Here is a 142,283-nt window from a genome sequence, read left to right as displayed (position 1 = left end):
TGGATTCCCACCAGGCATCTTTAACTAGGAATCTGGAGGTTCCCTCAAATTCAGACACTCCCCAGGCACCATGTCTCAGAAAACGGCACCACCATGCACCCAGTTGCTCAAGCCACACGCCTGCGAGCCATCCTTGATTTAGCCTTTTCCTCCCCACCCATAACCAATTGTAAAGGAAAAACTCCTTTCCTGTACACATAGAATACTTTTGACACCAGGTGTGTGGGTTTTTCCACCACAAGCAATTCTCTGTGGACACCAACTGTGTGTCCTACGATTTAACTCAATTCTGACACTAACTGGAGTTTGTACAGACGCCACAGGTTAAAGCCTCAGTCCCATAAGACTCCCCCCATCTCAGATGCCAATCACAAGTGGTGGGTCCTCAGGTCACCTGCACTTGTCTGACGTGGCTACATATCTGGAGTTCCCAGGAACCCCCTCCTCAGGTTTGATAATTTACTATAACGACTCAACAGAACTCGGGGAAACACTTATTTACATTTACCAGTTTATTATACAATAAAGGACACAGATGGACAGCCAGGTGAAGAGGAGCATGGGGCAAAGTCCGGAAGGATCCCGACTGCAGGAGCTTCTGTCCCCATGGATCTGGAGTGTGTCACCTGCCTTGCATGTGGATGTGTTCCCCAACCTGGATGCCTTCCAAACCCTGTACTTTAGGGATTTTTATGGAGGCTCATCACGTGGGCACAATCCATTACTAACTCAATCTCCAGCCCCTCCCCACTCCCCAGAAGATGGGAGATGGGGTTTAAGGTTTCAAGCTTCTAATCATGGCTTGGTCTTTCTGGTGACCAGTCCCCATCCAGGAACCAAAGAGGCTACCAAGAATTATCTCATTAGAACAAAAGATGCTCCAATCACCCAGGAATTCCAAGGGCTTCAGGAACGGGGGTGAGGGGGGCAGAGACCAATATATATATATATTTGCAGTGTAAGTGTCTGACATTAAGCTTTTGGTTGCTGGGGCAACCATTTCAAGACATCCATCTTGAATGAACACATCGCCAGCTGTGCAACACAGCTACTAGCTGACAACCAGATAAGGAGCCAGGCGGCCCCGCACATGAAGGATTAGAAAGGTTTAGAAAGCCCTGAGTGACCTAGATAACTGACCACTGGAGTGACCCCACTTTTCCCTTCCTAAACCCAAATTCCCACTCTTAGGTTTTATTTATTTATTTATTGGCCTTGCCGAGAGGCTTGCGGGATCTCAGTTTCCTGACCAGGGATTGAACCTGGGCCACGGTAGTGAAAGTGCTGAATCCTAACCACCAGACCACCAGGAACTCCCCCAACTCTCAGCTTTTAAATTCGGCCATGAATTAGAATTTAAATTCGACAAAGAGTGAAGCCGGGAAACCCCAGCCTCCTCACTCTTGGACCCTAATAAAGGCAGAGCCCCCTGTCCGTGTCCCCCATCCCCCCAACCCTCGACCTCGCTGTGTGGCCCTAGGGTGTACGGTGTGCCCCCCCAGGACCTGTGAGTAATAAATCTGGTTTCTTTCCAAAGTTTCCTGAGGGTTGTTGCTAAGGTGTGTCTTGCAATCATAATAAGAACCACAAGGGCCAGCCCAGCCACAACACGTCTTGTGAAGGCCTTGCCGTGTTGTAGGGCTGGGAGAAGGGCTCAGGCACCCCTCGCCACCAGCGTTACTACTGATAGGCTGAGCCCAACACAGCAATACTTCTTACTTCCCACCAATCCATCGGCACGTCCTGGTGTCTCCAGCCCAGAACAAGCGAGTGGGAGAGCCCAGGCCTTCTCCCCCACCCCACAACCCCGGCACAGGCCCACCAGCCCCCCTCCTGGTGGGTCCTGGGTCCCCTCCAGGCTCTTCTCCCGCAGCAACCAGAGATGTTTAACAAAACACCAACTAGGTCACGGCATCTCCCCATTAAAAACCCTAGCGGTGCTCACTGCACTTAGGAGATCTCAAATCCTCGCGTCTCCTCCCTGCAGGTGCTTCAGCGTCCACCCGTGCTGACCTCTTCCCCTTCCTGTCCTCACTCCTGGCTCAAGCCCAGCCCCATTGGGCCTCTATTTCTTCTTGGCCCTTTGCACGTGCTGCTCCATCTAACCGGAAGGTCTTGACCGCACCTTCAGAGCAGGCACCTTCTCTTTGGCCTTAGTTTAAGTGACACCCTGTTATTCTTTTTTTAAAAAATTAACTAATTAATAAACTTGGCTGCGCCGGGTCTTAGTTGTGGCACGCAAGATCTTCGTTGCCACGTGCGGGACCTTTAGTTGTGGCATGGGAACTCTTAGTTGTGGCGTGTGGGATCTAGTTCCCAGACCAGGGATAGAACCCAGGCCCCCTGCATTGGGAGCACGTAGTCTTAGCCACTGGACCACCAGGGAAGTCCCTCTGTTATTCTTTTACACAGCCCTGTTGGGAAAAGTATGGAAGACTTGAAATGGGCAAATGAGATGCCTGGATAGCCTTCCAAGGCAAGCTGGAGCCTCCAGGGATCATCCGATCCCATAGGGGAGTGCACCTTTGTTTGTCTCTGATGAGGAGGCTATTTGACAGCTCTGTGGAGACAGAAGTTAATTGGCAGAAAACTGATAGTAATGCCAATAATTCCTGCTCCTAGAAAGCAAGTCATATCCCACCAATGCTACTGATTACCCTGTGAGGATGGACAGCATTGCTGGTTGGCATTCTCGTCATCCTGTGGAAGAGATGATTCCAAACGTTACATTCCTTGCTTTAGGCTACTGAGCAGTCTTCCATCCATTATTAGTAAATTGATTTCAGCATTCCTGATTTCCCATGTATATGTCTCTTCTTCAGATTCTCTTTTAAACCAGTTTTAACATCTTGATGGTTTCCTCCTTCATTAATGAGTTAAAGTCTTTGACACATGCCACTCATATTTATTTGAAAGTCATGCTTTTACCTTTTTTGAAAATTACACTTTTAACAGCTCACTGTTATACCCACAGTGCTTGGCACGTAGCAGCTCCCACCTTTGCTGAGTCAATTGATTACTTAATTAAATGAAACAGTACGCAACTTTTTTCCTAACTGATAAAACAGGCTATGGATTCTATTTTTACCCTTTTATATTATTGGAATCATGCTACTACATTATTTTAATCTGTTTTCTAAATGTAATATATTTTGGTATCTTCCCATGCCAGTAAACTATTTTCATAACATGAAAATTAACACTGGACATTCATTCTTTTTACTACTGTACAGAATGCTTCATTAAACAATCTTATTCAGAAATCTTTGAAAAACATCTCTGATTATTTCCACAAGTTATATTCCTAATAGAGATATTGCTAGGTCAAAGGTTATAAACTTATATACAGCTTTTAGCATGTATTATCAAACTACTCTCTGTTCTAAAATTGTATAGTGATTTATTTTCTTTCCTTTCTTTACCATAGAAAGATGAAATGCAAATATTTTTCCCTCATATCCTGGCAGAGTTTCAAGATCCCGTCTTTCTTGCCCTCGAGGAAAAGGGAACTAGTTTTCCAGGTGTAAATGACTTGGTCACAAGACTTACCTTGCCCTCAGGTCTGCTGGGAAAGACAAGAGGAGACAGGAAATGCTTCACTGAGGAACAGAAAAGGGGAAGGAATTCCCCCAGTCTAAATGAAGGAAAGACCAGCAAAGTTCCGTGTGAGGGCGCAGCTCAAAGGCTCAGGAGCCCCAAGGAGCCCAGGCTTCACCGGGAGACCCCAGCCATCAGGTGCCAGGGCCTGGGAGTGCCCAGAGAGGACCCACCTGATCAGAATTTACTCCTCACCCATGCCTGCCCTGAACTGGGCTGCGCTGCCAACCTCCACTTGTGCCACACCTGCCACCTCCACGCTTCCCTAGCAAAGCAGATATCCAGCCAGGACGCTCTGAGGGGGCCCAAATGAATGTCACCTACAGGCTGTAAATAGTTGCTTCCTCAAGCCCCCGACTGCCCCTTAATGCCGCTGCTCCAGCCCTCCTCTAGACCCCCAAAGGGAGTAATTAAAGGGTTAATGCTGGGGACTTCCCTGGCGGTCCAGTGGTTAAGACTGTGCTTCCAATGCAGGGGGTATGGGTTTGATCCCTGGTTGGGGAACTAAGACCCCACATGCCACTCAGCATGGCCAAAAAATGAAAAAAAAAAGGGGGGTGTTAATGCCTGTTGAGACAGGGGACCTCCAAGAGTCTCCAGCCAGCCTTTTCTGATTGTTTCCTGCCTGTAAAGAACTGGTTGTTCAATATTTTTTATGTTGCCCCTGCACTTGTCCTGGGGATGGGGAGGGGGTCAGTGGGAGCAGTGCAGGAACTGACCTGAACAAGCCCCAGACTCCCTGAGCTGGGATAGTGGTTACTGTCATCTTCATTTCTCCTGCTTTCTTTCCCAACCTGATTAATCCTCTGAGTCCTTCCCAACTTTGCTTCCCATGGGACCAGTCTCTCTCTCACAGCTGTCCTAGGCCCACAGTTCACAGGGCAGCCCACACTGCTAAGGGCTGACGCTGCTCCAGAATCATCTGCACCTCAGTTGCAACTTCTGGCACTCAACACGTGAACTCACTTCAGCCTCCTTACCCTGCTCAAAGCACCGTCTTCCCCACCATACCTAGGAGGAAATGAGCTCAGAGAGGGGAGGAGCTCACCCCAATTCACATGACTGGGAAGTAGGAAGTCCAGGAGTCAAACACCCCAGGGCCATTTTAAGACCTTGATAAGCCTGGAACATTTGTAACCTTGAAGCCTCCACCACATGGCATCAAACATGTGAATGTGCACCTCCCTTTACCAAGTAAATGCAATGACCCTGTTACTATATGCGTTCAGTCGCAGTTGGCAAGTGAACACAGTGATATGTTGGAGACATTTAATAAACATCTATTCGTTTCGATTTGGCAGCTCCCTTTTCGGATTTGAGAGTAAGAATTATTTTTCAAGACGCAGACAGTTTTGTAAGCCCCACCGTGCTGTAATACTGAAAGGCTCCAACAGGCTGCAACCTTGGTCTTCTCACGCATGTCCAGCTCCCCCGGCGCCCCCCGCGCCCCTGACGCCCCCCACGCCCCCCGCGCCCCCCGCAGCATAATCCCCATTTAACGCACAAGAAAACCACATACAGGATTCCTCTGGGTGCAAATAGCAGAGGACTGTGACTCACACTGGCTGAGGCAAAATAACGACTATTACTGTGAGTCTACTATTCCCGGAAACACCTGCCCGGGAGGACAAAAGGTGCAAATAACTTTACACCTTGACTTCAGAAAAATCCATCAAAAATGGCACCACTTTTTAACAGGTAACATCAAACAACTGTTGAAGCTCCAAGACTCTGAAACCCTCACCTCGCTGAGACGACAAATCCTAAACTACTGTGACCAACAACCTTAAACTGTATAACATGATTCTTACCCAATCCTCATTAAGGTCCACCTTAAACCAGACCTCCAAACCTCACTATCTCAACTTTGCCCTTCCCACCTCCTCTCCACTAAGGACTCTTTCAAGATGCTGCTCTTCCTGAACAAGGGAAGCAACAAACTCAGTTCTGTCTTTGCAACAGGCTGCTTGGATAGTACTTTCAAGGAGCCAGCATTTGACGAGGGAAACAGGACCAACACGGTGGGCCGAGCCCAACTGGGCCAGACGCAGCACTGGAGTAAATCTCCCTGGAGGGGTGGGCACTACCTGCCAAAGAGAAAGAAAGGGAACAGATGTCTGGGAGCCAAACAACAGTGTCTACTGCAGTAACCCATGCCCAGCTGGGTTAAATGCCTTGCTCAAGGCCACGCAGACTGTTGGCATAAGAGCTGGGAGGAGAACGCAGGCCTTCTGGCCAGCAGGCCATTGACCTCGTCCGCACCCACACTGGAAGCCTGGGAAGCCTCCTTCCCTGATCTCCCGGGTGCTGCTGCCTCAGGGTGACCCAGGAGGAAGCTCCTGTTCCTCGTCCCTCCGCACGAATCTGCACTAGTCCAGGTAAATGTAAGCTAATTGCCCACTGATTAATTAATGACCTAGAACCGCTCTGGAACCTCAGCAGGCGGAACCATGATCACCGCGAGGGGGATGCCGGGAAGGCGGCGGCTGGGCCGATTTCCGGCCTCAGAGGCTGCCGGCTGTGGGCTTTGGAACGAGGGCGGCCGCGTTGGGGGCGGCCCTTCCGCGCCCCAAGACCCCTGCCAGCGTCCCCCCGGGCCTGGACGCGCCCGAAATAGAAGGAAAAGCGTCTTCATGGTCCAGGAGCCTAGCAGGTGCCGCGGACCGCAGCGGTCTTCGACTCCGACCCCGGCTGCCTATCAGACTGTGTCTGTCGCCCCCAAGTGGCTGTGTGGGGGACTCGAGCCGGAGTTTGCTGCTCCCCACCTGAGCCCCATTCCTCCTCCTGCCTTTGTTTCCCAGAGCCTTGGAAGAAGTAAAATACGAACCATCAAAAATGAGAGGAGACGGCTTCCCTCGTGGCTCAGTGGTTAAGAATCCGCCTCATTGTAGGGGAGACGGGTTCAAGCCCTGGTCTGGGAAGAACCCACATTCTGCGGAGCAACTAAGCCAGTGCGCCACAACTACTGAGCCTGCGCTCTAGTGCCCGCAAGTCACAACTACTGAAGCCTGCGAGCCACAAGCCAGTGCAATGAGAAGCCCGCGCACCGCAACGAAGAGTAGCCCCCGCTTGCCACAACTGGAGAAAGCCCACACGCAGCAGTGAAGACCCAATGCAGCCAAAAATAATAAATAAATAAAATAATTTTTTTTTTTAAATGAGGAGACTGTGTTCAGGAGTTTTGCAAGCTGGATGTTCAATACATTATCTTTTAAAAGTCATTGTTGGGGACTTCCCTGGTGGTCAAGACCCCACGCTCCCAATGCAGGGGGCCAGGGTTCGATCCCTGGTCAGGGAACTAGATCCTGCATGCCGCAACTAAAGATCCCACATGCTGCAACTAAGACCCAGTGCAGCCAAATAAATATATATTTTTTAAAAAGTCATCGTTAGAAGTTGTATTATATAAACCTACAATTAAATTATATTCAAAAATGTAGCAAATAATCAAAATTCATTGCTTTCTATTTATTTTACGATTATCTATGTTCTTGAGGTTTTTGTGTCTATTATATCCGTATGGTGGAAATACCATACAATGATGTGCTACTGTACATTTATTTCTGACTCCACATTCAGTGACCCTGTTGGTAACTTGACATCATCCATAATGGGAGTATTTACACCACAGAAATTGGCAAACTCTAGAAATCAGTCCCCACCCCCACAACCCCCAACTCCCACCAGGGTCAAACATTCACCAGCACACCACTTGAGTCAGACAATGGTGGGGTGCACAGAGAACAAGGCCCATGTCTTTTGGGGGGCCAGCACAGGAACATAATCAGTTTTATCAAGGCCCAGCACAGGTCCTGACCATGGTGCTCAATGAATGAGGAAGGGAGGGAGGGAGAAAATTATGTGCTAAACTGGGCTCTCTGTAAATTTTCTTAAGATCAGCTTACCTAACCTTGATTGTGCGTCTTACCTGACCTTTCCCCGGTTGACCTAACAGTCCTCACTGCACGGTGTGCAAGGCCTTGAATGCCAACAATTGAAATAGTTTCCCTGGTGAAGGTCAGCCAAGGAAGGATTTTGAGTTGGGGATGATATAATTCAAATTTTGCTTTAGGATGAGAATCAGGCCTGTGTGCAGGACAGGTTGAAGAGAGGAAGGAACAGAAACCAGGAGACCAGACTGTTTATTCAAGACTTGGCTCAGCACTCAGGACCTGTGTAGGGGCAAGGCTGTGGAGAGGAATGTAAATCACAATCCATGGCCCCAGGGAGTTCAACCTTATGGTGCAAGAGATAGTAAACTGACGATTACTATGAGTGTGATAAGTGCGTTGAAAAAGGCAGTTCAAAGTGCCAAAGAGTGACATTCTTTCTGGAGGAGGCAAAGAAGCTGTGACCCAGCCCTGACAAGTAGGGCTTGTAGGCAGAGGGAAGTTATCAAAAGAAGGAAGAGGGGTGGGTCCCAGGCTGAGAGAACTGCCCAGGCAAAGGCCTGGGTTTGTAGAGGGCCTTGGAGATTTGGCTGGAACAGGAGGGCTAAGAGGAGGGTGATAGGAGATGGATCTGGAAAAGCACTGGTGTTCTCACTGCTGAGGCTGAGCAGGAATGGTTAGTGTGGGGGCAAAGAGCAAGTCCTGACAGAATGGGATGGGGGATGCTCTGTGTATTCTCCTGTTGTGAGCTCCATGTCTGCAGCAACATGACGTTTCAGCCACATCTCCTATCTTCCTTCTGTGATCCAGCCAGGAAGGAATACTGATTCCCAGTATGGCTGAAGGCTCCTGACTCCATACCTGGCCCACGCTTCTCTTATGACCAAAGTTCTGTTCAAACACACATATTCTCTCCATCTATCTATCTCTCTGTCTCTCACTCACACACACACACTCCATTTTGGAAATTTTATACAACTTTTATCATCTAGCTGGATGGCTAGATTCAAAGTCAGTCTCCTGAGATTCTTTTTTTAAAAAAATTTTTGGACAAACTCAAAAAATAAAACTGCCTTTGAACAGCTTTATGTTTGATACATTAAAATTTTCAATTTTTTTGATGTTTGCATTTTGCTTTTGTATTCTGGGGCTATAAATATATTCTATATTTTCTTCCAATATGTTTCTATAAACATATCATCACATTTTTATGAATGATATGAAGTACAGATATACTATTTTCCAAATATATTAGCTAATTTTTTTCAAGGATGCTGACTGAATAACCTTTTCATTCCCCACTGATTTGAAGTGACATTGACATAAGATACATTTATGTATATGTGTTAGGGTAAAATTCATTCACATATCTGTTAAGTTTTAACCAGGGAAGCAGAACCTCCATGAGCAATATAAAATAAGGAATTAATTGTAGAGATCACGTTTTACATGATTGTGGGAGTAAGGGGGAAAGCCTATGGAAGGCTGGCTGCCTCTTCATCTACAACTGCTAAAGTCAGAGAAATCAGAAAATCAGAAAAAGAGTTAAGGAGGAAGCAAGGGACAGCGAGGACAAACTGGAACCACATCTGTCTCTCTCTGCCTCTACCCTTGATAACATAATGACTTGCAGAAGGAGCTGGTGCCCTTCACCTTGAATCTGCAAATGTGCCTGGCTCAGGACACTGAGAAGCTAGTGGAAGAGACTTGGTGAGAGCTGCAGGAGCCATGGACCTGCTGCTGACCAAAGGGGCTCAGCAGATTAGTGACCATGTGCATGAGCTAGTGAGGACTCATCCCTGCACTGACCTCAGAGCTTCATTGCTGCTGCTTCATTTAAACCTTCCCGATCACACACGGATTTCTTTTCAAGCCATACCAACATGGAAGGGAATTCTGGGGAACATAGTTCCCAATATATATATATATATATATATATCAAGAAGATATAACAATTATAAATATATATGCACCCAATATTGGAGCACTTATATATATAAAATAAATATTAGCAGAACTAAAAGGAGAAATAGACAGTGATACAGTTACAGTAGAGGACTTCAATATCCTACTTTCAACAACTGATAGATCATTCAGACAGAAAAACTGGACTTGAATAACACTATAGACCAATGGACCTAGCAGACATATACAGAACATTCCATCCAAAACCAGAAGAAGACACATTCTTTACAAGGCACATGGAACATTCTTCAGGAGAGATTATACATTAGGTCACAAAGCAAGTCTTAACAATTTTAATAAGATTGAAGTCATATCAAGTATCTTACCTAACCACAATGGTATGAAACTAGAAATCAAAAATAGGAGAGGGCTTCCCTGGTGGCGCAGCGGTTGAGAATCTGCCTGCTAATGCAGAGGGCTCGAGCCCTGGTCTGGGAAGGTCCCACATGCCGCGGAGCAACTAGGCCCGTGAGCCACAACTACTGAGCCTGCGCGCGTCTGGAGCTTGTGCTCCGCAACAAGAGAGGCCGCGACAGTGAGAGGCCCACACACCGCAATGAAGAGTGGCCCCCGCTCGCTGCAGCTAGAGAAAGCCCTCACACAGAAACGAAGACCCAACACAGCCAAAAATAAATAAATAAAATTAAAAGTCCAGTTCCTTCCTAACTCTACTAAAAAAAAAAAATAGGAAAAAAATTTATAAATATGTGGAAATTAAATGATATACACCTGTACAACCAACCAATGGGTCAAAGAAGAAATCAAGAGGGAAATAAAAAACTATCTTGAGACAAATACAACATACCAAAACTTATGGGATTCATCAAAAACAATCCTGAGGTAAGTTAAGAGTGATAAACACCTACATTAAGAAAAAAGAAAGATCTCAAACAATCTAACTTTACACCTCAGGGAATTAGAAAAAAGAAGGAAAAATAAGTCCAAAGTTAGCAGATGTAAGGAAATAAAGATTAGAGATAAATTTCAAAGACACTAGAAAGACAATTAAAAAGATCAACAAAACTAATAGTTGGGGTTTTTTAAAAAGATAAAACTGACAAACCTTTAGCTAGACTAACAAAGAAAAAAAGGGAGGAGACATTACAACTGATACTACAGAAATATAAAGCATCATAAGAGACTGCTATGAACAACTATACGCCAACAAATTGTATATAACCTATAAGAAGTGGATAAAATCCTAGAAACATGCAACCTATCAAGACTGAATCATAAAGAAATAGAAAATCTGAATGGACCAATTGCAAGTAAGGTAATTGATGCAGTAACCAAAGACCTACCAACAAAGAAAAGCCCAAGACCAGAAGCCTTCATGGGTGAATTCTACCAAACATTTAAAGAAGAACTAGCTACTACTCCTTCTGTCATGGAAGGATGGTGTTTGAAAAATGTAAAAAGAAACTTGGTACTGTTATCACTCTAGATACATGGAAAGATGGTGCAAGGAATATCACAGGAAGTGGTGGAAGAGAGCTGGACAAAAATAAAGCTTTGACCTAAAAAAAAAAGCAAGACTTGATCCACATGGAAAGAATACGTCCTCCACTTGCAGAATTTGTAAAAGTTCTGTGCACCAACTGGGTTCTCATTATTGCCAGTGCTGTGCCTACAAAAAGGGCGTCTGCACTGTGTGGGGAAAAAAATTTGGATACCAAAAACTACAAGCAAACGTCTGTCTAGATGTATTGAAGTTTCTGGCTTTCATATGATTTACTTTTTGCTTTGAATTTTCAAGGCATAACATAGATGTTCAGGTTACAAAATATGTCTTAAAACAATTAAGTTTAAATCAGGGAAGTTGATTGGTATTCATTCTTCTGTTTTCAAGCAGTTCTGAACTGCAACAGTGTAACTAGTTTTCTGTCTTAAGTTGCTTTTTTTCCTTACAAACATCTTATTGAACTGGAATACGTGGCAAATGTAATGAAAAATGATTTTCCCAGTTCTATATGTACTTTTTATTTATCATTATTTATATATTATTTTTATCCTTTCTCTCTACTTTATTTGTAGATATTGCAAAAGTGTGAAGGAGATTATTGATATTTGGCTCTGAACTTGGCATCCAGACATGTAATTCTTCCCTCATTCCCTGTTGGTTGCATAGTTCTCAGAATCAGCAGCCCCTTAATTAATTGCAGCTTCATAGGGAATTTAAATGTCTGAGACCTTTATTACTAAATTTTTCCTTAAGTAATTAGCCCAGACCCAAATCAAACACAAGCTGTAGTTATGATATTTTTTATTTGTTCTTGAAGCCAAAGTAACATTATCTTTCATATGAGAATGAGAACACAAGGGATACCCTGTATATGTCCACATGAATACATTGGATTTCAGAAAAATACATATTCCATACATTACCTTGAATTCAAACTGTCATGAAAGCCAGGATAACTATGTGCACCCATGATGATATGCAATGAATGAATCACCACTCTTAGGGAAAGTGCTTTGATGCAGAAACCAAACGTATTTTTTACCTCCTCTACTTCCCCCCTCCCCTGCTAAAAATAAATAGAATTTAATTAATTAATTAAAGAAGAATTAATGCCAATATTTCTCAACTTTCCAAACAATTGAAGAGGAGGGAACACTTCCAAACTCATTTTATAAGGTCAGCATTACCCTCATACCAAAGCCAGATAAAGACAGTATAAAAAAAGAAAATTATAGGCCAATATCTCTGATGAACATAAATGCAAAAACCCTCAACAAAATGAGAGAAAACTGAATTAAACAGCACATTAAAAGGATCATGCGGGCTACCCTGGTGGTGCAGTGGTTAAGAATCTGCCTGCCAATGCAGGCGACACAGGTTCAAGCCCTGGTCCAGGAAGATCCCACATGCCGCACAGCAACTAAGCCTGTGCTCTACAACTACTGAGCCTGCGCTCTAGAGCCTGTGAGCCACAACTGCTGAGCCCACGTGCCACAACTACTGAAGCCCGTGCACCCTAGAGCTCATGCTCTGCAACAAGAGAAGCCACCGCAATGAGAAGTACTGCAATGAAGAGTAGCCCCTGCTCTCCGCAACTAGAGAAAGCCCACGTACAGCAATGAAGACCCAACACAGCCATAAATAAATAAATAAATAAGTTCACTATTGAAAAAAAAAAAGGATCATGCACCACAACCAAGTGAAATTTATCCATGGGATGAAAGGAAAATTAAACATATGCAAATCAATAAATGTGATATACTACACTAACAGATTGAAGAATAAGAATTATATGATCATCTCAGTAAATTCCAAAAAAGCATTGACAAAATCCAACATCCTTTTTATGATAAAAACTCTCAACAAATGAGGTATAGAAGGAATGTACCCCAACATAATAAAGGCCATATATGACAAGCCCACAGCTAACATATTCAACAGTGAAAAGCTGAAAACTGTTCCTCTAGATCAGCAACAAGACAAGGATGCCTACCTTCACCACTTTTTTTTTTTTTTTGGAGTAAAATTGCTTTACAATATTGTGTTAGTTTCTGCTGTACAATGAAGTGAATCAGCTATATGTATACCTATATTCCCTCCCTCTTGGACCTCCCTCCCACCTCCCCCATCCCACCCATCTAGGTCGTCACAGAGCACTGAGCTGAGCTCCCTGGGCTATACAGCATGTTCCCTCTAGCTATCTATTTTACACATGGTAGTGTATTTATGTCAAACCTAATCTCCCAATTCATCCCACCCTCCCCTTACCCCGCTGTGTTCACATATCTATTCTCTATGTCTATGTCTCTATTCCTGCCCTACAAATAGGTTCATTTGTACCATTTTTCTAGATTCCACACATATGTGTTAATATATGATATTTGTTTTTCTCTTTCTAGGTTACTTCACTCTGTATGACACCACTTCTATTCAATATAGTGCTGGAAATCCTAGCCAGATCAATTAGACAAGAAAAAGAAATAAAAGGCATACAAATCAGAAAAGAAGTTAAATTCTCCCTGTTTGTAAATGACATAGTCTTACATATAGAAAACTCTAAAGAGTTTGCCAAAAATATGTTAGAATAAATGAATTCAGTAAAGTTGCAGGATACAAAATCAACATGCAAAATTCATTTGCATTTCTATACACTGACAATGAGCTATCTGAAAAAAGAAATCAAGAAACCATCCCATTTATAATAGCATCAAAAAGAATAAAGTTCTAAGGAATATATTTAACCAAGAACATGAAAGGTCTGTACATTGAAAACTATAAGACAGTGATGAAGGAAATTGAAAAAGGACATAAGTAAATGGAAAGATATGTCTTTATGGATTGGAAGACAATATTTTAAAAATATCCACACTACACAAAGGGATCTACACATTCAATTCAATCTCTATCATAATTCTAATGGCATTTTTCACAGAAATAGAAAAGGTAATTCTAAAATTCATATGAAATCACAAAAGACCTTGAATATCCAAAGGATTCTTGAGAAAGAAGAACAAAGCTTAAGGTATCACACTCCTTGATTTCAAACTATACTACAAAGTTATTAGTAATCAAAACAGTATGGTACTGGCATAAAAACAGACACATAGACCAATGGAACAGAACAGAGAACCCAAAAATAAACTCACACACATACAGTCAATTAATCTTTGACAAGGGTGCCAAGAATACACAATGGGAAAAAGATAGTTTCTTCAATAAATGATGTTGGGAAAATCAGACCCTTACACCATACACAAAAATTAACTCAAAATGGATTAAAGACTTAAACGTAAAACCTGAAACCATAAAACTCCTAGAAGAAAACATAGGAGAAAACCTCCCTGATATTGGTTTTGGCAATGATTTTTTGGATTTGACACCAAAAGCACAGACCACAAAAGGAAAAATAAACAACTGGGACTATGCAAACTGAAAAGCTTCTGCACAGCAAAGGAAACAATCAACAAAACGAAAAGGCCACCTACTGAAAAGGAGAAAATATTTGCAAAGCATATATATACTGAGGATAATATCCAAAGTGTGTAAGGAACTCACACAACTCAATAGCAAAAAAATAAATAAATAACCCCATTTAAAAATGGGCAAAGGACCCGAGTTGATATTTTTCCAAAGAAGACATATGATATCCAACAGGTATGTAAAAAGATGCTTGACATCATTAATCATTAGGAAAATGCAAATCAAAACCACAATGAAAAGAAAAAAAAAACCACAATGAGATATCACCTCACACCTGTTAGGATGGCCAACAGGTCATCCTTTTTTTTTTTGGCCTTGCTGCACTGCTTATATGATCTTAGTTCCTTGACCAGGGATCGAACCCGGGTCCACGGCAGTGAAAGCACTGAGTCCCCGAGGATGGCTAATATTAAAAAGACAAGAGCTAACAGGTGTTGGGGAGGATATGGAGAAAAGTGAACCCTCGTACATTGTTGGTGGGATGTAAATTGATACAGACATTATGGAAAACAGTATGGAGGTTTTTCAGAAAATTAAAAATAGTACTACCATATGATCCAGGAATTCCACTTCTGGGTAGATATCCAAAGGAAATAAAATCAGTATTTCAAAGATATATGCACTTCCGTGTTAATTGCAGCATTATTCACAATAGTCAAGATATGGAAACAACTCAAGTGTCCATCAATGGATGAATGGATAAAGAAAATGTGGTATAAAAAAAAAAAAGAAAATGTGGTATAAATATACAATGGAATACAAATATACAATGGAATATTATTAAAAAGAAGGAAATCCTGCTTTGGGACAACATGGATGAACCTGGAGGACATTATGCTAAGTGAAATAAGCCAGACACACTATGAACACAAATACTGTATAATCTCACTTACATGTGGAATATAAAAAAGTCAAACTCAGGGGCTTCCCTGGTGGCGCAGCGGTTGAGAGTCCGCCTGCCGATGCAGGGGACGCGGGTTTATGCCCCGGTCCGGAAAGACCCCACATGCCGCAGAGCGGCTGGGCCCGTGAGCCATGGCCGCTGAGCCTGCGCGTCCGGAGCCTGTGCTCCGCAGCGGGAGAGGCCACAGCAGTGAGAAGCTCGCATACTGCAAAAAAGAAAAAAGTCAAACTCAGAGAAGCATAGAGTATGGTGGTGGTTGCCAGGGGCTGGGAGGTGGGGGAAATGAGATGTTGGCCAAAGGGTACAAATTTCTGGTTATAAGATGAATAAGCTCTAGGGATCAAATGTACAGCATGGTAACTATAGCTAATAATATTGTATACTTGAAATTTGCTAAAAGATTAGATATTAAGTGTTCTCAACACACACACGCACAAAATGGTAACTACAGGAGGTGATGGATATGTTAATTAGCTTGATTGTGGTAACCATTTCACAACGTTTGCATATATCAAATCATCACATTGTATATGTTAAATATATAGAAATTTTATTTGTTAATTATACTTCCATAAAACTGGATGAGTCAATAAATAAATATTGTCAGGGAGAAACAAACCAGATGGTCTGACAAAGATGAATCTGTTTTGCACATTTTGAGAGGTAAATTAATTAGCAGAGCAGTAAGTCTATTCATTCTGTCCCTGAGTAGGTCTACTTGAGGTATCAGAGAAAACAATTCCAGTTGTTTCTGGATTCTGAGAAAACCTGAGAGTCGTGAGCTAGAGCATAGGTGATGGGACACACCTGTGTGACGTCTGTTGTCCTTCCATCAGCATCTGCTTGGTTCATCCAGGTGTGCACCATTTCCCTCATCAGAATTTCTCCACAACCCCCTCAAAACAAGCTCGAACAGCACCACTTTTGACCATGAGGCTTTTTTTTGCCTGGTGTGATTAGCTGGATCCCAGTTCAGAATAACGGTTTTGCGCCAATATTTAAGACTCTGACTCAAACAGTGGAGAGGGCAGAATGATCTGAAAACAATCACAAGTATTGTGAGAACATACCTTGCATTCAGTTTTTTAGTCAACTGAGGCCTAATTAGGAGAATAAGTGTCAAGGATCAGACTGGTCAACTCTCATTTATCAAGTGGCATTTAAAAATTGATGGACTGTTTTATCTCTTATCTGGGTCAGAGTCAGAGGTAAGTTACAAGTACCCCATTTAAAAATATTTTTTAGCCAGGGTGGGAATTCTTGTACAAACCAGTGAAACCCAGAGTGTTAGGTATCTTCTGAGAAGTCAACACATCATACTCCTAATAAGATATCAGTTACTGGGAGTTTGGTTTGATCACATGGGATGTCCCAATAACAAATGTAAAAAGTGGAAATTATTAACTTTTCACAGTCTACTTAAAGCTAATATTATACCAACCCATATAAAATGTAGGAAACTTGCAATTATATAGGCCATTTACCTCATCCTGTACTTTATACTATAGTTGTCATATGTATTATATCTACATATATTACAGACCCCACAATATACTTTTTGCTTTAAACGTTCATGTGTTTTAAAGAAATTGAGAAGAAAAAGAGTATTTTATATTTATATACATATTTTCAGTGCTCCTAGTCCTTTCTGAAGATCTTTAATTTCACCTGGGATCATTTACCTCTAGCCTGAAAACTCCCTTTAGCTTCTCTTATAGTACAGACCTACTGGCAATAAATTCTCTTAGTTTTCATTTATCTGAAATTGTCTATTTCCCCTCCATTCTTGAAGAATATTTTCATTGGATGTAGAATTATGGGTTGACAGATGGGTTGATAGTAATGTCATCGCCATTATTCCAGCACTTTAAAGTTGTTCCATTGTCTTCTGACCTACATTATTTATGATAAGTCAGCAAATTGTACAAGCTTGAACTGAAAGGGACAGTTCTTTAAATCCCCAACTTTCTACAGACAAGAAGCAGGTTGGCAGAGAAAGCTATTCAGTTACAGAAATGAACCATGTTTTATGGGAAAGCATGGATGATTCAGAAGCCAAAGCCAAAAGCCCAAGGGCAGAGCTAAGAGTCATGAAGAACTACTCCCAGGGCCTCTAGACAACACACACTCCCTGCTCCTGGAGCAGAAGGGAGTAGCACGTGTTCTTAGTGAGATTTCAGAAATGCTATAGACCAGTGCTTGCTGTGTGGGGTTATCTATTGTGTTTACCCCGTCCCTTCCTCACCCTTGCATGTTGGGGGAGCAGGGTGAACTCCTTAGTTCACAGTTCTTCAGATCATGAGGAACTATGCCCAAGAAGCCTCGTCTGCACCTAAATCTGATTTAGTTGACCAGATCCTGGACCTCAAGTCTGGCTGATACCATAAGAGGATGAGACTTTGGGTGGGGGGTACTACGTTTGTTCCCTTTCTTAATTTTTTCCCCTGAAGTTAATAATTGCCTTTGTACCTACCCAAACTTTCCAAATCTCCACCAGGTCAATCCCATTAGGGAACATATCAGGTCCTTTTTTTTTTCTCTTTTTCATCCCTCCTTGATATACCCATTTTCCTTTCTCTGGGATAGTTGCTCTCTAAGCACCACTGTCATCCTGGGATGTCCCTTTAACTGTCATCCTTGGAATTCCATTTGCCTCTCTCCTGGTTTGGATTCCCTGTCCTGGGTCTCACATCTTCCTCTTTCTTGATTTACATCTTGTTTTGGTGTAGCAAATCCTCCAGTTGTTTCATCTGATTGAAAAGACAGCTCAGTGGCACAGTGTATCATGATGACAGTGTGACATTGTCAGCATTCCTGTCTCTTTTGTCACAGTGTTCCAGTGAAGGCTGCTCTCTTTGTTTGGGGCACAGCTGCCATTCTGGAATCTCCCTTCACCAGCATACTGCAGATTCCCTTCTCTCTTCTGAGTTTCATCTCTGTTTTCCACAGCCCATATTTCCTACTTTCTTGGTTTATTCCTTCTTTAGTCAGAGAACATCTTCCCCCCAGTGGCTTCCCAAAAATCATGCCTTGGGGGTAAATTTTCTGAGAAATTCCATGTTTGAAAATGTCTTTATTTCACTCTCACGCTGGAGTCAGTGTCATAGCTATTGCTTCTTGATGACGTTTCCTTCCCTCCTCCTTTCTGCTAACAACCTCTGTCCTGTGGTCACATAGTGGCCATGCGACCAGCCTGGGCTACTTGTGGGACAATTAATGTCCTTCCGTAGGATTGCTCACACTGAGTGGGGCAGAGGAGGAGCTGTAGCCCACTTAGCTGGCATTCCTTGAGGAAGAGACTCCAGTGTGCCTGGCTCCAGGAGTCACCTTGGAGACTGGAGAATGCATCACCACCAGAGAGTGGCAGCACATCCTGGGGCTAAGATGGAAAGCCATCTGCACCACCCTGGGTCCTGAAGCTCTTCCTTCAACTGGAGCATCACAGGAAGGTCCCATGAACTGGGTCCCATGAACCAGGACCAAAGGTCCCATGAATACCTGTTGTGTTCCATGAGTCTCAGTTGGAGATTAATCCTTTGTCAGTTGCTTCATTTTCAAAAATTTTCTCCCATTCTGAGGGTTGTCTTTTCGTCTTGTTTATGGTTTCCTCTGCTGTGCAAAAGCTTTTAAGTTTCATTAGGTCCCATTTGTTTATTTTTGTTTTTATTTCCATTTCTCTAGGAGGTGGGTCAAAAAGGATCTTTCTGTGATTTATGTCATAGAGTGTTCTGCCTATGTTTTCCTCTAAGAGTTTGATAGTGTCTGGCCTTACATTTAGGTCTTTAATCCATTTTGAGTTTATTTTTGTGTATTGTGTTAGGGAGTGTTCTAATTTCATTCTTTTACATGTAGCTGTCCAGTTTTCCCAGCACCACTTATTGAAGAGGCTGTCTTTTCTCTGTTGTATATTCTTGCCTCCTTTATCAAAGATAAGGTGACCATATGTGCATAGGTTTATCTCTGGGCTTTCTATCCTGTTCCACTGATCTATATTTCTGTTTTTTGTGACAGTACCATACTGTTTTGATTACTGTAGCTTTGTAGTATAGTCTGAAGTCAGGGAGCCTGATTTCCCCAGCTCCATTTCTTCTTTCTCAAGATTGCTTTGGCTATTCGAGGTCTTTTGTGTTTCCATAAAAACTGTAAAATTTTTTGTTCTAGTTTTGCTGTCACCTACTTTTGAGAGAAATCCACATGACTGCAGAAGCCCTCCTAGATGGTCACTCCTGAACATTCTGCAAGTTTTCCTTTTTAAATTTCAAAACAACAGCTTTTCTGCTGTTGTTTTGAAATTTAACTTCTTTCAGTCATTATATTTTCTAAAAATCTTTATACACATTCTTTTAAAATTTCCCCTTATATTATGAGCATTTTCCACATTTACCCACTCTCCATGGAAATGTCATTTTTTATTAATTATATTCAAAGGAAGTTTTATTTACCATCATCCAACAAATTTTTGTTTTTGTTTTGTTTCTGCAATTATAAATGACCTGGCCACTGACATCTTCATGCTTTTTCTGTATTTAGGATTTTCCTCTTAGAATAGATTTCCAATGATGAATTCACTGAGTCAAAGGAAATAACTATTTTTAAAAGACTGACACACCAATTTATGGAAGGGTTGTGCCAGTTACATGCCCACCAGCTGGGGCATTTCCGCACGTCCTTGACTAACAGCATTCCAAGGTCAAGCTAACTCCACACAGGAGAACAGTATCTCCTTGCTGTGGCTTTGATTTGCATTTCTTTAATCACTGATGCTGAACATTTCTCAAAAAGTCTATAAGCCAAATTGCTTTCCTCTTCCGAGACTAGTCTGCGTCCTTTGTTCTTTTCATCTTTAGGGGCTCAGGGTTTTTCTGATCAATTTCTTAAGCACTCTGGACAATAATGTTGTCATCATTTGGCCACATTTCCTGCAAATATTTTTCCTATTGTTTGCTATTTTATTTTGAAGCCAACTTTGCTTGTATTTTTTTAGTTTATGGGCCACATCTCTTTTCTTTTGTGTTGTGTACTGTGACTTCTAACATTAGAAAACATGCCCCCTTCCAGAGTTGATAGATACCCACTTTTTTTTTTTTTTTAAGGAGAAACTGATAAAACATATTTATGTCTCTGAATCCCTCTGGATTCCAATCCTCCTCACCTATTTGGTGGCAGGAGTGAGGAAGGGACCTAGCTTCCTGCTCACCCTGCACCCCTACCCCCAGCTCCCTGCTCAGTTGGGGGTCCACAGGCTCCGGGCCAACGGGTGTCCAGGGTACACGGGTGCTCTTTCTCTAGTCACTGGAGTCATCAGGAGCCCAACCTTCCCCGGTGTCCCCACTTTCTGATCACCTCTCGACTTTTGTTGCTTGCTTGATTTCAAGGCACAGCCTTCTTAGAATTGGCTTTTAAAAGCAAAGGCAGAGAAAACCGAGAAGGACCTGAGAGTAAGTGGTCGGCCCAAAAGAATCTGAAAGGCCTCTGAGATCCTGGGAATTAATCATCAGGTGCCTGGAGAAATGTGGTTACCCTGACGTTCTGAAACACTTTCCAAAGTTTATGATTAGACATTTTTGATTTAATTCTGTCTTGCCATCTCCTCCACACCGTTCACCTTGATGTTCCCCATAACTGGACAGTGCTGGGCACCCAACGTGCTAAAAAACACTTGCGGACTGAATGACCGAATGATTCTAGAATCCCTCTTCCCATACTCTGTTCCTCCCTCCCCGAGGGACCCCACTCGCCCAGACACCCCACCGGGAACTCCGGGACACAGGACACAGGGGTCGCAGAGAAGGGACAGGGGAGGCAGGGGGGCGAGAAAAGGCGGGTCAGCGCCTGGGTGGCAGTCACGAATTCAGGGTGACGCCTCCTCCCCCTCACAGGGCTGATGGAGAAGCAAAGTGAGAATTGGGGTGAGGGGGTCAGGAAAGGAGGACAACGGACGGTGGGAGTGCTCGCGGTGTGTGTGTGGGGGAGGTGGGAGGAATGGGAAGAAGAGGGACAGTGAGGAGGTGAGAGACCCCCCCCCGCACCCCCCCTCAGCATCCTGCCCGGCCCGCCCGGCGCTGCTGCAGGCGGCCACTAGAGGGCAGAACTGCGCTGACCAGGAGCTCCCGCGAAGGCCAAGGCAAGAGGGCGGGGGTTGCCTGACACCCAACCCAGCCCCGGAGACCGCGACCCCGGCTCCGACTACCCCCCGGGGCGTACCGTAGCACACCCAGGCCACGCTCGCACCCACTGCGCAGGCGGGGAGGCTGAGGCAGGGCTCTGCCTCTTATCCTGCGCTCCCCATCCCAGTTCTGGAGGGGATCTGCCGGTCCTGGTCCCTTCCTCCGGCCAAAATCCGAACCGCCGCCTGGGCGGGCAGTGGCCGCCGAGACCCGACTCCGCCTCTGACGTCAGCCCCATACCCCAAATAACTTCCTCCCGGAGTCGCTTCCGTGGCGGCCGCAAGTCCCGGACACGGCCAGCCGCGCCCAGGGCAGGGTTACCCGGGGACGGTCATCCCGACCCGGCCTTCCCAGAACCAGCTTCCGCCCCGCCCACCCCGGCCCTCGGGTTCCGGGAAGCCCACCCCCCCGGCCCCGGCCCAGGGGAGGAGGGTGCCGCCCCGGGGACGGGAGGGAGGCAGGGGAAGGGAGGTCATGGCCACCTTGGGGCCGGTTCTGGGACTGCTGGGACCCACTTCCTGGAGGGAGGGCCGGTGAGAGCGCTGGGGTCGACTGGGGACCCCGCTCCGGACTCCTTCCCTGCTCTCCTTTGTTCCATAAGCACAGGTGACCTGGAATTTTCCGTGCCCATCCCCCCTCCCCCCAAAAGTGTAAGCCCCAGTCCTGGACTCTGTTTCTTTCACTGATGTCCAGTACATAGTAGATGCTCAATAAATATGAATGAACAAATGAATGAATGAAACAGGAAGGGTCTCATGGGCAGACTGTAGTCAGCTTATGTGGGGCCTGTGGTCAGTTGGCGGATGCGGTCAGCCATGGTGGGGGTTGGAACCCCATGCCACAAGCACCTAAATGGGGCAGATGCACCTTGGCCCCCAAACCCCAAGGTGTCTTAGGGTGAGGGGTCTGGCCCCTTGGGGTTCAGGGTCAGGTCATGGAGGAGTCGGGGTTCTGGGGTGCCTCCTTCCTGCTGAGAGGAACTGGGCGGGCCAGGCTGACAGGTCCAGTGGCATAGCCAAGCTGACACTCATCTCCAGCATATAACCCCACTTCATGGAGCCCCGAATGTTGTGCTAGTGTTCACGGAGCTCCTGCCACTGCTGTCCCCTGCCCGTCGGGCACTCCAGCCAGGCCAAGACCATGAGGCAGGTGCCGGCTGTGGCCCTGCTCCTGCTCCTGCTGCTGCTGCGGTTTGGTGAGTCCTAGAGGCTGCAGGGCCCCTCTCTCCTACCTGGAGCTGTAGCTAAGCCCCCCACTCCCTGGCCAGGCCTGGGGCTGCAGCACGGGCCTCTCCTCCCTGCCCCAGGGGGAAGGTTCCAGACATCCCACCTGGGGGAGTGAAGTGGGGAAGTTGGATTGGGGTGTGGATGCAGGCCCGGGAGGAGCCCAGAGGCAGTAACCATAACCCTGCTTCCCTTGCCTTGGGCAAGCACGGCCAAGCTCTGGGCTTGGCGCTTCTGCTTCCTCTCATCTGGGCCTCTCTCCCTTCTCCAAGGGCTGCATGGGTGCAGGATCTGAACTCAAAACCCCTGCCCTCCAATCCCTGGGCCACTGTTCGCTGGGCCCGGGAGAGGTAGCTGAGCTGCTGCCTGAGCCTGGGATCCTTGGGAGGCTGGTGAGGGCTTAGCAGGGAGCAGGGGGACAGGGGTGCAGGCTCCAGCTCCCACCAGAGAGGGAGGGTATGGGAGGAGCAGGCCCTGAACCCCTGTCCCCTCTCCCAATCATGGGTCAGGGTTAGCAGGTGCCAGCCAGGGGACCCACCTGCAGGCCCCTCCCAGTGGGCGGGCTGCTCTCTGCCAGGGAAACTCTCCCGCATTCCTGGGCCACCTCACTTCCCTGTCCTTAAGTCACCTCCCAGGGCCAGGCCGGGTCACCCCAGGCTGCAACTCAGCCAGGGCTCCAGTCTTTCCACCAGGGGAGGAGGGCACCAGGGCGGCACCTTGGTGGGGAGGCCCCAGCCTCCCTGGGCTCCACAGGGCCTCTCCAGGTCTCGCTGCCCCGCCTACCTCCCCTGGCCTCCTGGTTCAAGAACCACAGCGTTCTTTGAGGGAGCCCATCTCCGCCAGGGTGTGTAACACTGTGATTGCTCCTGGTGGGTTGAGAAACCAAGGTCATTGCCAAAATGGAAACAGCGGCCTGCACTTGGCTCTCAAACAGCTGTGACCAGAGGCCTGAACTCCTTCAACACTGTCCTTGCCCCTCATCCCTGGCTGTTCCCTCCTAGAGCCTTGGGTCTCTCCTATCCCCACTAGCAACTAGCTACAGGAGCATGAGGGCCCTGGGCCCAGAGGAGGGGCCTGACACCCCCACCAGCTCACCCAGCCCCTATAGGACACCCACCCTGCAGAGTTCAGGTCTCCACATCACCCCTTCCCGGTCAGCCGTGCTCCCACAGCTGCTCCCATTCTCTCCCTCTTATACATTCCCCGGGCTCAGGCCCCCTGGATGTGGGCTCTGCCTTCACAGAGCTCCTGAGCCCATAGGTGAGATGAGACAACAATTCTACCCCCAGGGCAAGGTAAGCAGAGCTCTGTGAGGCCAGGCAGGAGGACAGAAAGCTCAGAAGAGGGAGCCAGGCTTCCCAGACAGTGCAAGCGAGGAGGGCTGCCTGGAGGAGGAGGCATTTCAGTTAGGCCTGATCTGGATTAGGACCATATAGAATCTGGATTTGTAGACACCAGGAGGAAAGGGGTGCTGTGGGCAAACATTCAGCGGCCAGAAGGCTCAATCCGAATGAGAAGCAGAGTTGCATTAGGCTGGGGTGAGGAAGACTGCAGAGCTCTAACGGGGTAGGGGGTGGGTGTGCTGCCAGGCAGGGTGGGAGTGCCCTTGATCCTGGGAGCAGGCAGTGGAGGATCCATCTGCATGTATGGGAGGGGGGATGGCTGTGGGGAGAATCTGGACAAGGCTCTGGAAAAGTCCCACAGGGAGGGAACAAGCCTGAAAGCATGTTAATGCCGGCGAGGACAAGGTGAATGGGAGCATCTTGCCAGCAGAAGCATCAGCCTTAAAAAGAGCATGGGGTCTGGTGTTATCAATCTAATTAAATCATATTATACTAAGATAAGGGGCTGGAGGGAACTGCCCTCCTGGGGGTATTTGCATTTTAAAAAGGCACCTCATTAACACAAATCAATGTCCAGGCAGAATTCCTGCTCCCCCCCACCCCCCGCTGGCCTGGGCTGACTACTTCCACCCTCACATTTCTGCTTGGCACCTCTACTTTGAAGAGTGGCCAGTCCTGCCTGTGCCTCCTCAGGCCCCTCCTCCTCCTCTTGCTCCAAGCACAGCTCCCCCCCACACCGCTTCTTCATCCAGCACCCCCAGCATTGGGGAGTGCACCCCTTAGACTGCAAGAATGGGGGTCCTGTAAAAATCCCCAGGGTCCTTGGGCACCCCATAGAGAGGCGTGGCTCAGCCTGGTCGTTTCCTGCCCCCAGGGCCCCTCAGCTGCCTGGAACTGGTTACCAAGAGGGGCTGGTGTATAGGGGGAATACTGAGGGCTGAGGTGGGGAGAGGCTGTCCTGAGCCCCCCACCCCAGCTCTGATCAGATCTGCCCCCAGTGAACCAGATATGTGAGTGGGGCTCTCTCTACAGGGCGGGTATTTCTGGAGTGTTGCTGGCACTGGGCTGGGGACTGTCGGCCTGGCTGGGGTTTCCGGGCTGGGGGGGGGGGTGGGTCCTGTCAAAGCCAAGTAGCAGGCCCTGTGCCTATGTCCAGAGACATGGGGGCAATGGATCCTGGGGAGATGGAGGCCATTACCGAACGGTTCCACCCTCACACCTCCCCTGTCCCTCCCATGGGCAGGGATGCCATGGCCCAGCAGGGTGCCCTGGGCTCCAACTGCAAGCATGCTGGAATGTCTGAGAGAGGGGTTGGCTCCTGGGAATCTGGAATCTTGGAAGGACTGACCCACAACCACTGGCTGGCCTTTCTCTACTCCCCCGAGACCCAAGTATCTGGGCTGTCGCCCCAGGACTCCAGCCAGACATGGAGCCCCGCTCCCTTTATCTCGTCCTTCATCCCAGCCCCGGGCTGGTGGAGAGGGATGGGGAGGGAGATCCCACAGCACCAGGGCCGAAGGCTGGATGCTCCGCAGAGCTTCTGACCAGGACGAGTGTGGGGTGTGGAGGGAAGGCCCTGTGGGGACAAGAAGGAGTCCTCCTGTCCCAAACAGGAGAGTCAGCCCTGACAGGGTCCCCTCACTGGCATCTCCTGATTGTTTCCCCCTGTGGCAAGGGGCTTGTCTGCCCTTGCAGGTGAGCTCTGGCCCACATGTCTGGCCTGTACACATCTCGGGGGCCAGACCTGTGGGGAACTGAAGGCTGCTGGCCTCTCCTGCCAGGTCCCCCTGTGGGCTGTCCTGCTGAGTCCTCAGGAGGTTGCGTGTGGAGCAGATGAGGGGCTACGCTGACCAGCAGTGGTGGGTGGGGCGGGGAGGAGCAGACCTCAGCTTCAGCTAAGTTGGCTGATCACCCTCTTTTTTCTCATTTCCAGGGACTCAGGAGGCTGAGGCATTAACTGGTAAGCATCCAAGTCCCCTGGGTCGGGGGATAGGAGTGGGCTTGTCTGAGAGCTGCAAGACTAATCAGAAACCCACACCCTCACACACCCCCGGAATGAGACCCAGAATGAATGGGCCGGGCACAGGGAATCCCACAGTGCAGGAAAGTTGTGGAGCCCAGGCAGGAGTGGAGGGGGAAGGTCTGACACACAGTGCAGGTGGCACAAGAGGGCCATCAAGGCAGGAAGCATGGAGAAGGGGGGCAGGGAAAGCAACAGAAAAAAAGGTAAAGACAGAGTTGGAAGACCACTCACCTACCCTACGTGGGACCCTCCCAACACCCACTGACCTTCCAGGAGCCCATTTGTCAGGCTCTGTGATAAGACCTTTACCCGTGTTATCTCACTCCCCGCCCCAGGTAGGTCTGATGTCACCATTTCACAGGTGAAGGGAGTGGGGCCCATGGTGGTGGGGGACTTTCCCAGAGCTGGGAAGGGTCTGCCTGTGTCAGAGGCTGACCTGATGCCCAGGCCTCTGACTTGCCTAAGGTCCCCAAGCAGGTCAGGGGCAGGGAGGCCGGGAAGTGAACAGAATGTGAAAGTGTGGGTTTGGGGGTATGGAATCAGAGCCGATGGAACTGGCCCCCAGTGAGCGCACCCCTGGCTGTGTTCCCCTAGCCTGCGGAAGCCCAAGGATGCTGAACCGGATGGTGGGCGGGCAGGACACCTTGGAGGGCGAGTGGCCGTGGCAGGTCAGCATTCAGCGAAATGGAAGCCACTTCTGCGGGGGCAGCCTCATCACAGAGCGCTGGGTCCTCACTGCAGCGCACTGCTTCTCCAAGTGAGTTGGCTGAGCCCCGACGCTCCCCCTCCCCACCCCCTCGCCAGCACAGCCAGCCTCCCTCCCCACCAGGGGCGCAGACAATGCAGACAGGACAACACCTCCCACACCTCCCCAACCCCGCAAAACGCTTCAGCACCGCGGACAGAGCCGACCCGCTGCAGTGTGGGGCGCTCAGGCTGACCACCTATGGGGGGCGGGTTCGGTCTGCATTATCTGAGCTTTCCCTACCAGAGCTCCCTTTAGGTCCAACCTTGGGGCCAGCTTCCAGCAGCAACCCCTGCTTCCTGGCTCTTGCTCCCCCCAGCCCAGCTGGGAGGGGTACACTCCCCTACTGCTGGTCTCACCAGTGAGGTGTTTTGCCAGACCTGGGGCCTGCCCCTGCCGATGCTGGCAGGCTCCTCCCATGCCCTGGCCCTCTTCCCCGTCCCCCTCCCACACCTCAAATCCAAGACACTCCCTTTCTGGCTGGGACTCTGGGTACAGGTGGACTCGAGCAGAATGGCCTTAAGGTCACCTATGCCGTCCGTAACCAAAGGGCCAAGTCACCCAATCCCTACTACCATACTATGACCCACCTGGTCCTAGACCTTCAGGGTTTCCCAAGCATCTTGGCTCTTGCCTCACCACAGCTCTGCAATTCTTTTAAAACCTCACATTTTAAGTTCAGATATTCGGGCTCAGAGGGAGTAGGCGGCTTGCCTAAGGTTAGGCCCAACCCCCAGATGCACCCTGGTGGGTGATCATCTCCTTCAACCCTCACAGCAAGCCTTTCAGGTGGGGAATGTTAGTGTCCCCATTTTACAGACAAGGAAGCTGAGTCACAGAGAACTTGCTGGGTGACTTGCCCACGGTCGCCAGGCTGGCCGGGGTATAGCTGGGAATTAAAGTCAGGAATTAAAGCTGCTTCAGTTTCTACCCCCTTACCCACCTCATCCTGATGTATGTCCCACTGGAGATTACTTTTTTGAAGACAATGTACAGAGAGATGTTGGCACCATGGGGAGCCCAACTCCTCCCTCTTTCCCATCTCCATTTAACTTCCACCAACTCCACCTGTGAAGCCCTTGTGGGGCTGCCTCACACCAGCTCTCTGCTCTCCCACCAGCACCTCTGAAACATCCCTGTGCCAGGTCCTGCTGGGGGTGCGGCAACTGGTGAAGCCAGGGCCGCATGCCATGTACACCCGGGTGAAGCAGGTCAAGAGTAACCCCCTGTACCAAGGCATGGCCTCTAGTGCCGATGTGGCTCTGGTGGAGCTGGAGGCACCTGTGACCTTCACCAATTACATCCTCCCTGTGTGTGTGCCTGACCCCTCAGTCATCTTTGAGACGGGCATGAACTGCTGGGTCACCGGCTGGGGCAACCCCAGTGAACAAGGTAATGGGGCAGGGCCAGGAGAGAATGCGGGACATGCCTAGAGAAGGCAGCGTGGGGGCCACTCTGAACCAACAATCTTTTTCTGTTGATATTGGTGCACATGATCTCTACTCAAATGGGTGGAGTAGGTATGGGAAAGGGGCAGTAGACTCAGGAAGAGGAGGCATGGGGAAGTGGAGAGTGGGGAATAGAAAGAGCCCAGGCTGGTGGGTAGGAGGAGGGAAGAAGGAATTCTGTCTCACAAAGCCCCCAGCCAGAAGAGAAGGTCTAAACACAAGCAAGAATGGGAAGGGACAGAGTTGTGGTTCTCAAGAACCCAGGGCCCCGGAGTCCTTAGTAAGACTGTCCACTGAGTCGCAGGCTGTGTCTCCCCTCCCTAGACCACCTGCCCAACCCCCGGATCCTGCAGAAACTCGCTGTGCCTATCATTGACACGCCCAAGTGCAACCTGCTCTACAGCAAGGATTCTGAGCCCGGCTTCCAGCCGAAAACCATCAAGGACGACATGCTGTGTGCTGGCTTCGCCGAGGGCAAGAAGGACGCCTGCAAGGTAGGGACCAGGGTGGGCCGTGCCAAGGCTGAGCCCTGCTCCCCAGACCCCAGTCAAGGTGGAAGCCAGCCCACCTGGGACAAGGGATAAGGCCCCAGGAGGCGGGCCCATGGGGTCAGGACAGGGCTGTGCATTTGACCAGCTGGGAAAGCAGATTCCTGGACCCCACCCGGGGGAGTCAGGCAGCAGGTCTGCAGTGGGACCCAGGAAACTGCATTTTCAACACACTCTCCTGAGATGAATCAGGGTGGATAGTCTGGGGATGTTAGAGAAATGGGCACCCCAGGTCAGAGAGGAAGGACTGGGTGGCGGGGTGGGGGTGGGGGGGTGGGTCCTGGGCAGGGAAGAACAGATAAAGGGAGGCAGACAGGCATGTGTGCACCCATGTAGCTGCAAAGCCTGGCTCTTGCGCCTCCGTGGACTCTAACGGTACCTCTTCTTCACCTGCAGGGAGACTCGGGGGGCCCCCTGGTGTGCCTTGTGGGTCAGTCATGGCTGCAGGCTGGGGTGACCAGCTGGGGTGAGGGCTGCGCCCGCCGGAACCGCCCAGGTGTCTATATCCGGGTCACCTCCCACCATAACTGGATCCAACGGATCATCCCAGAACTGCAGTTCCAGCGGCCTAGCTCGGGTGGCCAGAAGCGGGACCCCCGGGGCCAGCAGCCCCTCGGTCGGAACTTTGCACCCTGCCTGGCAGCCCATGCCATCCTCCTGGTCCTCATGGCCCTGCTCACCTTCCTCTGAGCTGCGCTCAGGCCAGTGGGCCAGTGGCTCCCCGGAGCCTATGGTGTACATTTGTAAATAGCTCTCCAATTCTCCCTACTCTCTAACGCCCACTTATTTTTATTTATGTTCACTCTCCAATAAAACCCTAACCTCAGTGCCGGCTGCCTGGGTGTAGACCCTCGGGGAAGGATGGGGCCGGTGCTGGGCAGGGGGTGTGGCGGATGAGGCTCCCCAGTGGAAGGAGCTACAGCAGGCACATTGGAGGCTAGACATCACCGAGTCCTGTGACACCTGTGGCCTGACCCCCTCACAGGGGCTTCCCTGACCCACCCCCCCGCCTCAGCATCCTTGCCAACGTGGTCGTCACCATGAGTGTTGCCAAGGGGTGCCCTGTTCTGGGCACTGGGGGCAGCAACAGACACTGGCAGGGGGCCCGGCAGAGGGTCCTGAAGGAGGGGGGCTCTGCGGGGCGTGGGGGAGCACAGCCCCCACTGCCTATGTCTGAATCACCCTGAACTTCTCTTGGCTGTCACACAGAGGAGGCAAGGCCCAGGCCATTCGGGGCCGTGGAGGTCAGCAGGACAGGCCCCCCACTGAGACAGGCCAAGGCTTCAGCAGCTCCCTGGGCCAGGACCCCCTCCTTCTTCCTTCTGCGAAGTTTGGGGTTCAGGCCATCCTTGCAGCAGTCTTTAATGGTTTCTGCGAGGATCCCTGGGGAATTCAGGAATGAGCTGCAATCCTGCACAGAGAGCCTGGTGCTTGGCCCTGCCTCCAGGGGCCCCACCCCAGCTCTGCTGCCCCCTCTCGTCCCTTGTCCTGTCAGTAGCTCCACGCCATCCCCCTCCCAGTCCTCCCGTGACGGCCTGTGGCCACCAGGAATCCAGCAGAAATAGGTCTCAGAGCCCAGGCCCCAGCTCGTTCTGGCCCTGCCTGTCCTGGCCGCGATGGTGCGGCTGCCCACGGAGGTGGCCCCGGGTTCTCAGCCTGGCCCAGCATGTCCACGGCAGGCCTTCTGCAGTCGGACGGCCAGCTCCCCAGTGTGGGCTGATTCCTGAAAGGCACCCAGCCTCCTGCCGTGCTCAGTGACCATGAACAGACGAAGAGGCCTGAGAGGGCAGGGCCTCGCACACCACACACGCACACCCATGCTCACATGCTAGTACATGCACACACTTGCACACCCACACACAGAGAAACATGCACACGTACGTGAGCACGTGCACAGGCCCAGCTGGCCCGGCAGGTGCTGGGAGAACGCAGGCCTGGCTATTTATGGAACGTATCAATAAGCACTTAGCAGGCACCTGCTGTGGACCAGCTCCGGGAATGGAGTGGGGAACACACACTGAATTCGCCTCTGCTCTGCTTTGCCTGGGCATGTTCCTGCCAGGCAGGGAGCACTGCTTGGTGGCCCTCCAGGGACTGAGCCATCTGAGGGCTTTTTCTCCAGAGCAGAGATGGATTCCGAGTCCCGGCGGGGAAGGTGGGGTTGCGGGGCAGCGGGTGCACTGAGGCCTGATGGGGGGACGACCGGGCTGTGGGTGTCCTGAGAGTGGCCCCAGGGACAAGTTCTGGGTCATCTTGGCTGGGAGCAGGGGCTGGCCTGGGTCCTGCAGCTTGGGAGAGAGGCGACCCTGCTGTGGGGAATAGAAAGAGCTTCAGGCCCTGCAGTGATATGGGGGTCAGAGGAGGTTAGGTGGCCCATCTGCCACGTCTGTGGTGAGAGGCCAGGATGGAGCCCAGGTGAGGGCCAGGCCCCCCTTGGAGGAGGACTTGCCACCCTGCCCCTGCCTCCTCTTCCTGCTGTCTTAGCTTTCTGAGTGCCCTGGGGTCCCCCATCACCCCACCATCCTCCTGCCTCTGCTACAGGGCAGGGGTCTGGTCAGGGTCCTGTGGGCCTAACAGGGAGGAGGGGCGAAGATGTCAGGGCAGGCCAGTGCTCCCTAGTGACGCCCCACCCAGCCGGGCTAGGAGAGTGAGGCTAGGGTCCTGGGTGGGTCCCAGGCGGTGGCCAGTGTGCGACCCTAGGGCACAGATCCCCCACGCCCTGGGCTTCCTAAACCCAGGGTGGACACTCAACGAGACAGCTGCAGGAGGGGAAGGGACACACTCGTGCAGAGACTAAGGGTTTAAAGGGAAGCAGGTTTTATTCACACTGTTCACAGTGCGCTCAGTGCTGTGAAGGGGAAGGAGAGAAGTGCCCCCAGCTGTCACAGGTCCCCTCTCCCACCTGGGTGGGGCGCCACTCAGACACAACTTTTGCTGCCCCCAAGCAGCGCCTCAGGGCCACTGCCTGGTGGGTGGGGGCCCCACCAGGGCCCCGCCGGCTGCAGGGAGAAGGCTTTGGAGTGATAGCCGGCTGGCACAGACCACTAAGCCGTGGCGGGCGGAGGGAGCGGGGCTCAGCCCAGGGCAGGGCCCACCTTGCAGCAACCAGAGCAGCCAGCAGGTGAAGCCACAGGAGGGGGCCACAACTGAGCCTGGAAATCCATGTGCACACACACCATACTGCACGCTTAGGATCAGCCTGTGGGAGCCCCAAGAAGGAAAACCACTGGGCCAGGACTCCAGGACCCCTGACCCCTTCTGGCCTCAAGGATCAGGGGTCAGCCATGGTCCTGATGCCAACACCTGGAGCAGGCAGGGGTGCAAATCAAAGCCCCCCCCCCAAACCAGAGACACCGTCCCGACCCAGGGACTGTACACCAGCGTCCTGATTTGCAGTTTGTCTCAGGGAAGCACAGCTCAGTCCAAAGGCGCCAGAGCGGCACTGCCTCTGCTCACAGACGCCAGCCCTGGAAACACGACAGACACTCCAAGAAGGCTGAGAGTTTGGGTTGCAGGAGACTCCGGCATCTCGGGGTCAAAGACATCCTACCCAACCTCTGGGAGCCAGAGCTCTCCAGGGAACACGTGGAATGGGAATTTCCTCAAAGCCTTGGCGTCCCGGGAGTTTCTGAAGAGCCACCACCAGGGGGAGCCAGAGTGGCTGTGGGGGGTGCGGGCCCAAGGAATTTCAGAGAAATTTCTCTGAAGCTGGTGCTTCTGGCCAGGGAAAGAGACAAGACAGGTGCACACGCTTGATGCAACGAGGCATCTGTACTTTTAAAAAAGTCTCTTGAAGATGATCTCCTTGGCCCAAGGGATGGGGGCACGATACCATCAAGAGATGATGGGTGAGGGCCGGGGGCTGGTCCAGCTGAGGCGGGGAGACAGGCCTGTGCTGCTCTAACCTGCCAGCCCCAGGCTGGACAGTGACACAGGCGGCAGGCCCGGGGCTGTCGCGAGCCCAAGGCGGCGCTTCTGCAGTAGTGGCTCTTCCGTGCATTTTAAGACACTAACAGTTGTTCTGCTCATTCATAAATACACAATTTTATTTGCTATTTTCAGGGGAAACTTAGGCATTAAACTGTAAGCTGATAAAATACGGATACCTAAAAAAGTACAAAAGTATAAATATCCCCTTACAATAAATTTTAGTGAATTAAGTCTTAATATCTTTAAATTAAAAAAAAAACCCACAAGCCTATCTATTACGTCAAGGTCACAAATCAAACAACGCTAAATGGCCAGCAGCGCCCCACTGGTACACCCCGAGGCCAAGGAGGGGCTGCCCAGCCCCCACGCGCTCCACCGGGAGGACAGGTCACCAGGGCCAAGTGTGTCCTACAGAAAGATTGCTATAAACGGATGAAGCCAAACATTTAACAACATACAACAGACCTTACAAAAGGAGGAGGTAAGTCCTAGGTGCTGGAGAACTTGGTTCATCAGGTAATATTGGCAAAGGAGAAGAGGGCACAGGCAAGAAGCCTCTGGAAGCGTCTGGAACCAGCCAGCGGTCGGTAGGCACAGCTCCCCTGGAAGCTGGAGGTCAGGTGGCAGAGCCGCCTGCCCGGCCAGGCCCCCCAGATGGACAGGACCCACGACCAGCTGAGGAAGGTCTGTTCTCAAAGCATGCGGACAGCGGTTTTCAAAGGAATCCCGGTAGCTCCGTCACGTCAGGGGGCAGGGCCCGTGCAGCCTGTGTCCCCACCGCCCCAGAAACGTCAGAGAGAACTGCATAGTTACACGAGAGAGCCGGCGAGAGAGAGAGATGTTTGTGATGTGCTGTAAACATCCAATTTCCAATGTGACCTGGAGTTTCAGCTCCAGAAGCCGGGTGGACAGGCTTCCCGCCCCGACCTCCATCCCAGGCGAGACCAAGGCACTGATGGGCGCCAGCTCCCCCTGAGCCCCAAGGTGGGTCAGACGAGGCAAAATTTGTACCTCCCTTTACATGACTTAACAGATCAGCCCAAAAAGCAGCAGCACTTTTAGGCATTTCTAAGAAGTGAAAGCACTGGGTTGTCTATCCACAATTGGAAAGAAAGGATGCAAAGGTCTCTCGCCTGGAAACTACAAATGGAGAAGCCTTGACTGTGCCAGGCCGGATCAGGCCAGTGGAGCCCAGCTCTGAAGGAGGACCGGAAAGTAGTGAACACGTGGAGGCTGGGAGAAACCACCAACCGGTCATGTCTGGGAGGCACAGCAGACCCCCTGCCCTGAGGAAGAGGGCCTGGTGCATGCCAGGGTGACCAGCAGGCACCCAGAGCCCAGGGCTGTGGTGCTGCGGCCACTTCCTACCAGCAAGGCCCAGGCTCTGTTACAGACTGTTTATGTAGCACCAAGAACGCTGTCCTTTAAATGATCTTCGGTGATTAAAGGGTCAGTCAGGAGCGCCCTGCCTCAGGCCCGAGCGGCACTTGTGAAAACCAAGCGGAGGGCCCTACAGAGACGCCCGCCCAGGCAGCATGCCGCCTCTGAGTGGCGACGCCCGGCCTCGGACAGCTGGTCCTGTCTCTCACCACCCACCTCAGAGGCAAAAAAAGGATTCACACCCAGATCTCTAGAGAAATTGTCAAAAGCAGGTTTCTTCTCACGGCCAAGCTTCCTCGACATGGCAGATCATTGCATCTTGGGAAAAGGTAAAACGTCTCTTCAGTTGTCAACACTGTGTTCCTCACATCCTTGAACCCCGTTCTTGCAAAATCTGAAAATGCCAAATGCAGACAATGAGGACTCGGGCCCTGAATGGAAAGGCAGCCTGCAGCCGGGAGCTTCACGGCCCTGAGGCCAAGTGCCCTGCTTGGGGGCGGAGCCCACCGCAGGCCAGGGTCCGAGAACGGGGACCCCGTTGTGCAGGCCTAGCTTGCCCACCTCCAGGCCGCACACAAGGGGCAGGCCTCCCAGCTCTCCACCTCTCCACCCGAGCCTGACATCACCATGCCTGGGAAGTAGTGAACCTGTGGAGGCTGCGAGAAACCACCGAGCAACCACGCCTGGGAGGCAGCAGCAGACCTGTCCTCAACCCGGCGCCTCCCGGGCCTCCTGAGACATGCGGCAGGGCTCCGGGGGGATGACTCCTCATTGAGGCCCCAAGGACTTCTGGGCAGCATCTCTCTCAATGGCCTCCTGAGGATGGGAGGCTCCCTGCTCCCAAGGGTGCCAAAGCCCACCTGGCGGTTTAACTGCCCACCGACTCCTGATTTTCTCTCCAGCCCAGCTTGATCCCGGGCAGAAGACACATGTGTGCAACCAGGGCCCCTGGGCCGCCAGCCCAACCTGACCCTCTTCTTTCTTCCATGCCCCATCATAAACCACGTCCCTTCCACCCTGCAGCCACACACCCAGAAACCTGGGTCCCTGGGATTGCCGTCACCCCCACATCCATACGTGCCAACTTGCTCCCCACACTGCCTGGCTGGGGTCACATCTTCTGTAAATGGACCACCCTCCTTGAGGGTGCCAGCCGCCTCCTTGCTACAGCCAGACAGGACTCTCTGGGACACACACCTGACCCCACTGGGGGACCCTGCCAGCCCTCGGCCGCCATGCTTGAGCCTCTCCCTCCCACTCCTCCTCAGCACCTCGGAGCCAGAGCAGCGCCCCCACCCGGCCTTCCTCGCCACTGGAACCATCCATGCCTCCCATCTTCCCCCAAATCAAGCTGCGAGCTCCTCAAGGCCACAACCCCATGGGAGCCAGGGGAGACTTTGGAGCTGGCAAAGTGTGCTGGTTCGACACGTCAAGCGTGGCTACTGAGCATCAAGTAACCAGGACAGAAAGGCCACGCGTCCCGGCCAAGCCCAACCATGCCCAGGCCAGCGCTGTAAGATGACCCTCCTTGCGATCCCACTGGCAGCGAGAGTGGCCTCCCGGGGGCATTTTCCACTTGAATTTCAGAGCTAAGAGAGATACGGCCCAGAGGACACTGTGTGTTGCTGAGCCCTGGACCCGGTGCAACGCGGGGACATGCCTGGAAGGGGCCCGTCCTGCTCGTGCCAGGCCCAGCTCACACAGATGACCAGCCAGAGTGAGGCCCTGCGGGCACAGGCAGACTTCTCAGGCTCATGGCCAGTGGCCACCGGCCCTGACTCCTGCTCACTGTCAGGGCGGCTGTCCAGAACCACACGGCCCATCTCTCACGTCCCCCGAGGGCTTGTTCAAATGACTTAAGAGAAGCCCAAGCTCTCCAGGCTGTCCCCTGACGCCCCCCCATCCCTGTGGTTCCCCAGGCCTGTCCCTCTCTCTCTGACAGCTCCGAGGCCGTCCAGGAAGCACACCCTCTTGCCCGCTGCCCATTCCCCAGTAGGTGCACCTTCCACTGTGCTGGGGGAACAGCACCCCAGGCGGAAGGCCCCTCCTCAGGCCAGACAAGGACAAGCACCTAAGCTCAGCAGCACTTGCCCGCTCACTGGGAAAGCCCAGGAGGCCCCTGTCGGAGGGACATGGTCTGAGGACGTGACTTGGGGTGAGGGTGGGTCCCCACTCAGCCCTAGAGGACCCTCTGGCCCCCTTGGTGCTAGTCCCAGCCCCAAGAAGGTCTGCCACCCTATCATCGTGGCTGTTTGCAGGGAAAGCTGGAGTTTGGGGGGCCATGAAGCCGAGAGCTGCTCACTCAGTGGGAGCCCAGCAGAGCAGACGGCGTCCGAGTTCACAGGCCTCAGTGGTGGAAAGGACAAGGCCCACGTAACTACCACGCGGCCTGGGAGCAAGGTGACAGCACAGGAGGGGCTGCCCTGCCAGAGCCAGAGCCCCAGTGACTATCTCCTAACAAGGACAGAAGACCCCTCCTGGGACCTGTGACGGTCACGGCCCGTCTGCCCTGGAAGGAGCTCTCACTTGGGCTGCCGCCCACAAGAAGGCCTGAGCTGGGCCACAGGGACTGAGCAGGCTGTGCATGGCACATGGCACCCCCGCCCCCTACCCCAACCCAGCGGGCCCAGGGGCCAGGGCCACTCCAGGGCTGCCCTGCCATCAGCTCACCTCGCCCCTCCCACAGCCCAGACCCTGGTAGTCAGGGCCACTGAAGCGGCTCCTGCCAGCAGATGTGAAGTCTGTAACTGGGGGTAGGGGGTGGGCAGTGCTGCTGAAAGAAGCCCCTCCTCCTGGAGGTTGGCTCCTCTGTCCCTGCCCCCCCACCCCACCCCGTGTCCCTGGCTCCTACCACAGTTGACCATCAGGCCATGCCAAAGTCAAGCTGAGCCCCTAAGGTGCAGTCACTCCAAACCGAGACGGGCCACAAATGCAAACTACCGCCTGATTTCAAAGACTTAGAGAAGAGCGAAGTAAAATATGTCAGTGATTTTTTAGGTTGAAATGACAATATTATGCATGTAATGGGCTAACAGTATCAGCATCAATTTCACGCATCTTTTTACTTTCTTAACGTGGCTGCTAGAAAGTTTAAAACAACAGATGGGGCTCGTGTTGCACATGCCCTGGACGGCAGTGGTCCAGACCAGGGCCCAGCAAACCTTTCCTTAAAGGGCTAGGTAGTAAATACTTCAGGATTTCCAAGTCAAGAGGTAAAGCTGAGGATATTATGCACTCATATAATCACCAGAAAAATAACCACTAAAAATGCAAAAGCCATTCTTGGTCTGCGTTCCCAGACCAGACTCATAGTCAGATGTTGGCCTCTCAGCACGTGGCCGGCCACAGGCTCTTCCCAAGCTCCTCACCTGCAGGGCTTGGTGGGGAACCCCTGCATGACACCTGTGCCCTGCCCTCTCTGGGCCTCAATCTCCCCTGTGCAACGCAAGGGAGCAGACGAGGCGCTCCCTGCTGATGGGATCCTGGCTGAGCCACAAGTTTTCGACAACAAGAAGGGCCGGGAGGCAGCAGGGACTTGAGGAGCAGCGAGGGGCTGAGGGGGCGTCCATGGAGCCTCCCATGACAGGGCAAACAGAAGGAGGGTCCCCACAGACTCCTCTCCACCAGCACCCCTAGTCTGAGGCATGAGGGAGTAGGGCTGCCACAGGCTTTGGTGTCGGGATCAGGGCCCACTCTCTGTGGCACAAGCTCCGACTCCTTGGCCGTGAGCCTGTGGGTAGACTGGTGACGGTGGGGAGACTGGCAGGCTGGGGGCTGCGTGTCCCTAGGGGGCGCAGGCCCACGTCCCTGCTGCTGGCACCCATGGCAAGGAGGCCCTTCCCAAGCCTGACACACACAGCGCGGAGGTGCCTCAGCCAGGGTCCCAACCCCACCCACACGGGCATCCTCAAGGGGACAGACAGCCCCGCCCCGAGACAGACTGGCTCCAGTGCAGATCTATGCGCTGGCATCTATCATGGAAGGTTCTCTGTCAACTACAGGCATGAGACAGACGCAGCGGAGGAGGGGCTGGGATCAAGGAGACTAAGGTAGGTGGTCAGTTTCAAGGGCGCAGGCTCACCATGACATTTACACTTAATCTGAGTCATTCCCTTCGTGACCCGTGTCCTCGTCGTCACTCTGGCTCGGCACCGGCAGGCGGCAGGGAGGAGAAGAAGAGAGGGACCGTCAGTGTAGGGCGAGGTGGGAGGCAGCAGAGGGAAGCCCACCCAGACAGGCCAGGTCTCCACGGGACAGCAGAGAGCACGGCGCTCAGGGATGGACCTAAAGTTGTGCTGTGCGGCGAACTACAGGCCAGCCTCGTCCAGATCACACTGTGGGGGGAAGCACGACGTCCCTGGGCCCCAGCACTCCCGAAGTTCCAGAGTTTTCCTTCCCTCTGTGTTGTGAAAAACTGAACCTTGCCCAAACAGAGGTCTGGCCTTTGCCCTCAGCTCCTGGGAGGTCACGACCTCCAGGACACACCAGTCTGACCATGTGATGGGGGGGGTCAGTTGGCTGGGGGACTGGAGACTGCAATCAGGCACATGGGTGATCAACTGTTGATCAATGGATCAATCATGCCTACGTGACTGAGCCAGTAATATCTCTGCACACGGAGGCTGGCGGGGCACCCCTGGTGGGCGGTGCTCTGTGCACGGTGCCACGCATCCTGACTGCACGAGGAGCACCTCTGCGACATGAGCTCCACGTCTGGCATACTTCCTGGCCTCTGCCCCACACACCCTCCCCTGGCAAGTTTGAAATCCCCCCTCTTTGTACTTCCTGTAATAAACTGTAACTTTGAGCAGAACAGCCAGCAGTGAGTTCTGAGTCCTCCCAGCAGATCACGGAGTAGGAGAGTGGTTTGGGAAGCCCCTGAAGCTGGGGCTGCTGGTGGCCGCTCTCAGTGGACTGGTCCCCTCGCTGAGTTGCCCAACCCCCACCCGCTCTCTCCTGCCACCCACTCTCTCCTGCCACTTCCACCTCAAGACGTGTGTGTGTGTGTGTGTGTGTGTGTGTGTGTGTGTGTGTGTGTGTGTGTGTGTGTGTGTGTGTGTGTGTGTGTGTGTGTGTGTGTGTGTGTGTGTGTGTGTGTGTGTGTGTGTGTGTGTGTGTGTGTGTCTGGCCCGTGCTGTGGGCACCCAATGAGCAGGTCCACAGTAGTGGACCCAGTGTCCTCAGAACATGAAGTACTGCTCCAACCAGGCTGTGCACAGTTGTCCCCAGATCGTGACCCCCAATCCGGCCTCAACACTTTTCCATGGCTTACAGAGGCCCTGGCTGTGCTCCACCTCCTGGGGAGCTCCTGCCACGGCCCCAGTTTAGAAGCCGCTGTTGCTGCCACACTCCAGAGCCAGGTATTTCTGGAGAGAGAAATAGGGCCGCACTTTCAATGGCAAAGGGATTTGGGGTCATGAGTGGAGTTCTGTCAGCACAAACGCATCCCTTCTGCAGCTGAAAAGCCACCCGAGGGACATCAGCTCAGGCAGTTGCCCTGGAGAACTTGGCTATGAGAATTTTTCAAGTTCAGAAATAAAAGTTTCTAAAAATAAGACAACTTGCAAAAGAGCCCTGCAAATGCTCAGAGGTATGGCTCCTCGTGAGGCTGGGGGCTCCGGGAAGTGGGGTTGCCTCCTACCCTGACTCAACAGGAAGCACGTCCCCAGGCATGGCACCAGAACCCCTTTGCTCCCGGCCCATTGCGGGGAACTGCACCAACCCCCACGACAGCCTGTCCTGGGCAGCGGCGGAACAGCCCGGACCCTGCACTTGCAGCTGCAGGCACCCTTGCAGGCCAGGGGTTGGGGGTGGGGTGGGGGGGCAGGATGTGAGGACTCTGGAGGCCCCAGGGCCTGGACAACTGCCCAGTCGTGCTGGGGTGAAAGAGCTGCCTCGAGCACCAGTGGAGGATGGCCACCGCAGGAGGACCAGCGGGCGAGGTGAATCTGCCATCCATTTCCAAGCCCATGCCTCCAAGGAAGACCCTGAAAGGCTCACAGGGGCAGTTCTAGGCAGGTAGCAGCCAGGGTGGCACCAGCCAAGAGTGTGAGGAAGGCCTGGAGCTCCCAGTTTAATGTCATCAGTTAAAACCTCGCTGGCCTTGTCCACACTCACTCAAAACACCCTCTGACAGCATGCCAGAGCCTTCCCCCAGGGCCGCCTGTGGGCCCAGGACACACAGGCTGGCTGCCACAGAGCCCCTGGATCCCCTCAGAGCCGGCTATGGGGCTGTCCAGGCACCACCTGGCTTGAAGGTCCAGAAGTCCTGCCCAGGCTGATGCTGGACTCTGCAAGGACAGACACATCTGGAGTCACCAACCTCAAGAACAAGCCCAGAGGAGATGCCACTAGAACCTGTCACCTGCAGGCAAGGGTAGCAGCTGCTCCCTGCCACGAGGCTGCCCTTGCGCTCCTTGGGAGACAGAAGGGCCAGACGTCCAGCAGGGAGCCGGTACAGTTCAACAGGAACTGGCCTGTGCCAGGCCAAGGCAACACTCCGTGGAGTCTCAAAATCACACAACCTGCCGGATCTGCTCTGTTTACAAACCAGCACGACTCCCAAGCCTGGGATGGGTGTATCCGAGGCAGGTGCCACCAGGAGGCTCTGCCCTCCAGCCTCGACGTCCCCAGTACCCAGGAAAACAGCCCACAGTGGCATCACTCAGAAGCATAGCCCCCACCGGCAGAACTGGAAGACAGCAACACTTCCAGGAGCAGGCTAGCAGGTTAGAAGAGGTGAGGGCGGAAGGCCTGGGCTGTGGGAGCCGCAGCATGTTCAACAACCCTGCGCTCCACCACTCGCGTCCCGTGGACGTCCGTGTCCTCTCTTCCAGGACTCTGCTTCTGATATGCCAGGCGAGAATTATGTGATGATGGACAAGCAGCATGAGGCGAGCAGGCCGCCAGGAAGCCTGCATGGCCAGGAGCGCCGCGACGACAGTAAGAAACAACACAGCAAAGGAGAGAAACCCAGCCCTGCAGAGGGCACTCGGGCCGCAGCCTCACCCACCTTGGCCTTCTCACTGGGCTCACTGGTTGTGCCATACGGGGAGTTGTGCAGCTCCTTGGAGACCACGCAGAGGAACTCGGCCTGGTCTTCACTCCCGTAGTTGTAGGAAGAGCCAATGCTGACCAGCTGGGAGGAGAGAAGGCCAGTGGGATGTGGGCAGAGAGCCTCACACACCTGGCTCAAGACCAGCCCCCCACCAGGAGGGAAACAGCCTGCAAAGACCCCCGGCAAAGACGGCCGATGCTCAGGGAAGCTAAGGGACAGGATTCAACCAAGAGACTTTTAACGAACTTACTGAAAATAAAGTCCCTGAACACCAACACTCAAGCTCAGATGCACCCGTACACACACACCACGTGCAGGACAGGGCTCCTGTGCCAGCACGTCCAAGCTCCTCTCAGGTTCCTGGCTGGGTCCAGGGGACGCTGAGTGACCCGGGGAGGGGAATGCAACGCTGGAGTGGGCATCAAGCGGGCCGGGCCCGAGAGCAGGCAGCAGGGCGGTGGCACTCTGCTCTGCCCATAAGTTGTGCCCTCCGCACGAGCTCTGAACACACGAGTGTGAGCACACGCCCACACACATGTGAGGGCGAGTCCCTCCCCAGGGAAGCCAGGACCAAGCCTTCCTCTCACTGGGGCTACTGACTGCGAAGGGGCATAGGAGGGACGCAGCAGCTCCGACAGGCTCAGGGAGAAATGCCGGGGCTGTGGCTTCCCACGCCTCAGCCGCAATCTCAGTCTGGGTGTGTCCACGCCCATGGCCCTGCATCCCTGGGCCTCCAGGTCACCACACAGGAGCTGAGGTCCGACCTGCCTGCTCCAGCTTAGCCCAGAGCCACCAGGGACTCTGTGTTTAATCAAAAGAAACGCACTAAAATTGTAGTGAGCTATCAGTGGCACAATTATCGAGGCAGTGCCTGGAAGGCCCTCCATCTTTGCCTTCTCTACTGATGGAACTGCCCACGGAGGAGAGGCCAGGGGCAGGAGCACCACGTGCAGTGACAAGGACACGGTGAGCACCGCCGAGTGAGGGAAGTGTGCAGAGCGGTGCGGGCCGCTCTGGGAAAGGAGAGGAAAGCCCCAGGGCCAGCATGCCCAACCTGTCTCTCTGGTGGAGAGAAGTGGATGGTTTTTAGAGGTTATGGAGGGAACTGATCAGATCCCCTGAGAAACTCATCCCTCCCACCCTTCCCCCAAGGCTAGGTAGGGTGCCCACCTGACAGTCTCTGCCAGAGATAACACTCTGGATGCTGGGGAATGGGGTCCAGGGAGTTTGTGTTTTGTGTACACATACAGGTATTTGTTTTCCCAAACATGGGACTGATTTTGCAGCAATGCTGTTTTGTAATTTCTTTGTAAACCTTAGGCTTTTCAGTGGGGGTTAGATGGCTAACAAAGCGAGAGTGAAATAAAGAGTTGAGGACGGGGAGGAAAAAATAAATAAAAAGGTCTGTTCTAGGAACAGACTGGAAGGCTGTTCTAGGTTCATAAATGCCTCTCAGAGACAGACCCGCCACCTGCGGACCTCAGGGGTGCCCGGCCCTGGGTGCAGATGGAGCAGCGCATATGCAGCCATTCATAATCAGGTCTGCCCAGGGACCACATCCTCACGAGGCGTGCAAGCCTCTCAGAACCTGGCTCTGGCCTTGTCACTGACCACTGGCCAACTCTGGGTTAAGCCCCACCACCTCGTGGGGTCCCAGGCTCCGGCCCCTCTTCCCCTGCAGTCTGGCTCCTGTTTCTAGGAAGCAGACAAGTGAACAAACATGACCCTGGTTCTGGGGTTTCTCTGGCATGAACGGGGGGAGCACGTTCCCAAGGGAGGAACTGGGCAAAGCGGGTGAGACTTGGGGAGAGAGGAGCTACTCTTTGCTGGGGGTTTGGGATCCGCCCAGAGGAGCTCAGGACAAAGCCCCTGAGCTGGTCTCAGGGAGGATATGCCCATGCAGGAGGCACGGGAACCCCTCTCCCTTCCGCAGGAGCCACAGCGAGGGTGACCTAGCTCACGGATCCTGAACCAGTGACCGCAGCTCCTGTCTCCCCAGCCCTTTTCCAGGCTGCACACCAAGGGACAAAACGAGGGGTGGTGGGAGACTTCCTTTTCTTTGTGAGCCTGGTGTGACTGTGCTGGGGTCAGGGAGTGAGGAATGCAAATGTAACCACGGGACCCCACCGGGACACCCTCCACACCCCCGCCCCAGGGCAAGGGCAGGGCATCAGAGCAGCCCTGCTGGCTACGTCTCCGGGTGAAGAGTGGGACACAAGTGCCGACTGTGCCTTTCATGACATTTCAAGAGGACGCCAAGCATTCTACAGCCTGATTCATTATTTCAAAAGACCCATAAGAAAGGGTAGCCTTAATTAGGAGGGATGCCAGGGAACCCCATGATTTCCCACCGTGGACAGAAAGCTGGCACCAGAGGAGGCTCTCAGGAGCCAGAGGGGGTGGGCTGGGGTCACAGACCTGGTCTCCGCCCTTCAGGACCAGCGCCCAGGGCTTGGGCCGGGCAGGGTCATGAGCCCAAACCTCAGAGTCTCTGCCTAAGACACACAAACAGCGACAATGAGCTTGTGGGCAAGGTACCGCCCACTCAAGAGGACATCCTTGCCGTGTTCTCAGGCCCACAGGTAACGGGCTACAGTTCCCCAGGACGAGAGGCAGCATGCCCACAGAAACACCAGAGCGCTGTGAACAGAGGGCGGTGGGTGGGTGGAAGAGACTTGGCTCTCACCCCTTCTCACAGGCATCCTAGCAAAAGCAGAGCTGAGGAAAATGAGGGGCATGGCCGAGCCAGAGTCAGCAGCACTTCCCAATCAAGGGCTGGGGGACTGCAGAGCAGCCCCAAGGGGAAGGGCATCTATGCCAGCAGCAGCACAAAGGAGCCGGAGCCCCATCTGCTCGGCCAGCACAGAAGGGCCAGGAGGGGCCAGGGCGGACAAGGGAGGGGATGGGTGCCGGGGTCATGCCAGGAGGCACTCAGGATACACACACACACACACACACACACACACACGCACACGGAGATGTTAGAAAAAAGCACACAGAACAGTGCTCCCACAAAAGAATGGGCTAGACTAAGAAAAATAACTGCAGAGAGAAGACTTGGGAGGTGGGACCCTAAGAACAACTCTTGCCGCTCCCCCCATCACCCGTGACCAATCTAGTCAGGACTGGTACAGCTGCTGCTTGTGAGAGGTGCTGGAGACATGATGGGGACCCATGCTTCCATGAACTGCAGGCCGCCCAACACCTCATTACTGGTCCCGGGGGGCCAGCTGACCTGAGGACCCGAGCAGGGCCTTTATAATTAAAAGATCCACTGTGCTGCAGGCTCAGGGGGTACTCTACCTGCTCAAACTTCCAGCCGTCGGACATGGTGGAGACCATCTGCGTGAGCTCCTCCTCCTGACACTGGAGCACACGGTACACGTGCTTCACTGGCACCTGTGAGAAGGGCCACAGGTGAGGGCAACGCCCGTGCCCCGCCCCCTCGCAGCCCCGCCCCACGTGCCAATTGGGGATGGCGACGGGGGCCCAGGCGACAGGGGCCCAGGGGAGGCCTACGGTTCCCTTCCACCTCTTGGGCCCAGGTCGTGATGCCTAAAGAAACCCCAAAGGCATCCACTGAAGAAGCAAAACAAACATGCTGGAACAGCTGCCGTCTTCTGCTTTCCCATCCACCTCCAAAAATATTTCCATTTCTGAATTCCAAAATAAAATGAGTCATGTTCCTGAAATCCCAAGAGCACCTGTGGCTAGATGTGAATACACGATGACAGCCATTCCTGTGCCTTGGGGGAACCACACAAACTAAGGGGGTGCCTTGAGAGCTAAGCAGGACCAGCCTCAGCCCTGCTCACAGAAAAAAGCTCTCAGACACGCACAGCAGCTCAGACAGGAGCCCGTGGATCTTCCGATCCACTCACCCACCCGACCTTCGCTGAGCTATGCTCCAAGCTCGGCTTCTGGCAACACCACGGGGAGCACTGGCCAAAGGCCTGTCCTAATACAGCTGCCGCTCCAGCCGATACACAGTGTGTCAGTGATAGGGTCACAGCTCGAAGTACACGGGTCACCACACAGCCCAAGTGCTTTCATTTGTGAAACAGTGGAGGACACTGAGCACTGCTCAGCCTGAGCCTGCTAATCCCCTTGCCAGCCTGTGAGGGGGCCTCTCCCACATCCACCATGCAGGGGGGACACAGGCACAGAGGGCTGGTGCCAGCCCAGGTCACAGGGTTCGTAACCAGAGGGGCTGGGCGGAGGGAAAAGAGGCCTCAAACTGGCCAGAGATGACTGGGGAGCTCGTGGCCACATCTCCTGCCCCCTCCCCAGGCCCCTCCCGCTGTCCCGATGGCCCTGTGGCTCCTGCAACAGGGAGAGGGCGGGAGCTGTGTGGTGGGTGGTCCCAGCCTCCCATGCCGTCACCCCAATGTGCCCTCCCCTGGCCCCTGACCAGCCACTTGGAGCGGCCAGGCTGTCAGCAAGCCTCTTCACAAAGGCCAAGAGCTCCAGCTCTGGGCCTGCCGGGTGCCCAGCGGGAAAGCCTGGGGTGGGTGGGGGGCAGTGAAAGGGTTTTAAGTGGATGGAGACTCTTCATGTAGTCTGGCATGAAGCTCTGAGAGAAAGCACACTTCACAGCAGCCTCCTGGCAGAGGGAACCCGCCAGGCAGGGCCTGGCGCTCTACTAGCAAGTGCAGAGCTGGCACTGCAACAAAGACTAATGCCTAGACCCTCTGGTACCTCCCTTCGTGGGAGGTGCTAGACACAGCCCATCTCAAACAACACTGGCCTAATGGGCAGCAGAGTGGCCGTGCTGGGCCTGGCACTGCTGACCGTGGCCAAGTGCAAATGGGTCCCACATGGGGCTCTGCACCATTGGGGACACAGTCCAGCACAAAGAGTACCTACTGAGCCCTTCCTTCCTGGTAAAAGCCAAACTCTCATCGTGCCTACACACACCTACAGGATCCCCACCTCATCCGTCTGTGCCCAGCTTGCCGCCAACTCCCCTGTGCTGTCCCTCCAGCCACACTGGCCCTCTGAATGGGTTGAGTACTCAGCTACCACAGGCCCTTTGCACTCGCTGTGCCCTGTCTGCAATGCCCTCCCTGAGACGGCCACACACTCAAGCCCCACAGAGGCCTCCTGCTCTCCCTCTGCCCCCTCCTCACCCTCACTGGACCGTCCTCCTCAGCAGCTGCTCATCGTTCCCCACTGGAGTGGGGCCCCCGAAGCATGTGCCCTGTGTGCCGGCCAGGGCGCCAGCTGACAGCACCACGGGAGGTGTCCAGAGGGCGGGCCACAGGCACCAGGACAACTCCAGAGGAAGCCAGTCAGCAAGGAGGGAGGGAAGCGAGCCGCGCCTTTATGCCAGGCCTCGGAAGGTTCCTGCACCTTAGTCACCGGTCTCACCTGTGATGTTCTGCTGTCTCGTTCTCTAATTTTGTCCTTTACAAGTTTTATTAGTGAGGTGATATTGTAAAATTCTGCTTCCTCCAACACCCCTAGAATAAAGAAAAACAACTATAATTCCCACCAGATCAAAGAATAAACGTTGTGCCTCTGCCCCTCAGTGGACCGGTGGCCCGTTCTCAGCCCAGCCCACTGGAAGCCCCCGGCCCCCGTCCTGCCATCCTACAGACTCTGCAGACACCGCTGGCTCTCAGGGCCCCCAGGGTGCACACGGAGAAAGGGCACGTTTGTGGACGCACGTCTGGCCCGCGTCCTTCCAGGTGACCTGCTGGGTGCTGAGTTCACGCCAGGCCCCCGGGACGTTTCTCGGACAGACCCCCTCCAGAGCCTGCGGCCGTCTGTCCTGGGCTAGCGGCCACCTCACATGGGTCCCTGTGTCACTCAGTCAGAAGACTGCTGGTTGAGAGGCTGCTCAGCTGTGGAACTCCTGCCAACTTAGGAACCCTTTCCTGCCGTTTGCAAAGTCCCCAATTTAGGGGCTCTGAACGGCCAGGTAACTCTGAAGAGCGGATCGGAGGGGCCCTGCCTCGGGGGCTCCTCATGGGTATTCCAGAAGGTCAGGTGCATGCCTCCTGCCACCATGCCTGGTCGTCCCAACCAGTCTGCACTCTGCACAGCGGGTCCCGGCGCTAGCGGCACCAGGGGCTCGGAGCCATGGACTCTGTCTAACCCTCAAGCTGCAGCCTAATGAGGTCTCAGGGACTCAGCAGAGCGGGTGGTGGGGCAGCCAACGCCCAGGCAGACGTGTCTCTCTTCAAGGCCCCAAAGGGAGGTGCATCTCAGGATGATGCGGGGCGACGTCCTATCAACCCTTCCCTTTGGATCCAGGGGTGGGGACTGTGGGGCTGTGAATAAGCCCTGGAAGCCTCAGGATAAGCACTTTGGCCTGAAGGGCCAGCCTTCTACCATCCAGACGCTCCAGGCGCCCCTCGTGCTCTGAGGGGAAGATGGGAAACGGCACCCGTGGGGGCCTTTCTCCCGAAAAAAAGCACTGCATCTGAGGCTGACGGAAGACAGGTGAGTGAGGCCAGGCAGCAGGGGCTTGATCTGTGGCAAGTACCACATTTGCTTTCTAAGCAAATCATGCTGGGAACAGTTTGCCTAAAACTGTACAGCTGCACACACAGAACACACGTGTGTGCACGAAAAAGACACTGCAAAAGAAGATGCAGACACGCAGTCGGAGGAGCAAGAGGGCCCGGAGACAAGGAGGGAGCAGGCTCAGCTCAACAAGCAAAGGGGAGAGAGCCCTGGGCTCTCAGCACCGACCAGACCCTGAGCTAGGAGCCATAGCACGGCAGGCATCTGGAAACGCAGGAAGAACTCAGAGGGGGTTCTGCCAGGGCTGCCCCAGAAGGAGAGCAGACCCAGGGTAACCGACACCGGGGACCCTCGGGAGGTGGCGGGCCCCAAGCTGTGTGAATCAAGACAACCAGAGAGCAGCGGGCCCCAGGGAGGAGCCCCACCCTCAGGGCACCACCAACCGGACACCTGAAGGAGGGAGTGGGTTGCAGTCCCAACCAGCCCCCACCCAGCTCTGGATTGTCTCAGCTTCCTGGAGGAAGAAAAGGGGAAGAAGCAGCATCGAGCAGCCCTGTTCCCTCTGAGATAAGCATCTGTGAGGGATGGAGCTGGAGAGCAAGGGAGGGCCCCCCTGATCCCGGTCCTGCCTGCAACTCACCTTCCTCGGCAAGGTCTTTGTTAATGACCAGCTTTCCGTGTCTCAGGTAGTTCAGCACAGGCCCAAAATAGGTGGGGTCTCTGTCGATTAAATAGGCACCTGTTTCATCCTACAAAGAACAACACACCAAGGTGAATCCCAGATAAGAAAGCACAGTTCCCACAGCTGGCCCGCAGCCCAGCCACAGCTAAAGGGGGTTTTGGAGGCTTTTTTTTTTGGGCTGTACGTGTCTAACACACAACTGGAAGGATCAGCATTTATGGCGCTTTAGGGAACCCCTAAGCAGTGTCGCCTGCTTCCAGCCACCTGCAGCCGTTGACCCTGATCTGTCACCACTGCAGGTGAAGCCAAGTTTAAGCTCTGCTGCGTCAAGGTGACCTCCCTATTTACTCTGAGGCAAGGAGATTGTGTACAAGGCCTCTTTCCTCATAGCTCCAATAATTCCTGAGAGCGAGTTCATCCTTTTCTCATTTCAGCAACCGTCTCACAAGAGTAACCTGACACTTTCCCCCATGGGATGCTCTCAAAAGCGGGACTGATGCCAACAGGTCAGCATCTGAAAGACACCGTGACCCAGGCCGCCGATGCTCATTTTGGGGCTCCTCGCTGGGCAGGACTGGGTAGTCAGAGGCTCATGGAACACAGCTTCATTTTCTGTTGCCAAGTGACCCTAGAGCTCCCCTGAGACTGCTGAACACCGAGGAGGCCTCCCCAACAGCAGCGCCCCCCCGGGGTCCATCTACAGAAGGCACTCCCTCCACACCTGGGCAGGCCCTGCTTCGCCCCCAGGGCCAGGGCCTTTCTGAGTGTTAGGGACCCTCACTGCCCACGGCACATGGCATCAGGCATCTTGGCAGGGAGGTGGCGAGGCGGAACCCCCTGAACCTCTTGGACATAGTGAGCCCACGGGCCCCAGAGCTCACTCCCACTGGGAGGAATCTCAACTGTGAAGCGGAGTGCTGTGTTAGGGCCCCCTTCTCACTCATAAGCATCAAATCTGGAATTTTGTGTAATAAACCTGGTGGTTTCAAGGGTTTCCTCCTGAGTCCACAAAGCTGTAAAAACCTGCTCTCCTCAGATCAAATCCGGATGTGGGGCCAGCAGGACCCAGAGCCTCGCTGATGGGTGGGCAGGCCCCGCTCAGCCCAGAGCACCTCTGCCCCTTCCTCTCTCCTACAGGCCCTGGGTGCTCAACCCAACCTCCTGCCTCGATAGGCCACTGCCTGGTCCCCCCATGGGCTTCCTGTTCCCCAGGGCAGCATCCAACCACACACAGACCCCCAACTTCGTCTAAGGAAGCACTGGTCAGATATTGTCCCAAGGGATCCTGCCTCCCGGCCTGGCTCCTCAGCCCTTTCTCCAGACTCCCTAGACCCCTCCTCTTTTCCAAGCAAGGCCAGAAGACCCCTGGGACAGGCTTCAGGAAGAATGATGCTTCAGCAGCCTCCCTACTGGTGAAAAACAGCCGCCATTTCCTACAAAGGGGCCGAGGTCTGGAAAGAAAAGGATGGAGCTGCCACAACATGGAATCCAGGGGCTCTTCCCTGCACCTTGTGGATGAAAAGAGCCCAAGTGTGACAAGTGCAGATTGCCAAGCTCAGGAATTATTCATCGGCTCACTGCTACCTCCACAGACAGCTGGCAGAAGGTCGAGAAGGAAAGATCAGACAAGGACTGGGCTCTTCTCCGCCCTCAGGACACCCCAGGGAGCCTCCCTTGTCACACGGGGCTGAGGCCCCACGACGGGGCTCAAGGCCATGCCACCGACACACTGGGTATCTCGCTCAGCACTGGGAGTGGGCGGGAGAGGAAAAGGAAGTGACCCAGGCCTCCAAAGCCTGGAGGGATGGGGGATGGGACAGAGAAGGAGGGAAAGGAGGTGAGCCCACAAAACTGTGGTGGTGGCACGCCCAGGGCCAGGTGAGAGGGCCACCGCCCAGATGCAAAGGGACCCCAGACCAAGCACTGGAGAGCATTGGAGAGCATTGGAGAGCCAGCGATGGGGCTGGGCCTCCAGACATCAGGCTGACCCGTAGAAGGGCAGGGGTGGGAGGCTGCTGAACAGGGGTGGCTTTTTCACTAAAAGGCCACGTGGCCAATGCTCCGAAGGAACTCCTACCCAGGCCCAGCCCTCAGCTCGGCGCACACCAGGCCAGGCTCGTGGCCCCATCTTAGGGTGCCTGAGGTGAGGCCCTCTAACCCCGGGAGGCTGAGGACTCCCCAGGAGGGACTGGGGATCCAGCACCCAGGCTGGCAAATGCAGAGGTAGCAGCAAGGGGTGGGGGGACAGCACGCCCCCAGCAGCCTCCCCAACATGCTCCCACCCATACCCTGTGCTCAAAGGCAAGTGGCCTCCGTGCTCAACTACCCAGCCATCCAAGGGGAGGGGCAGGCTTGTCGCTGCGTGGGGACCCTTGCCTTCATAAAAGGAGCAGCCTCACGGATACGTCCAGAACAAGGCCAAAGAGTCCAAGGTGTTTGCTGCTAACTGGACTGGAGCCCAGGCCCAAGGGTGGAAGAGCAAAGAGGACCCCACCTGCGTCTCAGGGTCTGGAACCCAGGCTTTGTATCCACCAACAGACGTTCCTGGTGGCCCACCCGGAGAACAAGAGAGGCACTGGTCCCTGGAGGTGCTGGGAGCACAGCTGGGAGAGAGCTGGCACCACGGCGAGTGGGGGCACAGAGCCACAGCTGGAGGGAGCACGGAGGTCAAACCCCTGGGGTCCAGGCTCACGCTCAGCTACTCAAGGCGCATTGCTCCTCTCTCCAGGCCTCAGCTTCCCCATCTGTCAAATGAGATACTCAGCCAAGAGGCCGGGGGCCCTTCTGGCTCTAACGGTCTGTGTCTAGTCCAACGTCTCTTCAAGGTGACAGAGCTGGGCTCGTGACCTGTCCTGGGGGCTGGGACAAATTCCAAGGCAGAGGAAGCCACATGTTCTGGCCACAAAGATGGGGAAGCACTGAGCCAGGAGACTGAAGCACACACCTGGCCGGGCCCTCGGAGGCCTGCGCCTTCCACGCCTCCTCCCCGGCAGTGCCTCCAGTGACACCCTCCCCACCCCCCACCCCCCGCCGCACAGTCCGTGGCTTATCTTAAAAACCCGTGTGAAAACCTAGAGGAGGCCATCCTGGGCACTCAATCCACACATAGGTTTAGAAAGCTGGGGCCGAGCACCCCAGAAAGAGAGGCCTGGGTGCTGGGCATCCAGACCTGCACCAGAGCACTGGCTGCCCACAGCTGGGCACCGCCCCCCCATCTCATGCCAGCTCCCTGGGTGTCCCAGGACCCGCTGCCTGAGCCAGCCTCCAGGGCACTGGGGAAGCTGGAATGGGCTTCAGTTGGGACCCTTGTCACCCCATGCTTCTCCCACGTGGTGTCACCAGCTGAGGGCAGGAAGCTCAGTCCAACAGCTGCCACGCTGGCCCCAGCAGTGTGGCCTTAGCACTCCCTCCCGGGAGGGAAGACCCACCCACCTAGACCTGGAAATGCAGGCCCATGGGGTGACCCTAAGATACTGAAGGTCAAGTGGCCATCCCCTAGCAGTGACAAGCCCACCCCTCCAGCCCTGCCACTGCTAAGCAGACTTCAGGAGGCTTCATGGCAGCTTCCTCCATGAACCCCACAGGGCTCTCTGGCCCAGTTTCTTCCCGTGGATTTGTTTTGCTCTGATGGGCTTCATTACGAAACAAGGACGAGGACTTCCCTGGTGGTCCAGTGGTTAAGAATCCACCTGCCAATGAAGGGGACACAGGTTCAATCCCTGGTCCGGGAAGATCCCACATGCTGCGGGGCAACTAAGCCCGTGCACCACAACTACTGAGCCTGCGTGCTGCAACCACTGAAGCCTGCATGCCTAGAGCCCATGCTCTGCAACAAGAGAAGCCATTGCAATGAGAAGCCCGCACACCACAATGAAGAGTAGCCCCCGCTCGCTGCAACTAGAGAAAGCCCACACACAGTAACGAAGACCCAGCACAGCCAAAATTAAAAAAAAGAAAGAAAGAAAGAAAGAAAAAGAAACAAACAAGGCTGAGACTCTAGGGTTAGGAGAGACTGGGCAGCAGCATGTTGGGGCGGCACTCTCATCCTACAAGGAGTGCCGGGGGCCCCCAAATTCCACTGGGCTTTATCTTGGACAACAGCCCAGAGGACCGCAGACTGACTCTCGTTTAGAGGCACCCAGGCAGGAGCTCTGGAGGAACACCGTCTTCCAGCACCTAAGCCCGAGCAGCACTGGAGAGTGTACACGTGCCGGCAAGGGCTGCCTGCACACTCGACTGTGACCAGGCTGCGACTGACACGGGCACCAGGGCCCTCGGCATCTCATGTTGCTTGTGTTTGTAAGTGGCCCTGGGGCCTCCATCCTAAGGCAGAAATAAAGAAAACTACAGAACACAGAAAAAGAGAAAATACCAAAACATCCCAAATTCAGAAGTCTCAGACTCACTTATGCAAAAGCTAAGAGAGAATGGTCTCTGTGACACCCACACCAGCAGCGGAAGGGGACGCCCGAGGCTCGGCCACTGGCAGCTGTGATAACAGCACCCCATCCATCACCTGCTCACGGGAGAAGAACCTTGTGATGTGCACTTGGCATGGTCACACTTACAAAAGGCAGCAAGACACGAGGATCTCTCTCCCCCCTCCCTCTGTCCTCTCCTCAATTTATATAACAAGCGTGTGCTACATTTATATAGTGGCAAGGCTTGAGGTTTTTGGGTTTTTTTGTAAAAGAGCCAGAATTAAGATTGCTTGCTTGACAAATCATTTTCCTCTATTGACTATCCCCACTTCTCACTGAATCTGCATTTGACCTACTTGTGCTGGTTTTTAAAATATATATCTACCTTAAAGGCATAAAAGAGAGAAATGCTGGACTTAGCTCTTGAATATTTAATGGAGGTCATGCCCGTCAGGTTACACACTGTTTGCTGGGGGCTCACTGACGCCCAAGTTGGCCGAATCCCACTCCAAGGGGGCCCAGCCTCCGAGGCCGAGCTGTTGGGCTCCAGGGAACTGTGAATCCTGCATCCCTGAGCCTGTGCTGCAGAGGGAACGCCCTGGCCACGGCCAGGAGCACCTTGCCCGCAGTCACTTCTCTGAGAGGAGGCAGCAGGCAAGACAGGCCACGTCACACGCTCTCTGAGGAGACCCCTGACCTGCAGTCCCAACATGGACAGAGGCAGAGAAGACGATCCTAATTAGAAACCCACACAGCCCCAACCCGTCCACTCCCTTCCGAGCAGCCCAGCAGCCTCAGCCCTCGGTGCTGGTTAGGAGGCAATGCTCTGACAGGGCCGCTGAGGTTCTCCTGTTCGCCTGTGCCTGGCCCTCACGTTCAAGACAGATTCGAGTGCACTGCGCGGCGAAACATCATAGGTCCAGGGCGGGCCCCCCACCCCCTTGATAGAACCGTGCACATGGCCTTGAAAACGGCCATAAGGAACAAGGGTCGAGGAAGTCAGGCTCTCAGGCAAGGCTGGAGACGGAAATGCATTCTGTGGCCACGTCTCACTCCAGCTCCGTGCATTCTCTGGAGAGGCCTGCACCTGGCTCCTTTCTATCACATTCCCAACTTCCACAAACACACGAGGAAATGGAACACGAGAAACACACGGCCACTGGAGACTAGAAATGCAAAGGGTTGAGTGTCCCAAGCTAAATGCAAGATGTATTCTGTCAAATTTCCCCATTTGAAATCTGAACGCAAAAGCATAAAATTTTCTGTACACAAACATTTGCAATCAACATAATTAGAATTAATTTTCACTCTGAAATTATCCATTTCAGTGATTCTGTTTCACTTTAAAACCTTCACCTCTGCTCTCTTTTCTCTTTTGTTTTCTACAGTTTGTCAAATCCTTGACCTAGAAGAGGCCTTAGACATCACCAATTACAAATGAGGAAACAGAGGCCCAGAGACCTGTCCAAGAAGCGGATGTGCAGAACTGTGCTGACGTGTGTGGGAGTGCTGGCTGCTTCTGACTTAGCTTTCCCCATATAAGACCCTACGACACCCTGTGTACACCTGGAGATCGGAAACCCTCCGGCACACACAGGGAATAAAGGAAAAGCAAGAGCTCTGGGCCATTCCCACCCTCAGATCTCAACCAGCACCCAGCTCTCAGGGTCCTGACCCCCGGGTGCCTCCCAGTCTTAGAATGTGGCTTAGAAACAGAATTTAGGGTGACATAGAGGACTCAAACGAGGCTCACTAAGAAACAAATGCAAGAGGACGTGTGAAAGGACCCCAGCACATGAGGCTCCTGGTTATTCTCGTAGAACAAACGTGCTTCAAATTCACCTAAGGTGGGGTTGGGGGGGGGTCCCACCAAGCTCCACGAACAAGCGGAGATGGCTCACAGGGACCGTTCAGCTCAGCTGGACCAGGGCCCACTTGGAGCAGATGCTACATCAACTGTGCAGGCAGAAACAGGCATCGGGCCACCCCAGGGTGTGGGGCAGTCGTGAGCAGGATGTCATGGGTGGACCTGCCAGTCAGAGAGCCACCCGTCCAGGTCTCAGTGCTACGAACATCTCTGTCACAAGGCAAGGGGGCAGCCATCTGTCCGAACTTCTCAGGTACTTCCCTCCCTACAGACACTCCAGTTACAGAACACCTGCACATAAATCCCCTACAGATGCCACACTACTTAGCTTGGTTGAGAGAGAGAGAGAGAGAGAGAGAGAGAGAGAGAGAGAGAGAGAGAGAGAGAACTAGGAAGTCAACTTGACACGGAAACAGGCGGAAACCATGACCGCCTGGGAGAGAAGCACCAGTAGGAAGAGCCCAGGGTCCCTGGCCGCAAACCTCCCCACAGTGGTTCTGCCAGCCTGGAGGCGAGGCCCCCTCCAGGCCCAGAGTCTCCAGTCCCCTGGACGCCAGTCACTCAGCTCAGGCAGGCAGGACATTCTGCAGCCAGGATGCCCCGCCAGGGGTTCACACCACGCCCGCTGCTCCCAGGGGTGCCCAAGCCCTCACCAGCAGCTGCCCCACAGCCACCGCCCTGCTGGCTCCAAGGCAGCCTCTGTTCTCTTCCTATGCTCGGCCCTGCCGGCAGACCGGTGCAGAGTTCCCCCTTCCTTCTCGCTGGGGCTGAAGAGCAGGCCCACGGCTCCTCTGCACCCTCGCCCACCTCCCCTCCTCACCGAGGAACTGCCTGGCGCCCAGCACTGCCTGCCCCTCCGTTACCTGTTTCGAAAGACCTACCTTGGCCTATGTAGTGGCAGTGATGGGCTGGCCCAGCTCATCACCTCCAGAACCAGCCCCAACAGAGCCTGACTTGTAACACCAGGCCGGGATCCTGGAAGTCCAACTACTGAGGAAACTAAAACCCACAGAACATAATACGGATGATGAGGAAAGATGAACGGTACACACCCCTGCTCAGACGCCTCCCTGATGCCAAGAGCCCATCCCAGACACACATGGAGGATGGTACTGAACTCTGGAGCTGTGTTCTCTAGGCTCGAGGGCATCAGGTTTCTCGTACAATAACTCGATGGCTGCCCAGGAAGCTGTGCCCCTCCCCACTGGCACAGGCTCCAGTGCCCAGAGTTGGGAACCGGCCCTCCAGGGCCTGTCCTAAGAAGTGTCCATCTGGGAAGCAGGGGGCACTGAAGGGCCCAGCTTCCACACCCCACCTTTTGAGGTCGGCCCAGCAACCAGAGCTACCTGCCAGCAGCATGAGGTTTGCCGCAAGTGAGGGAGCGTGTAATAAGTGACAAATAGGAACAAAAACAAATTCTGAGGGGGACAAAAAAGCATTCTTGGTACATTCTTTCTAAAAACAAAGTACAAAAGTAAAATAAAGACTACTAAGAGCCATCTCTAATTCCTGCAACAACCCAGCATGAGGCACTGTGTGGGGGAGGGCTCAGATTCCTCAGCTTCCTTAATTCTCACAACTCCTCCTCTGTGACTCTGCTCAGAGAGGTACATTAACTAACCCCAAATCGCAGGGCAGGTTAAGTTGTGGGTGGAGTCAAAGTCAGGCCTGAGTCCAAAGTCTAACTCGGCCACCATGAAAAATGCCCCGTACCCCCAACACCCACATCCCACCAACTCCAGACCGGAATGTGCTGGGTGCTCGGCAGTCTGGGGAGAGCACCAGTGCTCGAGGTGGCCTGCTGGCACCCTGGCCACACAGACCCCTCCCTGGGTGCCACACAGAGTCAGCTTCTCTAAAGGACTTTAAAGATTCCTGGCCCAATGAAAGCTGTCCTTGAGCACCCCTGGAAAGCAGCCATGTGCACCCACTCCAGGGGAACGCAGCCACAGATAAGCCATAAGGAACTGGCATCTCTGGGTTCCCATAAAACTCTATTTGCAAAACCAGGCAGGTGGACCGCAGCTTTCTGACTGCTGCTCGAAACCAAGACCAGTCACTGTCCTGCTGGCCAAGAGCAAGTGAAGGCTGCCCGTGCGGTCGGGGGAAAGAGGAACTGCTCTTCAGTTGACGACCACTTCCTCCCAGCTACCCTCAGACGGCTGACAGGGGGACAGGTGATGGCTGTGTCCGATGCCCCGAACAGCTCTCCTCACTAAAGGCAAGCCCTTCCTCAGGGCTTCCCTGCTCAGGTCCAAGGGGTCCTGTGGAGAGGTGACCATGGCATCCACGGCAAGTGAACCCCCACTGCACTGGGCCACCACCTGCCCAGGCCCTGAGCCAGGCGTGGGGTCAGGGCTGAGAATATGCTCGGAGCCAATCCTCAAGTAAAGCGTGAGACGAAATGCACAGTGGCTCGGGACCCCCACTCCTGGCCTCAGACTGGAGACCCAGCCCTCTCACTGGAGTTCACGATGCTCTCAGCCTTTTCATCTCTGACTTAGTCACACGGAACATAATCTGCCGTTTCACTCTAAGTAATCCCCACTTCTCCTGCCAAGCGGCTTAAAAGATAGTCCTTCCACCCACATCCCCATCACTTAGCCCTGTCTGTAAAACTCCTTTCACTATCTTTCTAATCCTGAAACTCTAGCCAACACCAAGTACGCTGGGGGTAGGCACAGGCAAAGAACTGCAGAGGACATGGCATGTCATCAGAAACACCTCAACGGCCCCACCCCTCAAAGACCCATCTGATGCCACCACATCTGCAACCCCAAAGCCAGGACAACGGCCCTGTTGAAGGGCAAAAGCTCATGTGAAACACACAGTTTTCTCCAGGCCTGGCTCAGCTGCAGAGACTGAACCCCCACCCCCATCCCAAATCCTACTTAATCTGAGTGGTTTCCAACCACCAAGTAGTATTTCCTGTTTCCCTTTTATTCCTAAAGCATCTCCACACTGAAACAGGGACTGATTCAGCTCTGAACAAACTCTAACCTGTTTTCAACAATGCCACTGGGCCAGGTACCATGGAATACAGAGAGATATAACCCAAATGAATCACATGTCGAGTATTTACAAAGCACTTCTGGGAAGGAGTGTTACACCTGGCCTGCCCCTGATGGAACAGGGGAGAGAAAAATGACCCAGGATAGCAGGTGAACAGATGCCGAAATGAATAACACAGACACAGCCCTACTGGGGAAGCACCAGAAGGAAGTGAGAATTCACACTTGGGCTATCTATAGAGAGAACTTCGTGGCAGCAAGGGCTCCGAGTCAGAACTGGAGACAAGAGGGTAAGGGTTTAGCGGCTTGGGGCACCGTGGGCACTGGGTCCCAGTTACAGCCCAGCTCCCCACCATCCCTAACAACCAGTCTGTTGGCTATTTAACAAAGCACTCCTCCAGAAAAATGTCCTGACACCACCCCTCCCACAGAGCTTCATGACTGAGCCCCCCGCCAGACCTTGTGCGTTTAACAGCAAGCTCCAGGTACTCTCCCAGTGAACTCCAAACCCATCAGGCTCCTGAAAGATTCCAGATCTTCCACTTCTTGGAACTCCTCCCCCTGATCTCCCCACCCAACCCCGACCCAAGCACTACTCTGCAAGCCCAGGTGCTCAATAAAACAGGAGACAAATGCCCAGCAGGAAATCTTCCACCAGGTGCGTCCAGCCCTGTGAATATCTGCAAGGTATCCTTTCATCAATCTCAACTATGAGGTCAGGGCTTGGAGATTTTTACATGTGAATCAACATCCTGTTTCTCTTCCATCACATAATTGCTGGCATCCCACTCTTCCAAACATCCCTTTCCCTCCACCCTCATCCTCAGATTCCTCACTCAAGGTTTAACTACCTAGGAGTGAATCTCTGGGACATTCTTTCACCAGAACCAAAGGGGGAAAAAACTGAGAAGAATGAGTACTTTATACATTTTCTCATTTGAGGTAAAACACTCTACGACCATGACTAACGGGAATTAGCATTACTCTTTCTGGCAAATTCACATCTGTGGCTAAAACTAACCCATATTTACTATCAACTATTTTATGAGACAGAAACTGTATCTGCTGCATTACCTTTATGTTCTAAATTTCAATTTTACAATTGGGAAATCAAATGTGGTTAAGTGGATGATGGTGAAAAAAAGCAACTTCAACATAGACATACTCTGATAAATTACCCTCCCCAAAGGACTACTATACAGTAAAGCATAATTTTTTTAAGTAGTCTTGAAACAGTAAAGACTTAACTGGGCAAACTATAGTTAATCAGCTCTGAATAATTGTCTCAGTGCTGAACAGGCAGCCATTGCTTCAAAATAGCCCAATGGACAAGAGCAATGTAAAATCGTACTCAATATACAAAAGAGAAACCCTCAAGTAGAAATGCAAGTGAATGACCACTAAGGCTCACTGTTTAAACAGAAAAACAAAACAGTAAAACATACACCCACGCTATAAAAGGAAAATCATAGCTAACAAAAGCTTATTTCTATCCTGGAGATGACTGTCATTTTCTGGGAGGTCAACTCTCTAAGAGTGGAGAGCTTGGTCAAATGAGCAATGGAAACAGCTGGGGGGGGGTACCAGAGCACTGGCATCTCAAACCCTGATTTCTACCCATGACTGGTGGTTTTGTGGTAACTCGAGTTCTCGTTTCCCAATCATAAGGTCATGCCACACAGAGGATGGTCTGTGTCAGGCTTCTGGATCTTGAAGAGGGATCTGAATCTTTCGGGAAGTCTATGCCTGGCAAATGCTGGGCTGGCAAGGCACAAAGCCAAGTGCAATTATGTAGGCTCGAGTGAAAGACACAGGAAAGTTAGAATAAGGTTTGTGAATTGCCGAGGATAAATACAGGTAACAACTATTCTTCCAACAGAGGCTTTTCTGAGTTTCAATGCTGTTCAGCTCCAGAGATATTCTTCAGCCACACAAGTCTTGTAAAGGTAACAATCAAAATAGTTTCTAGTACCATCTGCACAACAGTATGAGCATTTACTCTGATGAAAGGCAATCAGCAAACCAAGCTAGAGATTCCTATCCTTTTGAGAGGGCAATAGGAAAACTAGGTTAATTAGAAAGCAGATTGAAAAAGATTTCCTATTTTCCCCTTCCTTAACACCCCTAAGCCACCCCTTAACATGAGCAACATTACGTTTGAAAAATCACTCTATGGACGGCAATTTCTGAGAGTGCTGAGTGGGTGCGTGTTGCGGCTGAAAACGATGGAGCACCAACTCTCTAAATGCAAGTCACTGGGAAAGGCAGGCCACCCGTGTCAACCCCCCACACCAACGTTAAGTCAAACGTCTGGAATGTGAGAAGATGAGAAGAACACCAGGGTTCTCGGATTCCAGAGCCACTAAGTACACTGGGACAGAGAAGAGGTGTTCTCACACCAGGGACAAAACAATCTGGGGAAGAAAAGAAAGTAGATCCACAGCAGAGTCTGGGGTCTGCAAAACCTCCTCCACCGAAGAGCAGAGAGGGCGAGACAGAGACACTCCGAGGTGGACTGGCTGGGGATCTTCGAGGGTGGTGGGCGCCAGGGCGCCATCCTCTCCTTCCCCGGCCCAGGACAGGGAGTCGGGGGGCTCGGGTCGAGCTGGTGACGAGGGGAGCGCGGGGCTCGGAGCCGAGGCGGGTCTCCTCAACGTGGGGCAGGGGGCGTGCGGCGGGCCGCCGACCAGGGCGGCCCGAACCCTCCTGGCTGGCCCGCGCGGCCCTCACCTTGTCCGAGTCCAGGTCGGGGTCGGCCTGGCACAAACGGTACAGGAAGGATTTCGGATCCCGGCACAGCGTCTGCCGAGTGGTGAGGAAGTAGGTGCCGCCGACGTTGAGCCGGACCCACTTGGACACGCTGCCGGGGCGCTGGGCTAAGGCGCCGAGCCCCGCGCTACAGCGGCGGCACAGGCTGGCCCCCAGCCCCGCCCCGAGGCCGCCCGGGGCCGGCGGCAGCAGCTCGCAATGATTCTCCGCCATCATCCCAGCAAGCCCCGCCACAGCTCCTCTCTACCGGAAGCGTCCGGCCTTTAATACAGTCCTCCGAGCTCCGTCCCGCCCACAGGTCCGCCCTCGTAAAGCGCCCACCCCGACGTCACGCGGGAGGCGGAAGTTCAGGTCCGGAAAAGCGGCCGGCCGTGCCACCTTCCGGCTGAAGCCCCGCGCGGAGTGGTCCCATGACGCCGGTGCGAGCGGGCCGCGCGTCGGACTCTAGAGGGGTTCGCTGGCCTCCGCCGGGCACCTGAGTGCCCGGACGCCAGGTTCCCGGCCCCGAATCCAGGTCACCCGACCCGCGCCCCGGCCAAAGGAAGAGCTACGTCAGCGAGCGTCTACACTCTACATGCTTTTTTATTACAAGACTACCGAGCATACGTGGAAAATTCATCATCCGGTAACTACATCTAAAGCACAAATATTTGAAAAAAAGAATAAACAGATTCATTAAATTATGATATGATTAAATCATCGACCAAATAGAAAATTTATATAATAAAGCCAGAAAAAAAAGTTGTAAAATATAGTTTACAATAATTATTCACATTCAAGGCTGTACATCAATACATACAACGTGGCCCCGAACATGAATTCAATCCAAATAATTCATATATTAGATTTTAAATAACACAGACTGAACTAGAGGCCAACAATAGCCAGCAAATAACCTTATATAAGAATAAAAATACAAAAGTGTATATCCTAATATCATTGCATTATTTGTCTTCATAAGTTTTTTTTTTTAATTTTTGCTTTGCCTGTACATCACAGTTACAGCTACAGACCAGGTAGAGAATATTATACATGTTCTAACTGACTGCCACCAACCTGAAAGACAGCTAACATACTACTGATTCATCCTATTTTGTGTTGTTAAAGAACAGCTACAGCAGCTCTAAATATTGCAAAAATTTGATTGCAATGTCCAAACTTATCATGACAGAGGTTTTTCATCAGCAAAACGACGCTTATTCATAGTCACTCAGCCAGATGGGTTAGACTAGGGTGGATTACACAGCTACAAAACATTTTGCCTTTTGTAAAAAGTTCTCTGTACATAAAGTTTGGTATTTCTTCATATTGAAGAAATGAATTCTGGGGGAAATTCAGGTATACATGTAGGCTTGCCCACCACGCTGTCTGAGCTACAGATAAAACTGCCCTTTGCTGGAACAGCTTCCGCCCCAGACCAGTTCTCCACAGGCAGCCTAATTTACAACCCTGCAATCTTGGGCCAGCAGCCTGCACCCCTCAGAGGCTCTGGGAGTGACTCCTGCCCCGATTTAAGGCACTTGCCATGTAGTCTGCCTAAGAGACAAGGGCCACACCCACTTGAGTCACCATCAGTTCATGTTAGGTTTGGATATGAAAAGAAACAATATGGAAAAACGCATATGGCACCATCTCCAAGAGTAGTACCTTCACCATGTTCTCATAGTGGCTGCAGCCTCTGCCTCATTCTGTGGACCAACCTGGGGAGAAGGGGATTTGGGGTGTCAGAGGGAAGGTAGGAAACCTACTTCTGCACAATCTGGCCATAATCTCTGGCATAGCCAAGTGGTACTGAGCATGGCACCTAGAAAAATCTTTCATGCATGTTTCACCTCAGAATTGACAGACCCCAAACTAAAGTGGAGAAATTAAGAATGAAACCAAATTTGGGTGGTCTGTACTTCAAGACAACTAGGCAACCTGCAACACTGTGGGCGAGGGGAGGAGAAATCATTAAATCCTTGTCAGCCAGGACAATCACATTCTACAATGAAAAAGCCTGGCCAGGGTGCTCTACTGAACTGCTAAGACCTTCTGACTAAGTCCCGCAATTTGAAGAACACGGGGGCAAACAAACTTCTGTAAAATCTAGTTGTCTACATGGTTTCTTTTTCAAGTAGAGCCTTTGCTCTTTTACTGATTCCAAATGGCCCAATGTACTTTCTGAGTCTACAAACTTAATTACAACTAATCCACTAAGTATGTGGCAAGGTCAGTTCAACACTTTTTATCTCTGCTGACTGTGCAGATGCAAATTCAGTACCATTGTGGACACAAAGTACAAGACTCTGTAAATATCACCAAGCACTTGAAAGCCATAGCAGCAGGGATGGGAAGGTAACATGCAAGCACAACCAGGTTCTTTCAATAAAATAAGGAAATTGGCTTTTGGAAAAATATGTCACAAATGGCCTGCAGTAATGACAACATTTTAGCATTTAAAAAAAAAAAGAGCAGTCTTATTCAAACATTCTTGGGAACACACAGCTTACCAGAAATTGATTTGTTCAGGATCTGTAGGACACAACTAAGAAAGTTCTGTACTGGAACTCTGAACATCTAAGCATCAGATCAAGACAGAGGAGAAGAGAGACTATACTAGCTTTAAAATGAACAAACTCTTTGACCCCAAAATACCACTTATAGGAATCTGGGCAGGGTGGGGGCAAGGGAGATCAGAGTCAAAAATCAAAGAATTATAAGGATATTAATCACAGCATTATTTAAATAGTGAAAAACCAGAAACCATCTAAATGTTTTATAGCAATGAAATGGTCAGATAAATTATAAAAATTATTAACCATTAAACTCTACAATCATTAAAAACAAGGTTTTTGAACGACATTAAGATAAATACCAAGTGAAAAAAGCGGGGTGCAAAATGGTGCATGTTGCAATGTTCCCACTTCAGTTACAAAAGCAAACACATGTGTGCGGGTGGGGAGTAGGGGGCAGCAGGCTAGGCACCAAGATGCTCACAGTGGTCCTCCCTGGGCGCTGAGCCTCCAGTTGATTTTTTTCAGAAAACAAATGTTTCTTAACAAAGTACAAAATCACCTGGAACCCCATGCTGGCACCCTGTCCTCGGGGGTCTGTGCCACAGACTGTCTCCTACAATTCCTTCAGGTCTGCACCACAAATACCACAGAGTAGCCCCCAAGGGGGCTGGGGTAGGTGCAGCTCCCATCAGCTCTGGCATGACCCCAAGAGCCATCTTTCCCAAAGCAAGTCTGTAACCAGCCTCCCGAGAGTCAAGGTTCAGGATGGCAGGCATGCAGGGTGCCACTCAGGGTGGGGCTTCGTGCTCCACATGGGGCTGCCCATTGCCCACTGGCCTGGTCAGGTTCACAGAGGGAAGGAAACCCCATCCAAACCCAGCTTCCTCACGTTCCCAGAGAGAGGCAAGGCACAGCGGGCTGTCTGGGCCAGCAGAGACTTGGCCCTCCTGGCCGTTCTCCCTCCACTCTGTGCCAAGAGAGGCTGCATGGTGTGAGACCATCGCTGCTTGACAGGTGCTGGCTTTGGTGCTTATCCCTGTCTTGTCCCCTCTCAGTAAGACACTCCTGGATCTATTAAACACCAGGGCATTTTCTTTCTCACCTTGGTTAAGACCACATTTATATATATTTCTAGGTATGTCTGCATGTGTACAAAGACTGACACCCACGTCCACGTCTTAGAACATAAGGCACCTGCATGCCAGAACGATGGCTCAAAGGATGATGTGGATAAAACTAAAGATGACATGAGTAAGCACAGGGTAAGACTGGAATATATAGGGGCCTTAAAAAAACAAAAAGGAAAGAGGACTCTAAGCAGAGAACGGTGACCTACAAAGGGTTCAGCTGTCACTGGCTCAGGTTGGGCAGTCACTTCAGCTCTGCCAGCTTCGAGCTCAACCCTGAACCCCTTATTCTCTGGTTTCGGAGGTTAAGATGGAGCTTGTCGGTTAAGCCCAGGAGGTAGTGGCGCTATCCAGAGGGAAGAATGCAACAGAAGATTTGTCTCTCCCCGAGCAGCCCAGCCGAGTGCTCTTTTAAAAGCCAAATATCAGCTCTGCTTATTTCCCTGCAACCAGACACCCAGGAAAGACGCTGTGCAGAAGCGGGCTCCTCACCCTCCTAACTGCACACACACAGATGAGGACGCTCTGACGAGGGTAAATATAAACACGGGAGTGCGCCTGAAATCAAAGTCCTGAAAGAAAGGGTCAAGAAAGACTCACTTTCTGGAAAGCACGTGAACACAGGCAAGACTTTTCCAAAACGAGGAGGAAAGGGGGCTCAGTCTACGACCACACGCCCAGGGCACCCTCTGATGCCCCCAGGGCAGGCATCCCCTACACCTTGGTATCCTCGACACACACACACACACACCCCAAGCAGAAACCCCTGGCAAACCTGGCTCCCACCTCTGCTCCCATCCAACCCCTCTCCCTGTCCAAGCACCGTGGGATTCTCCACATCCGAACCTTTCTCCTAGTTTAAGAGCCACTACTATTATATCACTAAAAAAACAGTTTAAGACATCTTTCCTCTACATGTGGACCAGTGGTCACACAGGGTGATGGATGGTTCGTTCGAGATAGGAGATGGGGGTAGGGAAGTAGTCAGGGGACCTTTTCTGTGGGAGGTTCTGTTGGTACCTTTGTGAAAGTCTAAAGGAAATGGCAAAGTCATCCCTCCCCTGGGGACAGAGCCATTCATGTCTGTGAGCGGCAGCCTGCGGGCCCCAGTGTCTGCTCCTCTCCCACCTGGGACTGAGGACTGCCCCCCAGGGACACCCTGGGCAGGGAGAGGAATGGCTGAGCCCTGCCTGGCTGACAGGCGTTCTCTGTTCAGGGGGCAGCAGCAAAGACAATCAACGGACCGGTAAGCCCTGGACCATCCTAAGTGCACAGCAGTGCGCAGCCTCTAAAGAGCTAAAGGAAATAAGCCTGAAACTGGAGGAGAGCGGGCTGGGGCTTGGGTTCAAGTGTGGTGTTCCTGCCCCTCATGCAAGGTGAGTGACACTTTTTTCCAGGCAAAGTCCACTTGATGGGGACCAGATGACCGGGCAACATGAGAAGGCTTTTTGATTTTCATTGTGCATATGTAAAAACACTCTGAGTTAGACTATGAGAATGTTCAACTTTAGCAGGAAAAGTGTGCATGTGGCAGCTGGGAGCCTGCCCTCCTCCATGAGGCCTGGGTGTGATGGAGGACCATCCAGTGTGCCAACTCCAAGCACCTCTCAGCCCTGACTTAACCCTCCACCTTTCAAACAAAACTCTCAAGAGGGGCCACCAACTCTCACTCCTCCACAGGGAGGCCTCCAGGCCCATCTGTTGCACTGCCCTGGCCTCACACGGGGAGGGGAGGCCACTGAGCCCCATCTCCTGGTGCACCTGGTGTTCCTCCCGGGCAGGTACTCAGTTCCCCGCCTCAGAGGGCAACGCTGCTCCGAGGGATGACACATCAGAATGCTTGGCTGGCACCTTCTAACACAGCAGCGACTCCATGTTTCACCGGGAAGACCTGTTCTACTTCTCAGTGCCCGAAGCCTGCCCGGCCAACACAACTCACAGACAGCAAGGAACGCAGAAATCTCACAGCCAGGGCTACTTGAGGAGGCAAGCACGGGCCGTGGAGACCAGGCCATACACTAGGGACGCGAAGAAAGGAGCACACAGACAAAAGCCAAGAACCCGCCTGCCCCACAGAGCTCAGGGGCCACCCCAAGAGAGCTATGCCCGGCTCCCTGGTGAAAAGTTAGTTCCATGATGATCCGGGGGCAGAGAGAGCCCAGAGACATGCCTGGGTGGTCCCCTTGGCCACAGCAGGACCGGCAGGTGACAGGGCACATGGTAGAGAGCTGGTGCCGCGAGTCTGTCTACAAGTCCGGGCAGGAACCAGGCGGATGTGCACGATGCTGGTTCCCATGGCGAGCAGAGTGCGAGAAGCTCCACATGGCACAGAGAGCAAGCAAAGCGACCCTGAATTCCTTTTCGTTATTGGTTTTGTTCTTTGTGTGGTTGGGTATTTTTCTTTTCTTTTAAATAAAAAAGCTGCAAGGTTCCGCCGTCTGCGTCCCCCTTGAGATGGCTGGCAGGTGGTCTGGAAGTGTCCAGGTGGTGGTGAGCCGTGCTGGGCACACGTCCTGCAGCGGGTGCAGGGCCGCGGGCGTCACTGCACGGCGGCGTCCGGGTGGCTCTGGTATCTGTGCCTCCACACCTCCTGGATCTTTTTGCACCATTTGTGAGCATTCCCGCTCGGGTCCATCAGGTAATACGTCCTATTCGGCTGCAGAGACAGAAACGTTTAACATTCTCCAGGGAGTCCCACTAAGACCAGCACCTCCACCCATCAGCGAGCAACTGTAAAAAGAAATCGCCGTCCACTGCAGCCACCGCAAGTCCCTTCTGGAAGCACATGAACATGTGAATTTTTTCCTTCCACATATGTGCAGAAATTAAACATACAGGTGATGACCTATAGCTCCCTGAGGTCACCCCCAAACTGAAAACAAGCACAGGTATCTCCCAGCCCAACTGTGAACTGAGCCATGAACACTGGGGTCCCTGGAAGGTGGGAAAGGGGGAGACCACTGCCCCCCCGACTCCAGATGCCTCCTTGGGCCACAGCATTTGGATGCTCTGAATGGAGGCACAAATTCCCAAAGGCCTCTTAAGTGCCCTGCAAGGGAGAACCCGTGGGGACAAACTCACCGTGTGGACAAAGAAGGTTTTAAAATTCTTAGCCTCTGGCCGGAGTTCTTGTGACCATGGAATTTCACCTTTCAAGACTTTGTTGACAGGATCCACATAATATAAGTGTGGCCCTTCTGTGAGCAGTAACTGTCGTCGCCGTGCAAATAAACCCTGATGCAAATTAAGAAGAAAAAGAAAGAAAGAAGACACTGCTAGTTAAGGCTCAGAAGTGGATGCTGACAGCACTTACTGCTGCCTCGGAGGTTGGACTGTCAGAGTAGCTCCAGGCACAGGGACCACTGCCAGCCACCTGCCCACTCGCCTGGGACAGACTGGCGTGCACACCTCCTCCTCACCTGGACCCAGCCCCTCAGGTCAGAGAGAAGCGGGCAGCACTCACTGCCCGGCCTGTCTCCCTCTGTGAGCTGGATCCCGACGGCCCTGTGTCGGGCGTCATGTGGGGGAGCGGTCACACAGGCAGCGCACCCGAGGCCAGCACACCGGCACACGGCCCTGTTGCTGAGTCGGCCAAGAGGGGCCTGCCCTTGGCAGTCAGGACCCTGCCGCTTCTCCTGCCCTCTGCTCCGTGCCGAGGCACAGTGTCCTGTCTGCTGGCGGTCCCACCACAAGCCACCTTCACAGAGGTTCTCATGGCAGAGATGCCCCAGGGTATGGGAGGCTGAGTGCAGCCAGCATTGCAGGCTGGGAGCCCTAACTGAGAAGGGCCCACAGCAGCAGAGAGAGAACATTTGTGGAGTCTGATATTTTGGACATGTTAATCCATTTAATTAATCCATAAGACATAATAAATAAGATTTTCAAAAACAATTCTAATGAAGTAATAAATGACTTGCTGGGATTCAAACAGAACCTCTTCAACCAGACAGAAACCTTGACCTCAGTGAACCCAGCCTCAGGCACAAATCGGAACCCTGGCTCCCCAGTCAGAAACGAGAATCTGCATTTCTGTCTGCCACGGTCTCTGCGTGCTTTCAAGTGCCTCCCCCGAATGGCTGAAATCTTCCTCAGCTATGAAATCTAGAGATGATCTCTTAAAGGGAACCAAGACAAAGGTGCTATGGGCAATGAGTTATACAGGAGCCCGAGGAGCAAGGCCTGATCCTGAGTGAGAACTGGGAGGAAGATACAGACGCACAGCAAGGAGCCATAGTAATCTAACTTACCTTGCGCTTGTCTACTGGACCCATTTTTAGTATTAAATTATTTTCTACAAACTGGTGCCTATAAAAAGAAGAAAACATGAATGAGACACCCATATCAGAGTCAGAGACAGAAATTCTCCAAACTCCTCCCTTCAAAACAAACTCCCCGATGACATTGTGAACTTTGCTTCAGTAACGTGAGAAAACCCAAATGTACCTTAGCATGCAAGCCCTACTGCTTTACAGAATTTGCAATCTGTATGTGGACCAGGGTCCACAGATCCTAGAAATATCACCTACCCTCACCTCTCCTCAGCAGTGTTTGCACAGCAGGGGAAAGGCAGAGGGGAGGTGGTGGGAACACAAGTCTTCATTACTTTAAGCAAGGCTGGGGTGAGACGCAGAACCCCACCAGAGCGGGGAGGCCGCTGCGAGGAAAGCTCAGGATGCAGACTGTTGTTCTCAAGTCACCTCCTCAAGCTGGGACCCCAACTCAGCACTCAGAAACCACTGCACTGTTTAGAATCACAAATCCCTAAAAGAGCCAAGTGGGAAACTTGGTTTAAGAACATCTTATCTGGGGACTTCCCTGGAGGTTCACTGGTTAAGACTTCACCTTCCAATGCAGGGGGTGCGGGTTCGACCCCTGGTGGGGGAGCTAAGATCCCACATACCTCAAGGCCAAAACACCAAAACATAAAACAGAAGCAATACTGTAACAAATTCAATAAAAGACTTTAAAAATGGTCCACATCAAAAATAAAGAGAACATCTTATCTGGTATTTCTACCATAGTAATAAAGCACTTGTATACAAAGACGGCAGGAATTTAGAAGGAAAAGCTTCAAATACAGGTTTTGACTTAATATATGTTGTTACCAAGTATAGTCCACTTTGATTCGTAGGAGTTTAATTTCTGCAGGTTCTCTCTTTTGGTTAAAGCTAACAGTTACTGCTTTACGTTCTGTCTGATTTTACTGAAATTCCTAAGGTTCTACTGTAGAAACAGTAAAAGGCATATGACAATTGTCTCCTCAAACAGTGACAATTTTACCATGTGAGTATCTGAGCACATCCACCTGCTTCCCCTGGCTCCTCTTGGGACGTCCTCCCACCGAGCTTAACTGGCCCCCAGGTCTGCCCAGCCTAACCCACCAGACCAAGGCCCACTCCCCAGAGCCCACTGGGCTTCTCCACCAAGGCCCCATCACGGAGGACCCAGGCCCAGGTAAACTGACACAGCATCATATGGATTTTGAAAACAACTAAGAAAAATGTCAATAACAACAAAAAAAGTGTTATGACCTTTTTGAGGAAAAGTGCGATGCTTCCTCTCAGACGTATTTAAAAACCAAACAAACAAAAACAAGACTTGAAACAAAGAAAAAAATCAAGGAGATTTTATGAGAAGGAGATGTAATGAGGGTCACTGCAGCACAAGAAATACAGGGCCAAAGGGAAAGCCCCTTAACCAGCAGGCCCTACTATGTCAGAATGTTTGCGTAGTAAAGAACCACAAATTGATAATAAGCGGAAGACTTTAATTAAATTATCGGCGGGGAGGGCGGGGCGGGCCAGGCGAATGCCGTCTAATCCCACGCCAGTTAAGGACCACACCACCAAGGCCTCCAGTTAGCTGGGCTGCTGGGGCTGGATCGCCAGGGCAGCCTGACAGGCAAGGACAGAAGAAGCCTCAGGGAGCCTTTGCAGCCTCAGCTGGGTTAACATGAAGGACGGTTTAAAACAGTATATTAAACAAGAGAACAAAAAAGAGAAGGGGCCAGTCATCTACGCTGAAAAAACAAGTCACCAAATACAGAGTAACAGACATGACTACACGGGAACAAACGGAATCTCTAACTACAAAAATAACCAAAATTCACATGAGAAAAGGCTGGAGAAGATTTTCAGCAAATGTTACCTATAAAGAGTAAACATTTGTACTCTAGAGAGCATACATAAAGCAACATAAAAGGCTTAAAACCTTGAAAGAAAACTGAGAAAGGACACAAACTGGAAATTCCCAAAAGGGAATTAAGTGACCACAAATTCTCAATGGCTCTAAACAAAGAAAGGAAATTGAGCCCCACTTTTCAGGCGTTCTACTGGGGTGCACTGGGGTGAGGTGAACGCAGGCGGGGGCTGTGGAGTAGCATTCTCACCAGCACCACCACCACCGGCCCTGAAATGAGGAGGACTCGCTGAATACTGCAGTAATCCGGCTACCAGGAATTTATTCTAAGGAGGAAAAGAAAAACAAAAAGGAGCACAAATGTTCACAGCAGTACTAGTCACATGAGTGAACCTGAAGCCTGGGAAGCAGGCGAGCCCCTTCCCAGCCCTGCAGAGGGAGGGGCCCAGCTATCTCCTGACACAAGGCCGAACCCTGCACCACACTCTCCCAGCTTCTCCCAAGAGACAGGAGAACCACGGGTGGCCCAGAGCGGGAGAGGCCAAAGCAGGGCTCCGACTGCACCCCGTGGCTGTGGTGAAACGAGCCCAGGAAGCAGGACGCAGAGTGGGTAGTCGGAGCAGCCCAAGGCTCCACTGTTAGCGTAAACACCCCGGTCCATTCATTTAGTTAACTAACCAAGCAGCTTACAACAGGCTACCGGTTATTGATCTACTTTGAAAAGCTTAAGGACTTAAAGGAATCATTTTGATCTTTTACTTCAGAAAGTCAATTCCCACCCTCCTGAAGAAAGCTCCCCTAGGCCCCCGCCCCGCACTGGCACCTTCTTCTCTCTGGCAGGTGGTAGATGCCATCTGCAGATTAAGCGCCGAAACCAGACCTAAGTCAGAGACACGCCTGATTCTCAGCATATAGGTAGCATGTAGTTAGCATGTAGTTAGTGTGTAGACAGGGCTTTAACACAGCCTCGCTTTCTCACACAGCCTCTGGCTCCTATCATTCAGGCGACAGTTGTCATTGCCTCTGTACAGATGTCAACGTGGGGGCTGAGAGTCTCACAACTTTCCCACCATCATTTCACAAGGGGTAACAGTGTAAAACCCCCCACTTTTTTTGATTCCAAAGCCAGTTCTCTCCTCCTCACCCTCTCCCATCCCACCCAAACCCTGAGAAGACCAACCTCAAGGATATAAACCTGAGGCCACCAGCAACTTTGGGCCATTTCAGGAGAGCCGAGTGAGTCTGCCAGGGCCCGACGGGCTCTACAACCACCTCGGGCAGGCTATCCACGCTGGGCTTCTAGGCAGGTAAGGGAGGACCACATGAGCACGGCCAGTTTGCTCTAAAATGCCATCTCTCAACCCTTCAGGTCTCAGGACCCCTTTATACTCTAACTTTATGGAAGACCCCAAAGAGCTCTCCTTCATTTGGGTTAGATGCATCGACACTTATGTATAAGAAATTAAAACAGACATGTTCAAATATTTAATTCATTAAAAAGCAAATAAATCCATTCCACATTAACATAAATGATTTTTTAAAAATAATTTCTTTCGAAAATGAAGGTAATTAATGAGAAACATGACACTGCTGTCTTTGCAAATCTCTTTAACATCTGGCTTCACAGAAGAGAGCTGGATTTTCACATCTGCCTCTGCCTTCACTCTACTGTGATATGCTGTCCAGGCTGAAGTACATGAAGAAATCATAAGAGTATTTTAATAGCCTTTTCAGATATTTGTGGGCATTCTTCTTTGATACTACACCAAAACTCCAGAAGTGTAATTTCTTAAACGTTAGCTGCCATGTGGAATCTGAATCCCCAAGAATGAATTTTTCATACTTTTGACATTAGAATCCACCAACCTACCTTGCACTTTGAATAGATCTTCTGCCCTTATATGATTTTACAGCACCAAACATTGGTCATCTGGAAATAGTGGTTCGCTGAGTTATGGAGATCTTCCAAATGTTGACAAATTTCATTCTACGATATCAACAAATCAACTCATAAATATTGCTACCTTTCTCCCCAAAAAAGTCTTTAAATATTGGGAAGATGTTAAGCTCACAGTGATGAATAAAGTTTCGCACAATTCTAATTTTCACTTGAAGGTTTTGATTTTATCATTGGTAACAAACACCAGCAGTTGTTTTCCTTGAAGTGACAGGCTCATTCCAGTCATTTTCCAGAAAAATGCTGGTCAAATAGCCAAGTCTGAACAACCAGTTTGTCAGTCAAACCTTCCAGCGAAAATGGTCTTCCACGAAAAGAGCAGCTCCTTCAGCTCCCAGCACAAACCACCACACAGCGCTTTTCTTGAGGTAGCCGTCACCCTGTAGGTGCAGCAGAAGTGCTTTATGCGTACTTCCCTTTTCGTTCTACAGCACATTAATTAAATCAATCATCTTCAATGACCACTCCTAAGGGAGGCTGGCTTGTTGTCTTTTCCTCTGCCCCTGTGATCGTGTGGCTGTGAAGCGCCGGATCTTTTCGCACCTCCTGGTGCCATGGCCGGGATTCATGACCTGGCACTGACAGTTTTACCCACCGTTGCTCCCGCACCATCACTGTACATGTCAACATGTTTGTTCCAGAACAAATTGTGAGATTCAAAAGAGGTGCTCAACACGGACTGTCTCAGCACAACGTGTGCTTTCTGCCAAGCACTTAGGTAAAAGAACCATCTTTCTTTGATGGTAAGTTGGGGTGAACACCGGACAAATACAAGTAAAGCAGTGAGTCTAGTCCCATGTGTAGATTCATCCACTTGGAAGGCAAAAAAACAATTTGGAGGTAGAGATACCAACTCACTCCCTGTGTCCTCCGCAGCCACATCTTTAATCCAGAGAGTCGCTGTATCGTATCGTGGACCACCGTTGTGGCCAGGATTCCTCTCAGTGGCTCTCATCTGCATCAATAGCATTCACTCAGCAGGGTCAATGGCCCGAGGCTCTTCAGCCTCCCAGCGCTTGTGTGACTCCTCCCGCCGCCCCACTGAACTCCTCGGGTAAGGCGCTGCAGAGGCTTTCTGATGTTTGGCTCTGAAAGAGCTCATCACGGGTACACTTACAATATTCAATTCCTGTATTTTAAAATTCTGAATGACTGGTCTCTAAATGATGCTGCAACTTAACTGGCACCAAAATAATATGCAAAGACATTCTGTTCATAGACACAACACAACAAGGTATTCACATCTATAAAGCCAGGGAAAGACAGCCTTTTGTCCTATTTCTGTTTCATATTTACAGTTTTGCCTAGTTTCTCTGGAGTGGATTCCTTCCTTCCATGAGTCAGAGAACCCAGTGTCTTCTTTTTGCATCTTTAGACTGAGGTGATGCTACTGTGGGTGGGAAAGCAAGTCTTCTCCCTTTTTAAGTCAATGATCTATACTCAAATATGAAAAACATATAAATGTTCTTTTGTTTTAGAGTTTTTGAGAAATTTTAAAATAATATTGCCAAACAACTCAAAGTATACTTACTTCTTCACTGTGTTTCCATGTGGACACAGGAAAAATTTCAGGATTGCAAAGCAGTAAATTACTCGATGATAGGAAGTTACAATAATTATAGGAGGTATAGCTGAAAATAGCTAGTAAGAGCCCAGCAGAAATACTGAGAACTTATTAATGTCTAAAAGTGCACATATTTATACCATAAACCTACTTCTTTAGAAGATTCAAAAGACAGAAAACACAAATTCCATTAGCTGTCAAAGTAATGTCATCCTACAGTGTGTAGCTTCTGAAAAACTCCACTGTACATTTATAGAAAATAAAAGTAGAAAAGCAGACACCATCTTAGTATTATTACAGAATGATTATTATGGTCCATGGGCCAGACATTGAGAATCACCGTTCTAAAGAATGTGCCTGAGGGATCTCCACTGACCAAATGAGAAATGCCTTAAGCTTTCCACAGCCAGCTTCCAAATGGGATTGAATTGGGAGGAAAGGGAAGAGAGCGCAGAAAAAAAAGAAAGAGTGGGTGAGAGGTTGCAGGGCCTGACCGGCCACCAGTTGCTCTGCCCTGCCCGGAACTTAGGCTGAAGGGCCCGGGCTGCCCAGGCCCTCTGAAAACACCCCGGGCGAGGCACATGGGCCTTCTGAGTAGCCACCCCCATGCCGGCAACAGTGCTTCTCGGCCGTGCTCTGCACCCGGCCAAGCCTGTGGGGAGGACACAGCAGGCCCTTCTCAGGGATCACAACCTGGTGCATGGACCTGCTCAGAGCAGGGCGCCCAGAAGGAGCCCTTCCCTCCTGCTCAGTACACATTAGGGCTCCTCGGAACACCACTGCAGGAAACGTAAGCCCCCAAGAACAGGAGATTGTTTCAGCTGGCCAAGAGATACACTCACTTTTCAAGAGATGATCTTTTTTTTTTTTTTTTTGATGTGGACCATTTTTAAAGTCTTTATTGAATGTGTTACAGTATTGCTTCTATTTTATGTTTTCGTTTTTTGGCCACGAGGCATGTGGGATCTTAGCTCCCCGACCAGGGATCGAACCCACACGCCCTGCATTGAAAGGCGAAGTCTTAACCACGGGACCATCAGGTAAGTCCCTAGAGACTATCACTTCTAATTGTACAAAATCCTAGCCCCATCCACCTGCCACTTTTCCTCTGCGTCCCCCACTCCCATTCCTCCACACAACAGCGCCCATGTCCAGGTGGTCTCTCTTCCTCTAAGCCTCCTTCCCCACCCCCACCCAGGCTCCTCTCTGCCTGTGCAAAAGGTGAAACCATAAAAATGCTTGAAGAAAATGTCTAGGTGGAGAAGCTCTTCTCAACAGGACCAAGATGGAAAGCAGAAAATAAACACACAAACAGGTTCAACTTTGTAAGAATCTGCAACTCTCCCCACCAAAAAATGCACACATAGAATGAAGAGATAAACTGAAAAAAAAAAATGTTTGCAAAATAAACGGAGAAATAGTCTTCATATCTATGGCTCTGAAAAGTCAATTCTAGAAAGATGCAAAACATACAAGAAAAAAAGAGTCAAAGGATACAAATGAACCTCAAAAAATAAATACAAATGGCCAATAAACATGGAAGATGTTTGCCTCGATAAGAACACAAACGCCAATCACATGGGTCCATTTCTAGAGCATCTGAACGCTCCAGGGCAGGAAAGGCTGTTGGGCAGCGGTTATTTAAATCATGGTGAATCCAGGTCCCAAAACGGTTGCTGGCATGCCTGGCCCACCAAGTCCCAAAGGCCAGAGCCCGGAGGGTCCCAAACCCACTCACCCCCCAGCCAGCCCTCCAAACACCCACTTCCAGTTGGACACTTTGAGGGTCCTTATCTACAGAAAGGCAGCTGTGTGAGGCGGAAGGGAGCAGAGCCTTTACAGCAGTGGTGACGAAGGCAGGACGCCCAAGCTCTGTCAGTTACCACGGCTGGCGTTCATCCCCGCGCGTTCCACCCTGCGTTTCTAAATGGGGCGCTGCTTACAGCTGTACGTTCTTACCAAGGGTTTCCGCTGGCCTGCTTCTCCAATAACAACCTCTTCTCATCTTCAGAAAACTGTAAGTCCAGTTCAAAAGAATTAGTGTCCAGGTCGTGGATATACTGCTCGATGTTGCTTCCCACCCTCTGGGGCAGCCCCGCGTCCGCGGCGGACAGGGAGTGGGAGGAGGAGGACGACGACACCTGCATGCAGCCGAACTGGCTCAGGAGATTGTCGTACTGCACAGAGAAGAGGGAAAAGTGAGAACAGTGCCTGGACTTCCCTCCAGTCCAAAGATCCAGACACACTCTGACCTATCATACACCCAGCAGGCCTCACCCCAAAGGCCATGGGAGACGAGTCACCGACACGCAGCCCAGCTTTCTCCTCTACTACACAGCTGACCACCAGCCTCAGGCTGGATCCAGCCTGCCCTGCGTCCCCCTTCTGATGGCAATGTCAGAAGCTGTTCGCCCCAGAGAGGAGCTTATCCTCAGTATTAACCTACAGGAAGGGGAGGCCCGGGACCTGTGGCCTGCTGGCCTCTTTGAGCCCCGTGCTGCCCTGGAGGATCAGGATTAAGATGGCGACACTTGAGTACCAAGAAGCCAGAGCTCTCAACATGGCAAACATGATGGAACAGCAGACAGAGGGCCTGCAACAGACACTCAAGAGTACGCACACACCCATGAAGCCAGGCTCCCTGGGCACCGAGACCTGAGACAACCGGGGCCCCAGTGGCTCCCTCAGAGCCTGGCCAGCAGAGCATGCTGCTCCCCTGGCACACCCCTGCCAAAGGCCCTGGGGACCCCGCCTGTGCCTGCCGGCCATGACCCCAGAACAATATCAGGGCCCAAGGGCCTGGTCGGCAACTAGGGCCAAGGGAGGGAGCCCTTTGCAGTCTGCACACGCAGAGGCTGTGGACAGCCGTGACCACTGAGGTAGGGAAGCAAGTCAGTGGGGAGCACAGATGGCACTCCACATCTGGCTCAATTCAAGTCTGGGCATAAAGGATATTTTAGGGCAAAAAAGGGAGGGATGTGTTGCTTAAAACAGTAGGTAGGAGACATAGGGGGCTCTTGATCTCCAAGAGGTGATGCCAGTTGTAATTTTAACTTAGCCTTGGATGACTTTTACGTGAACTCTAGAATTCCTCAGTCAACTGAGGCGGAACTCTATATAAGATAACTGGTTGCAATAAGCCACAATGACAGAAATCAAACCAGAAATATGGACTATGACTGATAAACAAAACACCTGACATTACATGTAAATATGGGGGTCCTGGCGGAGGGTGACCTGAAGGTGGTGACAGACACACTGCAGCTCACCATCCTCCTCAGCCCATTTCTGCATGTTTCACACCGTCCATAAGGAAAGTTTAAAGGACAAAGTATACTGAAGACCCTATGTCTGAGCTTCCCTCGGACCCCAGGGTGCCTCATCCCTCGAGCCTGTGCCACTGTCCCGCTTGTACCAGGCACTAAGAGCCGATAGTGACCAGTGTCCATCCTCAATACTACATCCCCCCAAAGTTCAAAGCAGCAGCAGCACCCTGGGATTCTCTGGGAAATACCAGAGGCATTCCAGAATGTCTTCAGATACAAAATTATAAGGACATCAGCCAAAACCGGAAAACAGAAGCCCACCAGGAGAATCAGCGCCCAGGCTCTGGTTCGACCCCTTTGGGCAAAAATTAACTAGAGGAAATGAGAAAGGGATGCACGCACCTGGTGATCTGCACTCGGGGCAGACGTAAGCCTCTTCGGCCCCAGTCTCAGTGGGACTCAGACTCGGGCCACAGAGTGTTCACTGCCCCTCCCCCTCCACGGATCTACACTGGCTCCCCCTTTAGCCACTCATCCCACCACCTGGGGTCCCTGGCCCCGCCCAGAGGAGCCACTTCCCAGGCGGGGCCGGCAGGACCCATCTCGGCCCTGGCGCACTGGCTTACATTGCCGTAGCAGTCCTCATCATCTTCTGACATGGCCGGTAAGTAAGCTGTGAGCTTCGGAGGCGTCTGGTGATGCAGGTTCTCCCACGTGATGGACTCAAAGAACGGATGAGCTTTCAGAGGGCCGTACCCTTCCATTTCTTCACAGCCTAATCGCTTTGTGGCATCTAAAACCTTAAATAGAAGTCAAGTCAGCATTGGGGTTAAAAAGTAATTCTGACAAAAAAAATTACTTCTGAGTAGTAGTTCTTTTCAATTCTTGGGATCTCCTGGAAATAGGAAGGGCACAGTGTGCTGGGGACAACTGAGTCACCATGGGGGGTAGGGGGGTGGCCACGCGCAGCTTTCACTTCTCTGGAGTCTCTGCTCCTCCCCCCACAAGTGAAAATGAATCACTACATCAAAAGTTAAATGAATAGCAGCAAGTATTCTCTTAAAATCCTAAAACAAGAAAAAGAGGAACTCACTGGCTTTAATAAGAGAATGAAGAGTTTACATGAACAGGAAGCTATCACAGACGGGGAGTAAAGTGCCTTGGGTCCCCCGCCTGCACGTGGTCTCAAAGGGCCCCACAGCCAGCTCCTCCAGAATTCGGCTGCCCCCCCCAGACCCACAGAGGATCCAACGCACTCCCCCACTGAGGGGACAGACACACAAGGGACAGGTGGGAAGAGGCTGACTGACCCTGCTCCCCCAAATCAAGTGAATGGAAGGTCTGGAGCCAAAACACACCAGGGGAAGGGACACTATAGTTTCTAGAACATAAACAGACACTCCCTTCCTGGGTAAATCTGTTTACCTTTGCTATATAGCTTGGGTTGATCTTTAGCACCTTCATGTAGCTGACTCTAAAGTTGATACAGATGTCGCTAAGTAGAATTTACAACCACCTGCCACTGCAGCACACCGAGCTGCTGCAGCGTCTGGTAACTTAAAATGGTGTGTGTGTTGATGAGCAAATGCAAAGTGATACAGTAATTTCCTATCTTATTAAGCTCAAGAATCAGGCACTTGGAAACTGAAAAGGCCTGACAGGATGAGACTGAAGATATGCATCTACCTACAATCACTATCAACCCTAAAATGCCCTTTTATTAAACATAGGTGCCTCCAAGGAAAGGCCCTCTGACCACAAGTTCAGAGGGACTCAGGGTGTGGCTACTGGATCATCCTACCAGAAGAAAATTTGAAATATTTACCAGAAGTTTTTCCACAAGATCTCTTGCCTTAGGAAAGAATTTTTCAGGAAAGTCATATTCCAACTTAATGATCTTCTGAAATATAAGATATTCATTTCTGTAAAATAAGAAAAGCCATCATTCTGGGCAGGGTCACACAAACCTCCCCAGTACAGAGCTGTACTTTCCTGGGACAGCCATCTCCCTCTCTACCCAGAGAGCCACCATGTTCACTAAAGAGCCGTCATAAAACTTCCCCCCACTCTGCCCTAACCCTGGGACTGCCCCCTCCCACTTCTCTGTCAGGCTGCTGAGAAGGGCTAGGAGTGGGGTGTGGGGTGTGGGTCTCTTACCCAGCTCGGAACGGTGGCAGTCCTGCCACAAGCTGGTATATTATGCATCCAAGAGCCCAAAGGTCTGAACTTTAAGGGAGGGGAAAGACAAAGAAGAATGACATTTGTAACATTTCAGTGGCGAGCATGGTTCATTTCCATCCTGTCTGTTCACACCACCCATTTCAGCCTCTAATCTATTTCTCACCTTTAAAACCAGGTCAGTGTGAGGGTGAAAACCTGCTCTGGGATCTCCTTGAGGGGGCCTCTCTGCGGATCCAGGACCAGAGGATCCCCCACACACACAGCAGGCACTACTGGGCCAGGCTGGGCGCCTCGCTTAGGGGCAACCAATGACCTCACAGGCCCGGTCTGGTCCTGGCCAGGGAGCAGCGGTCACTCCTGACTACAGCAAATACTGGCCAAAAAGCCCCTTCTTCCAGTGCCAGGGGCAGGGGCACTGGCAGGTTGGTACAGCTGAGTCTCAGATTCTCTCACAGCTCACTGTTTACCCCCAGGCCACAGACGCGAGCTCATGTATGCCAAGGAGCCAAATCACAGTCCACAGGATGCGCACAAAGCAAGCTTTCTCTTTCCCTTCTTGGACTCACTGTGCAAAGCCCTGCCCCTCCTTTATGAACATTTTAATTATACATTTTTAAAATTTTTATTTTTATTTATTTTTGGCTGCATTGGGTCTTCGTTGCTGTGCATGGGCTTTCTCTAGTTGCGGTGAGTGGGGGCTACTCTTCATTGTGGTGCGTGGGCTTCTCGTTGCAGTGGCTTCTCTTGTTGCGGAGCACAGGCTCTAGGAGCGCGGGCTTCAGTAGTTGTGGCACGTGGGCTCAGTAGTTGTGGCACACGGGTTCAGTAGTTGTGGCTCGCAGCTCTAGAGCACTGGCTCAGTAGTTGTGGCGCGTGGGCTTAGTTGCTCCGCAGCATGAGGGATCTTCCCAGATCAGAGCTCAAACCCGTGTCCCCTGCATTGATTGGCAGGCGGATTCTTAACCACTGCGCCACCAGGGAAGCCCTTAATTTTATACATTTTAAAGGAAACACACTACGGTTCTGAAGTCCCTAAGTCTTTTCCAGAACCAGCTGGCAGGGACCCTGGAGGGGCTGCTCTGCTCACCACCCTCCTTCCCTCCTGCTCCTGTTTTTTCTCTCCCCTCAGTGCATCTCAGAGTTCATGGCTGAGAACTACTTTGCATATTTTATTTCCTCTGTAAATCTTGCATTCTATTCCCAGCTCAGCCCTATGAAAGCATCAAGACACAACTTGCCCTGCATGGCCAACTACCTCCCCACAAGCCCTAAATGTACGGAGGGTTCATGCATTGCTGGATACAGTCAGTTTCTGCAAGAGGCCACAGCTTGGCATTCTGGAAGATGAAATCGTAGGTCGTGGGTGGAGACAACAGGCCAATTACAGTGCTGGGGGCCTTGGGTGAAGGCTCTATCCTCAGACCCATATCACAGCACCGTTGGCCCGGGGTAGATGAAGCACTTGATGTGGGTGAAAAATGCCACAGATCAGAAATCTGAGTCACAACACACAGATGGAGTGAAGGGCATGTTAAAAATGAACGTACATTCTACTCAGTAACTAGTTCTTACACTTGGTTTTCTCTGCTGTTTAGTGTAGTTAAAATGGGGAGCTACAAGAGAAAAACGCCAACGGAAAAGTATCGGCCTTTCCATGTGGCAGTGGCCAGAGAGGAGGGGCAGAGCTGTGGGGTGGGGCTGCCTCTGCTGCTTTCACAGGTCATCTCCAGGGAGTGGGACTGCCAGCAGAACGGCTTCTGGGCTAACTTTCCACAGGTATCTTGCCATTTAAAATGTTTTTTAATACAATGAAAACTAAAGGGGGAAGCCAGTGTAACATTTCTGGAAAGCAGTATGCACCGATGATTTTTTAAATGCTCAGTTAAACCAAGTCACTCTACTTCTTGAAATTCAAAGAGGAACGTGGGGGATCCCTGGGAGACTCTCCAGCTGAACAGGCAGGAGGGCCCTTCTTCCCCAGCGCAGGACATGCCGCACGTAGAGGCACACCACGCTGTGCCCAATATATGAAAACTACTTCAACGTCTTTAACAGTAAAGGAAAAGCTCAGTGAACTACAATGAATTCATATGTTGGAAAATCACACAGCTGTTAAAAGATTTCTGCCAATAATGTTAGTGATATGGGGAAATGTTCACCATATAATCACAGGGAGCAGGATTCAAAACTGGTTATTCAGTATGATTCCAGTTGTATAAAAATTATGTAAACACATTTAAAACACACAGAAAAAAGTAGCTGGAAAGAAAGACATACCAAAACTTATCTGTGACTACAAGTGGGTTGGAGACTATGAGTGTTTTTTTGGCTTTTATTGTTTGTTTGTTTTATTTTGGCTACCCGGACTGTGGGATCTCGGCTCCCCACCAGGAACTGAACCCAGGCCTCAGCAGTGAAAGCGCCGAATCCTAACCGCTAGACCACCAGGAAACTTTTCTTTTTATTCTCCATATTTTCTAAGAATTCTTTATAATGAGTAAGTATCATTTTTAGAATCAGGAAAAGAATTCTTAACTATTTTTTAAATAAGTATCACATGACTTTAAAAATTAAAAGCATAAAAAGGCACCCAGTGAGGTCTCACTCACAGCCCTAACCCTTACCCCCACCACAGATAACCAGTTATCCATGGCTTGTATATCCTTCTTGAGGTTTAAATGCACAGACAAGTGACTCTGGGTGGCCACTCTGTATCTTCCTTCTCTCACTGAGTAGAGCCTGGAGACCTTCCTCCATTAGTACGAAAGGAATTCCTCTTCTTGAAAGTAAACCCCAACTCGAGGGAAAGCTAGTTCTTAGGCAGCAGTGACACACACTTGGAGAATCTGGCCCAGTGCACCCACCACCTGGAGGAGGGTCTCTCAGCCTGGGCCCTGTGGGCATCTGGGACCCGTCATCCTTGCTGGGGGGCCATTTCTACACTGTAGGATGTTGGGCAGCGCCCTTGGCTCCACCCATTCCCTTCCCACCCCCGCCAAGTTGTGACACCAAAACTGTGTCTAGACATGGCCAGATGTCCCCTGGCGGGCAGAACTGTCCCAGCTGGGAAGCCCTGACCTACAACAGCATCTGGCCCACAGTGAGAGCTCAAAGTCTGTTGGTTCAATAAGAGTAGAAAACAAAAAGCAAAACAAAAACAAAAAAAGCCCAAAGAGCCCAGCAACTGCTAAGATGCCCAAGCTTAATTTTTCTGAATATACTTCCAACCATCATGTTTGTGCCCTGTGGCTCCACCCCCTAAAGAGGTTTTAAAAAGCCATCAGGCTCAGAAACACAGAACTGCTGTGCCAAGAACCATCACTCCTCTGCTGCCCTGGCAGTCGCTTGTCACTTTAGGAAGGCGGCCCCTGGCAACCTGCCACTGCACGACACTGACCGTGTGGGCCTCTGTCAGCTCCAGCGATGGTCCCAGTGGGTTGAGTGTCTGGCTCAGGGCAGGAAGAATTCAAAGAAAAGCTTCAACCACAGAACTTGTCATCTCCAAACTCTGAAAGCCTAGGTTCTACTGCTGCCTCTCCATCTTCTACCTGCCTCATGTCCACCCAAGACAGCACCCCAGACTTCTCCCAGCTCCTGGCCATCGTCACCCCCACCTGCTTTACCTCCACTGCCCAACTGCCCTGCCACTGACCCTCTCCACTCTCTGGACCTCCACTCTTGTGAACACAATATCCCACCCCCTGCACTTCTCATTTTCACAACTGAGGACTCCACCAAGGCTCTCAATCCTGTCGCCACCACTGGGCCTCCCCCCTGTAGTGATAGCTGGGCTCCTGCTGGGAAACTGGCCCAGTCCTGTCCCCTCCCACAGACGCTGCCTTCTGGGCCTGTCCTGCACTCTGCAGAGCACGTTACACTGAACAGTTGACCTGCTGCTGCTGCCACAGCCAGGGTGCCTGAGCTGGAGGTGGCACCGTGGCACCAATGGTCCCGGGGCTCTGGGACACAGCAGGAAGCCTCGTGTCACTAATACAGACCTGTCGGCCACAGTACTCCCCACTGAATAGTTAGTTGTTTAGTTGTTCCTGAAGGAACAAGATCAAATCTCGAAGCATAAAAGCAACAACCACCCCAGGAAGTATAAGTAGTAACAAAGTAGCACACAGGTTATCAAAGGAAAGATGCTGGTTAAAAGACAAATGGCTAACTTCTTCCAAAGTAGGCTTGGCTATGTAAAGGCCATGAAAGGCACTCTCTTAACTATTAATTTCACCTGAAAAAAATACCAACTACTTATAGAGAAAAGAGAATTATGGATCAGATGAAAACAGGTTACCTTTTACAGGCCGATTTCTCTGTGAGCAGCTCTGGAGAAACATACTGGGCTGTTCCTACAAACGAGTTGGCCCTGGCTGATGAGAAGAGGGAAAAGGGTAAAGTTCATGCTGAGACACAGAGCATTTTCCACAGTGGACGCTGCACAGTCAGTGTTCATCTCTCGGGAAGCCACCGTCACCTGAGATCAGACTGTACGCTCCCGAGAACGGGACTTGTCAGAGGCCCTCCCATCACACCCCCTTCTTGGACCCGCCCCTTTGAGGGCTGGCTTCAAGGTTGCCTGCTCAGCAACACCAGCCCTGACTGCCAGGGCAGCCCCTCCTGGACCCCTCCCTGCCTTTCGCCAACACACCTGAGTGGCCCTCGCCCAGCGTGCTGTCAGCTGGGAGCATCTTGAGGACAGGGGCCTTGTCTGTTCACTGCTGGACCTGTGGTGCCTAAAACAGCCCCGGACACACGCAGAATGTGGAAAGGACTGGATCTCCCGCAAGCTGCACGCAGGGCAGGGATACCCTCTCCTCATAACAAACAGTTCAGGCAGGTTAGGGACTACGAGAGGAATAAGACTCGGGCATCACGGCCAGAGACCCTCTGCAACAGTCTGCCACCTCTAGTACTGGACTGTGCCAAGTTCAACTGCAGACTTGTGGGGTCTGGCTGCTGGCCCCACCCATCACTGCCACAAGGAGGCATGACACCCACGTCACCCTAGCAGGTCCTCAGGGGCTCATCAGTGGCCAGGCAGCCCTGAAAGAGCAGCACTGTGGGCACAAGCCAGCCTGCCCACACCCCATCCCCCAGCGCCACTCCAGAGGTATCCCCCGCAGGGCATCCTCTGGCATCGGGGACAGAACAGCTGCTTTCAGCCTTGCCCACAACCAGAGGACACAGGATTGGGGATTCCTGTGTGAGAGCCGCCCACCATCTGAGGACAAATCACTTCTCTAAGGAGCACATGAAGTGCTGGGTCACCTCCACTGATTGCTTCACTGGGGACACCCATGGCACTAGCAGCCAACTGCCTCCCACGACCTTCCACGCCTGCGCTGCATAACCAGACTCAGTAACCCGCTTTGAACGGCTGCCAGCGAGGCTCTGGTCCTGCTCAGACTGCCCTTCCCACTACCAGGTCCCTGCACGGCAACCCGGGGCACATGCAGGACACAACACCACAGCTCAACACCATTGTGCTCCAGACAAACAAGACCCTTTCACCTAGCCTGACCTACAGATCAAGCTGTCCCTTTCCTCAACATCTTTAATAATCTGGGCTAGAAATTACTTGTCTCCGTAGACAAATTTTCCTGAACTAACTTAGAAAGTGTACCGGGTAAAACATTACACCAATATACCTATCACTGAGAGGTCTCTGGCCCTTCAGGATCACTTCTGAAATCAGGCAACACTAAAAACTGTAACAGGCCCCCGGTGAAGGGACCTGCCTGTTGGCCCCACTGTCTCAGCTGTGGACAACTGGGCCCCCGGGACATCTGGCAATGCCTGGAGACATCTCTCGCCGCCACAATGGGGGCGGGAAGGGGCTGCTGTCACCTAGTGGGTAGAAGCCAGGGATACAGCTAAGTATCCTGCAGGGCACCAGACAGCCCCACAGCCAAGAATTCTCCAACCCCAAACGCCCCCAGGGGCTTGGCTATGAAGCCCTGGGTGGCCTCCTTGGGACAGCGCTCTGCCCAGACATTAGCACCTGCCCTCCAAAGACCCGGCTCTAAACACAGCAGGAGCAACTCACTCAGTTCTGGGATGTTCTAGAGGAGGAAGAGCTGGGGAAGGGAGGATGGCTGAAATTGCTTCTTTTTAGTCTTTCCTTCTCAAAGTCAGCCACCCTGCTACACAAAGTGCTCCAGTTTGGGGAAAGTACCCTTCTCTTCCTGCACTGACTGAAGGCTCTGTACTGGGCACCTCAACTTAGGCCTGACTCAGAAATAACTTGACAGGGTACAGCCACCTGCAGTAAAACACGACAGACCCATGCTTTGTCTATAGCTGTATTCTTTACAGTGTATGGCTATAAACAACACAACACCAGAATTAAAATGCAAAAGAAACCCAGGGCCCATGGCCACACCAATTCAGCATGCAATGGTCTGCTGTGAGGCAGGCCCACTGGCCATGGTGGCCATTGGCTCCCCATCTGCCATCCCTGGGGTGGGCAGCCAGCAGGGCTCCCCATACAGGAGACTTCCTAACTGCGGGTCCAAGAGCCTCCAAAGGCAGATGCCTAAAAAATACAGACAAGGCCGACATGCTGCACCTTCCCCATGTGTTCCCAGATGCGGTCTCTGTCCTTCTCTGTGCCCTGGAGCCAGCAGGAACCCCCAGTGGGAGACAGGAGAGAGATGGAGATTATTCCTCCTGGCCAACCCCCAGGCCACAGCCCTCTCCCACCACAGAGCCCACCCCCCACCCCCACCCCCACCCCGCCCTCAGGTGCTGGTCCCTCCCACCTGCCCTCCCAGGGCCGAGGGGCTCTCTATCCCGCTGCGGGAGTCCAGCTTCCTTGGGCCCTGCTGTCTGTAACTGGTCCCCTAGGTCAGCTACTCTCCTGTAGAGACTTCTCAGCCACGTTTGCATCCTTCCAGGACCCTGACAGCCGAGAACACTGAAGTGATTCAACAGAGGAAGAAAACAAATCAAGAGCTAAAACCAAGTGAAACCAACCTTACAATGAATCAAAGAAATGTTAATTAATATGGTAGCCTATCAAATCGGCAAAGATAAAAAAGAAGGAAAATGCACAGTATTGGCAAGGATTTGAAGAGGAAAACCTCACAGTGCTACTGGTGGGAATGTGAAATGCTGTGACTTTGGAGGAGCAATTTTCCAAAAAACATCAAAAGCCATACAGGACAGGCTTGCTTTCTGACCCAGCAATTCATTTCTGGCACCTGATCCTCCAGGACGGAGCCAGCACAGATGGCAGGGCCATGACACAATCCTTCGGGGGACAGGCTTCAACTCGATACTTCACCTGTTCAGTGTTTCTGTTCTTCATAATAATTGTGCGTCACTTCCGTGATTTATATTTTTAAATGCTATTATTGAAAAGTTCTAGAAATATATTTTTATATGGAAAGATATGTATTACACATAATTAAATAATTCAGGCTATCACACAGTATGCAGAGGTATTTGTGCTTTTAAATAGCTACATTATGCACAAAACAAAGTGGACAGGAGACACACACACACCACATGGCTGGGCTTTAAAGAGCAAATCGTGACGGCATCAGGACTGTGTGCTGCTGCTGCTGCTTCTGTAAGCTTTCTGGGCCTGCGTCTGCTTGTCCCCCACAACACCTGCTGCTTCCTCTTCCCCAGGAGCCTATGTCCACCTTCTTAAAGGGACTCCCAAGTCCCTGGGGATACAGAGTCACCCCCTTAGAAAGGAGCTCTTTCGCTAGTCTAGAGATGAATGAATCCTCTGGAGTGTGGAAAAGAATAACTGTCCTCAGAATGATGTTCTAAAGACATAAAATAATATCTACAAGACTATACATAATGAAAGTATCAAAATATTAAAGTAATAAATATGCAATATACTAACATGTTTCTTTTTTATTAATGCACCAACAAGATCTGGCAGCAGGTCTATTAATAGAGTAATTCTGAAGTAGCGATGAGCATAAACAATAGATCAAGAATCTGTGACGACTGTGACAGGACATGAAAACATCTGTGATTTCTAATGACACAGATGTTTGTTGCCTACCTTCATAACTGAAGGAGATGCTCGATTTCACTGAAGGGTTAGTGAAAACAAGTAATTTTCTCCTCTCCCACTTCACGAATGGCAGATTTCTATCTGTGACACCAGGGTAAGAGCCCAAGAGAGCATTAGAAAGCCACAGAGATAATCTAGTTACCTACCCCTGTAAGCTCAGAGATAAGCCAGAGGTCAAAATTCTCCAGCTACTGGAAAACCAAGGCCCACAAGCCACTGTTGGCTTATGCTGCCTCCTTTAGGCTACTGACCCACTCAACAGGAGGCCAAAGGGTCAGGGTAAAGAAGGGTTTGGGCTGGGTTGTTACCTCCACCGTCAAAGTGGTTCAAATAAACGGGCCAGCACCCTGGGCTGTGGACCACTCTGGCCACCACAGATCTGCAGGTCAGACTGTGAGGTGCCAGTGGGGACGGAGGGACCTGACATGCTCCTGAGGTCAGAACACTCTCTTCAAAGCCAAAAGTGCAGACCGCTATTGTCTTATCCATGAACCCACATATGAAGCACAACAAACACACTCCATAAAATGTGCTTATTAGCTCTTGGACAGAACACAAGCAAATTGAATCCAACAACACATAAAAAGGAGTGTGCACCATGACCAACTGGGATTTAATCTCAGGAATGCAAGGGTGGTTCAGCACATAAAAACCAATCAATATATTACATCACATCATTAGAATAAAGGACAAAAACCACATGACCATCTTGATCAAGAGATGCAGAAAAACCATCTAACAAAAATTCAACACTCCTTCATGGTAAAGTATAAAACAAACTAGAAACAGAAGGGAACTTCCTCCGGGCTTCCCTGGTGGCGCAGTGGTTAAGAACCCGCCTGCCAATGCAGCAGACACAGGTTCGAGCCCTGGTCCAGGAAGATCCCACATGCCGCGGAGCAACTAAGCCCGTGTGCCACAACTACTGAGCCCACGTGCCACAACTACTGAAGCCCGTGTGCCTAGAGCAACAAGAGAAGCCATCACAATGAGAAGCCCGCGCACCACAACGAAGAGTAGCCCCCGGGGTTTCCCTGGTGGCACAGTGGTTGAGAGTCCGCCTGCCGATTCAGGGGACACGGGTTCATGCCCCAGTCCGGGAAGATCCCACATGCCGCGGAGCAGCTAGGCCCGTGAGCCATGGCCGCTGAGCCTGTGCGTCCGGAGCCTGTGCTCCGCAACGGGAGAGGCCACAACAGTGAGAGGCCCGCGTACCGCAAAAAAAAAAAGAGTAGCCCCTGCTCGCCATAACTAGAGAAAGCCTGCGCGCAGCCACAAAGACCCAACGCAGCCAAAAATAAATAAAATGAATAAATTAAAAAAAAAAAAGAAGGGAACTTCCTCAACCTGATAAAGGCACCTATGAAAAACCCACAACGAACATCATACTCAATGGTGAAAGACAAAGCTTTTCCCCTAAGGTCAGGAACAAGACAAGGATGCCTGCTCTCGCCATTTCTATTCAATGGGGAGGTTCTAGCCAGGGCAATTAGGCAAGAAAATGAAGCAAAACGCATCCAGGCTGGAAAGGAAGAAGTAAACTATCTCTAATCACAGATGACATGATCTGTACGTAAAAAGTCCCAAGGAAGTCACTAAAAAACTATTAAAACTAATAAACAAGTCCATCAGGTTGCAGGACGTAAGATCAGTGTACCAAAAAAAATCAACTATATTTCTATATAATCTCAATGAACAATCTGAAAATTAAGAAAACAATTATATTTACAATAGCCTCAAAAATAAAATGAAATACTTAGGAATAAATTTAACAAAAGAAGTGCAAAGCTGGGACTTCCCTGGTGGCGCAGTGGTTAAGAATCCGCTTGCCAATGCAGGGGACACAGGTTCGATCCGTGGTCCGGGAAGATTCCACATGCCACAGAGCAACTAAGCCTGCGCGCCACAACTACTGAAGCCCACGCACCCTACAGCCCAGGCTCCGCAACAAAAGAAGCCAACCGCAATGAGAAGCCTGCGCACAGCAACGAAGAGTAGCCCCCACTCACTGCAACTAGACAAAGCCTGTGCACAGCAACGAAGACCCACCACAGCCAAAAATAAAATTTAAAAAAAAAAGTGCAAAGCTTATAACACAGAAAACTACAAAAAATTTTTGAAAGAAATTACAGAAGATATAAACAAACAGAAAGACATTCCACGTTGAAGGATCAGAAGACAATATTGTTAAGAGAGCAATACTCCCCAAACTGATCTATACATTCAACAAAATCCCTATCCTAATCCCAGATGGCTTTCACTTAGCACAATGTTTTCAAGGTTCATCAATGCTGGAGCCTATATCAGAACTTCATTCCTTTTAAGGCTGAATAATATTCCACTATACAGATAGACCACACTCTGTTTATCCATTCATCAGTTGATGGATACTTGAGTTGTTTCCACTCCTTGGCTATTACAAATAAAGCTGCTATGAACACTAGCGTACAACTTTTTATGTAAACATTTGTTTTTCAGTTCTCTTGGATATATACCTAGAAGCTGAATGGCTGATTATAAGGTAACTATGCTTAACCTTCTGAGGAATTGCCAGACTTTTCCAAAGCGGCTGCATCATTTGACAATCCCACCTGCAGAGTACAAGGGCTTTGATTTCTCAACAGCCTTGCTAATACTTCTTATCGGATATCTTTTTGATTAGTCATCCTAGTGGGTGTGGAGTGGTGTCTCAGTGTGGTTTTGATTTGCATTTCCCTAATGATATTGAGCATCTTTTCATGTGTTTATTAGCCATTTGCTTATCTTCTTTAGAAAAATGTCTATTCAGACCCTTTGCCCATTAAAAAAAAATTTTTTTGTTATGAGTTCTTTATATATTCTGGATACAAGCCCCTTATCAGATATATGATTTGAAATTTTTTTTCCTATTCAACCCCATAGGTTGTCTTTTTCACTTTCTTAATGGTATCACAGCACCAAAGTTTTAAAACTTGTTCTGCTGCTTGTACTTCTGGTATTGTATCTAAGAAACCAGACCCTAACCCAAGGTCAAGAACGTTTACTCCCATGATTTCTTCCAAGAGTGTAATAGTTTTAGCTCCTACATTCAGATCTCTGATCTGTCCAAGTTAACTTTTGTGTATGTTGTGAGGTGGGATAATAATGTTTTTGATGAACTGGTCATCATTGGAGGATGACAGTGAACCAATTCATGCTTTCCAAAAGCTGCAAATAAAGGGGAATGAAGCAAGCATTTATCCTGTTTTTCCTCCACAATCAATATCACTAAACAAATAGTGGCTAAGGGGAAGTTTCTCTTTAAAGAAGAATTCCAGGGATTTTTCCCTGGTGGCGCAGTGGTTAAGAATCCACCTGCCAATGCAGGGGACACGGGTTCGAGCCCTGGTCCGGAAGATTCCACATGCCGCAGAGCAACTAAGCCCGTGTGCCACAACTGCTGAGCCTGTGCTCTAGAACCCGCGAGCCACAACTACTGCCTGTGCACCTAGAGCCCGTGCTCCGCAACAAGAGAAGCCACCGCAGTGAGAAGCCCAGCACCACAACGAACAGTGGCCCCCACTCACCGCAGCTAGAGAAAGGCCACGCGCAGCAACAAAGACCCAACGCAGCCAAAATAAAATAAATAAATAAATTTATTTAAAAAAAAAAAAAAGAATCCGCCTGCCAAGGCAGGGGACACAGGTTCAATCCCTGATCCGGGAAGATCCCGTCTGCCACAGAGCAACTAAGCCCATGCACTACAACTACTGAGCCTGCGCTCTAGAGCCCGCGAGCCACAACTACTGAGCCTGTGCGCCCTACAGCCTGTACTCCGCAACGAGAAGCCCGCGTACCACAACAGAGTAGCCCTCGCTCGCTGCAACTAGAGAAAGCCCGTGTGCAGTAACGAAGACTGAACACAGCCAATAAATAAATAATTTTTTAAAAAATTTTAATTTAAAAAAAAGAAGAATTCCAACCCAAGAATGAAAGAACTGGGCTATGATCACTCTGCATTCTCTAATGAACTGATGGATCTAGGATATCATGGCTATGGCTGTTGACAGGGAGAGACGAATGGATGCTACATGCTTCCTAATGAAGAACACACCACACACACCAGCCTCTGGTGTGAAAGGACTGAACCTGAATGTGATCAAGCAGCCACATCCAACTCCCAATTTTCAAGACATACAGAGGGGAGAGGAGCATGTTACATGACTCCACAGAGATGCAATCAGCAAACTCTGGGAAACTCTATAAGACAAATGACCTGGTTTCTTCAACAGACTGCAAGGGAAAAAACAGATGGAGAAGAAGCTATAGATAACAGAAATTTAAGAGAAAAATTAGCTAAGCTCAATGTGAGAATTTTATTTGAAACCTGATTCAAGTAAGCAACAACCAAAAAATTATGATGTGGAATTATGGCGACTGGAAACTTAACGCGGACTAAATATTTTAAGATATTAAGCTATTACTGCTAATTTTTTAATGTATAAAAATGGCATGGTATTATGGTTATGTTTTTTAAAAATAAGCTTTGTATTTAGTAATAAATACTAAAATATTTACAGGGAAAACAAATCGATGATGGTGGAAATCAGGTCACAAGGATGTTCTGAATTTTTACAAAAAGCAGGTACCCTTGTGTTTTAAAAACAACAACACTCTATGCATCACAGATATGACTAAACGAATACCAATACTGAAAAGACCAGAGTAATCGCTTCTCGATGGCTGCGAGGTATGCTTGGTGGTGGGAGTATAGGGGGGCAGGTGGCCCTGCATGTGCTAGAGTGGCAGCAGGGCAGAGGCTGTGAGAGGGTCTCCAGCCCACAGCACAGCAGGATGGAGGTCAACGCTGGTCAAAGGGTCTGGACAAAGGCGGTCCACAGAGGGCCACTGCACAGGTACAGGTGCAGTGACAGTGATGCTGGCTCTGAGGCTTCCCCGCTGCATCCCCTCTCCAGCAGTCCCCACACCTGGCGCCCCCCCTCCCTGCACCCCCATATGTGGTGAGTGGAGCCTCCACGCCCAACTGTACCAGAAAGGCCTGCACAACTCAAAACAGGCTTCCAGACACAAACCTCAAGTCTCAACCTCCAGGGCACCCTGAACTCCCCAAGCTTCTTGCAAAGAGGGCCACGGCCAGGCACACGGCCACAGATGAGGGGCTGACTCCATGTTATTAAGCCGCCCTCAGTGTAAAGCTCTGTGGGACCCCTGTGCAAGGTTAGAAGGTCTAAGTCCTCTGTGCCAGAAAGGCCCATCGACCCATGTGCCCACCCACCCTCACAGCACAGGGGTCACTCCCTGGACCCGACAGGCAGCAGTAAGAGAGGAATGCGGGGCTCCCCCCATCCCAGGAGCCACCCACTGGGACGGAGGTCTGTGAAGACAGACAGCCTGTCTCTCACAAGGCGGAGGGCGAAACATGCTCACTGCACAGCTAAGGAACCTGGGCCTCGCTCCCACCAACACTTCCCTTCTGGAAGCTTTAAGATGTTTTGAGGAAACCATCTCTGTACAAAAGTTTATAAAGCTAATACAAGTGCTCACTTCGGCAGCACATATACCAAAATTGGAACAATACAGAGAAGATTAGCATGGCCCCTGCGCAATGACACGCAAATTCATGAAGCGTTCCACATATTTTAGCTGATTCACTTTGTTATACAGCAGCAACTAACACAACAATGTAAAGCAATTATACTCCAATAAAGATGTTTAAAAAAAGCTAATGCAGGAATAAACTCTAAGATTCTAAACTATGTCAAACAGAAAATGAGAGTATGTCACCAAAATTATTCATTCACGTAATTATACATGTTTTCTACATTTCCTCTAAGGAAAAAAAAAAAGCCAACTCAACTGTGTATATATAAGTATCGATAGTTCTGCCTGGTTTACAATGTTAAGGACTTTTTAGCCTCCTGCTTCCAGACAGATTTTAAAACTCAGGTTTATTTCACTATTTCACCAATGCATTTAAGTTCTTACATTTTTTTAATGGCTACGTGACAGTAGGACTAGCCTGTGCCAAATATCAGATCTGAAGAAAATCTAAGAGAAGAAAAAAGGACCAAGCAGACTCTGAGGGGGTGACTCCCATGGCTGACTGGCAGGCGGTGGCTGGTCTCAGCGGCAAGTCACACACGAGATGCCCAGCAGCCCAGCAAGAACATTCAGGTTCTTGTTTGGTTCACCTCTGTCATGGACAATGCTTAGGTTACGAGTTATACCATGTCTATCAAAACATAATTAGTGGCCAACAAAATGTTACTATACAATAGGAATGAGTCAAATAGATCAAAGTTTGGGGCATGTCACAGGAGGACTTCCTGGGGCTTGGGAAGTGCACCTCCAGGCAGGAGCCCTGGGTGGGAAGTACAATACAAAGGTAGGCAAGCGTCGCCAGGACTAAGCCTCACTGAGAAATAAGAGCATCTGCCTTGACTGCAAGTTCTGTTTCAAACACAAAAGGGTGGTGCTTTAAGATTCTCAGAAAAGTTCCCAAATTCAAGATGCCATCTTGTGACTCAAAGAGTGTCTGTGCACAGATGAAAGCACTGACAGAATCTTGACAAGAACCCTCCGTTTGAAAACACAGGGCTGGGAAAATGCCTGGAAAGGAAAGATCACACACCCTGCTGAAGGGAACCCATGGAAGCCCAGCCAGGCCCTTCCAGCAGCACAGAGTCAAGACTGCCCACCATGCCCGGGAGGAGCAAAACCCCAGGTGTTAGCCCCGCAGCTGCTGCGAAACAGGCCTCAGTTCAAGCCCGAGGCAGAGCAGGCCAGCGCAGCTGAACTAGAGGGCTCTTCGGAGAGGCCCAGCTCCTCCCCACCACTGCCCTGCGCTCACAGCTCCCCTTTACCACGCAAGAGCAGCTGCAGCGAACTGGATGCTTCTGTCTGAATCTTTCTTCCACCAACAAACCCTCTACCCTCCCCTAGCATGTCCATCCCCCCAGGGCTCTCCATCAAGGTCCTTCTTTGAGGGGTACCCACAAGCCCGGCAGAGAAGCACATGCCCTGGGTGGAGGTCCCTGCAGCAGCCTCCCAGGTCAGGGTAGCTCTGACAGTCACACCTGTCCGTACACCCAAGTTTCATTTTCAAGGTCACTTATTAACTCACACAGGGGCTTTGAGTTTCCCCCAACCCTCACCATAAAGGGCTTTATCTTCTCTCTACCCCAATACTTGAACACAGTTTTCAGGAGTTAAACTGCCATTTTTTATACCCTCGGAGTTTATGATTTCCATTCAACAAACACCTGAAGGACAGCAAGATGCCCCCACCCCCACCATGGCCGAGATGCCCCTGGGTAGCTAAGATACCCAGGGCTCTCTTCTGACCCAGGTGGACTGCGAGCAACTGTCACAGTACATAATCCGGCTAGGAAATACCCTAGAGGAACAGTGGTTAGAAGGGTCTGCAATGATTAACATGCACTTGACCAGCAGGAAAAAAACAGCCCCCAACTCATTCTGTGATCTTATAGAACCTCACTATAATCGGCGTGCCTGGGCCACCACCCCTGGCAGGTGCGCACAGGAGACAGGCAGACAGTCAGCACTGGGATACAAGGTCAGTCGCGCGCGTGCGTGCGTGCGTGCGTGTGTGTGGGAGTGCGCGCGTGCGCGCATACCACCCCCCAACCCCAGAGAACCCACAGTGCCAACAGGAAGACCTGGGAGCTGACCTCACACCCCTGCATGGGAGACCAGGAACAAATGTGGCACCCCAGCATCTTCTAGGAAGATGACTAGGGAGGGTGAGCCACAGTGGGCATCTGAGGGCCTATGACAACATGCAGAAAGCGCCTGGTGACCTACTACCACTTGAGGCCAGGAGGACCAACCACAGGCAGCCTGCGAAGCCCCTCCCTGCACCCACCAGACCAGGCACACACCTGCCCAGACCCTCAGCTAAAGTTGCCCAAAGGCAGAGGCTTCCTCTGTGAAAACTCAAGCATCCATTTTATAATAACAAAGGTACTACAGACAACTGTCATTAATGATGAGCATAAGGCAATTCAACCTGTTTCTAAGAAGTTGGTTTTGATTTAAGCACTGAGCAGGGATCTACTAGAAATAAAACACACACCTTGTTTACTCTCTGGGGATAATACTTTTGCTGTTCCAAAATCTGTGATCTGGATGTGCATATCTTCATTTAACAAAATATTTTCTGGTTTCAGGTCCCTGTGAAAGCAGATTTTTTTACGTTTCAGATGAAATATTTAAAACAGTAACATTATTACAAACTCTAAATTTTGCTAAAACCCCAAATGAACTGATTAATACCTATAATCTTTACAGACTAACAACCAAGAATGCAAGTCTAAAGTTAGCACTGAACAAATATCAACTGCATATAATGAGGACAAATTACATCATTTCATAACCGCATCTACCATTTTAATAAACTTTTAATTGAAGTATAATCTATCATGCCTAACCTATAAAGCGCCTTTAAACCTTCTGTGGTATCATTACGCAATAAATGTACACCTTAAATTTGTATATACATATGTCAACTATTTCTCAATAAAACTGGGAGGGAGAAAATGGTTAAATGGTAAATTTTATCTATTTTAGGCTTTTTTCTTTTTTTTTTGGTCTGCGCCGCGCAGCTTGGCGGGATCTTAGTTCTAACCAGGGATTGAACCCATGCCCCTTGCAGTGGAAGCTCGGAGTCCTAACCACTGGACCACCAGGGAATTACTGGTAAATTTTACGTTATGGGTATTTTACCACCAAAAAAAAAAAAAAAAACAGTAAGAAAAAGAAAGCTTAAATGAACACTTTCAATTTGACTTTATCGGAAAATCATGGAAAATGATAAGTACACACAGAATCTACAACTGACAAAATAAAAGCACCAGTCAACATGGCTAAGAGAATCGTTAGTCTGGCAAAAAAGACATCTGACCAATTTCATCTGATATTAAAGGTCCACAGTCTCTCAACATCAGAGTAATGTGAACTCTTCTTAATTCTCACAATGAGGCATCCCACCCTCCATAAAAGAGACCAGAGCTGACCCCCCAGGCCTGGGGAGCAAAGCCTGTAGCCCCCTGGCTTGGTACCTGTGAATGATGCCCTTGCCATGCAAGTACTCTAGGGCAGACACCATCTCAGCTGTGTAAAATCGGGTGCATGTCTCATCGAACGAACCAATTTTCCGAATGTATTTAAGTAGTTCTCCATTTTTGGCATAACTAAGGCCAAAATCTAAACATTGGATAGTTAAGGAAGAGAGCAAAAATCTTTCTTTTAAACTGACCTTAACAGCCCAGTAGCAATTTTTTAAATTAATTAAAACTGAAGGTACCTGTGGCCTGAGACAGCTGCCCCTCTTCCAGCCAGACCCAACCGCAACCGCTGGGTCTGCAGGGAATCCCTGGCTCCAGGACAGGGTCCCAGCGTGAGTTTTTCACCAACAACAAAAGCACATGCCTCTCAGGCCAACTGCCCCTTCTGGACCCCCCATCCCCAGAAGACACCTGTGGGCTCAGTGAAGGGAAGCCGCTAGAGATGGCGGTCAGGGCCTGTGGCCCCAACGCCATCAGCACACAGCCTCCAACCTGCACCAACCGCACATGCCGTGCTCAGTCCATTCACGTAAAGATTCCTCAAATGAATGCTCCTTCCCAAGTATAAAGTGACAAGTTTTGTAAGAGAAATGCCATTAATAGATAAACTCAATCTATTTATTGGGCCCCCACTGGGGAGAGACTCGAGGAAAACAGTCATCTTTCCCTCAGACACCACTGCAGTGTGATTTGTTTTACTTCTGTTCTCCCTTTTTCTAAGAGGAGAAACTATAAATGGATCCCATATAACTGCTTCCTCCTGGAAGCACCGAACATCCACACCTCTTGATGGAAATCTACAGGTACTCTGCCACTCCCTGGCAGAGTGGCACCCAAGTCCTCACCCGCCCTGAGCATCAGCTCCGAGGGGGTAAGGGGTGACCTGTGCTCAAGGTGTCCCATCTGGCTTCTGTTTGCCAAGGCACTTGCCATCTCCCACCAAAGAAGATGCCTGAAGCTGCGGCCCAGGAGGGAAGAGACCACCAACCGAAGCTGCTCAAACCTGCCTGTGATCGAGCCCCACATGTGGCCTCCCAAGCCCTTCCAATTAGAACAACGTTTAACAGGAAGCTGAAGCCCAAAACCAACCTTACTTCTAGGGAATGCAAAGGGTCTCGGCCAGGGCCCCTTCCCTCCTCTCCTTGCTTTGATCCCTCCTCGGGGAAGGCTGGTATCCGTGGCCTCCTCACCAGCAGCCTGCAGACTCTGGCCCACCCAACCCCAAGCAGGGGCCCCGCCTGGATCTGGACCTGGACCAGCCGCAGAGCCTCCCCACTCAGGAGCACAGTCTCCCAGAAACCAGCAGCCCATGTGAGAGGCTCGGCCATGGCCACAGGGCCTCTTCTGGCTTCACAGGTTTTGCCCCTTATCTGACCACTCCCTGAGTTCCTGTTTCCGGTGTAAGGGACACTTCTAGTTCTCTGCTCGGCTGTGGCGCTAAGTGACCGACAGGTTTTGAACATGACATGTTGTAGATCATGGCTCCAAGCCCGTGTTCTCTCTGACCACACATGTTCCTCATTGCCCAGAAACACTCTTTCAGACCTCATTGCTCCATTTCACACCCTAGAACATTTCTACCTCCCTCAGTACAGCTAAGGCCCCAGGTCAGTGAGGGGAGGCTGCTCTCTCACAGGGAGCGAGTCAATTCCTGGGACGATGAGCACAGATCAGGCCTGTGGCAGAGCCTGAGAGCCAGCTGAGCCCAATGCCTGCGCTTTGCAGAGGAACCCAGCCCAGAGAGGTTAAGCAACTGACTCAAGGTCACAAAGCCAAGGAGGGACAGGACTGGAGCCCAGCTTCCTGAGGTCTAGTGTGCTGTTCCTGTCCCAAGCTTCAAGAGACGACACACAAGGACAGGCAGGTGGGAGGTGGAGGAAGAACGCAGGTTAGCAGAGCAACAGTCTCTGAAACCCCTCAGCCTTCATCCCTGCTGGAGGGAAAGGCACCCTGGCTGGCTGGCTGTGGTGCCCAGCCCTGCATTGCACCTAAGGAGGGAGGGAGGGCTTCTCTGAGCTCAGCCCTCTCTGGGGAGCAGGAGTTGAGTCTGGTCAAACTGAACCTCCAGAGGGCAAAGAGGCTGACAGTGCCCAGGAGGTCCCTCACGGATCTATCTGCCTGTTTTCAGGCTGCTGCAGGGGTGTCACCAGCTCTGCCTCACCTGTCCTGAGAGTGTGCTTAGCCCTGTAGTCGCTGGAGGAGCTGCTCCCCTCTCTCCCCAATGTGTAAATTACAGCTAAAAGGAGGATAGTGTGCACACTGGGGCTTTTATTCAGGCAGAGTGCTTCCTTTTCTTTATCTTTCAACACACTGTATATTACAAAGGATTTCCAGTGGAGCAGAAGTCCCCAGGTCTCGCTCCTGTCAGAGGTAAGTGAGCCCCTGCAATCTCCACAGGCTTTCAAATTTGTCTTAAAATGTCAAAAGCAACAGACACCACTGGATAGAGACCTAGAGTCCCCTCCACCTGCATTACTCTGGCCAATCCCGTCTGAAATCAGACAGTGAGCTGGCTCATCTAGCCTCTGAGTGCCTGATCCTACTGAACATGACCTTGGGAGAAGATGAAGTCAAGTGTGTGCGACCTGCCGGAGCCTCCCAACCAACACGACTTATTCTCCCCAGGCCCCGTAGGAAGCCCAGGCCTGGGACTCCAGGAATTCTGGCAGCCAGAGAGCCCCACAGGCTCAAAGAGAAGCACCATCACGTGGGTGCCATGGAGCACAAGAAGCAAGAGGTCTAGGTGGCCTCAGAGGTGAGATACAGAACAGATCGGTCACTGATGGCTGCTGCATGAGCAGTGACAGCAGACGGGGACATGGGGCGATGCTGAAGCCAGGTGGAGAGGCAAACACTTTAAAAGACCTAAAACAAACCAACAAGGAACCCCCCTCCCTGCCCCACATGCTCTTGGCTACTAGACCACTTTACTGCTCCCCTTTACGGTGAAACCACTGGGAAAAACCTGCTTTGTTTGCCTTTCCTTGCCTCTCTCTCTTGATTGAGCCCTCAGCCCCACCCCCAGACTGCCACTCTCAACAACACTTTGCATGGGAAGCAATCCACAGGTCAGGCCAGGGCCCAGCTACTTGACCACTTGGCACTATCTGGCAGGGCAGCCAGCACCCTCCACCAGAAACCATCTGGTCCATTGCCCCTGGGACTCTGTTCTCTCCACTCATTGGAACTCTTCCCTGCTGGGCACCCTCCGGCCCACCGACACCCCAGCCCACCCCCCACCAATCTGCACACCAACCTGACTTCTCAGGCTCTGCAGGCAGCCACCCAGTAGCCCACTCAGGCCTCAAGTAGCAAGGATCAACGGATGCATCAATTACAGGACCACTGTGCACCCAGCTCTGAGGCCCCACCCCCAGGAGCCAGCTTGACTTACAAGAGCCTTCCCTGCAGCAGCAGCCCGAGTGAGAGCAAATGGCTACCCTGCTCCAGACCCTCCTCCTGGACTCTGTGCCACACTTAGAAGAAAATCCAAAATTCTTGCCGGGACTCCGAGGCCCAAGGAGCTGACCCCTGCCCAGCCTTTTTGTACCCCCCACACATACGCACACCTGCCCCTGCTCTGCCCAGGCCTCGGGCTGACGTCGTCTCCTCAGACCACCAAGTTAAAACAGCTGATCCAACTCTCCACCGACCAACTCCTACCTGGCCCTACTACTCTTGTTTCCTCAGTGTCTATCACACAGCCATTAATCACCTGTGTATATCTAACTCCTGCACAGAAATGCAAGCCCCATGAGGGCAGAGCCTTCACCTCATGTACCAGCATGTTCCCATCACCTGGAACTCAACCAGGACTTCTCAATAAACAAAAGGAAACATTCAGCTGACAGTTGAAGGAGCCAGAAAATGGTGTTAAAGGGGAAACAGGATCGAGCAAAGTTTTAACCCAGAAGAATATGTGTGGAGAGAGGAGAGAGGGGAAGGGAAGGGGGTTAAGATCAGGCCCCCACCCCCAGGTGGGATGGGGAAGCCAAGCTTTGCAGGTGGTGGGGTGAGGGGAAGGGGCTCTGGAGACCTAAGGGCAGGAGGAAAAGAACAGATGCACAGACTGAGGTTTACACTTGAACAAACTCTCAACTCCATTTGGCAGTTCGACCTCCCTCGTCGAGAAGAAGCCAAGAGCAGCTGCTGGGATTGAAGACAGAGTCTCTGGGCAAACGGGGGCTGAGGGAGTCCCGGTTTGGAAGAACAACTGCAGGAGAGGGGCTGGGGAGTGAGGAGACCTGGCGGGCCTGGCTCTATGATGAATGGCCCAGAGACAAGCTGACGACACAGATATGGCCCACCCTGACTGCCACGGTGCCCTGTCTCCTTGAACCCTGAGCAAAGAAGAAAGAAAAAAGTGCTTCAGGGATTACAGGAGAAGTCAGGGAACGTGAGATGCCCTGAAATAAAACAAAGAATCAGCAGGGTGTGACGTCCCTGCAGGAGAAGCAGCTGGAGAAGCAGTGTGCACAGCCCTGGAGAGCCAGGCACTGGATGATCAGAGACATCCATAGGGGTGGGAGAGGGGGAGGCTGGAGGGCCCTGGGGAGGGGTTGTCTCTGGGAGGACAAGTCCTGGATACGGGAAGAAAGGGTTGGGCTCCTGTGGGTCACTCCCTAGACTTTCTACCTGGCAGCTGAGCCTGAGAAAGATGTTCCTTCCAACCAAACCCCACAACCCAGGGCCAAAGAGGGCAGAAAGGTGCCCACCTCCCGGGAGCCCCGGATGCCCAAGATCCTTCTTCCTCTCTCTCACTTCCCTGCTTTGAGCACTGGATTCGACACCTGACAGATACTCCAAGGATGCTGATTAAAAAGGAATGAGGGCATGCTTTTAAATAAACGTCTAGCAAGAACAGCATTAAAATAATGATCCTTTAGATATGAAGCTTACCAACAGAAAACCTCAAAAATGACTGTGATGATCTCCCTTGAAGTAATGTTCTACTTCAGTGAATGTCAGCAATCCCAGGGGGTCCCAAAGCAAAGTGATGTGAATTCGTCTGTATTTAGAATAAGCTACCCTTTTCCCTTCCAGGGAAGGGGCTACTTGTGAAAACAAAAACGGGGTCATGGTTCCAAAACGATAAGGGGTCACTGGCGTGATATCAGAAGGCTTTGACTGTTCAAAGGATACAGAGCTTTTCATCATCCTGAAATGTGAAGTAAAGTTTAACAAAGAAGGGGTGATCCAGCCGCGACATCACGTCTCTCTCTCTGGTTACATACGGGACTTTGTTCTCTTTGATAATGTGACGTTTCTCTAGAATTTTAACTTAAGAGAGAAGCAAGTTACTACAATTGGAAATGGTAAGAAAACACTAAAGACACAACTCATAAAGTAACAGATAAAAATTAAAGTTTTTCACAAAACGCACCCACCAGATTTGTGATCTCTAAGACCAACAGTGTCCTGTCCCCTGAAATCAGCACAGAAACCTCCAGGGGCTGGGCAGCCAGGTGGCCGCGTACCCAGAGGTGCGCTGTTCCTGCATCCTAGACACTGGAGCATCCTAGCTCGCTGGAGTTAGTTACTTACTAGCATATTCCCTTGAGGTTGCCAGTTCTCGGGCCAGGACAACCTGGTTTGGGAAGAAAAGGGGGAAAAAGAAGAGAAAAAAACACCCAATGTAACCAGGGCACTGAGTCTCACAAGTCACCCTGCAACCAACCACACAGGCTACCCCGCCCCCACCACGAAATTACATTTTAAATATTTTTGGTCCTGTGCTAACAAACATAGCTGAGTGTCAATGACTAAGTTAATGTGTTCTAATAGTTAAAGGAAACACATGTATCTCTCAAATGTTTCCAGAAAGTTCCTCATCAGATGCCAATAGTCCCCCCTCATGCAGTGAAATATATATTCAGGAACACCTTATGACCAGCATAACCCTCACACAAACAGTAGGAAGAAGCAGCATATAATAATATCTCCACAAGGTGGGTACTGGGAATTTCTTCAAAAACTAACTCTATGGATAGGTTCCCAGTACATGTTCATTGCAAAAGGCCACCCTGAATTTGGGCTTTTACAAATAATAGTTGCATTTCACTTGATGCCACTCTCAGATGCTGTAAATCCCATCCCTGCTACTGAGGGCACAGGAACCACGGCCGGCAGAGAGCACCTCCCTCCAGCATGCAGTCACACACACACCTGCCCCCCGCCCCCCATGCCCTCTCCACAGCACAGCCCGGTCTTACACTCTACTTCGGGGACAGAGCACCAGTGGGGCCTCACACACATTGAAAAGAACTTTCTACACGAACACACCCTGGGCACAACCTGAGTAACAACTTCCAAATGCCTGATGAGCCCAGTCTGGCAGTGAGCTGGGGTGGTCCCCACCACCGCCAGCTGGTGCAAATTCCTCTCCTGAGACACCTACAGGGAACAGCCGAGGACCAGAGAGCAGATGAAAACCTGCTGACTCCCGGGAAATACCGGAGCCTCCGGGAAGACCTCTGGAGGCCCCTGGTTGTAAGTTATATTCCGTTAGGGAATTCTTCACCAAGTTCATCAGAAGTGACCCTGGAAAAGCACTGTATGTAGCCCTGCGGTTTTTAAGAACAAGGTCGGATTATATGTGTTCAAATGGAAAGATCTTAAAGATCTCTGTGGAGAAAGGAACCTGTGTGGATTGTTCTCAGGCGCTGGTGAGTCAAGGAGAGTGGGCTAGGGAAGGGCTGGCATTCTCTAGGTTATGTACTGATGTAATGCTAAATTTCTTCACGGCAGCATGTACTAGCTACGTAAGTAGGAAAAAGGAAGAAAAACACTGAGTGCTAATATTTAATGGAATCCTATCTGAAGGAGATATTTATGTCATCTTTCTGTTGTGTGAACTCTGCATGTTCTATGCAGTTTCCTTATGTCCCTCCACATGGCCCGGGCCAACTGCAGGGGCAGTAGACATCAGGATCACCCTCAGGTTGCCGGCGGCAGTGGACCAGGCTTCCCCCTCTCCAGCGCAGGCTCCATCACGTGAAGGTCCTATCTGGGGATCCAGCCTGGGAGCTGCCTCCCCTGGAAACCTCATTTTAGGTTGTCTCTATTTCAGGAATGGTGAGAAGGAACTGAGGGTAGCACATATAATTTGAGACCCAAGGCTGCAGGATTCCAAACAGTACCAGAAAGGAGGCTCCAGGCTCACGGCACTTTCCTGGGCACCAACCTGGCACAGGGATGACAAGAATCTCAGCTGGGGCTTTTCTACATCAGGAATCTGTCACCCAGAACAGATGGCACCTACTTTTTTACCCATGGTGGAAACCCAGGAACACAGGGGAATTTCATAAATACATCCTCATTTTCCAGTCAATATAAATGTCCAATGAAGTACAGCTGAGAAAAGGAGAGAGAACGCTTCTTCTTTTACTGGACTCATGTAAGTAACTGTAAAGAACACCCAAGATTCTTTTCAAAATAGTTTTTTCTTTCTGCAAGGACCTGTGAGTACCAGACCTACTGGGGATTATGCTCAAAGTTAAAGGTTTTTATCATGAGGGCCCAATTCTTTCATTAACTTAAAATCTGCCAATAAAAAAATCTAAATAAAAAATGTAAAAGGAGCAAAAGTTAACACTTAAAACGATGTTGGGAACATGGGTGAGCCCCAGTATGTCATGTTCTTTGTATTTTGAATTATTTCATAAATGGAAAAAAAGAAAAGGAAAACAAATTTCACACGAGGTTTCTTCCCAAAGGCCAGGCAAGCAAGTCTCATTATTCAGGACCTGCTGGCCTGAGGAGCTGTAGCTCATGCTGGGCCCAGCTCAGAGACCACAGCGGCAAGGATCTGTCTCTTCTGAAGGCACGGCCAGGGGACAGGGGCTCTGGCCTTCCCGAGCCTGCAGCAAGCCTCTGGCCCGGCCACAGCCACATGAGGCCTCCAACTCAGCAAAGGGCAGCTCTGAACCTTCATATCTTTGCTTTAAGAGGAAAAATACCACGAGATAGGTAAAACTCTCTCAGGTAACAAAAAGAATTACCCTGAGTGTGACTTGACAGTGCTGTGATAGTAATTCTGTCCATGAAACTGAGGACACAAAAATCTGGAAGCTAGCAGATCTTGGGCTGCAACTCTAGCAAATGTCAATGGTGTACTGTTTTATATTTTAAAAATAACAGAGAAATAACAAAGGTCATTAAATGTTTCCCCAAAACTACGAAGAGATACACCAACACTAATGTTTAATCTAAGGAACAGGAAAGCTTCTCAGGGTCTTGCTAACAGGACACAATGATATGAAATGTAACTTAGAATACAATCTAACTGCATTTTTTGAGAAAATTAAAAATAAGATCATGAAATGCCTTTTAAAGCTTTCCCCTACAAAATCATGAGCTAGATATTTAAACCACATGATCTGCCTGGTGGTAGCCAGCCCCAAGTCACCTTCACAACAGGAGAGGAATCCCCAAGGGCCTGAGACCCTCCTCTGGGGTAGAACACCATTGTAGTGTCTTAGTCCCCCAGCTCCAAGTCCCAAAAAAGGCCAGTACAAAAAAAAAAAAAAAAAAAAAAGGCCAGTACTCCCAAGGAAAACACCCTCATTCAACAAACAGCAGCAGTCTGTACTCACTGTTGAAAAAGAGCCTTCACCAAGAATTTTCCCAAATTTAAAGTCTTCTGGCCGTTTCTTCCGAGGCTGTGGTGGCGGCTGTGTGGCGTGTTGCAGCGAGTTGGCGCTTGGCCGGGATTCGGCCGTGGTGCTGTCCATGGTGGGGCCCTGCCTGCTACCACAGCTGGGAACGCCAGGGGCCGTGCTGGACTCAGTCTGGGTCCTCACCATTGATGGGGACGGGCAGGAACATAATACCACGCTGGACTGAATAGGAACGGTGTCATACTGGTGGACACAGGAAAAAAGAGGTAAGATTCAAAGTGGTTCACCCTTCCTAAATGTATGAACTAAAGTGTTGACATCGTTGAAACACCACCAAGCACAGGGCAGACCATCTGATGTTCTGCCATGCAGTTCGGGCCACTGCCCTCCTCTCCCAAGTCCCTTCCCCACTCAAATTCCACCCTGCCCTGTCCTGCGTGCCCACAGACCCCAGCACCCAGAACCTACCTGCCCTCACCCTCTCCCTCAGTTCTGTGTAAGTCTCCAACACCTCCCCCACCCCCACCCAGCCATGGCCAGCTGGCCTTCCCATCACACTGCCTGGCCTAAACATCATCTGTGGCCCTGTCCACAGAGAAAGCTGGTCCAACCCTGTGACCACGTTGTCTCCCATCCCAGAACCCTTCCCCTGCTCACCCACTCACATTTGATATAAGGCTAGACACACAGAAGGCACTCAGGGTTTGAACAGACTAGCTTAAGACTGTATCCCGGACTTCCCTGGGGGCGCAGTGGTTAAGAATCTGCCTGCCAATGCAGGGGACACGGGTTCGATCCCTGGTCCGAGAAGATCCCATATGCCACAGAGCAACTAAGCCCGTGCGCCACAACTACTGAGCCTGTGCTCTAGAGCCTGTGAGCAGCAACTACTGAGCAGGCGAGCCACAACTACGGAAGCCCACGCGCCTAGAGCCCATGCTCCACAACAAGAAAAGCCACTGCAATGACAAGCCCGCGTACCGCAACAAAGAGCAGCCCCGGCTCACCGCAACTATAGAAAGCCTACACGTGGCAACGAAGACCCAAAGCAGAAATAAACAAACAAACAAATAAATAAATAACTATACCCCACAACTAAATAGAATTTTAACCTAGCAGTCCTGGAACACAGAAGTATAACTTAATGGAAAGAAGAGCCCAAGAATTGCCAACTACATGTAAAAGTTATAGTTAACAAGAAATAAGCTGTTCAAACTGGGCCCGTGAGCCACAATCACTGAGCCTGCGCGTCTGGAGCCTGTGCTCCGCAACAAGAGAGGCCGCGATAGTGAGAGGCCCGCACACGGCGATGAAGAGTGGCCCCCGCTTGCCACAACTAGAGAAAGCCCTCGCACAGAAACGAAGACCCAACACAGCCATAAATTAATTAATTAATTAATTAAAAAAAAGAAATAAGCTGCTCAAAAAAAAGACAGTAGTGGAATAACTGCTTAACAATTTGAAAAATAACTGATTTAGAGCCCAACTGCTCACTACACACCAAACTTACCTCTAAACAAATTAAAGAATTATATGTTTTTTAGTTATTTAAACAAATTCAAAAACCTAACAAGTTTTTAAAATTTTTCAATGCAATCGCTATTAAAAGAAGCTGGCTTCCTTGCAGAAATCGACAAGATGATCCTAAACTTCATATGGAAATTCAAGGAACCCAGAATAGCCAAACAATCTCAAAAAAGAACACTGGAGGACTCACGCTACCTAATTTCCAAATTCATTACAAAGCTATAATAAGACAGTGCAGGTCTTCCCTGGTGGCACAGTGGTTAAGAATACGCCTGCCAATGCTGGGTACACGGGTTCAAGCCCTGGTCCGGGAAGATCCCACATGCCACAGAGCAACTAAGCTCGTGCACCACAACTACTGAGCCTGCATGCCACAACTACTGAAGCCCACGTGCCTAGAGCCTGTGCTCCGCAACAAGAGAAGCCACCGCAATGAGAAGTCCGCACACAGCAACAAAGGGTAGCCCCTGCTTGCCACAACTAGAGAAAGGCTGTGCAGCAATGAAGACCCAACGCAGCCATAAATAGATAGATAGATAGATAGATAGATAGATAGATAGAAAGAAAACAATGAGGTATTGGCATAAGGATACACACGTGGGTGACTGGAACAGAGTCCAGGAATAAACCCGTATGTCTACGGCCAATCGATTTTTGACAAGAGTGCCAAGACCCTTCAATGGGAAAGAACAGTCTTTTCAACAAATGATGCTGGGACAACTGGATATCTACATGCAGAAGAATGAAGTTGGATGCCTTTCCCACGACAAAATTTAACTCAAATGGATCAAAGATCTACATGTAAGAAATAAAACTAGAAAACTCTCAGAAGAAAATATAGGAGTAAATCTTTATGAACTTGGCAATGGTTTCTTAGATATGAAACCAAAAGCACAGGAACAAAAGAAAAAAACAGGTCAAAGGAACTTCATCAAAATTTTAAAACTTTTGCGCTTCAAAGGCACCACCAACAAAGTGAAAGGACAACCCAATTATGGGAGAAAATATTTTCAAATCATATATATGATAAAGGAATTGAAGGAATTGTATTCAGACTATATAAAGAACTCTTACAACTAAATTAAAAAAAAACCACACAGTTAAAAAATAGGCAACAAATCTGAATAAACATTTCTCCAAAAAAGACATACAAATGGCCAATAAGTACATGAAAAGATGCTCTACATCATTAGTTACTATGGAAATGCAAATCAAAGCCACAATGGGACTCCATTTCACACATACCAGAATGGCTAGAATCAAAAAGATAATAATAACAAGTGCTGATGGAGACAAAGAGAAATTGGAACCATCGTATTCGTGGCAGGAATGTCAAATGGTGCAACCACGTTGAAAAACATTACAACAGTTCCTCAAAAGGAAACAGGTATCACATAACCCTGCAATTCCACTCCTAGAAATGAAAACATAGGTCCACACAAATCTTGCACAAGCATGTTCATAACAGCATTATACATAACTAAAAGGTGGAAACAACGCAAATGACCATCAACGGATAAATGGATAAACAAAATGTAATCTAGCTATAAAATTGAATATTCAGCCATAAAAAGGAAATACTGATATATTCTAAAAAACAGATGAACACGCAAAACATTATGCTATGTGAAAAAGGCCAGACACAAAAGCCCCATACTGTATGATTCCATTTATCTGAAATGTCCAGAATAGGCAAATCTATAGAGTAAGAAAAATTAGTGGTTGTCAGAGGCTGGAGGGGAGAATGGGGAATGACTGCTAATGGGTTTGTTTTTGGAATGATGAGGATGTCCTGGAATTGGATGGGGATATACAACCTCATGAATATACTAAAAGCCACTGAAATACACTTTAAATGGGTGAATTGTATGGTATATGAATTATATCTCAATAAACTGTTATAAAAATAGCTATATCATATATGACTACATTAATTTATATATAAGATCTCATTCAAATCTGTAAATCCTAAAGACTTTTTCTAACGACGAAACACGCAAAGGATTAGGCACCAAAAAAACTCAAGTAACTAGATGGAGAGATATACCGTGTTCTTGGATTGGAAGAATCAACATTGTGAAAATGACTATACTACCCAAAGCAATCTACAGATTCAATGCAATCCTTATCAAACTACCAATGGCATTTTTCACAGAACTAGAACAAAAAATTTCACAATCTGTATGGAAACACAAAAGACGCCAAATAGCCAAAGCAATCTTGAGAAAGAAAAACGGAGTTGGAGGAATCAGGCTCCCTGACTTCAGACTATACTGCAAAGCTACAGTAATCAAGACAGCATGGTACTGGCACAAAAACAGAAATATAGATCAATGGAACAGGATAGAAAGCCCAGAGATAAACTCACGCACATGTGGTCACCTTATCTTTGATAAAGGAGGCACGAATATACAACGGAGAAAAGACAGCCTCTTCAATAAGTGGTGCTGGGAAAACTGGACAGCTACATGTAAAAGAATGAAATTAGAACACTCCCTAACACCATACACAAAAATAAACTCAAAATGGATTAAAGACCTAAATGTAAGGCCAGACACTATCAAACTCTTAGAGGAAAACATAGGCAGAACACTCTATGACATAAATCACAGCAAGATCCTTTTTGACCCACCTCCTAGAGAAATGGAAATAAAAATAAACAAATGGGACCTAACGAAACTTAAAAGCTTGTGCACAGGGCTTCCCTGGTGGTGCAATGGTTGAGAGTCCGCCTACCGATGCAGGGGACACGGGTTCGTGCCCCATCTGGGAAGATACCACATGCCGCGGAGCGGCTGGGCCCGTGAGCCATGGCCGCTGAGCCTGTGCGTCTGGAGCCTGTGCTCCGCAACGGGAGAGGCCACAACAGAGAGAGGCCTGCGTACCGCAAAATTAATTAATTAATTAATTAATTAATTAAAATAGCTAAGGGACTGTGGCCATACAAAGCTCTGTTTCTTATACTGCGTATATGTTTGTTCATAAAGGATAAAAATTTTCTCTCTCCATTAAAATAGGGAAGGGAGACTTCAGAGAACTATGAAGAAGCCTGTAGAAAGTGCACCAAGAACAGGCAAGACAGGGGAGCACACAGTAACCAATGGTTTGCAGAGGGTGACAGCTCAACCACAAGAGAAAAGTTAGAGACAGAGAAGCTCATTTTAAGATAACAAGTAAAAAACAAATCTAGACAGAACATCCTGTGACCCAAACATGATGAGCACGGAGGTGGAGAAGTGAGGCAGCAGGTGGCAAGAACAGGCAGGAGTCTGGGCAGTCCCCAAAAGACCATATAAACCTCGGCTCCACAAGGCAGGCCAGCCCCGGGAAGGCCAGCTCAGGCAGGGTCACCCCAGAAGACACACCACATGCCAGCTCCCAACCAAGGAGCCACCACCAACTCTGGAGCTGCACCACAGCTGGGAGAGGGCAAGCTTCCTTTACTTATTTGTATGTCAAGATCATTATCACTTCAGGTAAGGTATACAAATATGAAGGAATTAACCCAAGACATAGCATCAGTGAAATACTAGGAGAATATGACTAATTGGCTTTGTAAAAAATATCTAAGAGAATCTGACTTTTTTTTTTTTTTTTGCGGTACGCGGGCCTCTCACTGTTGTGGCCTCTCCCGTTGTGGAGCACAGGCTCCGGACGCGCAGGCTCAGCGGCCATGGCTCACGGGCCCAGCCGCTCTGCAGCATGTGGGATCTTCCCGGACCGGGGCACGAACTCGTGTTCCCTGCATCGGCAGGTGGACTCTCAACCACTGCACCACCAGGGAAGCCCGAGAATCTGGCTTTTTAAATGTGGCACACAGCACAAACGTGACCAGCAGTACAGGCTCTCTAGCTGGAATGGGAGTCCAAGACACACCATTTAGTTATGGCAAACTGCTGTTTTCTTGAACGCTCTATGGGTCGCAGTAAGTCAAGTGTGCCTTATGCATTTCCTAAACACTCTATCTCATGAGAGGTACCAAGGGCTGGACCAAGCTCTGTGGTCAGTCAGTACCTTAATGATTTGTCCCTATAAACAACGCATACAATCTTAACAGAAGTGTAATCAAATTCAATAACTTCCTTGGAGATTAGCTGGAACTTTCTGTCCTCGAAGGCAGTGGTAAGTGGGGAAGAGGTCACAGTCACCAGGCTGAAGCCCATCAAGAACCAAGATAGGCCTGGACTGTCCTCACCAGCCAGGCCAGCTGCACGATGACCGAGAGCTGTGCCCAGGGAGCACCAAGAACCTCACAGGGCTCCCAGACACAGCTCTGGGCCTGTGTCTGTAAGCACTCCCTGGGCCTGCAGGGTCATTCCGAGTGCAGACCCTCAGGCCCGGGACTGAGGAGCAGCAGGACTGTGTGACCCAAAGGGACACACGCCGAGAGAGGGGAAGCAGAAAGAGCCAGCACTTCACACAGCACCGTCCCAGGCACTACAGCACTGCTTCCAACAGGCCTGGTCACGGGCCCACCGGGGGCCATCGCTGCCCAACGAGATAGGGGAGGGGAGAGCACCGCCTGTCTCTGTCATGCCCCACCCCCACCGCACCTGTCCCACCACGTGTGGGCCTGTTTACCGACCTCATCTAAGTTCACCTGTGCGCCCAGCCTCCTGCCAAGTGAGGCTCAAGAAGACAACCGGAGATGCACAGAACAGTGGCAAATGTTGCTTTTAATTCAAAACTGACAAGTGAACTACTGAATAAAATCTCAAACATGAAGTTTTTAAATAGCAAAACGTGATGAGTTGACTCATGGACCTGGAAAAATGTAATTTTACATAGACATGCTTCTGGACCCAATGACAATTCTAGCAAAGGCGCCAACGTATGTGTCACATGAAGGTTTCTGGCACAGGCGAGGGACAACCCACTGCTTCTTCACGGAGGGCAGAAGCTCAACTCTGGGAGGGGAGGTGCTGGAAGTGACAGCCAAGAGCAGCAAGGATGAGGAGGCAGGGCCTGCAGGCAGCAGGCATCCACAGCCACGGAAAGCAAGACCTGGCGTGACAAACACCATCAAACTGGCTACTCCAGGGACAGATGACCCTGATGTCAAACACCCTGGGAAGGCCCAGCACAGTGAAGAATGCTTATCCTGGCTTCAGGAATACTTACCGAGGAAAGGGTCTTCAGCTCCAACTTCCATAATGATAACTGAACACCCGTCCAGCCCACGGAGAGTGGTCTCCAAAGACAGTGAAAGGTAAGTCTAATGAAACACTCGTTGACAAGTACATGTTTCTGAGAGCTTTCTTTCCTTTTCATCAAAGTAGTTTCTATGGTTATTTAAAGAAAAAAAAAAAAAAAAAAGGTCTCCAGAACAGGTCCTCAAAGGAGAGCACTGTCCCTTAGAAAATACAGGTTTGCTCCTGACCTCAGCTGGGCCGACCCCACACACAGGTACCAACCAGGCGGCAGCCCTCAACTCGCAACTCTGCCCATTTCTGGTAGACATGCAGAAATCAACCACGAGGTGCGCTGAAAATCAACATGCTGTCTCAACAGAGCTGGACCTGCCTCCAGACCTATGACACCGAGCAGCATCTGGCTGGGCAATGACAAGGTAGGAGGTAGAAAATCGTGCTGGATAAAACCTGCTCACGTCCTCCCTGACACCCGTCCATGATAAGCGCCACGGAAGATGCCCAGGCTACCTGTATACTTCCCAGAACCTGTCACACGGTAAAGGTTGGAGCACAGGATTTTCCCACCTGTAAACATTAATGCACCTGATGCCAACTCTTACTTTTACAAGATGCCTGGCAAGTTCATCCAGCCCAAAAGCACAACTTCAATGAGAGGTATGAAGGCGGCTGATAAGCCTCTCTTTAAGGGATACATGCCACCTTATAAATTAACATAACCTAGTTAAGTTTATGTTAAACATAACAGTATAAATTAACATAAACTAGTAAGCCGTCTTTCTCTGTCATTGGTAGCTGGCTGAAACTGTCAGCATGCTCTGGACAGGTGCAGAATGTTCTGGAGCCTAAGCTAAACCACGCCCGCTTCAGTTTGGTGGGCACTGAAGTAAAAGGCTTGACTACAGTCAGAGGAGAGAAACAGAGTGTGTGCTCTGGAGACGCTGGCAGGTGGAAACATGACCCTGGGGCCAGGCTGAGAGGGGGCAGGAAGAGGATGTTGTATGTCTACACACGTACACCTGCCGGCCTCACCCCCAGAGCACAACCACCATCCCCCTCCACCTCAAATGCCCAGGACTCCGCCACTGCCCCCAGGAACCTCTCCGCCCCTTCATCCCCCCACACACAGCAGGCATATTTTGCTGTTTGCCACAGCTTATAGTGCATCCCGCAGCGCAGTGCACACAGTCCCAGGAGGGTCAAGGAGAGCGCCAAGACCTTTAACTCACTAGCGCAGACAGCTCTGGAGTGACTAGATGTGGAGTGACTTCTGTTAAGTACACCCTATTCTCCAAAGCCATGCTTTTCTGTTATGTCATAAAAATACATGCACTCATTTTGCTCATCAGTGTTTCTCAAAAAAGGTAAATTAACCACATTTTTAACCCAGTTACTCAACAAACATGGCCACTGTGCTAGCGAAGGTCCAGGGACTTCGCTGTAAGGCAGGCATGGTCCCTACCCCTAGAAAGCTACATCCCAACACAGTGACAGACCCAATATCATTTACAGAACTAGCAGATTAAAGCTGTGAGGGCAGCCATGGCAGAAGTGGATGAGTGCTGTGAGGCCGGAGCGTAGGTTGGGGAGGGGCTGGCAGAGGGTGCTGGGGGGGTGGGGGGGGGAGCGGTCAGAGGGCTGCAGCAGGTCCAGGGGAGGGTGACAGCGGCTTAGATGTGCTGCAGTGGCAGGAAGGGGAATACTCACATACAAAATATGAAATATAATAATTGCTAATCATGCATCACACATTTCAAAATTTCACTTTCCCCTAATGTTTCAGATTCAAAATTCAGATTCAGCAGCCTTTATGAGTCAGAAGGAAAAACCAGTCATTCTGAAAGCAACATCCAAGTGAAGTGTAGAATGAACTCCGGATTTTTGAAATGGCAATAACAGATGATGTAATACAGACAGACATACACACATATCTGCTTTTCCACCACATGCTTTATGAGAAACGGCAGGGCCACCACCAGCACTTCATAGCAGCTTCAGTGATTTAAGGTAAATGCAGTAGTACCCTCAAGACCACGCTGTTTTATCCACTTCATCAACAAATATTCACTGAGCACCTACTATGTGCCATGCACTGTTCTAGGCACTGAAGATACAGCAAAAAACAAAACTGAGCCCATGCCCTCAAGAAGCCCACATTCTAGTAGGAGCAGACAGACTCCCCCCAAAAAACAAAAGCCAGGTAAAATCCACAGTGTGTCAAATGGTGATAAATAACTGTGAGAAAAATACAGCAGGGAAGGAAGATGGGAGTGGTACAAATTTAAATAATCAGAGAAACCCTTACTAGGAAGGTGACATCTGAACAAAGACCCAAGGAGGTGGGGAAAGCCTTCCCAGGAGAGGACTGGGCAATGAGAAGGCCCAAAGGCAGGAGCAGCTCTAGACTCACAACAGTCCAGCTTGGCCCTCTGGACGGGCCACCTCCAGACAAAACCTCTGGATGCCAGGCAGGACCTCAGGGTCCCTGAAACACTCCTCCTGGGGTCACTTCTGGGCACCTCAAACCACAAGGGTGGAAGCCTGAGCAATGGGACTTGCCATAAGAGTCCTGGTGCCTCCTGAACCAGAGTCTGATGCCAGCCTAACCCTGGCTGTACTGTCCCTCATCAGACCTGGGCTGAAGATGCTGAACACCAGACCACTGCCGCTCTGGAAGCGCCACAGCAGCATCTGCTCTGCTCCAGCTTTATGGGCATGATGACACAGGGACTTGTCATGGCAGCCTTTCTCCTTCATGGAATTCCGCAATTTCCTTCCTGCCTCGGCCATAGCACGCCAGCCAAGTACCTCAGTGCAGGACCAGCTCTCATGGCCCCTCACTGATGGAGAGATGTTCATAGTGACAACTCAGTGCTCATGCTTTCTCTTCCTGCAGTCATAAGTCGCTGGCATGGGTATGTTTTAATGAACAGTTTCACTTCTGCAGTTAAAATGATGGTCGAAATATTACCTTTTAAAGCACTTTAAAAGCATCAATTATAAAATGAAAAACCTACGAAAAAAGCCCTCTTCCAGTGTGAAAAGCCCAAATGCTTATTTGTACTACAGCTATTATTCTAAAGGGCTGATTTTTTTTCACATTTGAGGTGGTAATTAAGCTGCATAAACAGCACTCCGAGCCGGTCTGCCATGATCTGGAGGACACTCACTATACGGTGGCCCAGGGGTGGAGGCGGGGGTCAGGCTCCCGAGGAGCTCCTTCCAGCCCTCCAGCCCGGGGCCCTGCAGAGGCAGTGCAGCCCTGTGTGCCCAGGCAACCCAGGGCCCTGGGAGAGTCACTCCCTCCCAGCACAGCCCAATCAGCTTACCACCCATTTGGTGACCCAAAATTATGGTAAGTAAATACAATCTGGTTCCTCAACAGCTTCTGAAATTTAAGTCTCTGGAGAAATTTAAAGCAACAGTACCCTGTCCCCCATCCTCGCCCTCCCTAATAAAATGGAGCTGGTCACAAGTTCTCAAGAACACAGCTCTCTACCTGGTCCTGTAGGCACTGTGTCACCACAAGTCATGACTGCTGGCCTTTCCTACACACACAGGTGCACCCCAAATGCAAGCACCTCACACCCAAGAGAAGGCTGGGAGCTGCAGCCTGCCTCACCAACAGCTTCACACCAGTAGCTCCCTGTGGCCAAGGCCTCGCACTGACCAGGCCAGGCCCCAACCCCCACCCTTTCTCCCCCACTTCCCAGTACCAGCATCCTTTAAATCCCCCCACAGGACAGGACTCCTCCTGTGCTCCTCTCTCCTGCTTCCTGTGTGGCTGTCAGAACAAGCTTCCATAACTGCATGAAGTGGGAGCCATGTCTGTGGCTCAGCTCTACTGTGAACAAGGAAGGACGGCTGTTCTCAACTGAACTTGGCCAGGAAAACCAGCGCCACGAACATCCAACACCTGGGATGTCTCTGGAAAAGTGGGTCACACCCCCCTAACTGCACTCAACATGCACCTCGTCCTGCACCTGTCACCGTGTCACGTGACTGAGTAAGCAGGAGGGCGCCTGTGTGCTCACAGCCTCCCCAGAGCAGGACCACGACACCCTTCTGCAAGAGCATCTCTGTCAGGAAGACAAGCCCAAGTCTTAAACAACTGACTTCCAAATGAACTTGTAAAAATACTGTCCATAAACTGGGCGTTTTCTGTAGACTTCAACTGGTTTCACAACAATTTGTATATAAAAACTTAGGATTTTCAACTTCTTTGACTTTTTGAGTGTTAAGTTCAGCAGTCTCCTCTTAGAGGTAGAAACTCTCAAGGGAAAATTAATTTGCGATGGACTTACATTTTCGTATCCACCAAAAACACATCAAGGTTCAATTTAACTATGCAATACATTGCTCAACCACTAGAGAGCTTAGGAAAATATGAACATCAAAATATCCAGTATCCAACATTCAAAACTGCTAAATGTGACAAATATATATATATTTTTTAAATAAATTTATTTATTGATTTATTTCTATTTTTGGCTGCGTTGGGTCTTCGTTGCTGCATGTGGGCTTCTCTCTAGCTGTGGCGAGCAGGGGCTACTCTTCGTTATGCTGCGCGGGCTTCTCATTGCGGTGGCTCCTCTTGTTGCAGAGCACGGGCTCTAGGCATGCAGGCCTCAGTAGTTGTGCCTCGATGGCTCTAGAGTGCAGGCTCAATAGTTGTGGCTCATGGGCTTAGTTGCTCTGCGGCATGTGGGATCATCCCGGACCAGGGCTCGAACCCGTGTCCCCTGCACTGGCAGGTGGATTATCAACCACTGCGCCACCAGGGAAGCCCTGTGACAAATATTTGACTGACAAATAGATTAAAATGCAAATGAATTTGGGGCAAAGGAAAACAATGACCCACAGATTTCTACCTCCGTCAAGTCTCCTATACTAGACACCTCACCTTTTCCAAAGCTGCAGACAACAACTTCACTAACCCTTAGGTTTACTGCCAGGTAAATGGAAGCTTATTTTTAAAATACATAGTCATATATTTGTAAAGCGCACCTCAGACCTTAATTACCTGGTGGCAAGACAGTATTACGAGGGTCAGATGAGGAAGTGGAGAGAGGACACAACTCAGCAGGTTTCAGAAGGCACTGCAAGTGTGTAGGGGAGCAGCCACAGCCAGTGGCCTGGGTGGCTTCCCAAGGCTCCTGCTGTGTCTAAACATGGGATAGGGTTCAGCTGAAGAGATGATTTCTTCTCCAAAATGGTTCAGAGAGGTTGTGTTAGGATGGAAGACTCATGGTTTCTCCTCCTCTGTTATGAAATATAGTTTGAAACACTTTACAATGAAAAGTGATTTATCTATTCATTCTACTAACAGATACCAGGAGCCCAATCTTACTTGAGCCCTAGGGACTAGAAGGAGAAAAGAAAACAGCAAACAGCCCCTGAGTCAGCACCAGGAAGCAGAGGAGTTGACTTCAGGGAAAAAGGGCTGACTGATGTTCCTCAGATCCCTCTGGATCTTTCTTTATGTCTTTATCTCTTTAGGAAGGATAAAGTACAAATTAAGCAAGGATTTCATATGAAGAACAAGCTTGGGAGTTTGAAGCTAGACTCAGGGTTGGTGTGATGAGAAACAGTCTTTCATCCTGAGGAGGGAGCCTGTCATTCTGCACCAGAGCCAAGGATTCAAACCTGGGGGCCTACACACCCTGTATTTGAGCAATTGCAACTAGATGCTTTAAACATGTCTTGGTTCTTAAGAGTTTAAAATTTCTACCTACAAACCTGCTGAGGAAGAATCTGACGTCACAAGAATAAATAGCTGCAAATGCTTAATCATTAGTTACTAAACTGTCCAAACCTTTTGCATATGAATAGCTGCTGCCTCCCACAAACAAGTTACAGGTACAAGTACAGAAGTTACCACCAAACTGTGAGAACTCGTACTCTGCCAGGTTGGGACCCCAGCTCTGCTCCTGACCGGCCATCTGACCTTGAACACACACTGTCACCTCTCTGTGGCTCAGACTTCACCTAATAGTCAGGGATAAGGAGGACAGGACCTTCCAGGCTTGCTGTGAGGATTTAATGAGTTAATCTATACAAAGCACTCAAGCTGACTCCAAGGGAGCACGCTATAAACAGTTGGTTTGGTTTGTTTTTTAATAAATTTATTTACTTTATTTATTTATTTTTGGCTATGTTAGGTCTTCGTTGCTCTGCGTGGGCTTTCTCTAGTTGTGGGGAGCGGGGGCTACCCTTCGTTGCGGTGCACGGGCTTCTCATTGTGGTGGCTTCTTCTGTTGCAGAGCACGGGCTCTAGGCGCGCTGGCTTCAGTAGTTGTGGCATGAGGGCTCAGTAGTTGTGGCTCACGGGCTCTAGAGCACAGGCTCAGTAGCTGTGGAGCACGGGCTTAGTTGCTTTGCGGCATGTGGGATCTTCCCAGACCAGGGCTTGAACCCATGTCCCCTGCATTGGCAGGTGGATTCTTAACCACTGCGCCACCAGGGAAGCCCCTATAAGCAGTTTTATGATTTAATAACACAGAAGACAAACACACACACACACACACACACACACACACACACACACACACACACACACACACACACAGAGGTTTTCCCAACCAAGGGTCATCAGATGATAAAATAAGCTCTTCAAGACCAAAATGAAGCCCATCCCCCTTCCACATACTATATTTATCTGTGAGTAAACTGAATTAACTATATACTGAATTAGGAGGCCCAATTCTAACTGTGAGGCAGACAAAATGATACAGGAAGGCTGGGCTCCCTAACACACTGGGAGAGGAATCAAGATCAAAATCAGGGCCTTCTATGGTCAAGATGCTGTCATGCAGCTTAAGACTCCATCCAGCAAGAGAAAGGATCTCAAACTCAAAAGGCTAAGCTGCCTTTAAATGCTGCCTGGGCAGAGTGTGCTGTGAAAGGCCCTCGACTGGTACAGCCAACACACCGCACAGAGGAACACCTCCCTCTAGGCCCCTGCATAAAGGGGGGTGGTAGAATGCCATAAAATCCGACCAGCTCATCCTCAAAGGGACACTGCTCTCAAGTCAGTTGTGCTCAGTGGCAAAGAACATTCTGGTAAGAACCTTCTCTCACCTCAAGAAAGTCCACAAAGCTAGGTCCAGCACAGAAAACCTGGCAGAGGCAGGGACAGCAACCACTGCCACCTTCCCCAAACCCCAGACCTCTACCATGAAGAACTAGAGTGAAGGAGCAAAATCGAGGACCCAAGGTGACTTAGCTGAAATCATGGGTAACTACGCGTAAGCCACACTCTCTCTGAGCCGTAATTTACTATTCTGTGAAGTGAGGTGTATAACACTGACCCACCCCTTGAGGGCTGCTGGGTGCCCACAACAGACAGGAGCTCAAAGTCACTTTGTGAAATACATCTGTCTTGTGTTCACAGGGCAGACCAGGCATGGCTAATGCCTAAAGTGGTGGGAGGGGATTGCGGGGCATGGGCGCTTGTAACACAGACCACGCCACATGCTCCACCCACATTAGCCTTCAACCACAGGCAGACCAGGAGGCTGGCCCACATGACACAAATGGTCACCAATGCTCTTGTGCAACTCGACACGTAGCAAAATGCAGCTCATCCTAACCAGCATGGAACTACACTTAGGAGCTCCAGGTGGATGGCTGACTGGATTTAAATGAAGACCCGAGTAAGACTTTCTATTGTTCCATGGAGCAGCTTGGAGAAAGTGCACCAGGAGAGGGAGAAGCGTCTAGTGGGTGATCCCCGAGGGTGACCACTTAATCTGTCCTCCCACTCTCTTCTGCAGCCCCTTGGAGCCTCTCACCCAACGAAAGGCAGGTGGAAGAACACAAGGTCACAGCTGCCAGCCGCCTAAAGTCTAGTACACAGGCTTAACAGACCCCAAGACTCAGTAAACAATGTCTGAATTTTGCCAATAAACCTGTACCTTCAACATTAACTTTGTGCATACCACAAACATACTATGAAACACTGAAATACAGGATTTCTTTGCTCTTCTAACTTCCTTGGATACTTTGGAACTGCATAAAGGTATACTTTACATGCCATTAACTTGATTAACATGAACATCAGGATGCAGGTGACTTCTGGGTTGGAAGGGAGGAGATTACAATCAGCAGAACCATTCAGAGGGCTTCTAAGAGCCTAGTAAAATCCTACGTTTAAAACAGGGTGGTGGCACATGCAAGTTTGTTTTAAATTCTCAATATACACCCCTTATAGATACAACTGTAAATAATATTGCTTAAAAGGACTTAATGAACTGCCATTTTTCTCTACTTCTAAAAATAACTTTTATTAAGCACTTGTTGTTGTCACGTACACTTCTGAGCATTTCACACATATTATCACAGTCCTCAAAACAATTCTTGGGGGTAAGGACCACTGGCATCCCTTTTTACAGATGGAGGCACTGAGGCACAGATCAGATCCCTGTCCAAAGTCAAAAGCCCAACAGTGAAGCCAGATTCAAACTCGCTCTCAACCCTCCCCAGCTGGTAGAGGGTATGTCTGATGCTGATACTCCATGTGACCCAGGGAACAAGAAAGTAGGGTCCCAAATTGGCAGGACCTTCCTGGGAAGCATTCAGTAACCACTTCCATATCACATCTTAGGCTCAAGTCCTTCTGACTTGCCAATTTCTGCTACACTGAATCTAGTTCAGTCAAATTCATACTAAGATTTATATTATGAAAACATTCATTAAGAAAGTACTCCGGGCTTCCCTGGTGGCGCAGTGGTTTAGAGTCCGCCTGCCGATGCAGGGGACACGGGTTCGTGCCCCGGTCCGGGAAGATCCCACATGCCGCGGAGCGGCTGGGCCCGTGAGCCATGGCTGCTGAGCCTGCGCGTCCAGAGCCTGTGCTCTGCAGCAGGAGAGGCCACAACAGTGAGAGGCCCGTGTACCGAGAAAAAAAAAAAAAGAAAGAAATTACTCCCAACAGCTGGAAATGGCCAGTGTAAACGTCCACAACAGGACAATGGCTACTCATGGTTGACCCACAGAGAGGATTACTACACAGCCACTGGAAGTGGCTCATGCAAAACACTCAGTGAAAAACAGCAGGAGACAAAGCTGTCTCAGATATACGGTCAGGGTCCCAATTTGATTTTTTTTTTTTAAATACAGAAAGGAAACGATGACCCCTGGGTGAAGAAAAGATAGATCTTCCAGTTGGTTCCCAGTACCTATTAACCTTGATGGCTGCAAGGGATGAAATTTGACCTAGGAGGGTCAGCAGATGCAGCACAGGGGCTCCAGGCAGTGAAGGCCTCTGAGGGACCTTATCAACAGCGCACCGACCACAGGGGCCACTAAGTCCTCAATAGACACTGGTAACACCACGTGGGGCCCAGAGACCTTCTGCACTTCCTTCCAGGTCCATCAGTTAATTCATCCAGAAAAGACGTGCGATGTATAAAAAGTATTTGCTAATAAGTAGATGAATAAATTAATATCTTTTAGATACAGATCCTATGTGTGAGGAAGAAATCATTAACTACCACTGGGGGCCCAGTGTGGAAATCCTATTTCTGCTTTTAAAGCCTGTCATCCTAGAGCAGTATCAGAAAAACAGAAGCAATTCAAAGACAGTCCAATCCATATACTTAAGATTCTGTTTCACAGCCAAATAACTTGGATGAAATCTAGAAAGAATATGCATTAAAAGCTTTAGTGAAAAAGCTTTTCAGTAAAATCTATTATTAGTCAGAAAACAATAATATCAACAAGCTCTCGCCTTCTGTTTTACTAAAATAATTTAACATATTAAATTTGCCAACTAAGAAAAACTGAATTTCTAAGCTCAAATCACATTAATTATATACCACTTAAATATGAATCTTTCCTTGGGAATTAAACTCATTCAGCAAACGTTTTTCCCCTGCAATCTAGTTTGTGAATCTGAGTGATACCTAACTTGATCCAAAGCAATTTATCTTGAAAGTTAGGTGATGTGGTGAGGCCAGCAGGTACTGAGCTGTTTCCCCTTCTACTCAGAGGAGCTGAACCCTGGGGCTCCTCTTTCCCACTCTCCAGCTTCCAACCCCGGCTCCTTAAAGGAAACCTCCCTCAGCCTCCAAAACTGAAAGGTCAAGGGCTGAAATAAAATCTAGAGCACATGGGCACTTCCAATGAAATGAGAACCGTTCTCTAGGGTTCCAGCCCTCCCAACCCCTCCCCTCCAGCCCCCCCTTCCCCTCTCCTGCGCTGGGGATCCTCAGCAGCCCCGTTATGTTCCCCTTGCTGACACTGACCCACCAGCCATGCCCTCTCCTCCTCCTGTGTCCTTCAACCTCAGTGGGGACTGCACTGTAATCTGTCCTTGCCGGCCCACAGCTTGTGCCCCTCCCCCAGCAAGGTGCATGATCCTTGAGAGTAGCAAACGGACCTGTTGGAACTTCCTTAAAATGCCCTAGATTTTGTTTACCCTCCATTGGTGTTTCCCACACATAAACATACAACCACAGTGATATGGATAACTGTTCTAATCACCCTAACAGATTATCCTGTTTTTTTTTTAAAAAAAAAGCCAGATTAATGTGGTCAGACTTTTGTTTTTTAATCCTCTGAAGCTCCTCTCTCTTTGAAATAGGAGAAAAACAAACCAGCCCCCAGAATGCCACTGGCCATACATATCAACATCATCTGGCAGGAACACCCTTCCAGCAGTGTAAACTTACATGGTTTTGCAACGGAAGGAGAGAGACCCAGCTTATTTCTAACTAAGAATGCCTATCCTGACACCTGAAAAGGCTCCTTTAACAGATGCTTTCCTTTCCTGGGCCTTTATCTGCAAATTCTGGATAACAAGTTTCTTATTGGGAACAATAATGGCCAACTGAGACAGAGAGAGACTTTGTCCCACTGTTAACCGCTAACTCCCACAGAAGAGCTTCACAACATCATCAGTGTGCAGAGAAAGATCTATTTTGTCTAGCATGACATTCATCCACACCTCCACCAATCACCAACTTAAGAGTTCAGTTACCAGAAACAAAGAGAGGAGGAGGAAGGAAAGAAGAGCAGGCCAGGCCAGTCCAGTCTCTATTTCACCTTCTCTTAGCCAACCCCAAACATGTAAACAGCCTCCAGACTCCTAGAGTCCTAGGGAGGGACTTCAATGCCTTCAGGCCTCTCCGTCATTTTCTTCATAGTGCTTTGCCCTTTTATCAGTGCCCTGCTCTTTCTTCCCACAAATTCCTACCTTCATAACTGTCTTGTTTTTGCTGTGGTCATATGGAAACGACGTTGGAGGGGCAAATCCATAGATGGGTGGGAAAACAAACCAAACTCATGACTTTCCTGAATATGCCTATCTTCAGAGTTCTGGGCTAGAAGAAACTCCAAACTCTGTGCTTTTTTCAATCTAAAGTCTCCAAGTAACAGCCCACAAGTCAGGCCGTGACTCAAGACCTTTAGACAGTAAACAACACCATAGCTTCACTTGAAAGAAAAAAAGCTAGAGAACATACCAAAGCTAACCACCTACTTTCACAAGGACCAGGTGATACAGATCTATCCTCCTACCTGCAAAGAAAGCACAAAGAGACTGAGCACACAGGACCTGAGCAGATCACGGCAAATGCTAATTAGATCACAAATAGCAGCTTCCAAATACTCAGGAGGGTCACGGGCCTTCCCCGATTAGAAAGCGTTTCTATCAGTGGGTTCACGTTCACTTGGCACCTGGGGACATCTCTGAACCTGCACAGTGTCCTGGGGGCGTCCATGCCTGCATAAAGGGGCCAGAGCAGGCAGGCACCTGGACCCCATGCCAGCTCTGACCTGGTACATAAGTCAGAAGCCCACCAAGTCCCAAGTGTCTTCATCTGGAAACCAGAAGGATCCAACTGAGTAAGCATGAAGGTCCCTCCCAAAATAAAAATACTGTGGTCATCCTATGACACACAAACAACAAGTATCAGAGAGCAGAGCAGGGCCATAGGCCTAATTCCAGTCAATCAGAACTAATCTTGTTTCATCTTTCCAGTGATAAGTCATGTGGACATCAGGCACTCCTGATACATGCACTAGGGGCACCCAACTTCCTTGGGATTCTTCCTGAGTCCATAACCCCAGTTTCATCAACAAAAGACATCAGACAAACCCAAACTGAGGGACAGTCTATGAAATACCTGACCAGTACTCTTCAAAAGCATCAAGTTCATGACAAACAAGGAAAGACTGAGAAACTGTCATAGAGCAGAGGAGACCAAGGAGACCCGACAACCAAATGCAATGTGGTACCCTGGATGGGACCCTGCAACAGAAGAGGACATTGGGGGGAAACTGAGGAAATCCCAATAGGTTTGCAGTACAGTAAATAGTGTGGCACCAATGTTGAAGTCTTAGTTTTGACAGATGTGGCAGGGTTGTATAGATGTTAACATTGGGGAAGTGGGATGATGGGTATTATGGGAATTCTGTGTTGTGTTTGCAACCTTTCTATGTATCTAAAGTTATTCCAAAAATCAAGTTTATTTTATTTTTTTAATATTTATTTATTTATTTTGGCTGCTCCAGGTCGTAGTTGCGGCACGCGCAATCTTCGTTGCGGCGCGTTTAGTCGCAGCATGCAGACTCTTAGTTGTGACATGCAGGATCTAGTTCCCTGACCAGGGATCGAAACTGGGCCTCCTGCATTGGGAGCGTGGAGTCTTACCCACTGGACCACCAGGGAAGTCCCTCAAGTTTATTTTAAAAATAAGTTTGTTTGGAGGCTATTTTGATAGCTTCAAGCAAACTTAAAGGATCTGAAAACATCCTGTGTCATTAAAAAACCTGACTCAGGGGAATTCTCTGGTGGTCCAGTGGTTAGGACTCTGCGATTCCACTGCAGGGGGCACGGGTTCGGTCCCTGCTCAGGCAAGCAGTGCAGCGCGGCCAAAAACAACAACAAAAAACAACTTGACTCAGAGTCCATACTGAATACTAATTTGAAAAATACAGGGCTACTAAAGGAAAATAATACACTTGAAAGGAAGGGAAAAAACCTGACACTGAATAAATTCAGTATAAATTTCCAAATACCACCACCTTCATCATGCACTGTCCAAAAGACATCCGTGTTTGAAAGCACAGCAGGTCTCCCCGAGAAAGCACTAGGCAAGCACAGCTACCTGGTCTTCCCAGCACACAAAACGGCACTCCCTCCTTGAACTTCCTCCACGGTCAGCCACTTCCCTGCTCCCCTGTCCTCCTGGCTGCCCCTGCCAGGAAAGCCCCCCTGCTCGGTGCACCCCGGGGCCAGGTTCTTCTGTGTTCTTCACTGCAGCAGCCCTACAAAGGCCAGCCACCCACTCCTGCCAGGGCACTGCCCTCCCTTCTGGCCGCACTGCTAACCATTTCCCCTCAGCCCCTGAAGCGGGGCCATGGTTAAGGGAGTCACAGAGGGGTGAGAGCGCGCACGTAGGCTGCCCCCCACCCACTAAGCTGCACATCAGGTCCTTTTCACCCAAGGATTCCTTCAGGGCATGAGCATGGAGCCCTGTTCTGTTGATGTCTATTCTCCTAACTCACCACCTGACCATCCTCACCCACCCACCACCCACCCCCCTCCGAAACACAAAGCTCAGTGCCAGAGCTTCTGGGTAAAAGAGTTTTCTAAGATTTAAAAAAAAAAAAAAAAAGCACTTAGATTGTATGAGTTTTGTTTTTATAGGAATGAAAATAAATGTATTCGCAAATAAAATCTATATTTAGATGCACAATTTTAAAACTGTCTATCTGATAATAACAACTATGTACATACAATCGGCAGACTATAATTTTGACCAATGAAAAAAACCCATGAAAGAAAAATGCCAAACTGCAGGAAGAAAAAAATGAGTTAACAATGGAAAAAGAGAGTAGTATGGGCTGAGCTTCTGAGACTGTGCACTGAGGAAACAGTTTATTCTCTCAGTCTCCAGTCCAGGCTAAGCCACAGGCCACTCTGACAGAAAAATGCAGAATGGCTAAGGGCTCACCCTCTAGGAAGGAAGTCGGTTAATAATGACAGGACCCCAGAAATGAGCAGTTATCAAGCTTCCTGGCTTGCTAACTTACCTGCTTCCCCGGGGCCTAGCTGCTACGGATCAGACTTTCCTAAGAACATGCCTGAGCAGAGCCAGTATTCGGGCAATTTTCCCAAAGACTGGGCTGTTCCCACCATTTCCCATAGGAGAAGCACTGCTCACGGCCAGTGCTGGCACACACTTAGGTCTGAAGTTCCCATCCACTCCCGCCCTCCTCCTAGGTTGGTGGCTCTCTCACTCACACTCGTTCACCCCATATCCGTGCACAGGTGCATGGCAGGAAAACCCAAGACAAGGTGGGCTTCTCAGACACTGAGTGTTGGGATCCCCCAGGACCACCAGTCGCACAACCATCTCAGGAAGGTGGAGCCCCTCACAGCCAGGGGCACAGCTGTGGCACTGCACACACCCACAGAGCATGTGCTCCTCTTAAGACAGGACGCTCTTAGAAATTAGAGCAAAGCCAAGAGCTGGGAAAAGCTGTCTCTGACCTTACCCAAAGCAGCAAAGAGAGGTGTGCCAAAGGGACTGCAGAGCAGGGTGGCTGCTTCCGTCATGAGGGGAAAGCACCTTGGCTTCTGGTCAGAGAATGTGCTAGGGTCATCCTGATCCTCAGGGCCCACCTGCAGGGTCCACAAAGCCGACGCTGGCTCTTCTACATGTTAGATACTCAGGGTCTGACCACATGAGGACAGTGGTCCATGGCAGGGCTCATCCCTGCCCGTTGGCACAGCAGGGCAGCAGTGCCAACTTGGAGAGCCTCAGCCCAGAATACTATATGCCTGACACTAACACTTACTAATCCAGATTTAACCTGACATTTGATCACCAAAACTTCCCAGGAAGGACTGTAGTATAAAAAGGAACCAATGGCTTTCAAATACAACCTTTCAAGGGTTGAAAGGTGGTAAAAGGGTAGGTGGTATAATATATAGAGAGAAAAAAGAGCCATCCCCTTTTTGAATTATATTTCCTTAGACAATGAAGAAATGGTACATGGGACCATGTTTTTAACCATCGGACTTCTTTCTAGTTTGGAATGCTTTCATATTAAGCAACAAACAGTTTATGATGAGACCCTCCGTCCCTCAAACACATACAGCTCTGAACACAGGGAGTCAGAATACACATGCAGGATTCAGAGATGTCTTCGTTAATAAATAGCAAAAATGGTAAGACAGGCTTGTCACAAATATGCCGGGTATGAGAACCATGAAGAGAAAGCGTGAAAAAGAGTAACAGAAACCATCTAGACTCCAAGTTTAGAAAGATATATACATAACAAGGTACAGAACCTGTTTTAGAGAAACAGAACATTGAATATATAACAAAAGCTGATGCAGACCAAAGGGCGGTAGCAGGGGACACAAAGAAGCTGATTGGCCAGAAAAGGCTTCACAGCCTGGGGGTGGGGAGGCCAGTGTGTTTCCACTGAGGGGAATTTCTTCAGGCAAAGAGGAAGGGCCTAAAGAGGAGAACCTGGCAGCCGAGAACATCCTGGACACTGTCCTGGGCTTTATAGGCTGGGAAGAGAGGCCACATGGCACGGGCAACTGAGGGACGCTCGCGGAGGAGGAGCTAAGTGACAAGCCAAGAAAAGCAGGGGAAGTCACAGGAGCATTGGAATTTGGGGACCCCCACCAGCAACTCACTTCCTCACCAAGAAAGGGAAAACTAGGAAGAAAGCGTGTCAATGTTTTCAGCCCCACAAGCGACAGTGTGTGATGAGCACGCAGTGCGGCCATCCCCCTCCAGACATAACTACTTCCTTCACTGCAGGAGGGTGTCCACAGCCACGCCACCATCGAGCACAAGAACCGACTGCATTTCAGACCCGGTGCAAGAGCAAGGTCTGCAAGGTAAACCTTCTTCCCCTGGACGGGGCAGAGTTCCCAGGTCCACGGCAGCCCGTGTCTTCCCAAATCTTCCAGAAACAGGGAGGGAAGATAGAAAAGTTAACTCCAAGCCCCTTTTCCCACAGGTTTCCACTGCAGGTCAAAGCACTAAGGAGAACTTCAATGCGACTTCAAGCGACTTCAAGCCTCCCAGCAAATCTTATCAACCATCTTTGACAGGATCCAATATTAGGCTGTCACTTTGAGATACAACTCCTGCTGCAGTAAAATTAATTCCAAAAAAGAAAAACAGGTTGAAGAATGAGACTTTAACAATGAATTCATTGTTAAATAAGCTTTTACCCAGATGAATTCTGCCCGAAATACTGCCGAGAGAGACACACACACAGCCTCTCATCAGCCCTCTCCAGTGTGGGCAGACCTGCCACCAGCTCCATAAACAGGCGGAAGACAGGGACCTCCAGACATACCTTCAAACCACATCTTTAAATATTTCGAAGGCTGCAAATGGCTGGTACAGAGGGCACACAATCCTATCTGTAGGATAGAGGAGGTCACCAGGCCACCAGGAACTATGTGCCCACCTTCATCAGGCCCCTCAACTACATTACAGATGGAAACCACACTTGTTTGTTCTTCTGTGGGCCATGCACCCAGTCATGAGCTGCTAAGGTCAGATTTGTCCCTCTTTTTCACACAGAGTTTGCAGTGCTGTTCAGTTCTCGCTTCTGTGAGCCTATGTGTAATCCAACTATTTAAAAAGAAACCTGAATCAGTTGCTCTGATAAGGGATCTGAAGCCCACAAATGTAAACGCTTTATAATGAACTCTCTCTCTTAACACATTCAAAACAACTTGGAATTTCTTGGGATAAAAATTCCATTTTAGGGACTTCCCTGGCGGTCCAATGGTTAAGACTCTGCACTTCCACTACAGGGGGCACGGGTTCAATCCCTGGTCGGGAAACTAAGATCCCGCATGCCATGTGGTGTGGCCAAATAATAAATAATAAAATTCCATTTTAAATTAGGAAAATTTTCTAGACCAAGATGATGGAAGCAGACTTCATGCAACTATATAAATGCAACCAGCGTCGAGCACAGAAAACAGACCCCCCCACCCAAGAACCACCATGAACCCAACAGGCCTTTCTCCTCTAAGACATCATCATCAGAACATGTCCCCCACTGCTCTTGAGAAAATGCCCTCTGCCTGTTGTTTCATCTAGAGACTGGATACACAACTGGTTCTCAATATTCAAGTTATTTTTTTTAAAGGGTTTGGTATCACAGTGAACAACAATGCAATCCAGTTACGGAAGAATGCACTACTGAAAAGGCCTTAACAACACATGTCCAAAACTTACAGTTTCCACACCAGCACTTCCTCCCCGGTGATCTGCCCTTTGAACCTGCCTTCAAAACAACTGCTCCACACTCCTATGGCCAGCTGTCATCACAAGGGCAGGCGCAGAGCAAGCACACGTTGGCCTCAACCCTCACACCTGCTGAGGGAGTCATTTCTGCATCAAGTGTTCCTCAGCAGTGGCTCCTTGCTCCATAGTCACAGAAGTGAAGTATCACGTGGGATTCCATCAAAGTCCATTTCCACAGAAGATACTTCTCAGGAAGGGACAAAGTGTAGGGCCAGTGGAGGATCTCCTCACACCATCAACTCAGAAGGGACCAACTTTGTTCGCCCCCTCATTTCTGCAGCGCTTCCCAGTTCATTACACACTTGCCCTACGTGCACCCAAACCCCACGTTAGGTGGCTCAGCAGACAAGGGCACAGATTGAAGAGGGGGACCCACCCAGGAGCTGCCTTTTCCTCCTCCGCAAACGTGTGCTAAAGGCAGCCTAGACTGTGTATACTGACTCAAGTCTCAAGTGCCACCGCCAGTCCACCCCACCCCCCACCTCCGTCATTGTAACCCATTATCCTGTAGTATGTTCTCCATTACACTTATCATTATATAAATATACCTTACATATCTTAAAAAAAAAAAAAAGGGCAACCTAGAGGCCAAGTCCTGCTTTGAAGAGCTGCCCAAGGCCTCTTTTCAGGTCCCATATCACCACAAGCTGCTGCTGTGATCCTTCTTATAAAACGCATGTCAGAAGAGTAGAACAAACCTACACTTCCACCTTTTATTAGTATAGGGACCTCACCTTGCCACCTCTGGACTCAGCTCAGTAAGTGCTGTAGGGATGTCACAAATACATCACACTGCACGAGGCCACATGAGAAGCTCCCCAAAAGGGTGTGTGAAAATCAGAACCCACTTCTTTCCATGTTCTCTGCCTTCCCCACTGGTTTCCCACACAGATGCAGTCACCCTTGCAAAAGCCACCCTAGAGTGTGCAAGGAACCACTCTCCCTAATCAACAGTTTTACCTTTAACAAAATCGTTGCACAATTTTTTAAGAAGCAAGGATTCCAAACCTCACCCATTCAGAATATCAGCCCTCAAATAAGGAGGGACCAGAGACTCTTTCCAAACAGCTGCTTTCTGACAGTGTGAGGCTGAAACAGGCTCCAGGGGTCACAGAGTTCAGCCATCTGCCCAAAGAAATAGCTAAGTGTGCTGTCCTTCCATGAGAAGATGTCCCTCCTGCCTCCCACACGGCAGTCCGAGGACACGCACAACCCCCAGGAAGACGTCCTGGGCAGTGGTACTGAGGACTTCCCCAGACAGAGGGCTGCGACCCTCCCTCAGGGCGCCCCTCCCAGGAGGGGCAGGGTGGCACCCAGGCCTCTGCCATCGCTCAGACATGGGTTCAAACTGCACTCTATGTATTAGGCGGGTACTTAACCTCTCTGCACTGTGGAAGCTGAAGTTTCTGCACCTGTAAAATGGGAGCGACACCTATCTCACAACACTTTTGACAGAAGTCAAGCAACACAGTGTGAGCTATCTTGCAAAGTGCCTGCCTTGAAGTAAGTGCTCAATAAATGGTTCTGACAGCCTCTGGCTCACCGTAGTACCAAACTGGGCTGGGCCATTTCCAGACTTCTCAACTCATACTGCTCCCCCGCTGGCTGTACACATGTAAAGAAGAGGGAAAGTAATTGGGACGGGGCCTCTCCTAAAGTGCCACCTTAAAAATCCAGGTGCAAACTCACTTGAACAGCGCAAATCTATCTGTCCCCAGATGAAAAATCCACTACTGGGGGCATCTTTGCCGTTACTGACGGGAAATACAGCATATTCTCACATACATGTGGACAAATGTAGCTGATGAAAACACAAAAGCCTAGTTCCTCTCACTTCCTGATGGGGAGGTCCATCCTGTATTCTGTAATTCATTTTTTCTCACTGGATTCCAGTCTTTTTGTACTAAAAAGCTGCCTTCTGCAAAGAAACTCCAGATGTCAAGTGTCCATCACATGGAACCTCCAAGACTATGACACGATATGCTCTTTTCCTCTTCCCCTGTACGCCATCAGAGCGCACACCTTGTACTGCAACAGCATCACTGTGTGAAAGTTCGTCTTACAAACTTCCACGATCACTGTCAGCCCCAGCCGCCACTGAGGTCCGCCAAGCAGCCTAACTCGTGTTTTTGCGCGTTAGCCCAGGCAACCCGCGGTACAGCCACACATGTCGCAAGAGTCAAAGGCATCCCTTGGCCTTTCACCATTTTTCTCAACTGAACAGGTCCTCCTCCTCTCAGACTTCAGAGTATCACCCACCTCTACAAACCGGAGTTCTCAACCTCAAGTCCATGGACCAGCTCCAGAAGGATCAAGAGCCTCCTGAAGTAACTACAAAATTCAGTAAAGCCGTGCCGTTTTCTCAGGAGGGGACTCAGATCTTGCGTCAGACTCTCAAAAGGGCCCATGACCCCTCAGAAAGATTAACAGCCGCTACCGTGGAAAATAAGGGGTAATGTAAATTTCTTGGGTCTTCCCTCATTTAAGGGATTTGGCTTTTGAACCAGACTTTGCAAGCGGTCTCGATATTCTTCCATTCTTCACATTCGCATACAAGGTATAAATCCTTAAACCATCTTCCCAAGACTCCCGAACTTAACCGAGGGCAAACATAAAAACACTAGGGATACTTTTAGCAACAGAGAGAAAACACAGAAACACTAACGATACTTGCAACAAAACATTTAACCCAACAAGTGCTTTATCTCTTTCCTTCCCCCTAAAATCCCTCCGCCCGGTCAGGCTCACTTGCCCGCGGTGGTGGTTTCAAGCCCGGCCTCGAGGAGGCTTCCCATCACGCCAATGCCGGTGCCGGAGCGGAGCCCCAAGGCATGAAAAGCACCGAAACGCCACCCCACCGGGCCGGGAAAGGAGCATATCGAGTGTATCAGACTCCACCCCAACCGAGAATTCGGAGGGACCCGAGCATCAGGTGCTTCGAGCAAGAACTCGCACGTCCCGCTTTCGCTACGAGCGGAGGCACTGGGACCCCGTCCCAGGTGAAGGCCCGAGGCGGTTCCTCTGCAGAAAGAACGAAAGGTAACCCCGGAGGCCTGACTCAGGCCGCGCCGCGCCGAAAACAAACTTTCCAAGCACTTCCACCGCGACGGGCCGGTGACACCTCCCCGGCCTCCCCCGCCCTCCGCGCGCCTGTCAGCGCCCCCGCCGGGCCGGCGCCCGCCTCACCCGGGCCAGGGCTTCCTGCAGCAGCCAAGCGGCGCCCCCACGACGCCCAGGGTCCCAGGTCCGGCCGCTCGCCGCAGGTGAGGCGCCGCCCGGCCCCCGGGACCGCGGGCCGCCCCGCCGGGCCCCGGCGACCGCCGCGCTTGGCAGGGTGACGGGCCAGCGCACCCGGGCGGCTGCCGCGCACTCACCAGCTGGCTGGTGGTCCTGGCCATGGGCCCCGCGCCTGCACGGCGACTCCCCCGCAGCGCTGCGTGGCTCGGCGCCTCCTCAGCGTCCTCCTCCCCGCAGCGGAGCCCCAGCAATGGCCGCCCGCATCCTGCGCCCGCCCCGCGGCCTGCCGCCCCCAGAGCCGCCCCGCCCCCGCGCGACGCCAGGCGGGACTTCCGCCACGCCGCCGCCACCGCCGGCGCCCATTGGCCAGACTCGCCGTCGCTCTGCCGCTGCCCTGGCCAGCCCCGCCGGCGCCTCCGAGCTGCATTTCCGGGTTGGGGCCCGGCAGGCGGGAGAGGCTCGGCCCCGCCTCGGGCGCGGGGGGTTTGGGGGGAGCTCCGCGCGAGCCAATCCCAGGGCCGCGGGGCGGGGCCGGGCGCGGAACCGGGCGAGCTGTCATCCCGGCTGCCAGACAGGAAAACTGAGGCTCGCTGGGGTCGGCCCCGAGGCGGGAGTGGGGCTGGACTCCAACCGTGCAGCTTCGACTCCGGAGCGGGGCTCTGAGTAAAACATCGAGAGGAGCAACTTCACTAGTTGCAAAACTAAGAAGTGTTCGCGGAAGGAAATCTAGACTTTAAAGCCATAGCTAGAAGACAGGAAACAATCCCATCTCATCACTGCTAATAGTCCCAGGGACACCTTAAGAACTTTCTACTCTGCTTATAAATTTTTTTGGAGCTGTTGTTGTTGACGATGATGATGTTGAATTTTTTGGTAGTTGTTATTGTTGTTGATGACGATGATATTGTTGCTTTTTTAAATTGTGGTAAAATACACATAAAATTTACCACCTTAACCATTTTGGAGTTCAGTGGCATTAAGTACATTCATTCAATTTGTTCTAAGATGATGTTGTTTCAAACAAAATTAGAATCGCCTTGTTACCTGAAGGTTTGCATATTTTAAAATAACTTTTTTCTATTTCCAAAAGAAATACATGTTCATTTTTTAAAATAATGATTTAGACAATACAGAGAAGTAACCGTAAGATAAATTAATCCTTCATCCCACTGGCCAGAATTAATTGTTGATTAGCACTGATGGCTGCGAACATTCACTTGGTGCTTACTCTTATTAAGGAATTTTCATGTCTAGGGCTTCCCTGGTGGCACAGTGGTTAAGAATCCGCCTGCTGCTCTTTTCTCATCCCCCATCCTATGTGTGGTTGAATTTGCTCCTCGCCATGTCTTCTCACAAGACTTTCAGGATCAAGCGATTCCTGGCCAAGAAACAAAAGCAGAATCGTCCCATTCCCCAATGGATTCGAATGAAAACTGGTAATAAAATCAGGTACAACTCCAAGAAAAGACATTGGAGAAGAACCAAGCTGGGTCTATAAGGAGCTTCACATATGAGGTGGCACACATGTATGCTATCAAGGTCAATTGCATCTTACTGTATCAGAACATCACTAGTGTCTGGAACAGCTGCCTGTGTTTGATGGGAGAAATGGAATGGCCCTCTCCTCTTTTTTTGATCTTTCCTCACCACTGTTCACTGTGTAACTCAGAAATAAATATGAAACCTTTTGTTGGAAAAAAGCAAAAAAGAATCTGCCTGTCAATGCAGGGGACACAGGTTCGATCCCTGGTCCGGGAAGATTCCACATGTCGCGGAACAACTAAGCCTGTGCACCACAACTACTGAGCCTGTGCTCTAGAGCCCGCGAGCCATAGCTACTGAGCCCACGTGCCACAACTACTGAAGCCCACATGCCTAGAGCTCGTGCTCCACAACAAAGAGAAACCAACCATAATGAGAAGCCTGCACACTGCAACAGAGAGTAGCCCCCGCTCACCCCAACTAGAGAAAGCCCGTGCCCAGCAACAGTCCCAATGCAGCCAAAAATTAATTAATTAATAAAAAGGCAAATGTAACCCCTATCCCTCAGAAGGCTCCCGCTGTTTTTTTTTTTTTAATTTATTCATTTATTTATTTTTGGCTGCGTTGGGTCTTTGTTGCTGCCCATGGGCTTTCTCTAGTTACGGCGAGCAGGGGCTACTCTTCGTAGCAGTGCACGGGCTTCTCATTGCGGTGGCTTCTCCTGTTGCGGAGCATGGGCTCTAGGCACTCAGGCTTCAATAGTTGTGGCACACAGGCTCAGTAGTTGTGGTACACGGGCTTAGTTAATCTGTGGCATGTGGGATCTCCCCGGACCAGGGATCAAACCCGTGTCCCCTACCTTGGCAGGCGGATTCTTAACCACTGCACCACCAGGGGAGGCCCAGGCTGCCGCTGTTTTGATACTCACTGTTTTCACTTACCAGTGTATCATCGTGTACCCTGTCTAGCTCCCCTGATATCTGATTGCTGCCTTCCTCAGTTGTAAGGACTACAGAGGACCCCACTGGAGGAAGCCTAGAGTCTATAGATCCATGTATTGATCAAGCTCCCTCCTGACACTGAAGTGGTTCCCAGACTTCTACCTCATGAACAAGGCCCTGCATGTCAATCCAGGCACACGCTTACTTCTTCCCTTAGTAAATTCTTAGTAGACGTAATTGCTGGGTCAAAATGCCGGTATCCCCTTCAGGACTTTTGCTGCAAATTGCTATTTGCCTACCCCACTCTGAGAGTGAGACACTCTCACCCTCAGGGGACACAAAGACAGGTCCAAGGTAGACACTGCTCTGGCTCCCATACCAAGCCACATCCAACATTATACTACATCAATAACCACTACTGCATATTAAGAGCAGTGTATTGGATTTTGCCTCAAACAATAGGTACTACGACCATTTCCATTCTTTACATGAGGAAACCAAGGCTTCAGTGACTTTGTTATTCTTGGTCACAGAGTTACTAGGTTACATAGCACAGGACTCAAAACCAGTCCCGACCAACACCGACGCCCTGCTCTCGGCCACTGGGCTCAACTGCCTCCCAACAACTCTTATTTTCTATTTATTTCAATCCTCACAAAGTAATAATACTTTATCCTCAAAGAATGCTAACCACTTTATCTTCTCGCCACAACCTTGAGATACTCAATGTTTATTACCATCTTACAACTGAAGAAATTTGCCAGACACAACGTTAAATGTGAATGTAAATATATATATAGCTATAGAGTCTAAAAATATATATCTTGGGACTTCCCTGGCCGTCCAATGGTTAAGACTCTGCACTTCCAATGCAGGGGACGTGGGTTTGATCCCTGGTCAGGGAACTAAGATCCCACAAGCCCCACGGCATGACCAAAAAATATGTGTGTGTGTGAGTGTGTGTGTGTGTGTATGTGTGTATCACAAGCACCCTTTCTCAGAAAGTTACTGAAGCATGAGCTCCACCAAATGAGGGGGTAAGCACACAGATGGGCAATAAAGGGAAGTCCCAGGTACTGTCCATTCAACAAGCACGTATTGCACCTCCCCTCCATGCCAAGCACTGTGGTAGACATTGGCAATTCACTGGTGAACAAAACACAAAAATCTCTGCCCTCGTGGCACTCTGATACCACCGGTGGGGTGCAGGGGGGGGCAGCAACCATAATAAATAAGCACATCTTATGGGATGTTGGAAGGTAATAAGTCCTGTGGGGAAGAAAGAAAATCAGGTAAGTGGGGCAAGGAGTGCCCAGGGAGAAGGTGCAATTGAAATGGATAATGGGGAGAAATCCCAAGATTCCTCAGACCCAAGGGAAGCGAGCAGGCTTCAGAGGGCTCCCCCAAAATAATGAAAATGATAGATTCTATGATAGGTTTCACCACATTAAAAAATTGAATTAAGAAGCTGACAGACAGGGCTTCCCTGCTGGTTCAGTGGTTGAGAGTCCGTCTGCTGATGCAGGGGACACGGGTTCGTGCCCCGGTCCGGGAAGATCCCACATGCTGCGGAGTGGCTGGGCCCGTGAGCCATGGCTGCTGAGCCTGCGCGTCCGGAGCCTGTGCTCCACAACAGGACAGGCCACAACAGTGAGAGGCACGCGTAATGCAAAAAAAAAAAAAGAAGCAGCTGACAGATGAGAAAAACTTCAGAAAAACAGCCACACCAAAAACGAAGCACACGTAACTTCCCTGGTGGCACAGTGGTTAAGAATCTGCCTGCCAGTGCAGGGGACACGGGTTCAATCCCTGGTCCGGGAAGATCCCACATGCCACAGAGCAACTAAGCCCGTGCACCACAACTGCTGAAGCCCGCGAGCCTAGAGCCAGTGCTCTGCAATAAGAGAGGCCACCGCAGTGAGAAGCCCGTGCACCACAACAAAGAGTAGCCCCTGCTCGCCACAACTAGAGAAAGCCCATGCGCAGCACCGAAGACCCAACAGAGCCAAAAATAAATAAATAAATATTAAAATAAATATAAAAAAAAGAAAGAAAGCACAATCGCAGTTCACGAGGGAGCTCACTCATCTCAGCACTGAGTGATATTACAGGCATAACACAGATGCACTGATTCAACCAGTAATACTATACTCCACCCTGGCAGGACCCCGAGAGGAAGTGGGGTATGAGAGAGCAGAATTCTCACCTATTTTAACAGAAAGGCAATAGATAATGACTACAAGTGATAAAGCAAATCATAAAGTACAAAGACATTACTTCGAAAGATGGACAGAAATGATAGGAAGAACACTTACACCAGTGGTAAGTGGGCTGTGAGTAGGGAGCTATGTGGCGGGGGCTGCTGCTTTTCATTACAAGCCTTTCTAGGGCTGTTTGGCCTCTTAAACATTGATGCAAATAATGATTAATAAATTGGTATATCTTCTTCACAGAAATTCTAAGAAGCTCTCACTTGTGAATGTAAAGCTGTGTGAGGATGTCTATGACCACATGGCTTTAATAAGAAGCAAAAAACATAAAAGAAAAACAACCAAAATATTTATCAAGAGAGTGGTAAAGTAAATTAGGTACATTCCTCCTGAATTCTCTGCAGCTGCTGAAAAGCACAGGGCAAAGCTCTAACACAGAAAAAGAGTAAGGGCAGAGAAGCAAGTTGCAGAATATGAACTGGAGTCTTAGCCTTTTAAAAATTAGAGTCTATGACACCAAAGCATGGCCAATGGGGATCTTGAGTTATGCAAGGAAAAACAGGGAGGTGAACAAAGCTTGAGGAAAACGTCCGTGGTCGACACTAGAGCCTGCTGGAGAGCAGGTGGAGGGGATCACACACAGCTTCAGGGGAAGGGGTGAGGGGAGAGGGGGAGGCCATGGCCCTGAAGAAGTCTGCCGAGCAGGCAGCAGGGGCAGGGCAGGGAGGGACAGCTGAAAGAAGAACGAAGGACAATTCTCAGTCTTCACGGGGCCAAAAGGCAGCCAGCGTGCAAAGCCCAAGTCACGCCAGGCCGCTCCTCTCACCTTGCGAGAGGCAGGGTACCCCCACCATGGGCTGGGTTTGGCTGCCCATCCCAGGACAGTGGGCAGCAAGGGAGATGGACTCACCTGGCCCAGCACAGTTCATTGGCACCCCAGCTGGAGAAAGGAGAGGGACGGTCCATGGCTCTGATCTGTCCCTTCCCTACCCAGAGCCTCTATCTCTGGCTGGCTTGAGAGTGACCTCAGGCCAGGAGTGCAAGGGCTTGGCCTGATGTTGTGAGGTCATGTTCTGCCCAGGGAGGGGCAGGAGGATGACTGTAACCATCCTGGGAGGGGGCTGGAAGGCTGCTTTAAGCACATGGCCCATGTGTGTGGAGCACTTGTTGTAAATCAGGCCCTGTGCTTGCAGTTGGCCTGTGCTGTTTCCTATGTTTCACTCACTTCTGTAACCCTCGTGGCACAAGGGAGGAAACGGGTTCAGAGGCTACAGAACCTGCCTAACATCACACAGCTAGTGTTAATTATCTAGTACTGTGCAACAAATGATCTTAAAACTTAGAGGCATAAATCAGCACACATTGATGATCTCATGGTTCCTGTGAATAAGGAATATGGGAGCAGTTTGGCTAGATGGTCCTGTCTCAGGGTCTCTCATGAGGTTGTGGGCAAGTTGTCAGCTCAGGCTGTCACTGAAAGGCTCGACTGAGGCTGGAGGATCCACTTCCAAGATGGCCCATTCACCCAGCTGCTGCTGGAAGCCTCAGTTCCTCATCATGGGGTCTCCTCCACAGGGCTGTCTGTCTTCATGCCACAGCAGCTGGCTTTCCCCAGAGTGAATGAGTCTAGAGAACACCCAAGATTGAAGCTGCAGTGACTTTTATAACCTAATCTTGGAAGCGATATAGCATCACTTCTGACACGGTCTGTGGGTCACAGGGTACCCCTGGTACCATGTGGGAGGAACTGCAAGAGAGTGTGAGTTCCAGGAGGTGGGATCGCTGGGGGTCATCTTCAAGGCTGGCCACCACAGCTGGTCAAGGGCAGAGCCAGGACTCCAATCCCGCTAGGACGCAGGGAGAGACAAGGTGAGAGAAGCAGGCCAGGCCCACACCCCCAGAGGTTTAGTGAGCCCGGGAAGAAAGCGCTCTACCTGGAAAAGGGGAGGCAGGGAGACCAGTTAGGACACATCCAGTTAGGGAGAGACATGGGGACTCTCAAAAGATAATGGGGGGGACTTCCCTGGTGGCGCAGTGGTTAAGAATCCGCCTGCCAATGAAGGAGACATGGGTTCGATCCCTGGTCCAGGAAGATCCCCCATGCTGCGGAGCAACCAAGCCCGTGTGCCATAACTACTGAGCATGAGTGCTGCAACTACTGAAGCCCACGCACCTAGAGCCCATGCTCCACAACAAGAAGCCACCACAATGAGAAGCCTGCGCACCGCAAGGAAGAGTAGCCCCTGCTCACTGCAACTAGAGAAAGCCCGTGTGCAGCAACGAAGACCCAACGCAACCAAAAAAAAAAGATATTTGGCGTGGTCTCTGCCTCTGCCTACTAAGTCCCTGGTCACCACGGCTGAGGTTTGCTCGTGGCTGCCGGTGGATGGATGAAAGATGCCAAATTCAGCCAACGATTTCCAAGCCACCTGGGTAAATATCCTCCCATGTGAATCATGCTATGTGAGGAAAAAACCTAGACTGAAAGTCTGGAAATGGAAAGTTGCATGAGGTCTCAGGCAAGTAAGCTTCTCTCTCTGAAACTCAGCTTCCCCAACTTTAAAATGGGCTGACTCCCCATACTGGTCAAAATTCCAAAGACTGAAAACATCCAGTGTTGATAAGCATGAAGGGCAACTAGCACCTTCATACACTGATAGTTGTAATGTAGTATCCCCTTTAGACCCAGGCAGTGGGGAGCCCTGGCCTAGGCCCTTCTTTCTAGAAGGTATGGTGGGGAGAATAACAGAATAACAGCACCTCCAAAGATGTCCACATCCTAATCCCCCAACCTGTGAATATGTTATCTTATATGGAAAGGGGGAATTAAGGTTGCTAGGGAGCTGACCTTAAGATCAGGAGATTAGGGACTTCGCTGGTGGTCCAGTGGTTAAGAATCCGCCTTCCAATGCAGGGAACGTGGGTTCAATCCCTGGTCGGGGAACTGGGATCCCACATGCTGCAGGGCAACTAAGCCCACGTGCTGCAACGAAGAGCCTGCCGCAACAAAGAGTGTGCGTGCCGCAACTAAGATGCGACACAGCCAGAAAATAAAATAAATAAATTTTAAAAATCAGGGGATCATCCAGGTAGGGCCAATATAATCACAAGTGTCCTTTAAAGATGGAAGAGACAGAAAGAGTCATGATCAGAGTGATGTAATGTGAGAAACTGGACTGCCATTGCTGGCTTTGCCAATGGAAGGGGGTCATGAGCCAAGGAATGCCAGTAGCATGTACCAGCTGGAAAAGGTAAGAAAACAGATTCTCCCCTAGAGCTGCCACAACCTTGATGTTAGACCATTGAGGTTTATTTTTGACTCTGACCTTCAGAATTGTAAAATAATTTATGTCTTTTTAAACCACTAAATTTGTGGTAATTTGTTCCAGCAGCACTAAGAAACTAATACAGAAGACCCTTCTGTGGCCACAGGATGGAGGAGGAACCCACAGGGCCCAAAGGAGTGCCCAGGCAGGGCCCCCTTCAGCCTTTTACATACACTTGAGCATCAGGATCCGCAGAGTTCCCTGTGCATCACTCCAGGGTCCATCCTCCCCAAGGCAGCTGGGGTGGGTGGGGAGGAACCCAGCTGGTCCATGGTGGGATCTGGTTATTAGGTCAAGGAACATCCATTTTAGAGAACACTGGGTACCTTGTTAAAACAGTGAGACAGATCCACGCATCCCCACCTGGGAAGCTCTCCACTTCACGTTGTTCAATTTAAAAAAATAGTGAATGTTAGAGCAGTATTAAAAGTGTATAGGACTTCCCTGGCGGCCCAGTGGTTAAGACTCTGCGCTTCCACTGCAGAGGGCGTCGATTTGATCCCTGATCAGAGAACTAAGATCCCACAATCCACACAGCGGGCCAAAACAAAAACAAAACAGTGCAATCCCAGGTTGTAAAACAAAGACATAAATGTGGAAACAAGTCCAGGGTCACGTTGTAAAGAACCACACCAAGCTGTTAACGGTGGGGGAGTGGGGCAGAGGGGCGTGGAAAAGAGGGTTGTGGTGCAGGGGGTTCTACAGGCAGGCGATGGAACAGAGAGGGAACAGGCGCAAAGAGGCGGGGCCGGGCGGGTCTGGGCGCTGGGCCGCCCTTAAACTGGGTCAGAGGGCTCCGCGCACCCCTATCGCTCGGGGGAGGCGCGGCTCTCCGCAGGGCGGCCCAGATTGGCCAGAGCCAGAAGCCCGCCCACAGGAAGGAGCCCCGCACAGGGCGAGCGAGTCAGCGGGTGCCGCACCCCTTCCCGGACCTGCAGGTCCTCTTAGCCCGGGCGCGCAGCGTAGCGGGTTGGACCAGGTTCATTGTGGACGACCCGCCCCTCAGGCACAGCCCGGTTCGGCGTGGCCCGTAAGTCGGTCCCCAACCCCCAAACGGACTTCTCCGGCCGGGACCACCCGGAACCCCTGCACGAATCCGCGTGCGACCCCGAGCGCATTAATGGCCCACCACGGTGCCTGGTGAGCTCGGGGCCTAGGAGGCCCGTCATCCCGATGACAAGCCCGAGGCTTCGGGAGGGACCCCTCAGCGATGAGACTCCAACTCGAACCGCAGGCGCTCGGCACAGTCCAGAAGCGTCCAGTGGAAGCCTCGCAGCACCCAGGCTCGGCAGCCAGGTGTCCCCCGCCCCCACCCAGGGGAGTCGCGACGCGGCGGCCGCGTGGGCTGAGCACCTCCCTGCAGAGCCTCTCTTACCAACGCTGGGCCCTTGAGTCCTCCCACCCACACCCAAACAAGCCACGAAAGAGAAGCTGGGAGCCCCCAGGTCACCTCCCCGGATCCCACTCCAGCTTCTCCAAATAGTGAAAGTCGCCCGCACCCACCAGTGACTCAGGCACACACCTGGTGTCACCTCCCCCGCCCCCCCAGTCCACACCCACACCAGAGCAAGCCTGTCCCCATACTTTGTCTCTGGCCCCACTGCCACCCGACAGCCAGTCCCTCAGGGTCTCCTTGTTACCCCCACACCCCCAGCAACCAGAAGGAGCACTTAAAATGCCAGGGCATCCTTGTGTTTAAAGCCCAGCAGCGTCGGGCTTCCCTGGTGGCGCAGTGGTTGAGAGTCCGCCCGCTGATGGACATGGGTTCGTGCCCCGGTCCGGGAAGATCCCACATGCCGTGGAGCGGCTGGGCCCGTGAGCCATGGTCGCTGGGCCTGCGCGTCCGGAGCCTGTCCTCCGCAACGGGAGAGGCCACAACAGTGAGAGACCCGTGTACTGCAAAAAAATAAAACCCAGCAGACTCAAAACTCAAAACCAAAGCGAGCGAGGTGGGTGCAGAGCTGGGGGAGGTGGGGTGGGAGTGGGAGTGTCCTTGGTGCAGTTCCCCTTTGGGGAGATCTGGAGATGATAATGGGGATGTGAATGTACTTAATGCCACTGATCTTTGCACTTAAAAATGGTTAAAATGGTGAATGTTACATATATTTGACAAAACAAACTCACTCCAGTGGCTGCCCCCACACCCCAAATAAAATCCAAACTCCCAGGCCAACTGCAAGGCCCAGCTCCCCACGCTGTGGTTCCACTAAAGCCCCCAGGTCACCTCCTCCTCCAGCCCTAGCATCCATCTGTGTTCCATCAACACACTAAG

General features: G+C 50.5%; 4 protein-coding genes, 1 long non-coding RNA gene, 1 other non-coding gene and 1 pseudogene across 11 annotated transcripts; 5 read left to right on the top strand and 2 right to left on the bottom strand.

The window, feature by feature from the left end:
* Positions 1–10,847: 10,847 nt before the first annotated feature.
* On the top strand, positions 10,848–11,153 carry LOC132506320 (cysteine-rich PDZ-binding protein-like; annotated as a pseudogene).
* Positions 11,154–22,605: 11,452 nt separating this feature from the next.
* On the top strand, positions 22,606–29,485 carry PRSS27 (serine protease 27). Its single transcript, XM_060123657.1, has 6 exons — positions 22,606–22,660; positions 25,965–25,991; positions 26,649–26,811; positions 27,920–28,191; positions 28,572–28,741; positions 29,192–29,485. The coding sequence occupies exons 1-6, from the start codon at positions 22,606–22,608 to the stop codon at positions 29,483–29,485; spliced, it is 981 nt and encodes a 326-aa protein (XP_059979640.1).
* Positions 29,486–32,823: 3,338 nt separating this feature from the next.
* On the bottom strand, positions 32,824–60,608 carry KCTD5 (potassium channel tetramerization domain containing 5). Of its 2 annotated transcripts, XM_060123583.1 has the most exons (7): positions 60,345–60,608; positions 48,274–48,382; positions 46,533–46,624; positions 44,466–44,561; positions 41,118–41,243; positions 38,187–38,245; positions 32,824–34,499 (listed from the first exon to the last, which is right to left on the bottom strand). In XM_060123583.1, the coding sequence occupies exons 1-6, from the start codon at positions 60,597–60,599 to the stop codon at positions 38,201–38,203; spliced, it is 723 nt and encodes a 240-aa protein (XP_059979566.1). In that variant the 5' UTR covers positions 60,600–60,608; the 3' UTR covers positions 32,824–34,499; positions 38,187–38,200. The 2 variants fall into 2 exon arrangements, with proteins under 2 accessions (XP_059979566.1, XP_059979567.1); XM_060123584.1 differs by lacking the exon at positions 38,187–38,245.
* Positions 60,609–60,945: 337 nt separating this feature from the next.
* On the bottom strand, positions 60,946–132,290 carry PDPK1 (3-phosphoinositide dependent protein kinase 1). Of its 5 annotated transcripts, XM_060122813.1 has the most exons (14): positions 132,190–132,290; positions 104,815–105,081; positions 101,765–101,807; positions 101,363–101,500; positions 96,215–96,359; positions 95,230–95,327; positions 83,412–83,487; positions 79,091–79,159; positions 78,759–78,855; positions 77,560–77,733; positions 75,627–75,844; positions 68,256–68,313; positions 67,090–67,242; positions 60,946–66,664 (listed from the first exon to the last, which is right to left on the bottom strand). In XM_060122813.1, the coding sequence occupies exons 1-14, from the start codon at positions 132,211–132,213 to the stop codon at positions 66,548–66,550; spliced, it is 1,677 nt and encodes a 558-aa protein (XP_059978796.1). In that variant the 5' UTR covers positions 132,214–132,290; the 3' UTR covers positions 60,946–66,547. The 5 variants fall into 5 exon arrangements, 4 of the variants coding, with proteins under 4 accessions (XP_059978796.1, XP_059978797.1, XP_059978798.1 ...); XR_009535202.1 differs by lacking the exons at positions 60,946–66,664; positions 67,090–67,242; positions 68,256–68,313 and adding exons at positions 71,619–71,833; positions 72,017–72,133; XM_060122814.1 differs by lacking the exons at positions 101,765–101,807; positions 104,815–105,081; positions 132,190–132,290 and adding an exon at positions 101,608–101,740.
* LOC132506581 (U6 spliceosomal RNA) lies at positions 92,671–92,774 on the top strand. The gene has a single exon (XR_009535901.1). It is a non-coding gene; the product is annotated as a U6 spliceosomal RNA (small nuclear RNA).
* A 1,008-nt stretch (positions 132,291–133,298) lies between the features above and the next one.
* LOC132505786 (large ribosomal subunit protein eL39-like) lies at positions 133,299–133,572 on the top strand. The gene has a single exon (XM_060123994.1). It carries the CDS (start codon positions 133,299–133,301, stop codon positions 133,548–133,550), a length of 252 nt encoding a protein of 83 aa, XP_059979977.1. The 3' UTR covers positions 133,551–133,572.
* A 7,234-nt stretch (positions 133,573–140,806) lies between these two features.
* On the top strand, positions 140,807–141,923 carry LOC132504672 (uncharacterized). The gene is made up of 2 exons (XR_009535021.1): positions 140,807–141,041; positions 141,713–141,923. It is a non-coding gene; the product is annotated as an uncharacterized LOC132504672 (long non-coding RNA).
* Positions 141,924–142,283: the final 360 nt, after the last annotated feature.

This window comes from Lagenorhynchus albirostris, chromosome 15 (assembly GCF_949774975.1).
Source record: "Lagenorhynchus albirostris chromosome 15, mLagAlb1.1, whole genome shotgun sequence".
NCBI classification, from domain to species: Eukaryota; Metazoa; Chordata; class Mammalia; order Artiodactyla; family Delphinidae; genus Lagenorhynchus; species Lagenorhynchus albirostris.
The sequence above is the reverse complement of the archived record's forward strand: the minus strand, read 5'-3'. Positions and strand labels throughout refer to the sequence as shown.

Coding starts and splice junctions, on each gene's coding strand:
- PRSS27 (XM_060123657.1), top strand. CDS start 22,606: ATGAGGCAGGTGCCGGCTGTGGCCCTGCTCCTGCTCCTGCTGCTGCTG. Junction 28,192..28,571: donor GGGCAACCCCAGTGAACAAG/GTAATGGGGCAG, acceptor TCCCCTCCCTAG/ACCACCTGCCCAACCCCCGG. Junction 28,742..29,191: donor GCAAGAAGGACGCCTGCAAG/GTAGGGACCAGG, acceptor CTTCACCTGCAG/GGAGACTCGGGGGGCCCCCT.
- KCTD5 (XM_060123583.1), bottom strand. CDS start 60,599: ATGATGGCGGAGAATCATTGCGAGCTGCTGCCGCCGGCCCCGGGCGGC. Junction 44,562..46,532: donor GAGACAGCAGAACATCACAG/GTGAGACCGGTG, acceptor CCCTTCTCACAG/GTGCCAGTGAAGCACGTGTA. Junction 41,244..44,465: donor ACGGCTGGAAGTTTGAGCAG/GTAGAGTACCCC, acceptor CTCTCCTCCCAG/CTGGTCAGCATTGGCTCTTC.
- PDPK1 (XM_060122813.1), bottom strand. CDS start 132,213: ATGGCCAGGACCACCAGCCAGCTG. Junction 105,082..132,189: donor CCAGGACCACCAGCCAGCTG/GTGAGTGCGCGG, acceptor TGTGTCCACCAG/TATGACACCGTTCCTATTCA. Junction 77,734..78,758: donor ATCTTGTGGAAAAACTTCTG/GTAAATATTTCA, acceptor CTTCTATTTAAG/GTTTTAGATGCCACAAAGCG.
- LOC132505786 (XM_060123994.1), top strand. CDS start 133,299: ATGTCTAGGGCTTCCCTGGTGGCACAGTGGTTAAGAATCCGCCTGCTG.